The sequence below is a fragment of the Agelaius phoeniceus genome, chromosome 3, assembly GCF_051311805.1.
Source record: "Agelaius phoeniceus isolate bAgePho1 chromosome 3, bAgePho1.hap1, whole genome shotgun sequence".
Taxonomy (NCBI): domain Eukaryota; kingdom Metazoa; phylum Chordata; class Aves; order Passeriformes; family Icteridae; genus Agelaius; species Agelaius phoeniceus.
Window position 1 is genome coordinate 25,386,543 of NC_135267.1, and position 121,896 is coordinate 25,508,438.

The window sequence follows — 121,896 nt, forward strand, 5'->3', positions numbered from 1 at the left end:
AGAGACTGTCTGGAATGGAGACAGATGGGACAGGACGTGGCTGCTTATGAAAACACAAAATTGAGATGCACAGAAACACCTATATGTGTGCTGGCTTTGTCTGCTCCCTTGACATCCAAGAGGGATTTGTCCAACATAGCCTTTGGAATCAGGGGCTGTGATTCACTTCATCCTGGAAGATAGACCTGCACCCAGGCACGACACAGGCCTCACACACAGACCTGCACAGCAATAGCAGGATACTTTAGGGCACCTCAGGAGTCAGTGGATGCCTACCTGGGGCAGTGGAGTGAAACCCTAGATTTTCAATGTCTCCAAAGGGAGCTTGGACTCCTGCAGGCAGCTGCACATCAGCTACACTTGAACACTGAAACACAGTCATGCAATTATAAGTTTTCTACTTTGACCTTTTAAAAACAAAGTCTTTTAAAAATACCCCACACTCTCTGTGAAAAGCCCATTTCTTAGGTAAAAATAGTTTTCTTCTTTTTCCAGCTAAGCACTTGCTTTGCTCTGTCTTTGAATCACATAAAAGAATTTTCTACTGCACATTTTCAAGTTTGTCATGTGTAGGTCAACAGGGTGCTGGGAACAGCAAGGCTAGCCAAGGAAAAATACGTTCAGATGAAGGAAATGGCCACCTTTTTGTAATGAATATATGAACATGCTGGAGAAAAGGGATGCAAACAAGGCCAATCTTTCAGGTCACCTAATTCCAAAACCTGGAGATAAGAATAAGTTTCTGCACACACACACACACATACGAAAAGAGAGGCTTAAAAATAACTGTTGAAGGGTAAGACAGTACAACTTCTCTGCTCACAAGCTCATGTGATACATGTGGGGCTGTGTTAACACAATTTTTTTGAGTGTATTTTTTTATCTGGTAGTGTATCTGTGTTGTTGAAATATTTGTTAATGATCTTTTGGTCTACAGGCAGAGGTAGGAAATGCAAATATGGTGGAAATTCCTTGTCTTGACAAAAGCCCTGAATCCATGTGTGAGCTCCAGCCTGACCCCCAGGGCAGCCCAGTGTCCTCAGCTGCACAAGAGAGAAGCACCAGTGCCTTGGGGAGCAGCATGGTTTGGGGATTTGTCTCCAGGTCCATGGCTTCACCTGGCTCTGTCAGGTCTTCAGGACTGCATCAACACTGATGTGGTCATGAATGCATGAGGTGATCATGCACAACCACAGACAGGTTAATATCATGGTAATATCAGAAGCATCCCCACAGATGTTTTTAACATTCCAGTTAGTTCCCATCTTTGTCTCATCTCCAGAGGCTTGTGCCTACCCACAGGTTCCTGATCTTGCTGTGTTGGCCTCCCCACCTGCTCAAAAAGGGAGGGAAAAGCAGCAGGTGGTGCTTGCATACCCCAGGTACAGGGGCATGCCACAATTCTCTGTCATCTGCAGATGTCTGCAGGTAACTGCAAATATCCGAGGGCTATTTTAGGAGCTGGAGCTCCAGCACCAGCACCAGTCAGTTTTTCGCACACCAGAAGTGTGGCCCATTGATGAGAGCTGTTGCCATCAGTTGTAAATCTACTATATCTTACTACTAGGGACAGCTCAAGCACCTGTTGGGAATACCTTGTACTCCTGATTCAGAGGAGTGCCAGGCTGCTCACCTGAGGATGTGGATCTTCCCAGTCCTGGGCTCAGAGCAGAGCAGCCAGCAGCTTTGTAGTGTCAATTCATCAATTCACCAGCCTCAATCCCTCAATACAGATACAGGTAACTGCTTTCTTCTGAAAGCTCACATCAGTAACCCATGCCCACTTCCCCATGTAGGTGCTAACCATCCTCACCACAGACGCCACACAAGTCATCTGCTGCCTCTGCAGCTCGCTCCCCCTGTCCCAGCCCAGGCCTCACCTTCCCCTCCCATGTAAGCAGTGTGTCTGACTGGTTTGGAGCTGTTGAGCCTGGACATCCCTCCAGGATCCAGGATCCCTCCTGGATAACCTCCTGTGGTTATCACAATCACAATCACAATCACAATCACAATCACAATCACAATCACAATTTCTTCTTAGGCCAAGGCCTCAGCAGTCATTTCCAAATTCACTCACAAAGCCTTTCTCACATACAGTGCTGGCATACTCTGGAACCCCATTCTTCCTCCGACACATGTACCTATAGTGACACCTAGGGTACAGTGACGATGACTCTTGCCGATTTCACCACCACTTCTGTCATCCCAGCAGTCATCATGTTCACTGGGAGACCAGCCTTGTTGTCATTTCCCAGCTGATGCTGTCAAGCACAGATTTTGGTGGCCAAAGGCCATCTGGCACTAACTACAAAACCACAGAGAACCGAGGAGGCTGCCTAGATCACTGTGACCAAACTGCAGTACACACACCCTGGGATACTGGGGGGAGCAGATGCTGAGTGGGTGGAAGCTGACTGGATACTGAGAATGTACTTGCCCAGCCAGCTGACCACCCTGGACACAGCTTTGGTCCAGGTGGCTTCTGTAGAAGACGTACATCATGTCACCTTAGGCTCTGTTCAAAAATCTAGTGAGAGAAGGACAGACAGCAAGGGAAGCACAGGGAGCATGCAGGGAAAAGGGATTGTTCACCAGCAGTATCAGGAAGATGCTGTAATTCACACAGGTCTGCTGTACACCACTCAGGTTCTGAATCAAGAGTAACTCACACCTGAAAAATAATCAACCTGCCCCTCTCCTGCTCAGTTCTTTAAAAACTGTAGTGCTGTATGAGCCAGTCTGCAATATTAGAAGCAGCAAGTGCTACACTCAGACTTTTTAGAATAGGCTTCCTACATAGATTCCTTCATCCTTTACTTCATTTTAGGAAATAAACTTCAATTAAATGTGAAGCATTAAACTCATGTCTGTTAGGCTGTCTATTTGTAGTCACAGTGATCCAATAGTCTGACAAACACATTGTTGTGGTGTTTACTCCAACAGACTTGTCTGAATTAGATAATCCATCTCAGAAGGAGCAGATCATAAGGCTGGAAGGGCCTCATCCATTCCCTAGCCTCAAGGCAGGGTCACCTACAGCTATGTCACTTCTGACAAATATTTGTTCAATCTGTTCTCAGAGTTCTCCAGTGATGGAGATACCTCATCTTCCTCAGACAGCCAATTTCCCTGCTTCATTTCCTTCAGCAACAGAAAGCTTTATTCACTATCTAACCTCAATCTCCTCATTTGCTACAATTGGGTCATGTTGCTTTTTATCCCATCTACCACCAACAAAGAGAAAACAAAAATGCCCTATTCTTTGCAACAGCCTCTGAACCCTTACCATCCAACAAATCTTCCTTCGTATTCTGGTTATGTCTTGCCCATAAGCAGATTGCAGCTATTTGGACATTACAATATCAAAAATTTCCTTCAAAATGTCATGCATTTTAAAAGCTTCCACTGTGCAAACTGCTGCTGTGCTGCATTTGCTTCACAGACCTCCTGAGACCCCTTCTTCTCAGCTCAGCCATGGAAGGAGGCACTAATACTCCAGTCTCTGTTGAGAGTATTTGCTGACAGCAAACTTCAAATTTGCTTAATATTAATAATTGCTGAGTAAACTTTGGCTGCACAAAAATACATGGAAAGCAAGCCAGAAAACTTGGCTGTAGACAGACATTTGCTGTTCAGTGGAGGAAACCATGCACTGCAAAAGATGGCATTTAACAGCAGTCTTCACTGTCACTTCCTACCTGCACCCTCATGCAGGGTCTGCCTCCTGAGATTCTCAGTAATCTCCATCTCCTGACTCATCAGCCTTCTCCTTGAGGCACCATCAACAGCCTCATCTTGTTCAGTGTCCTTCTGTCTGCCTCAGGCCCCAGGCAGTGCCACTGCTCAGGCCAAACCAGCAAGTTCAGCGCTGCTCAGCAGGGCAGATGCTGCTCTACCATCATGACATGTAGTGGTGGCAGCACTCCCAGGCTCATCTCACCAGTTAGCCAGCACTGAGGTGAGATTTATTTCACCTAGTTTTGGCCACCCAGAAAAGAGGCACTTGAGCTATGTATGAAATCTTCTTCAGAACACAAGGGCACAAACGACCCCCTGTACAGGGACATGTCTCTCTGTACTGGTTATAGAGGCAATTTAAAAAATTCTATTCCTACTGAAGAGAAATCGTTTCCTTCATCAGTGCCCAAGTCATCGGACTTCACACAGTTTCTAGCAAAATTCAAACAAGAAGGAGTGTTTGAAGAAAATACTACTATCTCACACCTAACAATGGAAGGGTCAAGGTCAGCATCAAAGCCTCACTGCATAGACAATTACTTTTTCTTCAGATGCCTGCTTTTCTGTGGATCTCAGTGCACAGGGACCCTGAGGCCCATGAATTGCAAGTTAAAAAGATCATCAACTTCACCTCAGGTCAAGGGGAACAGAAGACAAGAAACCAGCCTACATTCAGTAAACAGCTCAGGCATGCTTTCTTATTATTCCTCTGAAGCTGGGTGCCTATTACAAGAAGCACTTGCAAGTTTGAAACGCCCCATCTAGCCTTCACTTAACTATCAGAGCACTCTTCAACAACTCTTATTCCTGGAGATACGTATTATGGGAAGCACACAACTTAAGAAAGGATGTGTGTACCAGAAAAATAAAATCACCTTTAGCAGCAAAAGAAGTCTCTGATCCATACATCTGAGCTGCAGGCTTTACAGCCAATTGTTTTTCATATGCCTCACATATATGCATGAAAAAGTTGCTTTTTGGTGAAGTACATAAGCCCTGCACATAAAATAACCATCTTTCCTCAGATGGCATTCTCAAATATCCCAGGCAGGCACTGATTAGGAGAGGAGAGCACAAGTGACTCCCTGCTCAGCTAGCAGATGGGTGGCAATCCAGGCATCCAGCAGGTCTAGGACTAACTGGTACAATAGTGTCAGCCCTTCTCATTTGAGATAGTTGTTAATTACACAGAGGTGGCTTTGACTAGTTCTTTCCATACTTGTTCAATCAGGCATGTTCAGCCTGACATAAACTTACATGTTCTATACCCATTCTCTCAATTATTTTTAGTCTATCCTTGATCATTTCTTCCCCTTTCTGATCTTGATGTGGAGAAAAGCAGAGAAAGTGCAAAAGAATCAGGACTGTCCTCCCCCCATAAATATATTCTTCTTCATGAGGGGAAGAGGAGGGGCAGGCACTGATCTGCTCTCTCTGGTGACCAGTGACAAGGACATGAGGGAAAGGCCTGAAGCTGTGTCAGGAGAATGTACTGGGTACTAGGAAAAGGTTCATCACTCAGAGGGTGGTTGGGCACTACAATAAGCTCCTCAGGGAAGTGGTCACAGTACCAAGCCTGACAGAGTTCAAGAAATGCTTGGAGAAGGTTCCAAACTTTGTGTGACTCTTTGGAATGGTCCTGTGCTGGGACAGGAGTCAGCCTTTGATGCTTCTTGTAGGTCCCTTCCAAATCAGGATATTCTGTGATTTTATGATTCTATGTAGCTTCTGATGTCTGATGTCCTGTGCTGGGACAGGAGTCAGCCTTTGATGATTCTTGTGGGTCCCTTCCAAATCAGGATATTCTGTGATTCTATGATTCTGTGTAGCTTCTGATGTCTGATTAGTTTTGATGGCACCTGCTGGCAGACACAGGATATGCCTCTGCAAAGCAGAGAGGAGCCAGCAGACAGACACAGACTGTCAACAGGAATACATGACAGAAAGCAAAGTAAGGCAGAACTGAAAGGATAGGTCCTGGTGAAAATCATGATGTCTTGTGAAGAAATTATCTCCACCCAGCACCCAAACTTGTTCCTGTGCTGGTGGAAACAAGACCTTAACTGTACTACTTGCAAACAGAGAGGAACACTTCAAACAGCACAACACTACCCAGAGTCGGAAATCTGAGGAGAGACTCCAGGCTGAAGCCCAGCTAAAGGCAGAAAACACATCTGTGTGGCAGTAGAACAGCAGGGGTCTCAATATGGCTGCACAATGTATCTGTCAGCTTCTTCAGACATGAGAACCACGGCCTCTGATTATGCAGGACTGACAGAAAAACCAGCTGCTAGGACCAGAGATCTGTGCTGCCTGCTGGTATTGCCACCATCCTGAGCACCAGCAGGACTGTCCAGGCAGGCACAAACACCACAAACATGGTACCTGTGTCAGGATTAACTCAGTGTAGCAGTCACATTCCTTCCCTGCTTCCTGAATCACCTTCCTTTACCCTTCTGCTTGGAATTAGTGGCTAACCCTAAAACTGGAGTGAGATACTGAACCCCCTGGACAGCCTGAGGAGACAAGGGAGATGGTGGAAGGACCACAGGCAGCCTTGCCAGTCTCTGCTTGTCTCTCTGCACATGGGTGCAAGGGTACAAGGAAGGCAGGGAAGCTTAAAAGCATGGTACCACTAAGGGCTGTAAAACTAGCAAGCAAATAAACTTACAAACTATTGCTGTGCATAATTGAATTACTTTTACACTAGGTTCTTAAATTTTGAGGCTTGATCTGTGCTTGTTTTTCAGCACTTTGAGAACTGCTATGAATCCTGGTTTCTAGGAACGCTGTGTTCCTTGAGACATGTGACAGATAAAGAGAGATGCAATTTGCCTCCTCAAGAGAAGTGGATGCAAGACCCTAATGCAAAAGGCATAGGGAATATGTCTGTCAGAGCAAAGAGTAGAGAAAAATTACACCAACAGGGCTGAGTGATACCTCTTTCTTGGGGTCAGTGTTCAGGGACAGGCATACTTGGAGTGTGAATCCCAAAATGTATGCCACTGTTGCTGCAATAGTTTCCCTGAAATTTTTACCTAGGGAATTGAGTGGCACTTCTGATCCCATGGTCCCCAGCCCATAGCAATCCTCACAAACATGCAAATTGTTTTAAACACTCAGGATGAAATGAAAATTTATTTTGTGCCTCACTACAAAGCACAAGGACTGAGTAGCCATTAAGGCCAATGCCCAACAAAACCATAAACAGTGTCTGGCATTCAGGAGATGTTTGAGTACTATATTCTAGAAGCTCAGAACCTGTACACAAGAAGTGCAGACACTCAGCCATCTAACACCACTGGTCCTTGCTTCCAGCTCCTAAGGCGAGCTCAGGAGTTCTCTGTCCCTCTCCAAACTTTCCTTCCAAAATCAGGAACCATACTGGAACTGTCCCAGGTGTTTTCTGCTGAACCAGATCAGGTATTTGTGCTATATGGCATAAACTGACACAGTGTCCTGGGTGTGCCAGCAGGCCACCAGTATGAATGTCCAAGTAGATGGAATCTGCTCAGATAGTGTCTGACAGTAGCCAGGGAGAAGGGAATTGTTAGGTGGAAGACCATGAATATCCATTCATCTCTGCACCCCAAATCCTTGCAAGGCAACCCATGAGGAGAGTTCACAAGCCTGAGGCTTCAGAACAGGGGCTGACCCTCACTATTGGACTGATGGTTTAGCACCAGACACCATAACTGGTCACGACTCAGGGTGCAAGTGGGGAGTCCCACTGGAGGGCAAGAAATCTGGGCAATAATCTCACTGAAAATCAGAAGTGACTGGGCAGAGAGTGTTTTAAATTTAAAAAAATCCCCAAATGTAATGAATTTTAAAGGAATGAAAATTCAGTTTGTGGAGATGGAAGAAAGAACATGCTCTTCCATGTTAGAAAAAACAAGAAAATGAGGATTTGGTGGGGTTTCTTGTCGGTTTAGAGTGGCTTTCTGAAACTTTTTTTCTGTTTTTCCAGGCATTTCCTCTTTGTTCATTCTATATTGCCATCATTAAATGGCAGTGTGAGGACAAGGAAGAAACAGTGTGAGGAGAGCAAACAGTGAAAATGTGACTATAAATTGTGATTTAAGAGCTGAACCATGATAACTATTTGAAGAACTTCACTTATTCTATATGTTTGTTGCTTTGGGATTTTTAATTTAAAAAAAAAACTTCAAAATATATGTCTGACTTCCAAACAAACCTGGTGTTTATTTGACAGGCTGAACTGTCTTTGTTGTTATCTGCAGTCTGTGTTTTTGTAATTGCATAGAATTGAATACTTACTGAATCCACACCATAGGAAAGGCGGGAAGTGCTATCACTTAGGTAACAATGTACTCTCAACAAGGCATATCTTGCAATCTCTGCATGTTACATTTCCAAATACCCAGATATTCCAATGCCCTGCATGGAAATAGTTAACAAAGCTGTCTCCTTCCATGTCAGCTCATGTTTTAGTTCTCTTGAGCAAGCAAATCCCAAGAGAAAATTCTGCCTTAAAAAATCATGATGAAGATGAAAAAGTCAGCCCTTTCAGTTGTTTGAAGCCTGAGCTTTAAAGCCAATTATAATTCAAATTATAAATACAGTCTATTTCTGCCTCACATTTTAAAGAACTGTGAAACGCCAGATGGCTTTTCTGTCGCTGTGCCCTGCCATATAAAATATATTTTTACGGTTTCTGATCTCACTACAAATAGGGCATGAGAATGATAAGCTGTTAATGTAAAAATAATTTTCCGTGTGAACTTGCCGTGTCTGGAGGCAGTTTCTCAGCAGGCTGGGAGATGCCCTGCTTTTCCACCACTGGATGGCATTCAAGGGCCATAAATACTCACACTGGGAACTGCAGCAAAAGAAAATTAAAACATAAAGTGTCCAAAGCCTCTGGATTCTTGGTAATGCTTCTGTAATGTATTCATGCTTTCAAGGTTCCTAGGAAATAAATCTGGAAAGATAAAAAAACAGTTTCGGAGGAGAAAGGAGCTTTCCTCTGAGACGAAGCTGAATATGCATGTAGGATGTGGGACAGGAGATCTGAAAGCAGCATTCCAATTAGGAGAATCCAACAGTCATATCTCGGCATCTCAGTCTACATCAACATTAATACAGGTTGGCAGGAAACAATTCGATGTGGCTTGTGTTTTTCCTACCCAATATGGACCCAACAGGGAGAGAAAAAGTGAAAAGTATTAATTTGACCTTGGGTCTACACAGATACAATGTCCCGGTCGTGCAACACCTGCACACACAAAAAGCTCTTTAAAGCGTTTCTGCCTTTGTATTCCTTCTTTAAAGCTCAGCCCCGTCCTACCGCCAGGCAGCATCATTAAATCCTCCCCATCTCACGGCTGAGCGGCTGAGAGGAGGCTGGGCTGGAGACCCCTGGGGCCCCCTCCCACCTGAGCCGCCCCGCACTTCCAGCCCTCATTAACAATAAAGACAGACCGACGTTTCTCAGGGATCAGACGAGCCCCCAGAGGGGGAGCAGCATTGCGGGGGTAGCGCTGAGGGTCTGGGAGTGCGAGTAGGGTCGGGGTTGCCGGGACAGCCGCTGTCCCACAGCGAGAGAGGGGGAGCGCTGCACGGACCGGGGGCTCCGCAGCGCTCAGACAGCGCAGCTCGCTCCAGGCCGGCAGCATTCGCTGGGTTTCACCAGGTAGCACCTTGAAAGGAACACACAGTTTGCACCTCTGCGGTACAAAGGAAAGTTTGGAAGAGGAGAAACGATAGAGCCACGGCCTCTGCTGTGTAAAGACGGAGTACGAGCAACAAAACGCTCATCAGGAAAAGCTGTGATATTCTGGGCAGCCAGTGTTGCTGCCAAGTCTGTAGGTTTTGCTATGAAGTCTGGCTATGAATTTTTGTTCCCTCTTTAATTTTTTAAGTCTGCCTTGGGAAATCAGCCTTGCTGCCACTTGCTGAGAGTGTGGTTGGCGGTGGTTCTGGCCTCGCTTGCCCAGAGGTGTTTGTGTTCCTCAGGCTGTGCTGCCTGGAGTGCTGGTCATGGTGTTTGTGGTGATGTGCCCAGGACTCTTTGCTGCAGTTTAGTTCCATTTGGGGTATGATGGCAACAGGATATGTTTCCTTCTAGTGAGGATTTAACTCAGGGGATAGGTCCCTGCAGATAAAAAGGAGTGAGGTCCAAGGATACCTAGGTTAAATTGTGACCTTCTCTAGCTGTTATACAGAGTGTTTCACAGCACAAAGAAGTTGATGTGGCTTAATCTTCCTATTGCGGTGAATGTGTCTGTAGTATTCCAGTATCTCATAAAAATATATATATACTCTATAATAAATACATTATATAGTGTTTAATAAGGATATAAACATATATGATGTTATATATTTAAATATTCATGTCCCTAAAGATGTGTCCTTTGTTCAGAGAAGATCCCCAGTGGTATGTGGGGTAAAGTCCTCACAACAGCCTGGTGGAACCTTAGCACCCAGCTACAGACAGCTTTTAGGGGTGCTTGGTTGCTGGTTGTCTGGAGAGACTCACATGGGTCCCTGGTTCTGATATGATAATGTGTAGTTTTCTCTCTAATGTAGTTTATGAGGCATAAAAAGAAAATAGAGGAGTTACAACAGTCCTGCCTGTACAATCTTGTTCTCCCAGCCTGGGCACTGTTCAAACCAGGGCTTGAGGGCAGGGAGCTGCTCCCAGGGAGCAATCTTCTGGTCTTCTTTCATAGCAGTCTGCTCAGGAGACTCTTATCAGATATGGATCTTGTCCAAACCCTCCTCCTGTAGGGCCTATTTTATCTTACCTGAAGAGGTGGAAGCAGGTGTAGTGGTTATCAGTCTTAAACTACTATCGACCATGCACAAGGTTTTCTACCCAGCCCATTGAAACAGGGTTTTACAATAGCAGAAGCAGAACAACTTCTTTTCTTCCTGTAGAAGAAAACAGTAACCATGTTTTTGACACTTAGTAGTATAGTGCAATGTAAAACAGAAGAAATAGGAAACATCAAGGGCAGAGTTTTAACTCTAAGTATCAAAACACTGACTTTGAATTGGGTTTTAGAAACTACAAAGCACAGTTCAAACACATAGTAATTACTCAACAGAGATTATGCACACAACAAAGGCATTGTGCTCTATCTGACATTCCTCATGTAGGAATCCCAGCATTATCTTTGCCTCATGGCCATTCTGTAATCAAGCAGCTAAAAAGGAACAAATCTTCCTCATTACCTCCAGTACCCTCACAGCCCTGTGGACACCCAGAATCACATCAGCCACTGAGATCAGTTGTTCTATGGTCACCACCACCTTTTGCCTGTGGAGCCAGGAACTCAATTCGTCCTTGAGGTGATCTGCAACACAACACTGGATGGATCCAGAGCATAACCACTGGACTAATCTGTATTGTCACCAGCTTTCTCTTCCCAAGCACTTCACAGAAATCTATTACATCCATGGCACCAGCAAAAAGCCCCATGGCTAATGCTGCCCAAGGATGGAGAAAATGAAGAGCACAGAGAGGCAAATTGTTATAGTAAATAGCACCATGCTGTCTCCATGTTTATTATTCTGAACACTCTGCTGGTTTTCAGTCTCCCCACTGCTAGACCACACATCTAGAGCAAAATTATGTTTTCTCTTCTGCTTGGGACAGAAATTATTCAGTAATGCTAAGAAACTAGAAGACATCCTTATTAGGAATACTGGTGCACTATGAAACCCTTTATCATTGACCCAGCAATGGTTAATGCCTCATGCCCAAGGAAAGGAAAAAAATTAATAAAACCTATCAGAAACAAGTATTTGATCTGACCAAAAAGCAATAAAAAGACCCCATTCCTTCTAATGCCTACAGGGCCAAAATGATTTGTTTATGCTTCCCATTATCTTTGCATTTATGGCTGTAAATGTTACTAATGGCTATGCAATTACCCATCTCTTTTAAGCAATAACTTAGAGCTCTTTCAGACTTCTACCTCCAGCTCTGTGCTTGGAGGTCCCATCAGCTGGAGCTATTTCCCCTGGGCTCTCAGGCAACTGTGCACCCTTATGTCTTCCAGTAATACATGGATCAGTGTTCTGCCCTTTTATTTATTTTGTGACTTTTCAGAATTGCTTTGCTGTTGTATCCTCCTCTGGGAATAAATTTACATGAAAGGAACATTATGAACCACTTAGTATAAAGACTTAAAAGAAGTGAAATGACAAACACATGTGCAAACATAGTTATTCCAAATCAAGCTAACTCAAAAACGTGCAGGGGAAAGAAAAATCATTCTCCCTTCATGCCTTCATCTGGCCTCACCTTACTTAAATTATTATTAAGTGTACACTTGTGTTAAGGTGTGAGAACAAGGAATAACATTCTCTATCCCTGTCTTCTGAGGATGACACCTGATGGGCCTGGAATTCACTAGAGTATCACTATGAAGAAGATGGGCAGAAAATAATGATGGGGAATAAAATGGAAATTAAAAATAAAACAACAAACAAACACAGAAATAGAGCATGTTGGCTTTTCCTCTTTAAACACTGATTCTCTTAGCTGTGACTTCTTGGTAAAAGTTACAATGTTCCTACAGGCTAGCAGTGACTTACTAGAGTCATTTCTGGAAGAAGGAGAAACAGGGACAGGAACTGTGTTTGGAGTGGTGGTTTTGTTTCTGGACTGACCCTTCTCTAGACTGTCTCCATGCAGAGGTGTAGGAAGTTCAAACCTTGCTGTCTCTGAGCCAAACTATGGCTAGTCTTGTTCCAAAAGAAAATACCCTAACAAAATTTTCAAGAAATGAAAACTGCCTCCAAACCCTGCAGCAGAGCAAAGGCAGTCTCAGCAATTCCAGGGGATTGTTCAGTCTCTATCAAGCAGCAGTGTGAGACAGCTTGAGCTGGATACTAAGACTTGGGGTGTTTTACTATTATAATACTGCAGAAGATGGCGACATGCCAAAATAATGCCTAAAGAATGTTTTTAGAGAAGATTAAGTTGCCACAAGGTTGGAGAAAAAGTTTCTTTTACAAAGTAAAAGCTAGCTAAAGGATAGAAAACAAAGGGTAAGGCTGACTTGGATCTTTTACTTACAAGAATCAGTTTTACTCAACATAGTAATCAGAAAACTAGAGAAGGAAATCCTCTGTGACATTTCCAGATTCATAGATTGTACTAAACCCTTGTTCAGGCTGCCAACATTTATGCCGAAGGTGAAGAAACCCAGAAAGACCAGACAAACCAAAATGGTCAAACAGATGTTGGATAAACTTCAGAGCATATAAATATAAGTTAATGCTTTTAGGGAAAAGTAAGCCAAACCACAGATGATGCCAAATGCAGAACTGGAAGTGACATGTCAGAAAAAAAAAATTAAGAGTCATTAATCTTTGGTCTCACAAGTCTCTGGGCAGCAACATAAGATAAAACAATATCACGAAAAAGGGTACCAGAATAAGACAGAGGGCATCATTTTGCTGCTTCATGTAACTTTGGTATTATCACACTGCAGTTCAGGTCAGGGTCTGCTCTGTGCATCTCAGGAAGGGTGAAGTAAAGTTAAAGCAGGTGTGGGGAAAACCAACCCAAAGGACCAAGCAGCTGCCTTACTAGGACAGCCCTAAAAATGCTGGGGTCTTTGTGATAGAGAGGACAATGCTTAGAACAAGAACAGTTGAGTATTACAAAATAATTAAGGGAGTATCTAAGAAATTAGTTTAACATAGAGCAAGCAATTTTTATACTTCTCTAACTTATTGTGACAAGAAGTTATGAAAGCACATAATATCAGCAGGTTCAAACCAGAGTGGATAAATTAATACAAAAGAAATGCATGCATGGGTAGATCCAAAAAGAACCAGGCAGAGATGTAATCCCTAGCAGCCCTCAGTAAACCAGTGTGGATACTGGCACATATGGGAGTGATTCTGTGATACTGTGGGAGTGGCACAAGGGAAACCAACTGCAAGAAATGGCCAGAGTCTTGTGATCCCATAAAAAGCATCTGATGCTGCCAGAGTCAGAAACCGAGTGCTTGGGTAGAAGGATGATTGATTTGACCTGAAAGATATTTCTTATGTTTTTAGACCATCAAAATTATGAAGAAAGACAGATTATGAAGAAAGAGAGATAATTTTAAAAACAAATTATAAAATCAATAAACCCCAAATTCTCAAGAAAATAACACTGAGCTGAAGTCCTCTCCCAGAGCAAATTTCCTGGCCTTTTGTTTCCCTCAACCAAAAGAATAATGATTTCTCTCACACCCCCAGACCCAGAATGGTTTGGCAGAGCAGTAACTGTTGGATTTACTGCATACACATGTGTGCAGATAATGAGATGGCATCTTACTGCAACCTGACAGCAGGCCAAGTGCTGGGTTAACATATGTCAGAGACATGGGAGACTGCAGAGCTACAGGGAAACCCCTTAAACAGTGAAGTCCTCCAGACACCTGTTATAACAGACACCTGAATAACTGTTAGTTTTATTTCATCACCAAGTGAGTTTACAAATTTCCTGGCATCTTCTTCAAATCAATCTTTTCCCATGGCAATCTTCATTGATGCCCTTCCCTCCACTGCAAGAGACTCCTGCTATGTATGCATATATTTAAGTGAATTCCAAATTAGTAAGGAGATTTTCCTAGCTGTAAAACGGAGACAACCTGTGCTTTTCCAGAACAAGCCCTGGGATAACCTCTTTCCCCCTCACCACTATTAAAAAACATTGTTTAGGCAGGGTTAAAGGGAGGGAAAAGGACTTCTCACTTGGAACTTATCAGTCTTGCTAGGAGTAAGAAGTCTGGTCTGAAACATCAATTCATTAAAATCCCTACAGCTTGAGAGATTTATCTTTCTGCCAAGAAGATGCCCTTCCTGTTCTCACCAGCTGTGGACTGGAAATTGAAAAGTTTCTCAGCCTGGCACCTGGAAGCAGTGAGGCACTCACACTGTCTGTTTGTCCACACAGGTGTCCAACAGCTGCTCCTCAGCAAATGTTTTTACCCTCTGGTCAATTTTAAGTATTTTTGGATAAAGGGTAATGACCTCAGCTCTTGGAAGTTCTTAGCAGCTCTGTGAAAATAAACACCTACTAGTGGTAAAATATAAAAATTGGGATCTGGCCAAAAATAAGTTGGTAGCACCCCTAAGAAAACATGCTGGATGGACAAACAGCAGCCCTGGCTCTGGCTAATGGCTCTGCAGCAGCTCAGGGGGGCACCTGATAGGACCACTAGGTGGAAGAGGGGTTTGCTGAGGACATGGCAAAATGGATTTTCAATGAGACGTGGCACAGATAGTCAGGAAATCAAGCTTCACTAGCCCCTCTGCTCACAGAACGAATTTGTTATTAGGACTGTGGTGATGTAAGTTTATATAGGTCACTGTGACAGCAAAAATATATCATTTTTATCTTCAGTCTGCTTGATCTTCAGCATTTTTAATCCACAGTATCAGTCTGACTGATTCATTGTTACTTATAAACCACACTGACAAAGACTTCATTTTATCTCCATGCACAAATACCCTGTTCCTAAAATATAGAAGATGTACATTGGCTATCTACATAAACAAGGGATTAGTTTTTCTTCTGATTTTATGACATTGTTTTCCCATGCCATCTTGAATATATATGACCAACTGAGCCTCTATTTCAGCCATTTTATAATGCAATGAAATTGTATTTTGCTGGTTTTTCTGTTTTTCTTTTTTACTGCAAATATGGTATTTAATCCCTACAAATATAAATCTAGATAGTCTTCCAGCACTCCTATTCATATCCCATTTATTCTTTATTATGGTCTGCTGTATTAACTTCCTTGTAATATGTAGCATTGTTTTTCCTAGTCCTGACTGTAAGTGGGCCCACTGATCTACAATTGCCACTCTTTCAACCATGGCCTGGATTTTTGCTCTTACTTTCAAATGTAAAGAAACACATTCTGACCTCATTCTGACAATGACCTAAGAAAATGTATTCAAATAATATATGCTAAAGATGTAAAGTTTGGCTGCTGAATCCTGTGGACTTCAGGACTCAGGGATTTCTCTGGGCTTACTGGTGCAAGCCAACTGTGGGCACACAGGGACTCTCCATCCCAGTCTGTTGGACACAGTCCCTGTCCTTGTGTGCAGGTTTGTCCAGCAGAAAAGAGGAGCATTTGTCCCAGAGACGCACCAAGGAAACTGCACAGAGATTACCCAGCAGACCACTGCCTTCAGCCACACTCACATAAACACAAACAACCCTCACCCTCCTCCCTTCCAGCTGATGAGGATTGAAATCCTCTATGAAAACATATGTGTCCTCACTTTTGAGATTCATGAGTGCAGTTACATTCAAGATCCTTGAATATCAGCTCAGCTTGCTTGGGCTCCCCTACCTAGACCAAGTGGGTCTCCTCCTACTCTCCAGACAGTCCAGCTTGAAGTTTGCTAGCAAGAAAAATGTGTGGACCACACATTCATCTCACAAACCTCTCCACAGTCATGAATTCCTTGAATTTAGCACAGCTTCTCTGTCTACTCATGCCCTGACCCTGTGTCCCCTTATTCAGCATGACCTCAGACCTTGAGTCCTTCCAGGTTCAGGCTTCCTCCTGCTCATCAATTAGTCCAGCTTAAAATTTGTCATACAATTACACATACATGTCCATACAGGATTAAATTAACTAGAAGAAAAGGAAGTATATTTTGTTATTCACATGTGCTAATATTTAAACCACTCCCACATAAATATACACCCTGGTCCCTTCAATTGCTGAACAACTTGACCTACCCACTGTCCTTCCAATTGGGACAACCCTGATGTCTAGAGAAAAATAAATTTGATGAGTGTTCTCTTTTAAAATGATAGAATCATTTCAGATGGAATAGACCTTTAAGATCATCTAGTCTAACCATTAACCCAGCCGTGCCAAGTCCCTTACTTAATCATGTCCCTAAGTGCCACATTTAAATGTCTTTTAAACAGCTCCAGGTTTGGTGACTCCACCACTCCCTGTACAGCCTGTTTCAGCACTTAACAAGCTTTCTCTGTGAAAAAATGTTTCCTGGTATTCAGTCTAAACCTCCCCTGCTGCAGCTTGAGGCCACACCTCATGTCCTATCACCTGTTACTGAAAGGGGAAAGGGAAAGAGACAGAGCCTCACCTGGCTACAGCATCTGTTTAGGGAGTTCTAGAGGTTGGTAAGGTCTGCCCTGACCTTCTCCTGCCGGCATATTGGTCTTGCTAGTTGCTGTCACCAAGACCTATGGGTTTCTTCTCCAGTTCACTTAAGCCTCGCAGCACTCACACACGGGATACAAAGTTTTGCCCAGTCCCCGAGCACCCACGGAGCAGACAGTAGGCTCATTCCCCCTTCCCACTGCTTAGAAAGCCCAGGATGCCCCCCACTGCCCGAGTGCCATCCCTAATAGCCCATCAGCCGGGGGCTGAAGGGGTCTGGTCTGTCTCCGTGTTTCCCTTACCCCCTGCTGATAAGTTTGTGTATCTGCGTGCTTATTCCATCCCTTTCCTTGCTCTGTGTTGCTACTCCTGAACCGAAAAGTTAGAGCCAGAGAACTTAAAGAGGCCGGCGCTGCCCCATTCCACACAGCCTCACAATACACACTCTGCAAGCTCTTGGTGCCCGAGGTTGCCTGAGGGGATGAGGGATCCGTGAGTTGAAGAGGTCACGACTAAAGCAAAAGAAAAGCCCCTGAAAAAAACGCCAGGCATCCTCGCAGGACACAGGGCTTGAGTATCTTTTTTTTTCTTTCTTTCTTTCTTTCTTTCTTTCTTTCTTTCTTTCTTTCTTTCTTTCTTTCTTTCTTTCTTTCTTTCTTTCTTTCTTTCTTTCTTTCTTTCTTTCTTTCTTTCTTTCTTTCTTTCTTTCTTTCTTTCTTTCTTTCTTTCTTTCTTTCTTTCTTTCTTTCTTTCTTTCTTTCTTTCTTTCTTTCTTTCTTTCTTTCTTTCTTTCTTTCTTTTTTTTTTTTTTTTTAATAAAGCATGGGTTTCACTCAAATTGGTATTTCTATGGTTTCACAACCCGAAATATGGAAGTTGATTCAGAATTTGCAAACAAAAGTTTATTGTGCGGCTACTGTGGGCAGCACAAGCATAGGTAGACAAGCAAGTGTTGGATTCTGCCGGAGGAGATGATTAAGATGTCATCCAGGAAGGTCGGCAACATAAAAAGGCACATCACTCCTGCAAGCAAACTTCAGGGAACCTGTTTCCCTGCTCTCCTTTTCAGTCCTGTCAAAGTTATGAGCAAATGCAATACCATTCCCGAAGGTAATCATCAGCTTCAAATCACTCCTCTCTCGTTGCCCAGGAATCCCAGGTAGGACCTGGCTTTCCTGCAAAAGTAGCCACATCAATCACGTTTAATAGAATTGTACAGCAGCTTGGAATTGTGAGTCAGCTACAGCAGCTGCTTGACACGTATTCCCACGATGTTCGAGTGATGATCCGGAATGAGAAATTAGACTCCTCATCCTGAAAACCTGTGCTGCTGGTGTTACTAAGCTAATCCTAAAGACCATCCCACTGAACTTTCTCTCCTCTGACCGAAAGTAATATGGAAACAACTGAGACTTTGATAAAACACTAAGGGGAAAGCTTTCCAGAATATTGAAATTTTCCAGAATAGTAAGAACAGTGAAGCAACGAGATCAGTCTCCTTCATAAAATCGGTTTTTTTCAAGAGCAAGTCAGGCAAAACATCTCCCAGAAATGGCACGGTGAAGCCAGGACATAAGAGAGGGTTAAGGGGTTAAGGCGTGGAGATCAGCTTAGTAAGGTTTATTGAACATACATTGAAAAACGCTTCTCTAAGCACCTCATCTCCTCTACAAACGAAAAGCCTTTTCTTCTCCACAAAGCCCTGTGATTGTGTTCTTAGCAGATAGCACTGAATTTGCACTCCAGTAGACAGAAGGGGAGTGATTGATGGGTTTAAACGATCATTAGAAACCGATCTTCAGCCCCTCAAGTTCCCCATCACTGCTTAGCCCTGGGGGTCCGTCTAAACTGCTTCAGTCATTTGGCATCGGCACAGGTATCAGCCACGGCCATGGCCCGGGACAGACCAGCCACCCTCGCAGCGCCACTCCGAAATCCTCCCTGTCCCCATTGGAATCTCCTACTGCTGTCCTCACAGCTTCAGCTGCAGGGAAATCCCCCACAAATATATCTGAGCCTTTTGGGGTCACCACATTTAAATTCTTGCGGCCAGTGACCAAAGCAAGGATAATGTTCTCACCCCAGAAATTAGGGTGAAGAGCAAAGAAATTCATTCACTTCAGTTCCCATGGGCAGGCTTCAGACCTGTGAGCAGCTCCTCCAGAGCCCCCGATGCAACCCACTACAACTAAACAAGTTTTTTATACTAATGTCAGGTGTAATGAGAACATATTCTGTGGTCCTCTTCTCACCTAACACATTCCCTACCTTTTCCATTTGTATACCTGGGTCTAGCACAAGGCATTTGGGAATTACTAAAGCCCTATGCCTTGATGAAGACAAGCAAAAGGTAAGCAGCTTAAACAGCTAATACTCTTGTATGACTACTCTATTCCACCATTGCTACATGAAAATGTACAAAAATTCTTTATACTGTTTGATTTTGCATCATTTGCCTATCTATATGGGAGGAGATTAAACTCAGAGAAATATAAAAGATGGCACAGAAAGACAGAGTACTGTGCACAGATTATATTATACTATTATACTTTCTGCCCATTAGATAAAATAAAAATGGGAGGAAAGCAGGAGGAACAATACATTGCAACTTCAAAAAATTTAATCATAAAGTGACTAAGGGGAAAATAATTCTTCTGTTCAGTTTCCCATCCCTCTCTTCTTTTTTCCTCTCTCTCTCCCATTAAAAAAAAAAAACATTAAATTGCATCAGAATCTATTTTTGTCTGTTAAGCTAAGAAATCACCATTTTCCTCAATAAACATTGATGATTTAACTGACAGTTTATTTTAAAAATAGATCAAGCATTTGGTCATGCAAGTGCTGTATTTTATCCCTAATGGAAATAATTACACTTACTTAAATGCATGAAGAAGCAAGGAGGAAATAAAATAGCCATCTATCTTATCCAGAGGTCTACCCAGAGTCTTTACCAGAAAACATAAGGTTTTACACTGTGGTGCTGTAAAAGCTGAAAACAAACGTTCCATTCACTGTTGTCCTGTTGTCCTTGACCATTAACAAAGGGACAGGCTTTAGGATTTATGATAGTAGCAGGTACTGCAGTGACAATCTGTATGGTTCTCTATCTTCACATTGTCCTTAAGGGTAATCTTAAAAAAAGAAAACACACACATAATACAAATAATTAGGATTAGCTAAGCAGTAAAAACAGTATTGTCAAGTAAAATATGTCTGAAAACTTCTTCTTAACTAAAAGTACACAGGCCCTTTGGGGTACATGTACTAGAATGGCCTCAACACCAACCTATGAAGCTGCATCATCACTGTTTTTGGAGCTGTAATGTGAAAGTTTTCAGTAGTGACATGCACAGTGACACAATTTGCTGCTCTTTAACTTGGACATTCCTTAAAGTGTCTCATTTTCCAAAAGTGTCTAGTAACCAATCTATGGAAAATCAGAAAGTGTCCTTAAAATACATCACATGGGAATGACAAAAACAAAGGCAACAAACAAAAGAGTCTCCTTTATACTTAATCTCAACCAAATTCTAGCTGCTGCCTCGGGGCAAGTATAGCATTGTCAGTGTAGAATAAGATCTATGTTCTCCTCAGGTGAAGAGCCAGGATTGGTTCAGCAGAGTTTAAAGTCAGGTGTCTGGCTCTCATTGCAGGCAGTGGACATCCAGGGCTCTCCTCAGCTGCACCCACTGAACTGTCAATTGTCATTTGAGGGGTCAAAGGGGATCTCACCAAGCCTCCAGCTGTCACTCTAGAAACACTTTCATGGGTTCTGTGTCTGTCAGCCATACCCATGTGACTTCAGTACTCTAAGGTATTCCAAATGCACCGAGTCTGTGAGTGGGTAACTCAGCTGAACCTCTAGCTGACACATTTAATGAGCCAGATTCAGATTACCACAGGATAGACACCTTGGCTTGTTTCAACTAGCTTACCATTTATTACATAAAATGTAAGGTTTCTTCACTTGGAGCAGAAACACTCCCAAAATAATCAGAGTTAGAAGAAACTTTAAAAGATCCTTCCAGGTGAATGTTAAATGCTCACAGTACTTGCACACATTTACAGTTCCCTCTTGGTTATACTATGAAAAAGTAAAACACCATCTCAATTAATCTAACGAGCACAGATGGTTTTTGTCCCTCATTCCCATACATGTAATTGATAGTATTGACCAGACACCTTCCCAGAGAACTCCTTTCTATGCAGGAAAGACACAAGGCAATTGACTTATTAAAATCAAATACACACTGCATAGCATTTAAGGGGAGGGTGCACATCCAGGAGAGTTGAAAATACTGGGACAAGTCCACCACCAGAGCTGCAGGTGTCATGAGACAAAGCAGTTTCATAGAATTCAGTGGCACTGCACCAATTTCCTCATCCCAGCTGAATATCAGACTCATTACTGGTTGATGATTTAATTTCTTTATAAAAAAGAAAGAACCAAGGCATAAAAGACATAAATGCCAAGGATTCTTCCCTCAAACTGCTCTCCAGTGTTCTCCAGCAAAACCATATTCTTCACTATTCACTGCTTCAGCTAAATATTGCATTCTAAAAGAAGCTAAAGCAGACCTCATTTTCTCACCCTCACCTTGGTAAAAGCCTTTGCTACACAGCATGTTGCTTCTGATGTAATGTTCTTTGGAACAAGCATGGTCTTCTTGGACCTCATTGGAGTGGGATAGGCACGGGAGAAACAGCACCCAGTGCACTGGTAAATGGGTGCTCCTGGCTTGGAAAAGAATCTGTTCTCCCCCAGTTTGCACTCTGGACAACCTGCCATAAAAATATAAGGAAGAGAATTTTACTTGGTTTCCAGATGTATTTTCATTTTCTAAAAGAAAGGGAAAGTGCAGGCCATAAGAGGAAGCACAAGCCACATTCTGTTGCTTGATGTCTGCAGAACAGAAAAGCACAACACCAAAGCTCTCCTCTTTAGGTTTTTTCAACTCTGCAACACGCACCAGCTGTAAAACTAGACTGTGGCTTTCTAGGTAAACCACAAGCATGGTCTACTGGATCTTTTCTGGTTTTCTTTTCAATTTTGTTGATACTTGTGAAGGTTTGTTTCTGTCTACAGCACTAGCTATTCCTAGAAAACTTCCTACTAGCTGTAGATAGATAAAAGCACCAGCAGGATTTGTAGTGCTTCTTAAACATTGCCTGTTTTTAGGCAAGATTTTGTTATAGAATACTTTTAAAGCATTCAGTGGTACCAAGATTTTTGCACATCACATTTTTTTATATTTTATTTAAGGCTAAATAAAAGACCCTGCAACTTCCAAAGTACCCTTAAAATCTAATATGTGTCTTTCATAGAATGCTACACCACCAGCATCCCATATTCTGGGATCTACACAGGAAAAATATTCTGCATATTATGAGGAAAAGCTGTGGTTCTGCTGTTCCTAATGTTACGTTGTAATTTGGTTCACAGAAGTACAAGAAATCAAACATTTCTATTCAATAGTGTTTCAAGGTTTAAAGTTACCAACATCAACTTGAGGACATGGTCATCTAGGATATCACTGACCTGGAGAAATTAAATTTAAGGAAGAAATAGGAAGCATGCTCACAGTGAAATTATCTTGATTTATTATACCCTCATTGTCAATAAATGCCACTGAATGACAAAATTTATGACTGCATTTATAAAATGTGAAAATTTAATGAATACTCTATAATTGTTCCATTTCTGAATGCTGAAAGCAGCTTACCTTGCATGAGAAACTCTCCATCTGGGAAAGTATGAAGAATATGTAGAAATACAGACAAAATGGTCAATGTGACAGCTGCATACTTCCCATAGCAATCCATGATCTGTCTAGAAATACAAATACACACATTTTTGAAGGCTGAGACCAAAGGCAGCATGAAAAGAACATGGCCCCTGCCTGACAGGGGTTACTAAAGTGGAAAGAAGCAAAGTCTATGAGCAAAAACTGATATGCAATGATTTCCAGCGCAATGAATGAAGGCAGTGGAAACAAGCATCTTCCTAATAAGACAGAAAAAAAAAATAGAGGAAAGAGAATGATCTGATGCCCAGCTAAGCAGAATGGCTAACAGGCTGATGATGTGATAGTCATAGGTGTAGAACAGCTGGCAAGGCTGGGTGCTGGGTACAAGTAACTTCACCTTCTCCCTCCCACCTGCCCAGTGAGTCAGTTCATGCTGGAAGAAAACAGAGGATAAAGGAATTAAAAGCAGCCAATAATGATCAGAAAGAGAAAACATTGGCAACAATTTTGGAAGCACTAGAAATTAGCATTTAGAAGATGTATCCAAAAGCCAGTTCAGTGGATGCATCTAAATATGCATACAGGCTCTATGCAACTTGTGATTTTCCTTCTCTGCTTGGACTTTTCCTGAAAGCTTTGGAAGCATTGAACATGGCTGTCAGGTTCCTGAGAAGCAGCTGCCAGCCCTCTGTGACCTGTTCCTTCAACAAGAGTCAGCTGTGTCTGCAGGAGAAAGGTGGTCCTTCACACCGTTTAGATCTACAACCTCTTATCGTCCTGCCAAACATTTTGGGAACTGAGTTGTACCCAACAGCATCTATGGAGCCAGCAGAGTGGATTGGCTGGATCCCTCCCTCCAGAAAATAAAGCACTTTTTAAAGTTGTTTTCTATATATCGTCTTTCCAATCCCTTAGAGGGGATGTGACTGCTGACAGACTTGCCTGCACTGGAACACAATTCCACAGTTTAATGTTAACCTGGTCCATCCAAGGGAACATTCCCCAGAGTGCAAGAAGTCAGCTGGAGGGCCTCATACACCAGCAGAAGACAGACAGATTTTTCCAAATGATCTGTTGCTACATCATCCTGAGCCTTTTGATAGCCTAAATGCTTCAATGGCTTCAATAAAAGAAGCCAGCCACAGGAATAACATCACAACACTACACAGATTATCCTGTTTTTCATGGTTTTTGCTGAAGGCACTGTGGCATCCTTCACCCTAATTTTTCCAAGAAGATATAATGCTATAATTTTGTACACTGTAATGGCTCAAGGGAATCCTAGAGGGAAGGTGTTTTACATTATATTAACCAAAAGGGGAATTGAAATTGCAGTTTTGCACTTCCTCTATTGAGTCAGATTTTCAGGCTCATACCAAAACCACCAAAGAGACCTGAAAATAAACCACAGATGTGATCTTCTCTACTTTTCCAGAGCAATGGCTGTTTTGTCTGATGGTCTTACTTGAATTTTCTGACTGTGCCCATGCTGTTAAACCAGTTAATGTTCTCACCACTCATTGCATCTCACCGACAAATCCAAGGAAGCTTCTACTTTGTTCTTTAAATATTATCTTTCTTGAGCTACTGGAACAATACATAATGCCTGAATTTCAGGAGCTCTTTAGAAAGATGGTAATTTTAAATCTTTCCTGGCAGAAAGATTTCTCATTATTTACAAGATCTTGTCTTTTTCTGTTAAAGACTCTAAAAGATTCTCTAATACCACAGGTTGTGTAGTGTTTGATATTTTAAATCAGTTGCCACCATTGAGCAGGAGAAAAACACAAAGTTACTAATGAAGAAGTTTGGGACCCAATCCAAAATCAAAATTATCAATGTTTAGCTGCAATCTAATTCTAGAGCCTCATTTTCTCTTACTTACAAAGTAAGCTTAACTCTAAGCGTTGATGTTTTAGTAACTTTTAAGTTAATGTTCAAAGCAAAAACTTTGACAGAATGGTAGGAGGAGGAAACTTCTGGAAAAGAAGAGAAAGCGAATGTCAAAACATATGCAATTGTTCCTCTGTAACAGTAATGAAAAAATAAAAATATATTACCTCTCTTGATCGACAAGACTAAATCAGAGAAACTGCAGGATGGTGTTTGAAGATGAGCTGTCCTCAGCGCTTGGTGGTAAGTTGCCAAAACTGATGTATGAAAAAGTTGCACCTTTCTTTTATACCAGTAACAGCTAGATCATATTCCTCGCCCACATCTAAGCCATTGGATCAACTGTACATTTTCTCTAATGACTGAACATCACTTTGTGTAATTACCAGCCCACCATGCTGATCTTATCTTCAACCTGACTTTCATAAGGATTATTTTTTTTTCTTATATAATGAAAAAAAGGTCAGATTGAGAGCACAAAGTCAGTGCTGTATGAGTTTCCGGGGGAACTGAAACACTGAACATCCATTGTTTTGCTACAGTTTTCAATGAACAGAAGCTCACTTTCAAAAAAGAACAAATTAATGTTTTCTAACACTTCTTTTTAAACTGGGGAATATTATTAAAAATATATTATAAAACACTACTATAGAAATGGCATTGTTTTAGAAGAGAATAAAAAATAGTGGAACAGTGATTGATGCAAACATTTAGAAGAAATGTTAGTTTGTAAATTCCCCATTTGAATTTAATGCCCAGAAAATGAATGCATGGATAAACATAAAAATATAGAAGGAACACCTTTGTAAAGGTAAGATTTCTTGCAGGATCTTATCTTGCTTTTAGAATAAAGTTAATGCAATGGAGGGACTTCTGAAAACTGCATCAGAGTGCAGGTTAGAGACTTGTAAGTCCTCAATTTCAGGTGTCAGACTCTGTGTAGAGCCGGCTAAATAGGACGGGTCTTACTCTGCCTTCTGGCACCGAGGCCAAACGGTACAGCCCGGCTCACATCCATTGGATGTTTCCTTTCCTCTTCTCAAAGGGGAGGCCAACATTCAGACCCCTTTTGGGAACAGCCCCTGGCTATGCAAACAGCCTTGGGTCGGTGCTCAAGATCCTGCTGTGCTTCCAAGTCCTGGAGAGTTGAGGGAGGTTCACTTCAGATGTAAAAGCTCACTGCAGAAAGTGAAGTGCCTAAACCCCAGTTACTCACTCTGGATTGCCCTTACAGACAGTGCAGAGAAATAGCCCTAAACATCTATTTCAGTACAAGATTAAGCCACTTTTACCGTGTGCCTATTTTTCATCATTGAGAGCCCAGGGTAGCTACCTTGGACTGATCACTGTTCTACCCGGAGAGATTTACAAATGTTTTATGGTTTAAAAAAATTCTTAAACACCCAAAGGCTTAAAATTACCTTTTAAGGACCTGCTTTGTGTCACCCACTGATGGAGATGGGATATTGAAAGAGACCCCCTGCAGCTCCTCGTGTTCCTATGAAAATGAGGCTTTTATTCACAAAACAATCAGTCTCTTACAACAAGTTTATTGTATAGTTGGATTTGGTGAATTGCACCTCTGTAGATTTCTGCTCTTCGGTTTTCTTCTCCCTTGCCCTGACTCTCTTATTAACCGCAACACCCCCAGACTCCATTTGCTATTTCAGACACATTTATCGCAACCTTTATCACCTCTGCCTTCACTAACAACCTCATCTGCTTCAAGGTGTCAGACACCTTTTTCTCTTCTATTTGTTCAACTCATCACTGTAACAAAGTTAAACTCAAAACAATTGTCCCTAGCCTACGCTTGGCTTGAAATTGGCTCCTGTTTCACAACTGAAGACGGATTTCTACACCTGTAAGTTTGTCTGTTTTTTTTTTTTTTCAAAAATGTGTGCTGGTATAATAAAAGATAAATAAATTTTTTAAAAGTCTCTCCACAATTTTTGCTTTATTCAATAACGAAAGCATACAGTTGAAATTTGAGAGCTATTGGTAAACATAGTTTATTGAGAAGTGCTTCCCTAGAAGACAGAAGCTTAATTTTTCTTGTCATTCAAAGCAAATTGATGAAAATTGCTGAAGTTTACAGAGTGCCTCTGTCCTGCCCATTTCATACTCACCTCAGCTTGCAGTCCTTTGGGAAAGCCAGGATGACTTGTAAAAGCCAGAAAACTGTTTTCATAACAATGAAAATAAGTAAACTTTGTATTGTATATTTGATACTTTCCTAGGTATTGTAGCAAATCATCTACTAGTAAAAAGCAAAAGCTATGCCAAACGTTTATTTCATGAGAAGGATTCCAGCAGTGACAATGTTACCCCCACAGCGGGGAAAAAAAAATAAACCCACAACCTGCTACTCTTTCCCTATCAGAATGTATTAGGAAAAAATCTTGTGAAGTCAATGGAATTACACTGGCATAAAAGATAGTTTAAAAAAAGCTCCTATATTTATTAAGAGGATTTCTTACTTTAGCTGCTCCAAATCTCTGACTAAAAATACTTGGTCAAATCTGTCTTAATGTGTGAGTGAATGAGAAATGAGAGAACGTGGCTCACTGTTTTGGAGGGGGAGAGGGCACCCTCTAGTCTATTAAATCACTTAGCAATACTCTCACAAGTATTTTTGCCACACTGATATCATGATTTTATGGTCTGTACAAGCATATGGATGAAAATATAGGTAAATATCTACCCCAAATTGGACCATTGAATATGCTTTGCCAAGATCAGTATTTTGCCATTCTGCATTAGAAAAATGCAACGAATGGCTAAAATTTTCAAGTTTCTTTAAGGCCAGTATGTTCCTAAATTGAGACTCTATTAAGGAACATACGTGACACTAAATATAGCACTTGTTAAGGCTGAAATCAGCGTGAGTTCAGAACCTAAATATTATGAAGCTGCAGAACTTTTGGCTCTTTTCTAGGAGCTGGGTCCCTACAGCTCCTTCTCTGGCTGTCTCTGGAAAGGAGAGCTCACGTCTCCTCCCTTGCTCTGCCAGATGCTGTCTCAGGGTATCTGTCCTACTTCCCTACTTAGCGATATCTGCTTATCTGCAGGCTGCTTCCTGATGCTGCCTCTTCCTTGCTAGAGGAAAGCTTTTCTACTCTGCCACTCAGCACTGATACCCAGCACTGTCTGTAAAAAACTGGGGAAGGGCTCTTGATTCAGAAAACAAATGCTTTTATTTAAAAATAAGTCCACTCTATCAATAAACAGAAACACACCTTCAAGTGTGTTTACATATTAGCACTGTTAAAGAGAATCTGCCTATTTTAATAAGGGTAATACAAGGTTTACCATACCCCAGCAGAAAATACTGTAGAGCACACATCTAACTTTTGGTTTTTAACTACTGCTGTGTTCATCCCTGCCTTCTTTATTGGTCTTCTTAATCCCTGTTGACAAGTAAATGAGAAGGAAAAACCTTTAAAATGAAGTTTTGGTAGCATTTTTGGCTTGGATGGATGAGCAGGTTGAGCTTTGGAGGATTTTTTTTTTCAATAATAATTACATTTCAGAACTTCCTCCAAATGCAGCCAAAATTCACCCTTCATCATTTGTGCAAAATCAGGAAAGAGCAGTCCTCCATTTGAGAGAATGGAATGTTCAGCAGATGCCAGAAACTCCTCTTTCCTTCTCCCTTGCAATCTTCAAATGCCTCCTTGATAGCTTTGTCCAGCCCTGCCCTACAGGCTGACACAGCACCCACAAGTGAGAGCCTGCACCAGACCCTGCACCAGAAGGCATCCTGAAGGATTGGTGCTATCTTTTGCATTTTGGGTGTCACTTCCTTCATTTCTTATGCTATCTTCCAGACATTCCTAGGAGCAGAGAGAATCCCACATATCCCAAGTCGCTCCACACTGACTTAACCAAATTATCAGGATGGCTGAAGAGAGAGAACAACCAGAATGAGTGAGAGCATATCTTGGAGAGAAAATATTTGCTGGGTATTCAAGGAACAAAAGAAGTAACTTGAGTGTTCAATAAAGAGATATGCAGGTATTTCAGTATTCCACAGAGTCTCCCTACTCCTTGTCAGCTTGATCCTAATTTTTTTAGCTGCCGTCAGTTTATTCCCAGAGACAGTAACATATACATATATATATATATATATATATATATATATATATTTATATCTGTAAAAAAGGCCCCCCAAGGCAACAGAAAATTTTATTTTGTATCTATGATACACACCATTAGGAGGTCCCCTCTGCTAAAATACTTCATACTGTATTATGCAAAGAGTGAAAGTCAAATTTTCTATTCTTTTACAGATGCTTTAAACTGATTATCTAAAATTATCTCTCAAAGCAATACTTCTTGGCCTCAGCATCCTTTGTTTAAAATTGACAGGAGTTCTGCCATTATTTCAAATGACACTGGATCAAGACTTTTAAGATCAGCTATTAGCGTTCTCAAGCTTCAGCCAAACATTGATTATTCTGAGATAATAAGTCTTTCAGTACTTATTGCACATAAATAATTGACTGAAAAGCCTCTCCTGTTCTAAAACCATAGTGTAAAGTGGGGTCACTAATATATATTTTTTGTCTGTTCTTAATAGAATTAATATTACAGACTATGGCACTTCAGAAATATCTGCAATAAACATTACTTCATGCAAGCTTAGTAAAAACTATGCCACTGAAGAAAACCAGAAAGATTATAAGGACTAGATATATTTTTTCCCCTTTCTTACTGTGATTTTCAAGGTCAAAATGTTTAATCATTGCTTATTATTAGGCAACTTACAGTACTAATAGGATGATGACTCTTGTTTAGCTCTCTTTTCATGCTTCTTTTATTAATAGGTTTATTTGAAATCCAATTCCTTTGAGAAAATTTAGAATAGATAATATTACAATCCTCACAGCATTGTGGGACAGCAAACAAAATGTCATTAACATGTAGGTTTCACTTCAAGGGCTTTTGAGATTGCATTTCAAAATTCTTATTCTCTACTTTAAATTAATAAAAGTAACTACACCTCATATGATGACTAAAACAAGATTACAAGGTCAGGAAGGTCCGTTCCTGTGATGTATAATGCTGCTGAGTTGAAGTAACCAGGTTTGTTAGAATCCTGAAATAGTAATTATTTTTAATTTATTTATTATCAGACAGAGGTAAACCACTGGACTGGATAGACTACTGATCAAACCACTTATGTCAATGAATATGTTCTTGCACCACAAGGGTAGCCCCACAGGGGTAGCCCATGAGAGATGGATAATGCTGCCTTACTTTAAACAGATTTCAACATTTATCCATTTTCTTGAAAAAAACCCCACAAAACACACACACCCCCCAAACCATATGACTGCATCATTGCATGTGAGGTTTAGACTTGATAAATAGCCATGTAAAAGTGAAATGTATGTCTCTAGTGCAGCTAAAACAAAGAAGCCTGATCAATAATGCAGGATGTCTCATTTATACAACTAGCTATTTCAGCAACTCTCATTATCTTATACACTAATAATTGCTCAGACAATTAGCTATTATCCTTTTCTAGTCCCAAATCTGAATGCTTTCATTTGCTCACTGTATCACCTCTTCTATTAGTAGAGGTTTATATTATTAATTGCTTTCACATTTCATAGAACTGTATTTCTTGATTTAAAAACAAAAGCAGAAAAAATGCTCAGGTTACTCAATTTTCAATCAAATTGCAGCAAGCAAGAAGCAGCCTACATTGCTGATAATAAAAAAAAATGCACTCACATAGAAACTTAGCTGGGAAAAGGCTTCTGAAGAAAACAGGTTCTTTCTATCACATCACCAAGAGGATCATTACCAGGTTGCTGTTACCCTCTCTTACTGTCCCTGCACAGAGAAAACTGGCTGCCAGATAATCTGGCTGAATAAAAAGCTCACCATACTTCAGTTCCATATTGCAGCAGCACCTAAGAAACCCACACAGAGAACAAGCAGATAATGGTCCCCTGCTCTGGAGAGCTCACCATATCATACTGGCTTTGGGGGACTAAAATCCTTCTCCTAAACTCCTTCTGTTCAACCCACTTGGGCATTTTTCTTAACACATCAGATGTCAAACTGATGTTCTGGGCTTCACCAGAATTTTCAGATGTGGCCTTAGGTCTACATAGTGCAGCAGATCATTTCCCTCACTCACAGTGGTCTCTTCTGATCATGTCTAAGCTATCCCTTCATACAGCCACCTGCCCTTTGGAGGAACTGCACACAGCATTTGTTTCACTTTTGCCAGAGACTGTCAGAGCAACTAATAAAGGAAATTAGACATGGTATTTGGCTATTGGTGTGAGTCAGCACATGGAAAATGGGCTAGAGAGTTATAATTAATGCCATGTTGGAAAGCAAAGTGGGCCAGTGTTGCCCACCTCCATACAGTTGTCTATCAGAAATAAAAAGGGCTTACATTTACATAATAACACTTCAAAATAGAACTTACAGTGCTTTGAATGCTGGATATTTAGAGTTTATTTCCCACATTGTTGAAATTTAGCCACTCTCACACAGCAGAACAGTAACCATTTGTTGCCAACAATATTGCATGGCTGTCTTCAGGGGCCAGCAATCCATTAAATTTACATCTCAAGTTTAGGCTAAATGTCTATCTAAGTAGACTATAAAGGTCTAAGCTGTAAATTTTAGAGGAGGGAGAAGGCAGGGAAGGCAGTCTGAAAAACAGAAAAAAATTTAAAGCTGCTATTTTATATTATTTTGTGATCCACACTATTTCTTAAGGTAAGTTAGAACACAAAATGAAATGACTGAATAAAGTCTCCTGTTTAGATGGTCTAGATGGTGTGTGTCTCATCTTTTCAGACATGAGAAATACAGTAGGAAATGCTTCAGGAGAGCACTCCCTGCTTCAACACTCAGGAATTACTTTGTTCATGCAACATTCTGTGTGCACTTCAGTAGTAAAATGTCAAGAAGTATAGATTATTGATATTTTACCCTTGCACAAGTGCACAGAAGGCAAAAAGCTACCACAGTGGGATTCAAATCCCCTCAGCTTTAGACATCTGCAGTATGTATGGCCAATGTCCATGCTGGTTGCTGTGGCAGTCAGTTGAAAGACACAGGCATGGGCTGTCAGCTCTCACCTTAGAATAAAAGGGGTGATGCCCTACAATTGCTTGCTCCACTGGTTACAGACAGGTCAAGAAACCTGGCTTGGATAGTCATTCTTTAAGATATTCATTTAAGATACCCATTTTTTAAGATATTCCAAATGAACTAGATCCAGTGCAAAGCATCTTTAATGTTTTGTCTAATATGCTGGAATGAATATAGGTATGTTTTTTCTTTTGCAGTCAGATAGCCTAAGAGACATGCTGTAAGTAGTTCTCTGTAACTTCCCACAACATATCCTGGAGGTTAGAAAGGGGAGAAAAGTGAGGATTGATCTTATCTGCTAATTGCCTTCCAGATTCTTTCTCTTTGTCCGTGTTCTTTGTAACCTTTTGTTTTAGTGGGTACTTAGCTTGAAAATTCTCTGAAGCAAAGGCTATCCTTTTATCCAAATTATTTTTATCCATGATGTACGGTGCTAGACAGTATAACAACTACAGACCAACACTCTGCTTGCTTGATACTGAGAAGGGAATGCTCTGTATCCTTTGAAAGGATGGTGCTGCAAGTGCAGCAGACTTTCAGGAATGTACCTTCCCAGAGCTATTCACAGGTAAGAGTAACTTCACCAGGACCTAGAGTCCAATAGGCATAGACAAGTCCACAGACTAACACAAAATGCATTTAACAATATCGGGTTTGAAATCATGGAAATATGTATTGAGGATTGTCAGCTTGGAGAGTCTCTATTAGAGGCAGATACAGACTGGCATACAAAATCTTTAAAATGAACCTTCAGCTCCAGCTTCATGATGTTGATATCTGAGTGTGTGCTACATGCTACTCTAAGAAAGCAATCAGACCTTTTGGCTAGCAAGCTAATAAAAACATTTCAATGTCACCACTTGTTAATTGACTGTATTTTTTTTTTCTTGCTAATATCCTTTACAGTTTTTTTGGTATTTTTTAAAAAAACATTTTAAAAGCCATACCTAGATATTAGGTGGGAAATTCAGAAATAGTACAGCTTTGCTACTTCTACTGGCTAGGACCAAATACTACCAAGTGAAGTATGACTAGGAAACAAATGTTAACATTTGATATGCCTTGTCAAGCTGAAACATACATTTTTAATTTAAACAGAGCTTCACTGCAGCACTGAACCAGGCAGAGTGCACTGGCCAGTGAAACCAGATTTGCTGCTGTTTTATATGCTGCAGAACACAGCAATACAAGTGATTCATTACAGCAAATAAGGTCATGAGTTTACCATTGATTTATTGGTTTAAAGGGTTGTGTGTGTGAAATCAGCTCGCTCTGACAGGGAAAAGTAAAGCTCAGTGCCAATATCTTTGTGTTTTAACAGTTTCCTGGCTGTTTGCTTTAAGTCTTCCAGCAATGCTGCTTTAATATGCAGAGAAAACAGAGGAAGAAACATTCTTGGGAACTTTTTCAGGCTGACATCCATAGCAGTATGCTTTAAAAACCTATATTAAACAAATCATGAATTAGTACTCACAAACATATGATTAGTATTCCTCAGAACACAACTTGCAGAATTGCTCAGTGCAAACAGGGAGGAGGGGGAATGTAGTGAGTGATAAGTTCAGTTTCCTGGGGTGTACAAAAGAGTCCTCTGTGATTACCACCAGTTTATGTTGGAATCACTCTTCTTGCTGTCTGTGAAACAGCACTGGGTCACAAGTTTCTGGGTGGTGGTCTAGCAAATGTTTCCAAGAAGAAATACGAATCCTATGCACATGCTTTCCCTCCCACTCAACCAAATCCTACATACAAAGTTGTGATCAGTGCCAGTTACAAACGAGGAATGAGCAAGTGCTAACCATAGAGTAAGTGATTCATCAGTCTAGCAAATTTAAGCCTAACAAAATAAAATTGAATGCAGAGGAAAGAGTGGGGAAGGAAATTAGGGGGGGCAAAAAGCATGCATGGATATCAACTGATACTTTCATTATTTACCACATTTGGAATGGATGTATGGCTACACATAATCTGCAAAGTTTACTTGAATGAGCCTGAGATTTGCCTCATCAGACAAAGGCAACTGCAATTCCAGACAGACACCTGAACTGAGTTTCTAGACTCTCTCAGAATCAAAAGTGGGGGAAAAGGCACTTTTAGACCTATTTTTGACAACTATCTCAGGCCAAGACAAATTCGCCAATCTCCTTGGTTATAAGGGGAACCTAGACATCTATCTCAGATGTAAACATGTGCAGCTGCACTTCAGATTCTTACATTTGGCCAGATAAGGTTCACAACAAGCCCCAAAATACTAAAACTTCACCTTTTAGTGACCCACCTAAATTTACTCTATCTACTCCCTATTTCAATCACTACAGTTTTTGTCAGAGCATCACTACAGACATCAAGGCTCTGAAAACAGCTTTAAAAACGCCAAGGCAGGTATCAGGAGAGGATCCAGAGGCATTCTAAGGCACCAAACGGCCCCAGGATATCCACCGCTGTGATATGGCCCCGTACAACACACCAGCTCAGCCACAAAAGCAGCAGAGACTCGGCAGCGCGCTGCCACACCTGAATTACTGTGCTCGGCTGAGAAGCCAGGCTTGTCACGGGAGTCCCAGCAACACCGGTGCCACCGGATTGCTGCTGTACTCAGCATCAGCACGTTCCAGGCGCCTCCGCACGGCTTTCCCCGCCCGGGTGGAGCTGACAGGATCGATGCGCCCGCGGGCACAGCCGGGACTCGGCGCTTGAGGCGAGGGCGGCACACCCCGCAGCAGCCAGCCGCCCGGCCAACACCCCTCCCCAGCGATCCCGGGGTGCTCAGGGATAACATCCCACAGCCAGCAGCACCCAAACACAGCTCAGGGCAGCGGATCGCACCGGCTCCCCAAGCCAGCAGTCTGCACTGCGTGCAGAGCAGGCGCTGCTGTGAAGTCTCATTAAGCTCGGTAGTGTCGCAAGTCCCAGCGATTTGAGAGGCATTTAATCATGTACTTACTTACACGTTGGCCGAGCGGGGAGTACACAAGCGCACACGCTTTGCTGATTACAACAATTTTTTGACACTAAGCACACATGTTGCAGAATGGTATTGGAATTGTCAAGTACAAGTTTAGACAGTCCAACCTTTGATCTCACAACACTTAGGGGAGCGGGGAAAGTTAGAGGTGGCTAAGTTAGCGGGCTGTTGCATTTTTAGTGGCTCTTAGTGGGCTTTTGCATTTTCTGAGCTCTGCCACCCTAGCTGGTCCTTTTCTTCTTGGACGTGGTGTGGTGTGGTAGCCTTTTGTAATTTAGTTGTCTTCATTACTTAAGGCAAAGGCTTGCTTGTGGTATTGGCCTCACTTTCCCTATCTTTTTGTACTGGGAAGAGTTCATCACAGATAGAAACCGACCTGGATTGCTCCGGTGTGAACTCAGATCACGTAGGACTGTTAATGGTTGAACAAACAAACCCTTGGGAGCGGCTGCACCACCAGGGTGTCCTGATCCAACACCGAGGGCATAAACCTCCCCGTGGATACGGACTCTCGGAGGAGATTGCGCTGTTATCCCTGGGGTAGCTTGGTCCATTGATCAATTGTATTGGGTCTGGATGCTATTAGCACGTTGAGGGGTTGCTCTCAGATGAATTAACCATGAATGTTCACAGAACTAACTGAAGTAATGTTTGAATCATTAATGATGATTTTCAAGAAGTAACAGCAAGCAAGGAAGGTTCAAACTGTAGAAAAGTATAAATGCAATACTTATTTTTAGAAGAGAGAATAGAGAACATAGAGCATTTTATATTGTCAACCTTTTATCCCCTGAAATGGAACAAATTATTAAATAAAAAATCGGTAAATACCTGGAAGATTATGATAATTATTAAAAACCAGTTGAAATGGGTTAGTCATGAGAAAAATTTTATCAATTGATGCTAATCTCATTCTCTGACAGGATAATTGCTTTAACAAATAAGTGCAAATAGCAGATATGATGCATCATGACAATGACAAGCTTTTGACATTGTTCCACACAGCATTTTACTAAGTAAGCCACATCAGTGCATTCCAGAGATAAGTAGCAACCCTGTAGGTGCACAACATTTGTAAAATTGTTCTCAAAGCGCAGTAATTGATGGTTTGTTGTCATTCTGAGAAGCTTTCTCAGGAGGAGTCCCACAGCAGTCATCCTGGGAACAGTTTTATACCCCACATCCATTTAACAGCCTGGGTGATGGCATGTGAGTGCACTGACACAGGCAGCGATGGCAGCTTGGGTAAAGTGGCAAAGTGCTCTGAAGGATGGAAATAGCACTAAAAATGGGTCTTGAAGAATCAGCCTAAAATCAATCAGACAAAATACAAACCAGGCAACACTTTGGAAAGAGAAATCTAATGAGGGCAGAAATTTAAATATGGAATAGGAAACGACTGTGTAGGCAGAAAACAATGGGGGAGATCACAAACTAGAGCCAACAATGTAATAGATGACACAAACAGTAATCATTCCACTTAGCTCTGGCAAAGTGCCAGCAAAGGAGAACTGAGCTGAGCACTGGACACTGTGCTCCAAGAAATAAAAAGTGCAGTCCATCACTGAGGGTGAGGGACTCATATGCCAGCAAGGAAAGTAGGAAATACCAGCTGTGAGGAAAGCTGAAGGAATGAGGTTTATGCGGCTTAGAAATAAGGCAGTAAATTGCGAAATAAAGAGCTCAAGGAGAGGTATTATAGTGGCACTCAAAAATGTAGTAAGCTGCCATAAAAGATTTGGTGGCTATTGTTCCACTGTGACAACTAGAGAAAGAACAAAGATCAGATGAATTTCCAGCAGGGATTGAAGTAGAATACTGTGAATCCAATCAAACAGTTCAGATTGCGAAGCATTTAAACAAGCTACGTTAGTCCTGAGCCTGCATCTTTTGAAATGCCACACAACAAATTTGTTTGTGTGATTAATAAAAATACTAAAGGTGTAGATGGTCAGCACTGAGTTTGAAAGGCTGTTTGGTCTCTGTAAGGCAAAAGTTACCCAGTATTGCTACATCATTGCAAGTCCACATCACAATGATTTGCTGTTCCTGTAAGCATGGGCTTGAACAGCAACAGGATCACACCCACATTTTTCCTTGCACAATGGTGCCTAAGTAATGGCATGCACGTCTCAGATCTTTTAATGTAACATAATTTAATGCAGGTTTTGTATTTGAATAGTATGCATAAATCACTGCAAAAGAATTGCTATCTCACTATAAGAAAGGAGCTACTAAACTGTGTGTACTAGACAAAGGAAATATTTTTCAAGAGGTTTGCCTGAGGGAGGATATAACCAAGGAAGTTAATGCATTCCAGCAAGAATCTCCATCACTATACCAGTGGATTAATTGTAAGTAAATCTAAGGCTCTGAGTGAGGAAAATTTGTAGCATAAGGAACGTAGATGAAAAGTGTGGAATGGCTGTTGAAGATAAATACATAGTCTGAAACAAATTCTTAACTGGCTATATTTTTTCAGCATTTTGTTATTTCCATGACTAACTCTCAGCTATAAGAATGAGGTTTTGATTTAATTCCAAGAAATCATTTTTAATCAAGAATTCATTAAATTGCCATCTTTTCATTTTCACTGCAGTGGTTTCTTTTTCCATGCAATGATTTTATCATCTGATTGCAATCAATATTGCTGCAACAGGCAGTATATGTAGTTCATCATCAGTCAGAGAATGGTAAGGGATTACAGAACATTTATACTATCTCTTCTTAAAGTCCATCCCTCTACCTCCTCCTCCTGTCATTTGCAGGTTGTACCATTCTTTCCTTCTATTGACACAGGGATCTATATTTTATCAAAGGCTTTCAATATTAATTTGCTGAAAAATTCAATGAAATATTTTTTTAAAAATAAATGTGTTGCTGTAAAACATGCTCTTGTGAAGCAGTTTTACACTTTATCATAGCAAAGAGCTGGGTGTCAACATTAAGTAACTGGTTATAAAACAGCTAAATCGCGAAGAATCAGAAATCATGCAGAATGCAGATCAACATGAAAAACAAAATGTTCTTTTAACTGACCTTACACCTACACCTAAAGTAAATTCTTCCTTTACCTATTAGCAGGATTATCTGTTTTTATTTTAAAGACACTCTCTCTTCTCCCTCCCTAACTTGTTCGCAAGAACTGCCCTATCCTAGTGCCCGATCCTTTACTCCGTACTCATGAAAAAGATTCAGCCCTTAGACACAAAATTAAAGTAACCACCAAAAAAAAAAAAGTGTTTCTGTGGAATTCTCCTGACTGAAAAGCCAAATCTTGCCAAATGGGGAAGAGAATGAAAAATACAACGATGGGAAAACACATCCATCTACAGACACCCTTCCTTTCTCTTAATAATTTTTTAAGGTATAGCTAGAACTCTGCTAGATGCTCTTAATGAGAAGTAAACTATTGAGGGTTTAGGCAGTGTGCACTGGGAAGTGATCAAAGAAAAATGATAAACAGAAAACACAATTGGAAAGGTAGAAAGGCACCATTAATTACAGGTATTAGCACTGTGGTTTGTATTAAATTATATAAATGAGAACATATCCACTCCCTTGCTTTTAAGATGGCTCTGAAAATATTTTGTTATATTTCCTTCTGAAAAAACAGCTCAAGCCATATCCAGGCTGTATTTTCAAATGTGCTGTCCTCCCTCATCATTAATTTGCTCCTTTCTGCAACCTGAAAATGGATATTGCAAAAACTTTTTCCATTTCTTCCCCCAGCTTATGCAAAGACTCTGCTCAGTTGGTTTTTTTCTTGCTGTCAGACATATAGGTCATGTTGATCACTGAGTGATATATGGACCTATATCAGTGATTTTGAATACAGGTGAATGTGGACCCAGCCTTGACAGAAGGCAGCAGCATCATTAAGGAAGATGTGACTACATAAGATTAATTTTCTTGCCTCTTTTGGAGTTCATGTTAAATTTGCAATTAATTTTCATTATCAGATCCCTTTGCACAAATCTACCATTCTACCATTTTCATGATGTTTCTTTTGTAACCTTGTGAAGGAACACTTAAATGCCTCAGAAATAGCACTATTTATTGCCTAACATGACAGCTATGTATATTTGAACATATTCAGTAATCAGTTAACCCATTTTTCTTCACACACTACTACCCTTCAGCTTGAAAAGCTTTTGTCCTAACTAATGCTTACTTCTACTGTTTCCAGACTGAAATTACACTTCTTTTCACCTTTTGTTTCTCTAGGCTAAATGTACCATTTTTATTCTCTTCTCATGAAGCAGATTCCCCATTTTACTGATCTTTCTTTGAGTCCTCTCTGTACCTCCTGTGGTGCGATCTCATCTTTTCTGAATAATAGTGACCAGAATTGCATATATCATTTCAGATGAGGTGAGACCAATGTTTTTTTCTGCAATATCTAATGGAAATAGCTGACCTGGCATGTCATGTGATTTTATCAACTTTTTTTGCAGCTGGATTATATCTACGACTTGGTCATCATCAACTAATGCAACGAGCACATCCTACCCACTGTTACTTCCAACTAATGAGGTTCTTCTCCAGTAGAAAGTATTGCTATCAGTCTCCTTGCATGTTGTGTTATTAAAATTAATCCATTCTGTTATTAAGGTTCTGAAGGTCATCTAGTCTTGATCCTTCTCATATTGAAATTGTCTCACTGTTTTGTATCATCAGCACATTTCATTATTATAGCTCATTTTTTTCCCCTACACCATTAATGGAAATTTCTGGATGAATAAAAATCTTCTGATGTTTCAGATGGGTATGTGATAGGGTTTATTCTTTCATCTCAAATGTGGAAACATTTCGTATCTTCTTTCTCATTAGCCCCTGCTTTAATTTCCTTTGTAAAGGAAGCTGAGCTTCTCAAAATTCTCACTTTATTCCTACCCTTCTCAATATTTTTCAAGTAATCATATTGTTCCTTTCCTTCCAAGCTTTTGATTGTACCCAATAATCCTTTTGAAGTGGCCATTTATCAAGCTGGGACTGACTGTCGCTCTTGTTTGAGACTTGAATTACAGATATGTATTTTCAGAGAGATTTGGCAGCTGACAAACTTTTTCCACAAGCAAGTCCTCAACCACCTAGATGCATTTGTCATCACCAGCTCACTCCCTTAATTTCTCAAAGTTTGACCTAAGAAATTAAGAACCTTAGTTATCAACCTATTTTTGTTCCAAGTAGTATTTTTCCTAATTATTCTTCTAAAAACTATTTCTCTCCAGACTTGAAGCCAAGCATCTCAAGCACATCTTCATGCTCTCTAACAGAAGTTCTTGGACACATTTTCCCAATAACGACTCTAACAAGTTCTACTTTATTTGTCCTGTTGCTGTTTGTTTCTTAAATATCTATCACACTGCAAATTCTAATCTTCCATTAATCCCCTTAGCTTCCCAAACACCTTGAGTGTTTTAATATTTGTGTGATCCCATCCTAGTCTTTATTCTGTCCTATCTTCTGTTATCCCTAAAAGATCTAGTTTTGTTGCCAGGGCTCCAGTGATACACAAATATCACAGCTGTTTCTTGCTAACATGACATTCTCCTGGGGAGAGTTAGTCCTCCTCTCAACTACTGGCTAAGTACAGTCTAAGCTACACTGTCATCACTATTCCAACCCTCTCTCTTTGCTGTCGTCATTCTAACCTCTGATACTTCTTGTGCTACTTGCTCCATTTCCCTCGTCCACTACCTAAAATCAAATAGTGGGAGACTAATTTTTTTAATTATTTAAAGCTATTTCAAACAACTGGTCATGAAGACTCCTTTACCTCTTATGCATTTCTAACCAGGCCCTGCATCCCAAACCACAAAGAGTATCTGATGTGCCTCCTCTAAATGACAGCTTTGAGACATGAGAATCAAAGTATGGAGCTAGGAAAACACCACATTGCGGAAATAATAAATCAGTCAAGGAAGAGGCAAGAATAAGACAACAGGGAAGAGTGTAATTGAACACCAAAGAAATTTCTGATGGTGAGGAATACTTACTGCTCTAAGTCCTTATCTTAAATCTTTATTTCTAGTACACCCAAGTAATAAGCCTTTCAGGTCTTCTTGACAAAAAATCTGTCTTTGAACTGGTGTAAAAAGTCAGGTCCTTTCCCTTCCAGTCTTCCATCCTTTTTTTGTTCTTTCTCACCATCTTCTCAGTCTTTGTTCTTGGACTGTTTTGGTTGAGTTCATTTTTTTCATCCCTCCTTTTAATTGTCCTTCCTAATACATGCATCTTCCTCATCTGCTTCTCTCTTCTCCATATTTTTCTGTTTTAACAGCAAGCGAATTATTTGACTATATTTACAATTACAGTCAATGTTTCTTCTTCTGCAATGTAAGCCTCCTGTCTCTTATATTCACATTCTTCCACTGTCACACAGCCTGCCCCACAGGCCTATGAGGAAAACAGGTATCTGAAAAGAAGCTCTGCTCTGCACAATCTCTTTCTCCTGTCAACATCAAGCAACAGCTCTTCTCTTCCATGAGCTCTATCCACCATAGTGTAGCTTCTGTCAGGAGTCAAATACAGGATGAATAGCAAGGCCTTGTAGTTGCTCTTTTATTCTTTTCCTCTTTCTCAGGCCATTGCCACGCTTGAATCAGTTGCTGTCATCACATTCTCACTGTTGTCAAGAAAAAAATAACTCCTTTGTTTTTTGCTACTGTTTGTGGTCATTCCTTCTTCTTAATAATTATTTTCTGTGTCTCTTAGATATAAGATCAGCAGTTCTCTGCCTGTGAGTCATGATTAAAGACAGGAGTCCTCCCTTGCACAAAGCCCCTGGAGGCTTATGTGCAAGTCCTCTTCAGGGTAGCATTGAAGGACTGAAGGACAGGCTACTTTTGGCTTGACCCTGAGGAGAAGAAAATAAGCAACACTTACTCTACCCTCTCCAAGTGCTAACCATTGGCATGATTGAGAAACCCAGACTCCCTTTCTCCTTCCTTCCTGGCCTGGGCTCAATTCAGAACACCCCCTGGTCAAGGCAGAAACAATACAGCAAGCTAAAGCAAGGACAGACTATCAATTGGGGTGTTGTGGTTCACCCTTAAGTGAAAATAATTGCAAACAGCACAGTATAGGACAGTTATCCAGAGGAGGAGGTATTTTAGATCCTGTAGTATATTAAGTGATTGAGAAAGAATAAACAGGTCTTCATGCCATTGTTTCTGGTATTTGCATGGTTGACTAGAACTGGCATTACAGGTGGTTGGGTAGCAAGGGATACATACAAACCAGATTTACCTGGTGCTACACTAACCTTAAATGGAAAAGCTGGAAGTTTTCTCTTCTGCTGCTTGTAACAGAATGGATTTCCCGTGCAAAAAAAAAGTCAAGAAACTTAAAATGTTTCAGGCTTACAAGTTGCAAATAAGATATCTACTTGGACACTTGTATGGAAAACAAGAAATATACTACTTTGGGTTCACTGTTATGACCCAAAATGTGGTCATTTTTGGACCAGATTCCCAGGCCTGTCTCCACAATGTTGCATATGCAGTGCTCTCACTGTGAATGTCTACACTTGCAAACTAACAGTTCTGGAAGAACCTCTTTTCTTCCCAGCTCTGATTTAGTGTTCATTTCACCATACACCTCAGCTTTCAACTTGCGTGCAAGAAGGAGGTAGTGCCACCTGTCTTTTTGTGACAAAAAAAACCCCATCAAATCAATCCCATGGTCATCCAAGATAAGGTAGTGGGTATGGGATACTGAGTTACACCTTGGTCAGTGCAAGACTGGAAGGCATGATTAGGGGTCTGCTGGAAGCCTCTTCCAGTCAAAATACTGTTACACCCAATTTAAGTTTGTGCAAAGTACCAGTGTTCCTCATTTTTCAGATGATGTGAAATGCCCAGTTTAAGACAGTGCTGGCTGGCTATGAGAAATGATTCAGTTCAGTTCAGGCAGGGCTCTCGCTGCTGTAACACATTTCCTCCTCAATCCCTCAATGAGGGCTGGCAATGTGAAGAGTGTGAAGCCATCAACACACGTCAACCCGTGCAGCCTAGAAGACTGCAAAACACGTATCCATGCCAATTCAGTGTCCATCAGATCCATGTTTCACTTCTCACCAGAATCAATGCCTCAGGCCCATCTCCAGTACTTTCAACACCTGTGACAGACAAAGGAGTCTCCTCAGCTAATTCAGTAGATGCAGGGAAGGACAATGTCCATGACTGGAGCTTTGCACTATTGTGAGTACATCACCAGCGTGTGAGAGGGTGTTTGGCCCAGCATGCAAGGGCAACAAAGCCCTCCAGAACCTCCAGATCTCAACTGCTTTATCTGAAAAGCCAAGCTGTACTTCCCATTTCCAATTACAAAAGCAGGATGATCCAGGTGTGAAGACAAGTCAGTGGCATCCTTGAGGCTAACACACTTCCTGCAGAGGGAGAAAGGTGAGGTAAACAACAAGCCACAAAACCTAGGTGGTGTGGACCACGGCCCGTCCAACAGTGACTCGTGCCATATGGCGCTCTCAGGTGCAGGGAGGAAGGATCGGATGTGACCCTTAATGCCAGGGTCTAGTTGACGTCATGGTGTTCAGTCATAGGTTGGATTCGATGATCTGAGAGGTCTTTTCCAACCTAATTGATTCCGCGATTCTGAACTCGAGGGTCAGCGGCCAAACCGGACCGATGGAGCTCTCCCTCACCGCCCCCGAGGCTGCCGCCATTTGCGGCCGCTTTGCCGCCAAAACGCGTCGCCGCGCGGGCGGGGGAGGGCCCTGTCACGTGGCCGCGCGGGGGCGCGCCCTGGCGCGCGTGGCGTGGCGTCACGTGAGGCGAGGAGGCCCCGCCCCCTCCCCGGCCCCAGTCCTTTGCGCCGCGGGGGGACGGCGGGCGGTGCGCGCGCGCGCGCGCCGCGCGCTCCCGCGCGTCTCCATCTCCTCCGCACGTGACCCCCCGTCCCTGGAACGTGGCATTGTGTAATCACGTGACCTGGAGCGGAGCGGGGGGAGCCGGGGGAGGCAGGCAGGGAGGAAAGGGGGGCGGGGGGGCTGCGTACGCGACGGAGCGGGGTGCGAAGATGGCGGACGAGGAGGCCGAGCGGGAGAGCGGCGGCCCGGGCGGCGACCTCCTGGAGCTGCGGCGCCTGCGGGAGCGGCTGCTGGAGCTGGAGACGGGGCTGCGGGAGAGCCGCGAACCGGCCGTGCAGGCGGCCACCGAGTACTGCAAGCAGCTCTGCCAGGTCAGGCCGCCTCTTCCCTTTTCCCTTCCCTTCCTCCGTGCCCTGCCCCCGCCCGCTCCCTCCCCTCCCCGGCGGGGTGTGTGTGTGTGTGAGAGCTTGGCCAGGCCGGAGCGCGGGCGCCGGGCGGGACCAGCGCCGCCCCCGCCGCGGGGAACCCGCAGCCGGCGGCCCGGTGCTGCGGCCGGCGCGGGAGGGGGGAGCGGGGACTCAGTGCTCGGGACCCGGCCGTGCGATCGATGCCGCTGCCGCCGCTTGTTGTGGACTGAGGCGGAGTGGCCCCCGCGCCCGCTGCCGTTCCGGCCCGGCCCGTAATCCCCATCCCCCGCTTCGCCTCCCCCCGCCCCGGTTCTCGCGGTCTCCAGGCCCCTTTGTTGTGCTCTGCGGCTCGGCTTATCGAAGGGCCCTTTGTTCCTGGCGGTGGCGGACCGGGGGCCCCCCCGTCCCCGTGGCTCCGACACCCCTCCTCCCTTGGGGGCGAAGGGAGGGAGGCGGCGGCCCGGGAGGTGGGGGCTCCGCCGCTCCTCCGAGGGGCCGGGCAGGAGCTGGAGTCCGTCCCGCGTCCCTCGGCGCGGGGCTCCTGCTCTATGTCCCCTTCCTCCCCCCGCTCCCTTCCCTATCTCGTACCCGGGAGGGATAGTGGAGTTTCTGCCATGCTGGGAAGGTGAGGGTGGTGGTGGACTATACAGGGTCGCTGGTGTGGTGGTGGCAGGTCTGGGGTGTTGCTACCCGTGTTCTTGCCCTATCAAGGCAGCGCAATCCCACCTCGGGCGAGTGCTCCCGAGCCGGCACTGTTTGAAGCACCATTGTGTGTAATTATTCAGCCGTCGGAAAAAGGCCCGCTTCCCGGAGCTTGGGCTTGTCCTGAGGCAGGGCTTGTTTGCAGGTGTTTCTTCTGAGCTGGTGAACCTGCTGAGCATTTGTTCCTAAACAAACTTTGTGGTACTAGCTCCACGGACTGCTAAAAAAGCAGACCATTTTAGTCATATCTATGTTTATACATGGCCTTGATTTCTCTTAGATATCCTTTCTTGGATAGCACTGGGTGCATCCCAGTGTATAGAACAAGTTCTCAAATATTTTAGGCCACAGAAACCGTTACTTGTGTAGCTTTACTTTGTTTAATAGTCTGGCTGATACAAGTGATAGTGTTTGTTTACACATTACTGTCACCCATTCATGGATGGTCATGAGGCAAATTATTAAAAGGTGGAATGGGTAAGAGTGAATTCACATGGTTAGTTTGAAATGTGTTTTATTTATGATTTTGTATCTAGTTTGTTAAGGAGTTGATTCTTGGTGGCCATTGTAGCATGCTAATTTCGCATCTGTCGCTTCTGGATTAAACTGGGCTCTACTTCCTACTAACCAGGAAGATTTGCTACTAAATATTTTAAGCATAGTTTTATTTTATTTTGTATATACAGTATTCATATGTCAGGTTCGTTTTCCTCTGGTCAAAATTTATCATGTTGTGCCTGGTTAGAATGTCCATGTTGATGCACAGAAACATTGGATTAAGCACAGAGAGATTGGTTTATGTTGGTTCAGATCAGTGTGTTCTTAGTCTATTTTATCTTTGTGTCTACTTTCTTAACTTCTTACACTGAGAGGTGGAAATCTGCCTTTCCTGGCTCCGGCTCGACTTGTGAATGAGCTGTTCATTGAACTGAAGTAGTGTTGGGTGGGTGGGAATGAAGACACCATCCTTGACATGTACGGAGTAGATTACTGATGTCTAAAGCAGATTTATCACTGAAGAGTGGTTGCGTGTTCTTAGCGAGTGGCTTCTAGAGTTGATTGATTGATTTCAAGTTTAACAAGTATGAATATTCTTCTCATTACTTTAATGACTGTTACAAAAGTCCATTGTAAAGCTCAAGGTTACTACGTTTTTTAACCATGCACCTTTTCAAAGTGAGCAGATCAGTTGTGTAGAAACTGACATAGAAATCATGCTGTTTTGAAACGAGTTACTGTTCCTTCCATACCAAGATTTATAGTACGGCTGTATCTGTTTTTGCGGGCTGAAGGCTGATGTGTAACCCTGAGGACTGAGACATGCCATTCAATGTTGAAAGATCTTGCTTTTCAAATTTTGAACAGAGCACTAAACAGATGCTTAATGTATTAAAAAGTGTTGTTATGCAAGCATTTTTGTACTGGTTCAGCAGGCGTTTTTTAAATCTGTTCACCTGTGCTTGTGGTGCCAGAATACTTATCCAGCCTCTTCTGCAGTTTTAATCCTTTATTTGGGCTAACACAAAATAGTATTCGTGATTCAGAGAGTAGGCTTAGCTACTTAGCTTGCACTGCATGACACGAGTTGTAGAAAAACCATGTAATATAAAAGCCAGCTCAAAAATCTCTTCCAAATAACAGTTTAAAGGTATCTGCCGTGCTTTCTAGAATCAAGTCTTTGAAAATATATGCATGAAAGAAGGATTTGGTCAAATATATGAAACTGAGAGTTGTTATTTATTATATATATATAAATTGAATATATATCACTTATTTATATCTTGTGTCTAGAAGCTCAGTAATGAAGAAATATTTTAGTAATTCTCTCAGTATGATTTCACATGATTTTTTTTTCCTTCTTAGTTCCTACTCATGTAATAACTGCACAGATCTTGGTCTGGTGTCCTTGTTTTGTTTTGCCAGGTGGTCATTCTGGAGCCCAGCAACCACCTAGCTTGTTGCCATGAATTAACTTTTATTTTTTTTAATGAAGTGGGTAACAGTGTTCAAGAAATAAGCTTAATGTCAAACTGATGAAAGCTGAAGAATGTGCAGTAAAGCGTGGAAAGATCCTTAGGTTCAAAGGCAAATAAAGGATTTAAGTATTCTGTTCTTATTAAATGAAGTGGGAGCTGTATAGCTAAGTCCTTTATCTGGTTTTGAAATACCTCAGTTTGAAATACTTTATTGTTTATAACCCAACAGTGTAGAATAACTATTAAAACCACAGAAAAACAAGACCCTTGTACCTTGACAGAAAATGTTATAGACCTGTTCTCTTGTAATAATAAAGTTTACTTTGATGTATTTTATATGCAGCATTTCATTAGCTATAAATATGTTTGTGTGTTGCTGCTGATTGCTCTGCGAAATGGTGCAATTATTCTTAAATTTTAAGGGGATTATAGACTGGGCCTTAATCCTGTACTAGATCTGTGTGATTGTAGTTCTGTTCTCCATTGTCAGCCTGCAATAGAGAGCATTATTTTAATTGTTATCAAGTGGAATTCACATCCATGTGGGTCCATGTAAAATGATTTTTTAATTGTGATTTGTGCTCTTCCATTGCAATTCGATAATGAGCAAATCCTTGAGAAACAATTATGTTTTCACAAACTATATGAGTGCAGACTGTGGCAGACAAAACAAGTGTCTTCAGTTGTAGTGACTAAAAATTACAAGTGTAAATTTTGCAAGAATTCAGAATGATCTGAAGAAGATTGCTATTCTTGTCACCATGTGGTGACTGATTAGATTATTTTCAGACTTGGCTCTTAAAGGTGACCAGTTGTTAATATTCAGTTGGAGGAGACCAAAATGTGTGTCCAGGTTTTTGTGCTTGAGAGCTGGGTGAATGTGCTGCTAGTGGGTATATCAGAGCTCCTCACTATGGGCTGTGTTCCCTTCCAGTTGTCACTACACAGTGTGCCCCTTTTTTAAAAGTTTATTTTGTATAAATAAAAACAGATTGCAGACTGGTAACAAATTTTCTGTTGTCACCAGGTGGTTGTGAAATCTTTGTGGTGCTTCTATCTCTTCTGACTGTTTTTCTGTAGTTGGCATGTTTTGAGCCTTCCCTCCTTTGTTATTTTGACACTTCATTTCTTTCCTGAATCTGCTTCTAAGGGTTGGGTTTTTTCTCTCCTGCTGTACTTTGTGGTACAAATTCTCCAAAAGTGTAAAACAGTTTGGTTTGTTCTACTAATGTACAAGTTGTGAGCATAAAGTGGCCTGTATTATAAGCATAAGATACAATTTGGATGGTTGTGTGGCCTTTCCTCAATAACTTCGAATGCATTTTTGGTTCATTTCTTGATTGTCTTGTCATGTCTGCCTGCTATGAAAAAGATGTGTTAAAATGTGTTAAAAGTGTGCTTAGCTGTTAGTAGACACATTCATATCCTTCTAGTGTTGGCAGTTTACCCAGTAGTAACCTTGAATATTCTTAACACTAGTTGCAGAAAAGGTGTAATGATGACAGGAAAATTGGGGGGGGGAGGGGGTAATGAAAATTTTTGGGCATTTTAAAAGATGCCCCAAAACTTCTTATAAAGAAAAATTGTTTTTAACTGCTCTGCCTGTATAGTTTGTTCCTACTGTTTTAAGCTGTTTTTTACTGTGTGTCGAGGTTCTAGTGAAGTCTTGGGACCTTAAGGTCTTACCCTGGTTTTGTGTGTGCTGTCATGCTAGAGTAGCTCTTGGTAATATTTGGGGATATATCATCTAAGACGTCCCTCCTAAAAGCAGACCTGCATGTCTCTACATAAAGACTTTTTTATTATTATTACTATTTTTACATATTTGTAATCACTGTATAGTACAGGTTTCTGCTAATTATTTGTTTCTATTGGAGGTTAGGCTTATGTTTTCTCTTACAAATTCTTCTGTTAATCTTACTAGAATTGACATTCAGTTTTTATACCTCACAGACTTGACAGCTTTCTGTTGCTGTCACCCTCTTCAACTGTCATTGTCTTCCTCACTTTTAATCTCTGTATTCTCAACTTCCTCTTCAGACACAAGATGACAGAAATAATCTTCAGTTCTATCCATAAAATTCGAAATAAAGAATTTCTTAAACCTTTTACCTAGATGTTCTGGATTTATCCAAACCTAGAGTCTGTCTTAGTCTAATGACAAGGAAGTGTTTCAGTAGGCTGCTTTATTTTTTCCTGCAGGAGTTAGAGTATGATCCCTTGCCAGGAGTAATTCTGTGTCCAAAGACTTCAAGAGCCTTTGAAGGATGTTTTTTGCTATTTCATTGAACACCTGCAGTTGTGATGTGACCATAAGATTAGTGTTCACTGATGGTGAGAAACACCACCAGCAAAACATCAGGTGCCTTTTTAATATAAGTAAGAAGACATTTCCTGTTTTGTTAATATCCTACCTGATTTCTTACTCCAGACAACTTTAATCAAACTCTTCACTGAGTGGATAGGTAGATATCCATCTTGGATTTTGTTTAGCTCAACAGACATAATACAGGCACAAACTGATGGAATGTAATTGTTAGTAAGTTGATATTTTTTGAGCTTTCATTTCAATTATGCCCTGTCTAATCAAGTCTGTGTCTCTTCTTTTGGGCATGCATGGATTCCATAGCTTCCACTTTGAGTAGAAAGTGTTTTCTGTTGAGTCCAGTGAGGGATTTTTACACTGAGGTAACACTTAAAAGTTTCCGTTACGATGTTTCTGTCTTTTTTCATTTCCTATTTCCTATTCCTATTCAATTTTTTTCCACTTTCATGTTTTTGTAAATACATTACCACAAGTGCAGGATTCCCATTATAACTTCCAGTACCTTTGATTTTACTTTCATACCTGTGACCTCCAGATGTTCTGGTATTCAGGGAGAGATGTACAGCTGCCAGAAATAGCAAGGAATCTGCTAAAATATAGTACATCACACAGATTCCCAAATGCATGAAGAGAAACACCTGCCACCACTGTGTCATCATGCAGACTTTCAGCTGCCTCAGGCATTTTTGTGCTACTTCATCACTGTGAGACCTGACATGTCAAACAGTCACATTATCTCTTTGGATGGATAGAAGCAAAACCCCCTGATTTTTTTTTCTTTTTAGCTAAACTGCATGGAGTTAGGGAAATTGTCTTGCTTTCAAATGAAACAGTAAGTGTACCTATCCAGTTAAAATGTGTGTAATAAATTTTTAGAAGAAAGCACCCTTGCTGTTTAGGGTAAATCTGATGAGTGAGCATAAATGTTCTAATCCTTGTCCTCAATAATGGCATCAAGCCCCAGCATCATACTAGATTGGAGCTGGTCTTTGTTAAAACTGTTGAGATCTGTACTAGAAGGTTTTGTTATTAGATTTTCCTGTATTGAAATAAGCTGGGTAGACTGTGATTCCAAAGCAGCATTGATTATTGATAGGCCATAGCTACAAATGCTTGTTTAATCTGTTCTCAAAACTATCCATTGAAGAAGATTCAAAAAAAGCTGCATAATACATGTCAGTTCAGTTTTCTTTGCCTTCAATAATTTCTTCTGGCCACCCTTGCAGTATAACTTAATATCTTCTTGCAGCTTAAGACTACTGTGATTTATTGTATCCCATGTAGATAACAAAAAGTAGCATATTCTCTTTCTGTTGGAAGCAGCTCCTATATTTTCAATGCTATTTTCAGTTATTTTTTTACTTTTGAGAACAGTTTTTGCAGTGCTTGATGTTATTTTTTTCCTATTTTCCTCTTTCCTTTTTGCTATGTTGCTATATCTTTGGAACATACAAGATTTTTTTAGTTCTTAATTGCAAGGAAGGTAGTAATTAATAAGAATTTGGTAAGAAGGTGACAGTCTATCTAAGACTTAGGATTTAACTTAAAGCATTTCTCCTTCCAAGTACAAATATTAAAGAGAAAAGTGATAGTTCTCTGAAGCTAACAAATTAAGGCAGTTAAGAACATGACAAAACACAGATGGAGGGATAAAAATTATTAAAACTTCGGCATGTTGACAAAAGCTCATCTTTCCATGTAAGTTCAGCAAAAAGATACTTAGTGTCATAGTTACCCTGATGCACATATTTTGCGGAGTTGAGTTACTTGATGCTTTTACTGAAGTTGCAGAGAAAACCCCTTCTATCAGCAAACCACCATTTCTCTAGGAAACACTTCTAGTGAAAAGTTAATACTCAGAGGTCAAACATTTTTAATTGGTGTCTTTTAAAGGCCTCCATGCATATCCTTGCACAATTATAATACAGTGTGTTTATTTCTATAGTTTTCAAGAGGTTCTTAGGCCACCAGCTTCTTTGCAATGATGACGCATAACAATTTGCAAATTTTAGTTTAAATACCAGGTAAACAGTATGGCTTGAAACTGTCTTTTGAGATAGCATTTCCCATTTTATTAGGTCTGTGCTTGTTGCATTGGTTAACAACTTAATGTGTCACATTTTAGGAAGTATGCAAGTCTTTTTTTTCGAGGTATGAAATCTTTTTTTATGTTTATTCTTCCAAATATGCATTAAAGACAACTCCAGGGTATTATTTCTCAGGTCTTTCATCTCTAAGGGTGAAGTACACTGCTTTCATTTGTGAAGAGTTAATCTAATAACACCTTGTACTTGGCAGAGCAAAGACTTTCAGAAGGAAGATATATGTAATGTCAAAAAGGCAGTGGAGCTTTATAAAACTGTTCTCTGAAAGTAGACCTGATCCAGTTGGTAATTGGACCAAATTGCAAAAACGTGTGCCCGTTTTTGGTGAAAATAGTTTGGTCAAATGTCTCTTCCATCTTCTCTTCTGTTACTGTTGTACAGTCTTCTGGTATACAATATTTCTAGCTTTAGGATTTCCTGTATGTAGGTAAAGTAAACTAAACATTCATCAGAAAAATAGGAAAATCCTGTGCTAACTAATGTAGCTCTCACTTGGTTATTACTCATTCTGAACCAGTCATACAGTTCTTTGTTCTTATAGGAACTCATGTTACATAGACAACTACCAAAGCTCCATCCATCTTCAAACACTGACTCCTGGTGTTCCTTCTCTCCTAACTGCTGGACAGGTGCATTTACTGCTTTGAGAACCTTAACTCCCTGAAGTAAAATTCTTTAGGATAAAGACCAGTCTTTATTTGTAACTCTCTGTTGTCTTTTGGATGAACAGAGCAGTTTTCATTTGAGCTGGTGTAGCATTCTCAGTGTCCTGTATATATAAAAAAAAAAAAAAGATTCTGGAAGGATTCCTCTTCTGTTTTTCAGAATGATGGAGAGAATGGGTTCTGTCGAGTAGACAATCTAACAGACCAAATAACTGTTTCGGTGAATTGGTAAAGTACATTCGGTGATCGGGCATTAAATCATTAATAAGGAGTTCCTCAGTCTTGTGATTCATAGACTGTTAAGAGGTTGGAATGAAATTTTAAGATCATCTAGTCCTAACCCCCCCTTGCCCTGGGCAGGGACACCTCCTACTAGAACAGGTTGCTCAAGGCCTTATTCAGCCTGGCTTTGAACAGTGCCAGGTTTGTGGCATCCACAGCCTTCCTGGGCAGCCTGTTCCAGTGTTTCATTACCCTCACAGTAAAGAATTTCTTCCTAATACTGAACCTTAACATTCCTGATTTCACTGTGCACCCATTACTTCTTGTGCTATCACTACAGTTCCTGATTATGAGTCTCTTTGGATTCCCTGTAGGCCCCTTCAGATACTGGAAAGTTGCTATGAGGTTTCCACACAACCTTCTCTTCTCCAGGCTGAATGGCCCCAACTTTCTCAGCCTGTGTTCATAGGTAAGGTGCTCCAGTCCTCTTGTCAACTTCATGGCCCTGAACTCTAACAATTGCTCTAACAATTCCATGTCCTTCTTATGTTGGGAACCCAGAATTGGATGCAGTACTGTAGATGGGGTCCCACAAGAGCAGAATAAAGGGGAAGAATCACCTCCTTTGACCTGCTGGCCATGCTCCTTTTGATGCAGCTCAGGATTCCATCTGGCTTTCTGGTCTGTGAGCTCACCCTGCTGCTCATGCTGTCTTCCTTCAACCATCACACCCAAGTGTTTCTCTGCAGGGCTGCTCCCAGTGACTTCTCTGCCCAGCCTGTCGGTGTGTCTGGGATTGCACCAACTCAGGTGTAGAACCTTGCACCAGTAGCACCTCTTTGAGCTCCATAAGGTTTGCACAGCCCTCACCTCCATCCTGTCAGGGTCCCTCTGGGTGGCATCCCTTCCCTCCAGCATGTTGGCTTCACCACACAGCTTGGTGTCATCAGCAAATGTGCTGAGGGAGCGCTTGGTCCCACTCTCCCTGTCACCGGCAAAGGTGTTGAATCAGCCCCAGTACTGACCCCTGAGGGGCACCACTGGTCTCTGTGTGGACAATGAGCCTTTGACCACAACTCTTGGCCTGTGGCCATACAGCCAGTTCTTTATCCGCAGTGTGGTCCATCCATCCAATCCATGTCTCTCCAGTTTGGAAACAAGCGTGTCAGTGCAGCAGAGCATCAAACACTCCTGAAGTCCAGGTTGCTCTGCCCTGTCCACCAGTGCTGGTCCTGTCATAGAGTGCTTGTTTCAGGAGCCTGTGGTGATATACTGGTTTTTAATACAGGGAACACAAGGATAGGTACAAGCAGAGAGTAAATGTTCAGAATCACAAAAGACAATCTGAACTTCTTTATTTTTTTTAATTGTTGGAGGGTTGGTCTTATGAAGAGAACTAGGGATAAAAAGTAATTTCTGTTTATGAATCTGTAATAGTTAACACGATAAAACTTCATAATCCCCATTCTACACACTGGGAACTTGCCTAATGTTTTTGGTGAAACTTGTGCAGTGACTGAACCCTGCTTTTGGGTACCCAGTCAGAATTGGTCATCATGTCAGTGTGACAGCAGGAATTCAGAGTTCTGCTCAGGTTTGCCAGCATATTCAGGAGAAAGTATTGCCTTGGCTCCTCTCCTTTCCCACGTGGACATAGTGGCAGTGCTTTGAGAACTGGTAAAAGGACACTGGTGGTTATTAGACACAGTGTGGTAGATGTTGCCTTGTTCTTTCACTGGAAATATCAATCAGATGGAAGGGCATCTGCCCATTTGACAGTGCTGAGTAGACAAGTTTAAAATAGCAATTGAGTAGTCTCTCTGTTGAGGATGAAGATTATCAATTAAGTTATCATCAGAATTAAAAGGGCAGTGGGAGAAGTTGATAAAGACGGCTAATGCAAAAATGTAATCCAGTTGAACTACAGAAGTATCATAATGTCTCATTTCACTTGATGAGAGAGCAAGTTTAAGTCACCTATGTTGCAGGAAATGTACATATTTCCAGATTAGACACAGTTATTTCTGGCTGTCTTCCTATTTTTAATCTGCCCATATGCTAGTCTGATAATTAAAAGAATAGGTAAATTAGATTTCCTGGCAGTGGATGAAAGTTTACTGTAATGAACATCCCGCCACATTCATGAAATGCTTGTTTAATAGCCAACTGCTGAATGCTCTTTTTAAGTAAACAGACTAAAATGAGTGTTGGGATGACAACATTGAATTGAGACATGATTGAATATCTGAATAGAGAGAAATGCAGCCTAGAACTATAGCAAGTTCACTTATGTTAGGATGCAAGAGAGAAATTTGATACCAATGACCCAATCAGAAAGAGCCTGTTAAATGCAAAATGTTGAAAGATGAAAGGCAAACCTAAAGAATGGTAATTTCTGTTACTGTATGTGACAAAGCATGAGGCTTAATGAAATTATTTACTGGTGTTTTAAATAACTTTATTTGTTCTAAAATAATTTATGGATGTAACCAGAGGCTCGCCATACATTTTCTAGGTTTTTCTAGGTCTTTTTCTAAAACTAGCTGGGGTTTGAATTCTAAGCAAAAGAGTGCCTAAAAGATAATAGGACAAATAGCACCAAGGTAATTTTGCTTTTGCCTCTTTCAGTTTAATAATTAGCGAGCTAAGCACCTTCACTATGTGTTCAGCATGCCCAGATGAAAAACATGCAAATTGTTTGTGCCTTTTAACTTATATTTGGGGAGAGAAATGTCTCTCTGTCAATTAAGAGAAGGTTCTGTGTATAGTAATTAACTTTCAGTTGTCTCCCTTTCCTGTAGTTTTTTTTTTTAACTTTCTGGGTGATGGTATATGACGTAATTACTTATGAGAGTTGTAGTAGAGCCCCACAAGCTGTTCTTCTATTTCTGCTTCTGTAGTTGCTGTGGTGCTTTTTTTCAAACCTTCCTCCAACACAGACTTTGTCTTAAAAATATAAATATATTTTCCAACAGCATAGTTACATCTCTTGGTTTTGTATCTGTAAATTGAGGGTAGTGGGTACTTCCCCTCTACACGGTTATATGCATTAGAGAACAAACCTGAGATTTTTTTGTTGTTGTTACGTTATCTGCCTAGTGATGTATAAATAATGGATTAGAGGCATGGCTAACTTTTTATGTTTGTGTGCCAAAGAGTTGGGGTGCTAAAGTTCCTAAAAATTGAATTATAATAATAGTTTAAAAAAATACCCAAGAAGTTGATAAAGAAACTTACCCTTAAGATTATGACAGAGATTCTTCCCACAATCTGTCTTAACTCAGTTAGAGATGTACAACCCTGAGAGTTACTGGCAAGGAGTTGTAAGAAGTCATCAAGGTCATTTACACCTTAGGTGGTGTAAATTTGTATAGGGAGAGCAGAGGGGAGTTCAAATACTCAGTGCACTCTTGCATTTTCAGAGTCGTTGAAATCTGTTTGGTAATTGCATATTAATGGTAACTAGAGCTGTAGTGAGTTTTATTTTTTAAAAAATCCACAGAAGTGACCTAAGTAGAAGTGGTTATTTGAGGCGAATCTGTTTAGGCAAGAGTTAAGAAGCAGCTAATGGTAATTCTTACTAACTTTCTATGTTTATTCAACTTTCATATTTTCTAATTTTGTGCAATGATAAACAACATAATATGTAGTTACTTTACAAGCTACTGAATATATGTATGAATGTGTAGTGGTGGAACAGACTGAGAAAATGAATCATTCATTGCAGGGTAGTTGGTTACGTTTACTGGATTTCAAAAGTATTCTAATTCTTTCTAACAAATCAAAATTAGTCAGCAAGTAGTATCAGTTCTTTAACAATTACCTGTTCTCTCTTTGTATTCTGAACTGAACTGTTGTCTCTAAAAAGTCTCCAGGGAGGATAGCTTTCCTTAAGTATGAATAGAGGAATGAGTTTCTGCATGTCTTCATTTTTTGCTGTTTCTGTAAAGTTCCTTTTCTGATGGAGCTTGAACATAAAACCTAGATGTGTATTAATTTTTCCAGTTAATTTTTCCAGTTTCACCACAAAAAAAAAGTTCAGTTATAGATCAGTTATTTCATTGTATTCTGGTTTGATAGGCAAGATTTTAGATTTACTTGATCAGTCTGAGAATAAAAAAAATTGAGAGGATGATGAGGGGAGAATGTTTATTAAAAAAAAATGTAGATGGATAGAGTTTTGCAACACTTTTACGGATTGCCTTTAAAACTGTTCAGGAAACTAGTACTTGAAGGTATTTGAGCTCATGTTTTCTTTGTTTAGATAACACCAAAAAAATCAGTTCTTATTAAGTGATGGGTATCTGTATCACAGAGTGCATACCTGTGTATCTGGGTTCTGAAGGTACCAGTAATAAAACCCAGTGCTGCCTTGTAGATGGTACTTCAAATACATGGGTGAGCAGAACTTGGGTGGACTATTTTTTTGCCTGTGGAAAGAGAAACACTGTTATACAGACAAGAGTGTGAAAACATAGCTGCTCATACAGTCTAACAAAACTTGCTTGTAGTGTTCTGAAGTTCTCTCTTCAGTAGATGAATGAGACAGTGGTTGAAAGAACAGTTTTAGAAGTGTGAACCAAAAGAGTGAGTTCCTATATGTTAATACCCTGGATCAGACACAGAGTTTGCTTTGAAAGTGATCTGATCATCCCTGTTAGCACACTTCTTTCTACATTGTGGAACAGCTTTGCAGTGTGGAAATTTTAATGTCTTTTGGATGAAACTAAACCAGAAGCTGTGCTCCAGAAGCAGTTGCAGACAGTCTACTTCAGCTGCTAACGAGTATCCAGTTAATGGAACCGGGTGAATGCCAGTCTGAAATACAACCGCTTGGGATGGGTTCACTGGAGACTTGGGTTCTCAGAACTCTCCTTTCTGCTGTATTATCTACTCCTTGTGCATTGCACTGGGATGATATAGTCATTGTGAGCTTTTTGTGGACCAGAACCTAATTGGGAAACTCAGATTCTGGTTTTGAAATTCATCTCTGAATGTGTGTTGACTCGCTGATGCAGTATTTGCTAATCTTGACATGACTTCCCTTTGCTTTCAGCTGCAGGGTAGGGAAGCCAGTGATGGATGTTAGGATGGGCTTGCAAAGTGTGAAAGCAGCTGGAGTTTTCTGTTTGAAGGGAAAGAAAAAAAAACAGTAAAGATTGGAACTGCAGCCTGTCAGTGGAGGAGAGGAGTTGTAATGGGAAAAAAATTGGATAGCTTTGCACCATGCCTGTTGAAATTGAGAGTGAAAACAATTGTTTAAATACAATCTTGCAGTAAGTGATGGAATTAAGAGTCTGGCTTCAGTCCTCTCTTCTGGGCACAACTCAATATCTCCATTAGAATTAAAGCATCATCATCCGATTCTTCAGCCAAAGGAGTCTTGGCTTTCTAGAGCTATATTTTACTTAACAACTTTATTGTGAAACAATTCAGAAGACACATTCTAGTAAAAATAGCATAGCAACAACTTAAAATCTTGATAGGCTTTAGAAATGAAAATTGAGTACAAATTGAGATTGATGTTCTTTGTTCAGTACCATAATTTAAATAGTATTTGTCCTGTAGAAAATACAATTGCATTAGCTTATGTCATCCACAGTTTTGTATATGCAGTCTGATGCTGTGTACCTACTGGAGTTTTGCTGTTTGATTCTGGATAGTTTTGTATTATAATAACGTGTAAGAGCTAATCTTGCAGCACTTGTGTAGCTACAAAATCAAGGTAATAGTGCTAAGCCTTGGTAAACAAATACTGAATCAGTTAAGTAGTGCCACTTTTAATTTCTATCATTGAACTGCTTTGGAAATTATTTAGAAGTACAGTGCTGTGTTGTTTTGATGTAAAATGACCTCTCTGTGTACAGTTCTAAATAAATAAAAAGTGGTTTTGTTGATTTTGTTACGGCAAATCTGTGGTAGCAGTATTTTAGATGAGTGCTCTTCTGTCCGATGCTTGTGGACAGGTTTAAAATATGTGTTTTTCTATGTAAGTTCTGTTCTAACCTAAAAATCTGTAAAATAGCCTGTACGGTATCCCAACTGAAAAACAAAATGGAAACAAGTAATTGATGTTTGAGCTTTTCTGTTGGACACAGAGGTGAAAGGAAAATCAAGATTGATTATGATCATGGTGATGTGGAGAATGTTTTGATCAGAAGGTTGTCATACCACAGTAAAAGCAATAGATACTCATACTTTTTTCTTCCTTCATTTTCCCCTGTGCTTTTTTTATATGGGAAAGAGATGGGGTTTATCCTATGTAACCATTTAGTTTACTCTTAAATGCTTTAAAAATCATGTCTTATAGTATTTCTAATGCCTAATGGTAAAGTCTCATGGGCAGTCTGAGCTAGACTTGGTTTAAATTAGACATAGAAGTAAGGAGTTTTTTGACATGCAGAACTAGTTCAAAAACTGTCCAAGTTTTTGCTTGAATACTTTGTTCATTTAACATCTTAGCTGGGTAGTTTGTCCTTAAACGAATTAAATGTAAATGCTGATTGCATCCCAGTGATTCCTTAGCTGCCTCCACTTTCCTCAAATAAGGTGGGAACCTTTCATGGGAACCTTAACCTCACAGTTTAAAAAAAAAAGAGTTACAGCAGTTGGCATTTTATGTGGTGAAGGGCTTGTTCTCCATCTTCTGGTAAAACACTGAACAACAAGAAGGAGAGAAAGGCAAGGAGAGAAATCACAAAAGTAAAAGATAGTTTTCATCTCTAGAAGCTTTAGATCATCAAGGCTGAGAATAATTGTAGCATAACACTGTAAAGATTTTTGTGTGTGTGTCCCTTTAGGTTGTAACTTTGCTGTGGGACTTCACAAAGACATCATCTGGTACTAATGTATCGGTAGGAAATCTTCTTGACTGCAGATATGTCTAAATTTGGATTTCTGATTTATTTTTAGTGTCTCGAATACTTAGTTAAAAAGAACACATGTTATGAAGCTATTCTGAACCAGTCTGTTCATTTTCCTTACAGGAGAGAGGCACACACAATGTTGCTGTGTTCTCTTAAGTTCTGATGGTCTGGAAATGCTTCTTGAAGCAATTGCTTTTTAGAAGCTGTGAGGACGATTGCCCAGTGCATGGTCTTGTGCTCATTGGTCATGCCTGCTATCATCCTAGTCATCTTCTAATTGAGTTCCTTGACATTGAATTCTTGGGGTGGGGATGATTTTACTATTGCAAGAGAGGACTGATACTCTGCGTGGAAGGGGAGATCCATTCACTTACAGGTTCATTTCTATTTTACCAGTTCAGTTCTGTGCCTTCATGTGATTCGGTAATGATGCTTGCACAGCGCTGGAATTGCACAAAAGACTCAAGGCCAGCAGGCTGGCATAGTTTGTAAACTATCATAAATTGACCTTAAAAGCAGACAATTATCAGCTTTTAAGGAATTTGAACAATGCTGTCTTCATCACATACTCAGTTCTTTAATGGTTGTAGTAGTCAGTGAGATTATGCATCAGGCTCACAGATTTACTCTGAAAAATACAGCTTTCAAAAATGAACTTGTCTTGAATGAGATGTTTAGTCTCAGCCCAAGATTCAGTGTAATAGGTTTGTTTCCCAGAAAACAACCCAAACCAAAACTTTTTATTCTGCTATTGTAAAGTCAGAAGATAGCATCACCATCATGACTATACCTAGCTGCTTGATCAAGAATCCACATCAAGTCAGCATGTTCCTTGTGTCTCATGTCTTAGGATTCAGAGCCTTTGTCACGGACTAAGCTGTCTTGCAATTTCTAGCACTTTCTCCAGTATCCATAATCTGTTGCCATTCAAGGGCTTGTTACCTCTGCATGCAATTTGAGAATTTTTTTCCTGGCTATCCTAAAAAGACTGGAGAGCATTTAATTCTGTTGTCTTTATTCCCCAAAGCAGTGTTTTAGTGGCCATTCAGCATTTTTTGACTCCTTTTTTAAAGGTGTTTTATTTCTCACTATATTCTTCTGTTCTTGGTCTGAAGAATTTATGCATATACAATAAATTTATTTATAACAGCTTTATGTTTACCTTGCAGTTAGAATATAATTCAGAGATGAAAAAAAAAACCAAACACTTTTTGTTCATCTATATTTAATATAGGTGTTTCAGTTGTGAATTTATTGGTATTAAAAAGCACCAGTATATTCATTTTTTAAAAGAAATTTCTTCATCTTGGATATCTCAAAGCAACTGCATAAACCTATATATTTATGAAATGTTTTTAGAAGTTTCTGTATCTGCTGGTCTAGCTGCACAAATTGTAGATCTCAAAATACTTGGTTACCCTAGTATCAGGATGTGTGCACACCCTTAATGTGACACCATCTGGGAGCTGTGCTTGTGCACAGTTGCCTTGCATGCTTCTGGGATGGAGTGCTGCACATCTGAGATTGCTCAGTATTTCCTGTTGTTGTCAGTTGTCAGTGAGCTTATCTACTGGCAAGATGTGAGTGGTGGAGATTGTCAAGTTCGAGCAGAGAGTTGTGTCTGTGTGCACATTCCAGTACTGATGAACAGTCCTTGTGGAACCATGGATACTGCAAGAACTTTATTGAATATTTCATGGTGCTCCTAACTCCCCTGAGAAAGGAAAGTTCAACCAGCAGTTTCAAATCTGGTTCTGTTTTCTTTTGAGTAATAGTTAAATGTAAGCAGTTAGTTGTTGGTTGTTACTACCATAGCTGAAAGGTCAACAATGTGAAGAACATGCATGGGAAATACTTTTTCAGAGAGAAGCAGGTAAGTCAGTTTTCCTTTCTAAAACTGCAACCTAAGATTATAGACCCTTGGAGTTAGGATTTGGGGGGGGGGGGGGGATGTCTTTAATCTTACTAATTGGGTTATTTTGGTAATTGAATAGTAGACTGCTTCTTTGTTGGAGAAAAAATACAGCAGAGAGAAATTATCTGGGCCTCTACTAGTCAGACTTTCAAATCCATGTCTTCATTTAGTGATTATCTTCAAGGTGTGGAGATCAGTGCAAAAGGCAATGAAAATGAAGTACAGAATCATGAAGGGGAAAATATTTTTTGCTGGAGATGTAGTAAATCTCACTTTTCTAAGCTTCAGTAAAATTACTTTATAAGTGTCAAAAGCAGAAAGATGGCTGTTCAGGAACAAGTAATTGCATAGGGTACAGAATATTGGGATAAATTTCCATTCTAATTTCAGTTTAGGTTTAAATGGTAAGAGTCTTATAGCTTACCTTCAGGGCTACACTTTGTTTCGTAATACAAAGAGAGGATTGTGCTGGTAATACAAAACCAGGAGGCATCACCTGTTCTGTTTGCTTCACAGGCCAGCATGGCTGCACTGTCAGTGTTCTTCACATTCAGCAGCAGTCAGCATAGGAAGATTTTCAATAAACACAATCAGTATTTTCATACCCTTACTTCTCCAGTGTCTTGCTTTGCCTGCTTCTCATGGCTCATTGTTGCATGTTTTAGTAACTTGCACATTGAGAAGCAGGGATGAGACTATTACTTGCATTACATTCTTAAAATACAGCTGTCTATATTTGAAAGGTTGTTCATGCTCATCTGTAGTACTACACAAGAAATTTGAGGAAGCAAGAGTTTAAATAATTGCAAGCAGACAGTAATGTGGAAGTTTTAAAGGTCAGTATTAGAATTGCCATTATCTTTTTGTGCTGTTCTTTAGCTGACCACAGGCAATGTATTTCATGACCTGAGGGAAATAAATACAGCCTTGTTTTTCTCAGTTTGCATGGAAAAAGAAAACATCTTCTAGATGATGAGTTGTACTTGAACAGTACATATGTGGTAGAAACAGTATATGGTACTATAAAATAGTTCCTTTCCCTTTTGTTATATGTATTTAACAGGCAATGTCTGGCACTAGATCTGATTTTCTAACACGATCTAATGTAGAAGACAACCGTTCACAAAGAACATCTATTTAAATCATATCTCACTCCCCATGTCTTATTGTCAGATAATAGTATTGCCATGGTAAGCTGATTTATTCCTTAAAAAAAACCTAAGTCCTTGTCTTTCAGGTTGTGAGCTGACCATTGACTTAATTCATTGTGATGTGTGTATCTCTGTTATTACAAACTAAATTAACAGAATTGTCTGCTTTTCAGAGTATCTGAAAAATGACGAATGATTTTGACAAGAAAGGTGTACTTTCATGCACTTTTTGAAAAAGGAAAACTAAAGATTTTGGGACTTGATGTTTTTGAACTACCTTTGGCCAGAATAATTGTGTGAGATCTTTCCTTAGTAGTCTAGTAAACTTGCAGGCTTAAACAGACAAACTTCAGATATTCAAATACTGAAAGAAATCATTGTTATATCTCTTCCCCTGCTTTTTAATTTCTCTAGGTTATAATCTTGTAGGGAGGAATAAGATAGCACAAATCATTTTCTTGTATTGTCTCACCATAAGTCAGGGACTGGGAGATCAAAGTCACTCTTAAGTGAAGGTCAGGTTCATGACCACCTGTGGAACCTGATTGTGCAAAGTTCATTGAATCATAGAATGGTTTGGGTTGGAAGGGACTTTGTGCAAAGTTCATTGAATCATAGAATGGTTTGGGTTGGAAGGGACTTTAAGATCATCTAGTTCCAGGCCATGGATGCCATTCACTAGATCAGGTTGCACAGGACCCATCCAGCCCAGCCTTGAGCAGTGCCTGGGATGAGACTTCACCACCTTCTGAGTAAAGAATTTCTTTCTAACATCTAATCCAAACTCGCCTGCTTTCACTTAAAAGCATTTCTCTTGTCCTGTTGCTATCTCCCCATACAAAATTTCTTGCCCCCCCACTTAAATACTGGAAGGCCACAGTGAGGTCTTTCCAGAATCTTTTCTCCTGTATGCTGATCAACCTCAGCTCCCAGCCTTTATTCATAGGAGTGCTGCTCCATTCCTCTGATCCTCTATGTGGCCTCCTCTGGACCTGCTCAGCCAGGTCCATGTCTGTCTTGTGCTGAGGACTGCGGGTGCAGCACTCCAGGCTGGGTCTCACAAGGACAGAGTAGAGGGGGAGAATCCCCTCCCTTGATCAGCTGGCCACTCCTCTTATGGTGCAGCCCAGGATGCAGTTGGCTCTCTGGGCTGTGAGCACACCTTGTTGGCTTATGTTCAGCTTTTTATCTATGAGAACAAGCAAGTCCTTTTCCTCAGGGCTGATCTCAATGAGTTCTCCCAGTTTGTACTCACATCTGGGGTTACCCTGACCGATGGGCAGCACCTTGTACTTGGACTTGTTGAACTTCGTGATGTTCTTGTAGATGCAGTTCGCAAGCTTGTCCAAGTCGCTTGGGGTAGAATCCCTTTCTTCTCGTGTCAACTACACTATTCAGCTTTGTATCATCTGCAAACTTGCTGAGGGTACTCTTGATCTCAGTGTCTGGGTCATGGATGAAGATACTGAAAAGCACTGGTCCCAAGATAAAGTCCTCAGGGACACTTACTCTGGATCAAACTATGCTATGTGTCTTCTTCCTTTCAGTCCATTTAAAACTAAGCATCAAATTGTAAACCAGTCCAGAGCAGTCAGTGGAACTTGATTTGACTCAAGTGGTTACGTTATCTGGCTCATTACAGTGTACAGCATCTCTCTCCATCTTCCTCTGTGTGGTGATACCAAACTCAGGATCTCCAATTGATTTTCATTTCCTCATGGTCCATCATCTAGTGACACAAGCTGTAACTGGTTATTAGAACATACCTGTCACCTTCACAGGGGAGAATCTTAAGCCAAGAAAAATATTCTTAAATCATGTGCATGGTTTATATGGGAGACTTGCTCCACTGGTTTTCTTCAGTTACCCTTTCTTGACTGGAACCCTCGCTTTCCTTTGAAATTTCTGTTCATGATAGCAGAAGCTATTCTTCACCAGCTTTGAATAAAGCTTGATGTGTTTTCTTGAATCAGGCCATTGGTGGTTCCTCTGAAGGCAGCTGCTCTTTTGTATCGGGTGGTTGTTGGCAGGTACTGGTGGAGTGAGAGGTGAGGTTGTGTCAAGGGAGCCCTGCCTCTGTGGGAGTGCTCCATGTGAACAGCAAGTGGCAGAGTGATCTCACTGGGAAGTGCTGGAGCTCCTGCACCTGCCTGCCTGTGTGTGTGGAGCTTTGTCATTTCTTTGCTGCCTCTGCCACTGTGGAGTTTATTTCATGGAGAGAGTTCCTTCAGCCACTCTTTGTGTGCAGCTCCCTAAGACTCATCTCCACATAATTCAGTTGTGTCATTTTATTTGGATTTTCTCCTGTGTGGATGTGCTTGAAGAAAGTCACTGAAATAAAGGTTTTGCTACTTACTGCAGTTGTTTGAGAGGTGCAGCTTACCTGTGTGACCATTGTCTGTCACTTTCCCAGCCTCTTTGTCCTTTGGGTGTAGCAGGGAATGAAAATGACAGTCCCAGGCATGTCCTTACATAAATTTAAGTAAACTTACCCATATTCAGGTGTGTTCAGGGTAAGAATCTGTTCTTCAGAGCTGAAGAAACATGTAGGTGTGGACCATACACGTGTAACTCCTGTTAACAGTTAATAATGCTGCCTTTTAATATGAAACATATTTTACCACTGCTTTGGTGTTGTAGGGCTAGTTTTAGCAAAGATTGTTCAGTACAGCATTCTCTGGTGGGTGGGTTGCTACAGCAACAGTCTTGTAAGGGTTCTGATAAAGATTGAAAAGTAAGGTCTGAACCTTACCTGTGGTTGTATATTTTTTTGCAGTTTAAATCACAGGTATAGTACATATTTTTATTGTACAGGTCAAGATCATTCCAGTTTTAGAGGATTCTTGACTGTGTAAGCTGCTGCTAAAATTAAAATGCCTGTTTCAGTCTCAAAGAGGAGCAAAACTTTTGCTGCTGTGCTCAGAATGCAGTACTTGGCTTGATTAACAAGCATGTCCTGACTAGGGAGATAAATAACTTAATGAGGCCCAGGGCTGGGGGTAAAATTCTTTCTTTTTATGGTTGTAAGCAGAGCACAACACTGATTCATTAAGCAAAGCAGAATGAATTTGATTTTCTTTGTATAATGGCAGTGCTGTATAGTCTAAAGACATCCAGACAAGGAAATCTGTCATACTGAGGAATATTTTTGAAGGGTGTGGTGGGTGTAAATGCTTAATATAGTTCACATAATGGCTTGGAAGTGGCTGATCTATATATATGAGATAAAAATAGTACTATTTAATGCTGAAATTAGTGCCACTGTGTTATAGTGCAAATTTCTTCCTTTTTACATTGTGTTTGCCACTTTAAAAAGATGGTAGTAACAGGTCACCAACAGTCTGAAGACTTTTTGTTAGATGGTGTATTCTGAGAATTTGCCAATCTGTTGATTATAACTATTTTGACTAACTGCAAATGAACTTCAGATCTTAAAAATGAGATTTTATTTGCTTCAGTTTATTCTTAATAATCTGAATGTAGATTGAAGTGGTCTTTATTGGACTGTCATAGTTTCTGCCAGTGCTTTTATAATTCTTCTATTATCCAATTTTCTGGTATTAATGACTACATGGTATTTCTGCAAAGTTCCTCTTTGTCTGGGAGAATTTCTGCTTGCTTGTGTCATAATGGGTCAGCAGTCTTTGGTATCCCCCCATGTGCAGATTGGATGGTGATACTGCCTACCTGGTGGTTCTTTACCATGCTGACCACTGACCATGAAACTTGAGATCTCCTGATCTTGTTGCTGCAGGTCTCAGTGGTCACTTGCCATTGGGGTCTCTCTACTGAGCCTGACGGTTTCTTCCTTAGGTTCTCATATTTGCAATGGCAGGTGAGAATATTCTCGATATTCTTCAGTCACACTTCTCAGACAACCAATTGTTTAGTTATATCTTCCTGCCTCCTTCTTTTTTCTTACCCTTTCTTCTTCTTTCTTGTCCTCCACACTTTGGACAATTCCAGGATATGTTTCTTGGCTTGGTAGCAAAGTTGGAAATGTCCTTAATTTACCAAAGCTTACATTAATCTTGCTGTTTGCTGTGGTCTTTTGAAGAGGACATGAGTAAAAGTAGGTGCTACTGCCTTGGTCTTATATGTTAGCTACCACTTGGGAGGTTGGTTATTGTTGTGGTTTGGTTTGGGGTTTTTTTAATATATATTTAGTCTAAAAAGAGAAGTATGTTTTTTCAAATTATTCAGAAAGGGAAGTAATTCTATATGACAGTGTTAGTTTTAACTATTTATCACCAATTACAAAGCTAATTGTCTGAGCTAAGTAGCATTCCATACTAATGCAAAGAATTTTCCCAGCATATCTGTGAATCAATATGAACACTAAGCTGTGCCGAATTTCAGATTAGTATGTTTGTCCCTCTTTTATTCAGTCTCACCAGCGGCTTGTTTTCACATTTTCCCTTTACTGGGAAAATTGTCTTTTAAGCAAGTGTGAAATCGGTTATGCTGTAATACTCTTTCAACAAAAAGCACTTGTGTGGTGTTTTCTCCAGTACAAAAATGCAAGTCGTTCCAAAACACTTAAAAGAAGAAAAAGTTTACTCCAAAAGGAAAAAGGATTATATGACTGTGCTTTTTATTTTAAATTTTCTGCAAGTATTATACCGTAAAAGGTGCAGTATTGATTGCTCTAGTGAATTCTTAACAAGAAACAACATCAGTTTGAGGAGAGAGGGTTACTTTTACAGGTCTCTGGCTTTCATGTAAACTGAAGCTTATGCAATTCACTCTTTTAATGTGACTACTTATATCAGCTAGACAAGGGGAAGAAGTTATTACCTTTTCTATCTAAAACACTGCTCCAAGACCCAAAAAGTGAAGAATATAAAGTATACTTTCCTGGGCTGTTTTTTGTTCAGCTTTGCTGTTTTGCCACTAGCATCCTTAAATATGTTGCATATGACAAGTCAATAATGGAAATCACAGTATACTTCTGCGTATGAGAGTATTAGGACAAAGGGAGACTTTTTTGCTGGAGTTTCTTTCAAGATTCTTTGAAGGCAACTGCTTTGTTCTGATCTGATTATTCTAGTGCATTGAGCAAAATTGCCAAGTGGTACTGAAATACTGTTTGCTAATATTGTTAGCTTGTTTATCTAGTCCTCCTCTGTTTTTTCTTACATGCTCCATCTCTGTTTTGCTCTTCCATCTTTTCTCTGCCATGATCTGTGAAGCTTTTTTGCTGCTCTTATGAGAGCATCAAATTGAGTATTACAGTAAAACAGACCATATTCCAGTCAGGTTAAGGGTTCCAGTAGGAAGCACTCGATGCTCAGAAGCATTTTCTGCTGCAGGAGAGGGATAGAGTATGTAAGTTCTTTACATATTGATTGTGTGGTAAGATCACCTTTAAAATCAAACCTTTAATGCAACACTTTGCCAAAGCTTTCATATTTCTTACCTTTTATGTCCTTGAATGAGATACCTTTGGGTTTTTGTTTTGGGTGAATGATATGTAATGTGGTGATGGTATTGTAATTGCAAATGACCATATGAAACAGATTTCTGATTCAGTTCAGTATAGTTGACATTTTTTATTGAGAGGATTTATTTGGGTATTAAAATATAAGAATTTAAAGTATGTTCTTATTATTACCACTGACTAAGGCAGTACAGACAGACAATGCTGAATTTAACTTAAGCTTAGCTTTTTAGCTAAACTAGATTTGAAGACAGGAATAAACCTAGTTTTGTTTTGTCTTGTTTTTTTTTGACATGATGGCTTGCATTTCTAAAATAGTTAACATTGGTTTTCTTACTTTCTGATACATAAATTTGCACCAAGTTCTGTTTTATCATTTGAGTTGCATTGTATCCCAAAGATAGCAAATTCTTTTAGATAGTTGTACTAATATGTTAGAAATTAGACAAATTTTCAACATTTGTTGTTAAATAATTTGAGAACCACTTTATTCTGTTTCTTATTCAGGTGTGTGGGAAACTCTGTAGCAGAAGAGCTTTGTTGCTCAGAGGGCTCTGATTTTCCTTACCAGAACAAACCTTGTCAGAATTGAAAAAATGTTGTCAAAATTAGTTTAATTACAGCTGACCTTAAAAAAAAAAAAAAGAGAACTGTGACTTTTGCTAAATGTCTTTGACACAATGAGCTCTGTAACATGCTTTCACACTGACAAACCTGATTTCCTTCTGTGCAGACAAGGGGATAATAGCAGATGTTTTTCAGCCAGACACAGACATCAGCAGGTCCTATTATTTCATTTCCCATAGTATTCTTATAAACAAATCTATGAAATAGTCCCCTGCCTGAAGTGTGGGTCCCAAACACTTAGTAATACAAAGTCCAGATGGCAGCCAGCTGCTTGTGGCTTCCTATCAAAGCTCAATACTGGAGCAAATAGTCTCTTAACTTCTTTATTACTAACTGAATGAAGGGACAGAGCATATCTTCAGCATTTTGTGGATGATAGTGATTTGGTAGGAGCAAGCAAGGTAAGAGAGAGGTCAGAGAGACTGTTGGGAGGGAGCTCAGCATCTGGGGGGAATGCACTGAGTTTGGCCACAGTGAGCACAAAGCTGGGGGGTGGGGAGGGAATGTGGCCCCATGCACCAGTAGAGGCTTGGGACCAGCTCTGGGGCAGCAGCCCAGCTGTTCTCCTGAGCAGCTCCAGTGTGCCCTGGCTGAGCACTTGCTACCCTCTCAGCTGTGCTAGCACCAGTTTGAGGGGGATTAACCCCTCTGTTGAGAACCTGTGGGACTGCTTCTCTAGGTACTGGTGGAGGAAAATCTTAATAAATGGAATTCTCAACACTCAGAAACAGGTTGCCCATAAAGGCTATAGAGTCTCTGTTCTTCAGGATACACACAGCTCCATCAACATATTCCTCCAAACTATATATCATAATGGCCCTGCTTTTGGTGGGGTGTCAGACAGCCAAAACTGCTCTCTTTTATTCTCAGCTTTCTGCATGTTATGCCCCTCAAGAAGCAGACAGCAAAATTGGTCATTGTAATATGACAGACTCCATGCAACCTGCCTTGGTGTAGGGATTAGTTTGCAATCCATCAAGTTACCCTAGGCATGATAGCAGAGATCCATGGGGGATGTGGCTGGGATGATGACTCTGCCTAAATGTGTGTCTGAGTCCCCCGGCATTGACTGAAATGAATAGAAGTCTTCTGCACTTTGGTTGCTGATGTTTATTTCATCACTTTCATGAGTTTTAGTTTGAAATCACGATTTGTAGGTATTCATGTGGCAAGTAGGAAAGCACTTTTTTTACTAATGAGATTTTGGTGTACAGATGGTATCTTTAAAATGCATAGAACATATTCCTTTCAGAGCCCCTAAAAAGTAATGTCCTGAAGATACCTGTATCTTCAAGGTGGCAAGGCAGGGGAAAAGCAAAACTGTTCCTGGAAGTAGAAAATTAAAATAAAGACTAATGCTTTCAAATTTACTTGCTTTAGAAGCTGAAATGTAGAGATGAATGTCTAAAAATGACCCTTAACTATGATATGCTATTCAGGCTTCTGTATTTGGATAATAGGAATATAAAATGAATCATATGATGTTACCACAGGGAGGAAGTGTCAGTCATAACATTTTTATATGATCAGAGAATGATTGTGTGTGGAGTCTAAGTGTCAGTTGTTAATGAAACAGTAAATTTTAAGGGGAAAAAAGCATGCTTTGAGAATATGTAATTCATATTAAGGAGATCTACTAGTGAGAAATTTAAAATTTTAAACTTACATTTGTTCCTGATTTTTGGATTGTTTTTTTCTTTTTCCTAAATAGACTTTGTTGGAATATGCAGAAAAGTGGAAGACATCAGAAGATCCTCTGCCTCTGTTGGAGGTGTACACGGTGGCTATCCGAAGTTATGTTAAAGCACGACCTTACCTTACCTCTGAGTGTGAAAACGTTGCCTTTGTGCTTGAACGTTTAGCACTGTGAGTATGGTGGTTTGGTTACTGAAACCAGTCTGTATGGTATTAACTTGTCATTGCCTAAATATTTTCCCAATCCAGTTATGAGCACCTGTATGTACGGGAGAATATCTGGTTGCTGAATTAAGGCAAGAAGGATTCCTGATCTAGGACAAGCCAACATTCCTGGCCTGAAACACTTTGCTATTATTGATCTGCATACAATCTGAAAGGGCATCAATTTGCACAGGCTTTTACAGAGTTGGATTCAATGATGGTTTTTTTTTTTAATAGTGTCTTTTAGAGAACTTGCTTTTACATTTTCTGCAAGAGTGTTCATGGCCTCTTTTTCTTTCTGTGTTCAAAAAAGCAAACTGTTCTGTGGCTGGTGTTTCAAACAACTATTTTGATATTAGAATAAGGAATTGTTGATTATACTATTTCAATGTCAAAAATTTCCTCAAATAACATTCCTTTTTGACTTCTAGAAGCTGTATTGAACTTCTACTGTGTCTGCCTCTGGACTTACCTGAAAATAAATGGGAAGAATTTCAGGCTTTTGTACAGGTGAGTTTAGTTCATAAAATAAAGAAAATAGCTTTTCAGAATGGTTTGGAAACCTAGGGATATTAAGTATGTAGCCTGTCTGTAATGAGCAAGGCCTTCAGCTGGAAATCCTGCATACTCTGCAGTAATTGCTGAAGGTAATATCATCTGTCTGCATGCAGCAGCTGTGGAGAAAAAAAAATAGCTATAGATTATTGAAATAAGATTCATGTTTTAAAATATAGTTGACTATTAACACTCTTAGAAATTAAATATTATCATATAAGTCATTCTGTACTATATATGGTTGTATGTTTGAAACTTATGAACTTCAGTTGATACTGAAGGGTTTTAAATCTCACAGGGCACTGGCTGGTTAAGGTTTGAGCACTGCATTAAAGGAGGGTGTTGGAACAAGTTCTGCTTCTCAGTATTTATCAGAAATATGTAGTGGGAGGTCCAGCATACAGTTTTTAAAAAAAAGAAAGTGGGGGAGGGGGAGAAAAGGATAATAATGAAAAGACCAGATACAATTACCTCAGGATTCTGAGCCTAAATGACATGGGAAGATGAAAGGCTGATTATTTTAGAGTGAATTCTGACTAGCAATTGCCTTATATAAATCAATTCTAAAGAATTGATTTATATAAGGCAAACACATCTCTAAAGAGATGTGTTTGATGCTGAGGAGAGTTCCACAGCCTTGAGAGCAGGTGGAAAAGTAAAAGAAAAATGAGCCATTTCTTGGCTGTTTTTTTTTTTTTTTAAGGACCAGTGTAAGTTGTGCATTGCTACTTAAGCCACAGATTTTTGCAGATATTTGTTTTGCTTCCAAATGTACATCTGCTCACAGAATTTATTCTAGTATATAAATACCATGGAAGATATTTTAATTGATTTTAAGACTTCAGCCTGTTTATTCATATTTGCATAGAACTATGCAGTGAGATCTTAACAGCTAAAATCTTTCGACATTATAAAAATATTTTTTTCACTGTCTCCAGTACGTAGAATTTGAGCCGCTGAAGAGCTTGGGAAGATAAAGTTTAAGTACCTGGTACCAGAACAATATGTGGACTAGAGAAATTGCTCATCCATTTTTAAAAGAGAGGCCTTTTTCAAAATTTAGTTTCAGAAATTTCAGAAGTAGCCCTGTTAATAAATCTCAAGGTGAGTTTGAAGCACTCAGTTGTTTTGGTTTCTCAGCTTATATCTCAGGCAACAGAGGCAGAAGTAAAACCTGTATAGGCTGAAGGTTAAGGTTGTTTTGTTATACCTGTAACTCTCCATCTGGTAAGGCATTAATGTGATAACATAAGGTACAAAGGAGTATGAAAGACACATTATTTATGTCTTTTTAAAACAATACCTTGTTTTGTAAAATATATTATTCAGGTGGCTCATAAAAACTTGATGGAAAATGGCAGCCAGGAACTGCACATTTTAACAACACTTACACAAGAGAAGGGAGTGTGGAAGAACCCAGTATTGTGTGGTATTCTGTCCCAGGAACAGTTGGACCCAGATAAAGGTAAAATTTAGAGTTATTTACTTCAATTTCATGGTATATTGAAATATTATTATGATCAATGGAAGTTTTTTGTTCAATACAGTTTGTGGTAATTTATAAGCTATATAAATAAATATGCATGTAGCATTTTCTAAACTATTAAGATAGTATGTTCATGGTAACATACAAATAATTTAATGTTGATATTTTGCATAAAACATAATCATGCCTCAAATTCTCTTGCCATTTTCTTTATAAGCCATGTGAAGGGAGTTTACATACAGGCTAATTTGTGATGGGGTAAGTTCAGTACTAATATGCAAAATTTATTTGCCATAAACACAAAAAATAAAAACTGCATATATGTTTTTAAATGAGAATGTCATTTATTCAGTTATGAAATGCCAAGAGGACCTTTACTGAAGTTCATTGAGACCTGAGTTGGCTAACAGTAGTTGCATAGGGAAGAGTATATGATCAGCAGAGGCTTACAAGGATAGTGCCCTGATATGTTATTTTTGTTTTGGTCACTGCAATTCAGAAGTGGTATCCTTGTGTGTGAATAAATCTTAGTTGTTTTTTTGATTCTTGAACTAAATAGTTTTATAATCTGTATAAAGCATCATGCATAAGCATCTATGGCAAAGTTGCACAGTTCTTACATCAAGTGAAGTAGTTCCTCTTAGTGTCTGCCTCCTTTTAGCCTGGTGCCTGCTTATTTCATATGATATTTTCTATCTATTAACAAGTTAACTCTTCTCACGTTTTTTAATGAATGCCTCACAAGACCTGATTCGATAGACTGCTATCATATCTCATCTTCTCTCTTCTGTAGTGTCTTAACTGTCTTCCAAATTTACTGTCCCATTCTTTCTATGGGGAACTAAAGGTTTATTCAGCAGTGAATATGATTTTCTGCTTTCTGCAGCATTCCTTTCATAATATTTAATAATAATAATAGTTTTATAACATTAGCCTTGTTCTTGACTGAGCATTGAACCAATGTTTTCTTAAATCAGAACTAAACAAGACATTTTCTTGAGGACTAGTACCTATTTCAGTGTTAGCTTTTTCCCCTATCATGCCTGTATGTACATTTAGGCTTGTATTTTTTTCCTCCATGAAAATAATTTTGGGGGTTTTGTCAACATTATAATTTTATCTGTTATGCTGTGTTATGGACTGTTGGCATGTTTTTACTACCCTGCTTTTGTCAGCATATTTTGTCATGGTCCTCTGCCCTTTTCCAAATGTTTATAAATGTGCTGGACAAAGCCCATCCCTGGTACAGATCCTACAGAAACCCACTGAGAGTTTGTTTGGTTTTTTTTTTTCTTTTTCCATTAACTGATAATTTATCTGTACAAGGCTCTTCTTTTTACTGCCAAGAGAGCTTGGTATCTTTAGGGATTTGATGGACTTCTTTTAGTGCTTTTAGAAAACAAGTTGGGTCTCCTTTTATTCAAATTATTCAAATTACCACAGCTCCCTTGGATAAGTCCAGTAAATGTATAAAATGATTTTCAATTTTTTTTTTCCAGAAGTTGGGCATACTCTTCCACCAGATTTGCATTTTGTTGCTTTTTTAATTACTTATTCTACACCTAATGCAGACTTTGGATTAGTATGTAGTCCTCAGAGTCCCACAGAGTGCTCCTTTACTATCTTCCTCTCAACCACACTGCTGCCATTGTAACTTGTAAGGTACGGGTAAGAGGGAGGTTTAATTAATATTTCATTGCCTTCTATTTGAGTCTTTTTAAGACCCTGCTCATGAGTTCAGTATTGGATGAGGAGGACACAAGGCAGTAAGTAAGATTGTGACCACGAACTTCAGGAGAGCTAACTTTACCATCTTTAAGGAATTTCTTGTAAGAGTCCATGGGAACAGGTCCTGCACTGCTATCAGACATTGCATTGCATTGCATTTGCATGGTGATTGGACCTGCTATTACTTCAGGTTTCACCTGCATGACTTTTTTTTTCTGAAGATTGCATATGATAGACAAGAAACACTTGTATTTGGAGAGAGGAATTTTCTACATTTCTCCACTTCATTAATTGGTTATGGAAGGAAACCTTAGTAAAATTGTCCTTATTTTCTCACATCATAGTGGGTCTTTTGTCTTACTGGCCTCCTCCTGAACTACAGATAGCTTAATGTGAGATCAGGACTGATATTAATCTAGAATTGAAACTGATCTGAGTTAATGACAACTGAAAATTAGGTTTCCTGAAGTCATGTGGCTGTCTGTGTAGCCTTATTGCTCAGCGTGCTGAAGACAGAAAGTTGAAGTACATCAAAGTGTTTAAGGTTATGCCATAGCCTATGCAACGTTAAAACACTGCACTTCCATCCTCAATTTCTGTTAGTGTGGCTTGTGCTCTTCAGCATGAACTTTGCCATCCTCGAGGTTATAATTTTCTTGTAGTGATGGTATAATCCTTCAAAACTGTCATTGGTATCTCCTCTGCTGATACAGAGGGTGAGTGGAGGAACTGTCTAGAGGAAAAGGATCTTTGATAACCTTATGAAAAGCCAGGCTGCTGCTGCTTTTTTGGTATTTAATTCTAATTATCCTTAGAGATTTAAACCTGGATGCCAAGAGCTGGGTTCTTGAATTTTTCATAAGTTTAAATGTAGTAGGGAGGCATCTAAAGAATATCTCACTGAAAGGAGAATCTGGATACAGCCATCACTATCCAGAGATTGTCAAGGTGGATAACAGGCAGAATGTAACAGCCAACGTGGATCTATTTTCAATAATTAGAGCACCTGTCACCAGAAGTTGAAAACCTCAGTTTTGAGAGAAGAAAAACGTGTTTTCATCCTGGGTATATTCAAAGCAGCCATCTGGAACTTCTTGTACTCTTTCTCTAGACACTGTGCCACCACAGAGGCATCTAGGATTGATGCTGCATTCAGCAGAATTGTGCTGAGATGTTTGCATGAAGGATTCTGAGTCCCAGCTCCTGGTAGATATGGAAAGCATCAAGTCAGTTCACAGTCAGTCATAGTGTGAATGCACATATGGACTAACACTTGAAGATGATGGAGGAGGTGTCATGGCTCAACCCCAGCCAGCAGCAAAGCCCCACTCAGCCACTCTCTCATTCCCCCACCAGCAGCACTGGGGAGAGAATAGGAAGGGAAAGGTAGAAACCTCATAAGCTGAGATAAAGACAGTTCCATAGGGAAAGCAGAAGCCATGCACACAAGCAAAGCAAGGAATGAATTCCCTGCTTCCCATGGGCAGGTGGGTGTTCAGCCATGCCCAGGAGAGCAGGGCCCCATCACACCTCAGGGTCACTTGGGAACACAAACGCCATCGCGGCAAACGTCCTCCCCTTCCTCCTCCCTGCCTTATATACCGAGTGTGATGTTCCATGGTCTGGAATGTCCCTTTGGGCAGCTGGGGTCACCTGTCCGGGCTGTGCCTCCTCCCAAGCACCCCCAGCCTCCCCAGCCTGGCAGCACAGAAATCAGGAGAGGCCTCGGCTCTGTGTAAGCCCTGCCCAGCAATAACAAAAACACCTCCACATCATCATCACTGTGTTCAGCACAAATCCAAAACGCAGCCCTGTACCAGCCACTGTGAAAAAAATTATAACCATACCCCAGCCAAACCCAGTGCATTGTTTCCTGACTAGCAGCTGAAGTTCTTGGAGATGGATTGTCCATGTGTATATTCACCTCCTGGCTTCATCCTCCCTGGCTAAAGCAAGGCTGATAAGACATAAAGGTGTTGGATTAATCTGTACCTATGCTACATCTGATGAGGGGTCTGGTAGTAGGATTGAGTGCTTTGTAAGGCAAATATTCTTTGTGCTCTTTAAGTCAGCTAAAACATGGCATTAATCTGGACTGTCTTCCACAGAGAACCTGTTAGTGCCTGGAGTTTATTCATGCTCTCATGTGCTGCTAATCTGTGGATTACGTTTTCTCTGGTTTAGTCCGTGTATGGTACAAGCAATTCCTGTAGTAAAAGTTCATATCCTTCTTGTGAACTTGGCATGGAATCACTTGGTAGTAGGGCCTGATATTCCAGCTATGGAATTCAAGGGAATCAGAGGGAAACTGTCTAAAAGCTTAGATCCCAGTCTGTCCAAATTAATTTGCTAGACTTAGTAGATTGTAGTACCACCTGTCAGATGCTATCTGCACATCTTCATTTTCCCTCATGTTCTGTAATTTTATATGAATTTTGCACATCTTGCACAGACATGCTTGTGAATTTTAATGGATGAGGGAGCATTGCACAAAAATTAATTCAATATTTTTTCCAATAATTGTTCCCATTAAATATGTCAGGGTTTACACTCATAAAGGTTAAGCGATTTTTTCTAGAAGAGCACTTGTGTCTCAAAGCCTTTTTATAAATTACTATTGATATTGTAGGCTAGCAATTTGTCCACAATAACTTTTGAAATTGACTTTGTACAATAAAATATATTTATCAAATATTTGAAAATAAACAAAACCTTCCTCAGTAACCTCAAAATCTTATCCTTAAGACCGTTCCCCACCATAAACTTAGTCCTGTAACCCCAGCACTGTTTTTTTTCTTAAAATGTCTGCTTTAATTCAGTTACAAAACAAATGTATTAAAATTCATGTTTTGAATGAGCTTTCAGATGTTAAACATAATGGTTATAATCACTGGGATTGGAATAAAGGCTTAAGAGCTAATATGTAACTGGTAACCCTGAGGTCTTCCTGTGTCTTGTTGAGAAGATAACAGAAAATGTGCTGATGCTTATGCAAGGTAGGCTGGCTGAAGCAGTAAACACTAAAGGAAGGGGATTACTGAGAACTAGCAGATAGAATGTAATGTTTACAACATTAAATGCAGCAATTATAGTAATAAATCAGAGTGAAACATCTTGGATTACCAATATATCTTAAAGTCTAAGGTCTTCCTGTATCTTGTTACAGAAATAAGGTAAAATGTTCCGATGTTATTCCAGACAGACTATCCAGGACTAAACATTGTGGGCGAAGGGATTATTGGTACCTGGTGGAGGAAGAGCAAGGCTAGGCTATTGAATGTGGTTAGTCACAGGGTCATTTGTGGGTTGGCAGGAGTGTGAATGTCTTTTATAATGCATTGGTAATGACATTAAAGGAACATTTATCTGCTGCTTAGAATGTCCTCTAATAAATACAAAAAAATGTTTACTCATTGTCTGTTAGTGTGCTCTGGTTTTCCTTTGTTACTGCATACGTACAAATCTGGTTGTACCTTCATTGCCATGGGGAAAGGAAGAAGGAGCTCATTTGATTTGAATATTCTTACACATCAGTTAGCCATTGCTGATCATCTGTAACGGGGTACAAGGGTATGGACAAATAACTAAGAAGTTGGTTGAGATGATAATTCAACCATAGATCTGAAAATGCCTGAAAGATAATGATGGGGTTTTACAGGTCTGACTTCTGCAAAAGGCAACATTTTCTGCCTAGAAGTCTTGTGCATTAAAATGGTAAAGAAAATGGTTGACCTGATTCTGATTTCAAGATGGACTTTTAGTAATGTTCCATATAAGCAGCTAGAAGAAGGAGAAATCATGAAATGAAGACAGTAGTGAATCAAACTAAATAGTATGGGAAGAAGCAAAGAATGAGATGAACTTTTTTTTTTAATCAAACCATGTTTTGTATTCTACTAGTTCAAGTATTACAGAGAGAATTAATTTTTTAGATGTTGAAAGTACTTACTTCATCAAATTGAAACAGGATTTGAAAAGTCAAGAAAATATAAATTAAGTGAATGGACAACATGATTTAGGTGGAATTGAGGATGAGGAAATTAAAAGGTATATGATGACAGCTATCAAAATGTGTCAAAGTGAGCACTGCAGATGACTAGAAGGTTTTGGGACTACTCAAAGGTTGGAAAAAATCTCATTCAGAAATGATCAAGATTTTACTCCTAATACTGAAAGCACATACTGAATGTGCTAGTTTTCACAAAAGAAACAAAAATCAGTAGAAAAAGTCTGCTGGTTTTAAAAGACATGAGAATGTGTTATGAAATTGAAGTGAGGGCAATTGAAAACCAAGGGGTTTTTTATAGAGTATATATCTACCTTGTGAAGACAGGGTGGGAATGATGTGAAAAGGATTAGAGAAAAGTGATTGTCCATGTGTCTAGTTTTAATAATTGACTTTAAATGTTCCAGAGGTAGTACTAAACCGCATGCTTCAAAGCTGAAGCAATTTTGATCTTGAAGATCTGGATGAGACCCGAGATGCATATTTAAGATTCAGAACGTTAACTTGTGTTCCCCTTTTTGTGGAATTTTTATGCCTTCTATTGAGCACCTAGAGTTAGGCTGTTAGTGTAGACTACAGAGTTTAACTCTGGTGGGAGCATGTTTGAAAAATCCAGTTCAGTACCTGTCTCTTTTGAGTTTTAGACTATGCACAGTCAAATCATGCAATATATGCCTCTTTTTTCAAATAAGGAAAATTCTTTGGTTGAAGAACCGTAAAGTGTTTGACTGTATTCTGTGGGTGTATAATACGAAACATTTCACACCAATAAAAACAGGTTCAGAAACTTCTGTACTTGTCACATATATCTTTCAATAGCAAGGTCTTTAAAAGGCAACATTAGCAAAGGCATAGCACAAGTGTACAGAGGATCTAAGAGTAGTGGCTTTGTGTTGTCTTTCTGTAGAACTATAATTAAATGGTATCTAAATATTTTAATATTTATTGGTCTCTAAGTCTGTTTTGTGTGCAGCTGATTAGCTAAGAAATTAGAATGAATTAAAACCTGCAAGTATATAAAAGGTCTGTGACAGGGAATCTTTATGATAAAGAAGTGCAGTTCACTGAGAAGATTTTTCCCTCATCTTTGCTTCGTATCTTTTGTATATGTGTTTTGATTTGTGTAAATTTTAGGGTCAGCCATGACGAGTAAATGCAGTCCGTTAACTCTGTAACATGCATGTAATGTTTTGGCTTTTTTTTTTTTCTTTTTTTGTTTTTTTTTTTCTTTTTTTTAAGTGAATGAATTTTTAGTGTCAGAAGGCCCTGTCCTGCTGGATATGCGTATTAAGCACCTAATGAAAACAAAGCAATTAACGCAAGCTACTGCCCTGGCAAAACTCTGCTCTGACCATCCAGAAATCAGTGGGAAAGGCAATTTCAAACAAACCTACCTGGTCTGTCTTTGTTCAGGATCACCAAATGAAAGGCTAATGGAAGAAGTAAGTAAATAATAAAGAACTTTTTTTTCTTATACTTATTTCTTTAATGGTAATAAAGTCAGTAATCATAAGCTGGTGTTCTATAGAATAGGTTTTTCTTTTAAAATATGATCTAAAATATTTTTGGTGTTTTTTTCTTTTCATTCAAGTCACTTTTAAGCTGAGTAATGACTCAAAACACTCATGGAAGTGTATTATTAGGTCATTAATGGGCCTTTTCTGGCTGTGCTGTAACTTTGTGCTTGATTTTGCTTAAAGTATTTTAAAACTCTGCCTCGGACCTCCTTAGTAAAGTGAAGTTAATAATTTTCCCACTCTTATTACTTGAACTATATTGTTTTTTTGTGTATACCTAGTACATAGAATGGGGCCCTTTAGATGCTGCCTGCAGTTCAGAGAATAAATGTAACTTCACCTAAATTCCTGGGCGCAATTGAAGGTGAAATCAGATCTTTGATCTGGTTTGTAATATAAAATCCTTCTAATTTAAATACAGAAGTCAGAGAGGAGATGACAGCTTTGCTCTTTTGCATTCTTTCAGGTGGCATCTTCATCTCTCACTCCAAAGTTTTAGCTGAGCCTTTTTCCTTCTTGAAGGAAAACGAACTGCAAATGTCACTTTTCTTGTCTGCCAGTGTCTCTGCTGTCTTTTTGTTGCTGTCATCTTTTTATGTTAAATATTAAGCATATTGCCATTGAACCTAAAGGGATAAGAGTTGTGCACTGATTAGAGCTGGAAAACTTTCCTGCCCTAGATACAGATGAAATTCTAAGATGACAGTTTCTCACTGAGCGTGTTCTTCAGATACTCAGTAGCATTGGATCAGTTTTGCTCTCCTCCCAGCTCTGGCTGCTGCAGACCCTGTCAGAACAGGCTCAGGAGGGGTTGTGACAGGGCTGTGCAATCTTACCTTTGTTTGCTGGAGACATGCAATGGAACTTTGAATTTATGACCCTGCAAACAGGCTTCCTTCATTACTCAGCCCCAACACAGAATGGGCTGGTTCAGTGAATGAACTGTGAATGCCCTGGACAAAAGGAATGGGTTAGCCTTGTTTCTTTGGATGCCATAACATACAAGTTCATACTGGGTTATCAGAGAGAACCTAATCCAGGTATTTCTCAGTTTTGGATTGCTTAGATTAGCAGCTTTGGCTAACTGTTTGCAGTATTGCTAACAGTTTTGGAAAGATCATGTCTTACTAAGAGAAAGCAGATAAGCTTTAACATGTCAGGGTGGACTTAAAAACTGAGAAGGACTGTCATTTTTGTAGTGTGAGAACAGCAAGAAAATAGTAAAAAAAAGGTGCAAAAAAGTATATTATCGGTGTGGAAATTTTTATATCCATTCAGACTAGGTAGGAAAGTAACATTTAAGCAAGTTTTCAGCATGGTTTCCTAGTAGTTTCCTTCAATAATGTGAAGAATTCAGACCTGCAGTATGTGAAATGCTAGACTGACAAACTTGATGTAGAAACCTTTGTTAGAAACAGGGTCCCTTAGGAAGTGTGACAGGCTGGAAAAGCTTTTAATGAAGTTTCCTTATTATAAGTTTGGTTTGCTGTATTCTTCTCTAAGCTTTTAATTGACAGTCCCTGTCTGAGATGGGGCACTGAGCAAAGCAGACCTTCAGTCTAAATTGCTATTACATTTATACTGTTCCATTTTAAGAAATCCAGTTTTCTCTACAAGATGACTTTGAGGTTATTAAACCTCCAGTGATATTCAGTGAAGGGCTATTAGTATATTTACAAAGTGTCAATTTAGAGGTGTGAAAATAAGTAGTTGTACTATTCAAAATTGTAGTTTGGTTGCTGGATACCGTGGTGCCCAATCCAGCTGTGCTGCCGCCTTACCCAGAGTGCCGGACCAGCTGGGTGTTTGGGTGAGCACTTCTGTTTCTTGCTTTGGGTGGTCTTGTGATTTCTCAAGAGAGACTTCCAACAGTGCTGTTGTTATAGTCAAGCTATTCTTCAGCTGCTGGTGTCAAAGAATAAATACCAGCATGTCCTGCCAGATGCACTAATTGATGTAATCAAACCAGTCTGCTGAGAATCAGATTAGACAGTATTGTTACAGCAAGTGCACTGATTCAGTACTGATATAGCTATCTAGTAGTACTGGGCAGCTGTGATTTTTCCTTTGATTTGCCATAAAACTAAGTACTTCCATTGGTACTTGACAAATAATTTATATTGCACAGACTGTAGTGTTCCTCTAGAACAGCATTCAGATGACCTGCTTCTTACTGTACAGCTTTCCTTTTCTTCATATCTTTGATTTTTTAAAAAGTACTAGAACAGTCATGTTAAACCTCAGATTCATTAACCATCCAGCTCATTGTATTAAAGCAGTAGTGACATCACTGACAAGTAAACTGGATTAGAATTACAAGTAATTTTCTTTTTTGTGTTAAGCTGCAATTTAAAGTTATAAGTCTTCATATCACTATTACCAGATGTATGTGATATATGAATAATTAATATACTTTAAAATTCTTAGGTGACTGGGACACTAGATACAAATAAGTCGCATCTAAGAAAAAAGTTTATGTTCACTCTAATAAGACAGTTTTTCTGGTGACATAATGAGTTTTGATACTAGATTTGCTTTCAAGCTCATCTCTAACTTAAATTAAAGTTCTGAATTATTGTCTTGCAAAGGCTAATGTGACTGTGTGTTTGAAAATGCAACCGCTTTCTGAGTCTTGTTCTTCTCTTTCTTCTCTTCTAGATTGCAGAAGTAGATTGCAAAGATGCACTTGAAATGATCTGTAACTTGGAATCTGATGGAGATGAAAAAAGTGCTCTAATTCTATGTGCAGCATTTCTATCTCGCCAGCTGCAGCAAGGGGAGATGTACTGTGCCTGGTGAGTTTGAATCTTGTTTTCTATCAAGAACAAAAACTTAGTCTGGGGAAGATACATAAGCCATAAGTTTACTTTCTTTAGCTTGATAAAATCTGTGAGCTAAACAGAAAGGAGATAAGACTCTTGGAAAGCTAGAAAAGAAAATAAATGGATTTTGCAAGATAAGCATCCATTGCAGGAATTTGAAGGGTAGCTGTATGATGAGGCAAATATCAATAGCTGGTTAATAATTTTTCCATAGAAATGAGAAATTTAATAACTGCAGGCAACTGGTCAGCATTATGTCAGCATTTAATGAGTAAGTACTGTTCTTTCTGTCCTGTAACAATGCAGTGTTTCTTTTTCTAACAAACTTAGAAAGGAAGAAGCTCTTTACTACTACTGTAACCACAATAATAAGCTAGGTGAAGATACTTGTTGTTTAGGGCTTGCTTTCTTAACGTAGGAACAAGTAACTGGTCTTTGTTGGCAGATATTTGAGCTGTTAGGGTTTTAATTTCCTTCTGATAACTAGCAAACCTGTATAATTCTTGAAGAATTTGCTTTGTCTGTGCATCTCTGTTTTATGTGCAGCAGCAGGAGAAAACTGCTAATGCAGGATTTTGCTTTAAGAGATTCTGCTAAAGTTTTGGGTGTTACAGCATTTCACAAGGTACTAGGTACTTTTGGCTCTTTGCACCTGAGGAGGAATCATCAAATAAGATAATGTAGGTACTGTGATACTGTTTGGCTTTAGGGGCTAATTCCTTGCTAAATCACAGTCACATCCAGCTCTTAAAGCAGAGTAGCTTTAGAAAAAGTGTATCTACCACAGAGAAAAGCCAATCTTCTGTAGGTATTAGTAATTACTAAGAGTTCAGAAGTATACAGTTCCAGTCTGTGAATAGTAAACTACTGTACAAGACTTCTTTTTTTCCAAGACCACATAAAGAGTAAATTATGTAGCATAAGTTGTGGTAATACAGGTTTTATTCTGAGCTGTCCTTCTGGAATTGAGCCACTGTCATAATTTTGAAATTTAGATACTTAATAGTGTGGATATTTTAATAAAAGATAAGGTGTAAATAAATAAATTTCAGGCTTTTTCCTTTCTCAAAGACAAAATGGAAACTGTTCTTAGCCTTGCATTTCTTGTTATAAGACTAGTGGTTGCATTGATGGCCCTGAAATATTGTTCTCTTGTTCTAGGGAACTGACTCTTTTCTGGAGTAAACTGCAGCAAAGGGTAGAGCCTTCTATTCAAGTGTATCTAGAGAGATGTCGTCAACTTTCTGTGTTAACTAAGACTGTTTATCACATTTTCTTCCTGATTAAAGTAATTAATTCAGAGGTAAGGATACTCCTGAAAGAATATTTTTGGCACTTTCAATGGAATGGTAATTAGGAAAATTTATGAAAACTTCCTGTCTTTCTGTATAGTATCAGTTTCAGGGCAATCCTAATTGGTTTTGGGAATGGCCATAGCAACTTCCTTCTGCAGGTAAATTATAAATTGATTCATTTTGAATCATCAAAACTTTGGTTCCTTTGCAAAAAGAGTAGGATTAAACAGAAAAGCTGGATGCCACAACTGAGATGAAGAAAGAAGCAAAGGTGAGGTTATGGCCTCTAGGTTTGTCTGTGTCCTCTAAATGTGGTATTTTCTGTAAGGAGGCCCTAACATTCCTCGCTGTTATTTTCCATATTTCAAAAATTACAGAAAATTGAGAGGACCAGTTTATGAGGAAAGGAAATGAAGGGTGTATGTTAATATATACGAAAAGGAAAATTACAGGAAATTAGAAAGAAAAGAAGAAACTACAAAAAAACCCCAAAAACTACAACTCAAAACCTTTTGAATTGCCACTTATGAATGCAGTTTATTTTGATAAATGAAATACTTGTCACCTGTGGGCTTAGGTCCAATGTTGTATTACAAACGTGCTCATCTTTCTTGGCTAACCTTGTCATCTAGTTTTCTTAGTTTCTTTAGTAGTTGCATTATTTAATATTGATAGCTAAATTGAGCTCCTATGAAGATTTTTGTAAGTTGGGAAATTAATTCTAAGAATAAAAATTCCTGGTTTTGTTTTTCAGTGTTCTGGTACAGCTAATCATGGGCTTCTAAATTTAAAGATTTTTTGCCCCCCTGTAAGATGTGAAATAAATTGGAATTAGAGAGGGGGAGGAAAATGACTTTCACAGAGTCTTGTGATATTGATATCTCTGCCTGCTCTGTGCCATATTGATTTTTCTCCAGTGAGCATTTGAGCATTTACTTGTTGGCAGAAATTGGAGACCATGTGGGTAGTAGACTTGTACATTCATAAATTTGCTGAACTTTATTCTCATGTATGCCACAGCCCCTCTCATGCATCCCTGGCAGCATAAAGAGCTTGTAAAGTCAATGTAAATGTAAATGGTGTTGCCTTAGGGTATGAATGAGTAAAGACCACATGACTGTAGAACATTCAAATGATGGAACATTTAACAAAATGTAACTACACTCACTGCTTTCAGTTGGACTGAAGCCGTGTGTTCAGTTGAGGTCAGTTGACTTTGAAGTGACATAATTTTTAAAAATAAAAGTAAAGCTTTTACTTTAAGTGATCTCTAAGTTATAGATCTTTCTGAAGATCACGTGTTTTTTTCTTTACCTGTAGCAGTTTCTGCCATTTGATTTCTACCCAGTGTTAAGTTGATGTTTCATAGAAGCTCATCTCAAATACCTGTGGCACAACTGATAGGCTTTATTCCAAGGAAAAGGCTCAATATTGTTCTAATATAAACCGAATGCCTCTAACATACAGTCCAAAAGTGCTCAAACTAGACAGGACATACAGTTAATTGGTCTTTAAGTTGTATGTAAACTTCAACATTTTTTAGTAGCATGAAGACAAATTATGCAATTTAAGGAATAGCATCTGAGGAAAATCCATTCTGTTTCTTGAGGTAAAAAGTATTACTGTGAACGCCAGGTGCATTTTTTCTGACACTTATGATTGAATAATGACATCTTTTACTTAAAAGTATAGAAAGAGTTAGATAAAATGACTTACTAAAATTAGTCTTGCTTTACAGATTGATGGTGCTGGACTTGCAACATGCATTGAACTGTGTGTGAAAGCATTGCGCTTGGAATCCAGTGAAAATGCAGATGTCAAGATATCTATTTGCAAGACTATCTCCTGCTTACTTCCAGATGATTTGGAGGTGAAACGTGCTTGTCAGCTGAGTGAATTTCTTCTGGAACCCACTGTGGATGCGTATTATGCTGTTGAAATGCTATATAATCAGCCTGACCAGAAGTACGATGAAGAGAATCTTCCAATACCAAATTCTTTGCGCTGTGAGCTCTTACTTGTACTGAAAACTCAGTGGCCTTTTGATCCAGAGTTCTGGGACTGGAAAACTCTGAAGCGTCAGTGTCTGGCACTTATGGGAGAGGAGGCATCCATTGTGTCATCCATAGACGAACTGAACGACAGTGAAGTTTATGAGAAGGCTGAGGATGACCAAGAAGATAGTAAAGAAACTTCTCTGAATGGCCTTGCTGGCATTGATGAGGCTACCAGCCTTCTTAGGGGTATCAGAGATGAAAAGCAGAAAAAGAGAGAAATCAAAAAACTCAGAGAGAGGGGGTTCATATCAGCTAGATTTAGGAACTGGCAAGCTTACATGCAGTATTGTGTGTTATGTGACAAGGAATTCCTAGGTCATAGAATAGTTAGACATGCACAGAAACATTATAAAGATGGAATTTACAGTTGCCCTATTTGTGCCCAAAATTTTAATTCTAAAGAAAACTTTGTTCCCCATGTAACTTTGCATGTGAAAAAATCTAGCAAAGAGAGATTGGCTGCTATGAAACCACTGAGGCGACTGGGAAGACCTCCTAAAATAGCAACTGCCAATGAGAATCAGAAAACGAATTCTGTATCCAAACAGGAGCAGCGACCCATTAAGAAGAACAGCCTCTATTCAACAGACTTTATTGTGTTTAATGATAACGATGGCTCAGATGATGAAAACGATGACAAAGATAAACCTTACATACCAGAGATAGTGCCAGTTCAAAAGCCACCCCCTGTTAATGAATTTACCTGCCCTGTAACACTTTGCAAAAAAGGCTTTAAATATTTTAAAAATCTAATAGCACACGCAAAGGGCCATAAAGATAATGAAGAAGCTAAACGTTTTCTTGAAATGCAGAGCAAAAAAGTGATTTGTCAGTACTGTAGACGACATTTTGTAAGTGTTACTCACCTGAATGATCATTTACAAATGCACTGTGGCAGCAAGCCTTATATCTGCATACAGATGAAATGTAAGGCTGGCTTTAACAGTTATGCTGAGCTGCTGACCCATAGGAGAGAGCATCAAGTCTTCAGAGCTAAGTGTATGTTTCCCAAATGTGGCAGAGTGTTTTCTGAAGCCTATTTACTCTATGATCATGAAGCACAGCACTATAATACCTATACCTGCAGAGTCACAGGCTGTGGGAAGGTGTACCGCTCACAGAACGAACTGGAGAAGCATGTTGAGGATCACAACAAGCAGCCTGAAAAAGAAGAGCAGCCTGAAAACCAAACTGATCAGTCTGATCTTAGTCAGCCTCCTAAAGCTAATGAAAGTACTGATGGAGTTGCAGTTAAAGAGGAATTGACATCTCCTCCAGCTGAAAACCGAAGCAGTTTCATTGAAGGAGAAAACATCTGGAACCAAATCAAAGCAGAACCAGTAGGGAATGAAAGTGTAAATGCATCAGTGAGTGTACTGCAGCAAAGCAATTCCTTGCCTAATGCTGGTTCAGAGCAGTCTCCTATGGGTTCAATAAAAACAGAAGAAACAGTTCCAGCGGGCAGCATTAAGCTGTCTGTTGTTAACCAGAAGATCCGAGATAACTTTGTGAAAAGAGGTAAATTGGCTGCTACTGCCAGTAAAGTAGATACTACTAAACCTGGAGTCCAGCAGTTGTGCCCATCAGTTGACTCTTGTCTTCCAGTTTTCCAAGAGAGAAAGGAGGAAGGCTGTCTCAGCCAGACTCAGAATGTTCAGACTGTCACCTCAGACACATTAAAACCAGAAGCCCTTGAATCAAAAAGCTTGGAAAGACAAGTGAGCATTGTAAATCCATTCAGCATGCAGAATCAGACAGGGTATCGAAACGGTGTACCCATTTCCAAACTTGAAATTGAAGACAGTATTAAAGCTGCAGCTAATCTATATAACCTGCCTTTAAAAACTTTAGAAAGTATTACATTTATTCCATCACAGCCTAACATAAATAGCTCTTTAGTTCCAGTTGTGTCACCAGCAGCCCCAGTTCAGAAATTTAATTGTCAGGTTGAGGGGTGTACTCGAACGTACAACTCGTCACAGAGCATTGGCAAACACATGAAGGCAGCCCACCCTGATGAATATGCTGCTTTTAAAATGCAGCGTAAAAATAAGAAACCGCGGAAATCCAGCAATCTCCAAAACGTGCCGAATGATGGGAAGATTGTGTATCTTATGCCATCACAGGTGGGCAATCCCAGTGGTGCTGCTTTTACTGCACAGAACAAATCAAATTTGAATCCCCCCTCTTCCAGTCAAGTGCAGCATGTCTCAAGTACTCTTTTCCCAACCCACCTAGAAAATCTAGCGAATCCTATGTTGCCTATAGTGGAAAGTGTCATAAATCCAAATTTGTCTGCTCGTATTAAAAGTGAGCCTGAGAGTGTTTTGTGTTCACAAATGGAAAATTTGTCTGCTGCAACCTTACCTTCCCAGTTGGATGATCTGGCAAAAACAGTTATGCCTCTGAATATTGATGGTGGTTCAGATCCTTTTCTTCCTTTGCCTGCAGAAAATGGTCCAATGTCTCTATTTCCTTCATCAGCAGAGAATCCTCCAAATTCAGTCTTCTCACAACTGGAAAATAACACAAATAACTTTTCTTTGCAACTAGAAGGAAACGCTAGTTCTACCTTCCCAAAAGAGGAGAGCGTTGATCAAATATTTCCCTCACAACTGAGTAATGAAAATAACTTCAGTGAAACTAGTTCTCAGCACCCAGCTTCAGAAAAGGTGAAAAAAGATCGTGGCAGGGGCTCAAATGGGAAAGAAAGGAAGCCAAAGCATAACAAGCGAGCAAAGTGGCCAGCAATAATTAGAGATGGCAAATTTATCTGTAGCAGGTGTTTCAGAGTTTTTACTAATCCTAGATCACTTGGTGGTCACTTATCCAAGAGGTCTTACTGTAAGCCTCTTGAAGGATCAGAAATTTCTCCAGAAGCTCTGCAGGCTAATGGACAATCTTTGCTTGCCAGTATGATTCTTTCTTCAAATTCATTAAACTTGCAGCAACCTCCGGAGTCTGCCTTCAATCCAGAGACGTGTTTTAAAGATCCATCTTTCCTCCAGTTACTTGCAGCCGAAAATCGTTCTGCACTGCAGACTATGTTTCCACGGGCCAATGTGACTAACTTTAATACCAGTGGGAATGAGGAAGGTAATCAAATTATAAAGCAAGCCTTGGAAACTGCAGGCATCCCGAGTAGCTTTGATAACACAGAAGTACTTCCACGTGTGGTTACAACAAGTTGTGTCTCTGGTACAACTCAGATGAATGCAGCCGTTCTCCCCAGCTCAGCCACGCCCTCTCTGCTGCAGACAGTCTGTAACCCCAGTACCCTGCTGACAGACCAAAACAGGACCCTCAATGCCAAAATTCCTCCATTAAATGAATGCAAGACTTTGCCTGTTTTCGCAACAGAGGACTTAATGCTAAAGACTGTTGAAAATGGCTTGTGTCCTAGCTCATATTCTAACACTGTTGCAGCAGCACAAAACTTTGCAGGGAACAGTTCACGAGTTTCAGTTATAAGTAGTCCCAAGAATTCGGGATCAAGCAACTTGAATAAGAAGGGAACCAGCTCCTCAAAGAGGAAGAGAAAAACACCTACACCCCTGCTTGTGCCCAACACATCGCAGAAATTAGCAGTAAACAATGCAACAGTAATGGGACTTCTAACCAAAAGCACTGAAGGAAACATGCAAATACAGGGAGAAAGTTTTCAGTCCAACTTGCTGGCAAATTGTGGCTCTCAAACAGTGGTGGAAAACCTTGCACAGAAACTCAGTAATGTTGACAATCAGTTATTCATGGCCAGTATCAAAGATAATTTCAAAACAAACCTTGAGGCTCATACAGTTCTGCCCCCTTTAACAGTAAAAACTGAAAATGGGGATTCCCAAATGATGGCTGCAAATTCTTGTGTGCAGGCAAATTTGGAACAACAGATTTCACAGGACAGTGTTATGCAGAACTTCGAAAAAACCCTGGAAATAATTAAAACTGCTATGAATTCACAGATGCTTGAGGTGAAAACTGAAATTCAGGATACTGTTGCTGCTTCAGGACAGAACTTGCAAGTAAATAACACCCAGGCTGCTTCAGAAAATTCAGCACACAGTGTAAAACTACCTACTTCTACACAGTTTGCTGTGCACACAGGGAGTGTTACTGCTGCAAAGGGTAGCTCTGCTCAGGCTGAGATACCTCACAAGGATGATACTCAAATGTCAGAAATTTTGGAAGGCTTGCAAAAACTGAAGCTGGAAGATGATTCTCCTGTTCCAATCTCTGAGACTGTTTCTCAGTGTCCTCCAGCAGATAAGCTAGCACCAGCAGTTCCTGTTGTATCACTTGAAAATAAACCCCTCATCCAGCTATCTCCAGAGGCAAGTAACATTCAATTTAGTGATAGAGTTAATAAACCTTTTGTATGTCAGAATCCTGGCTGCAGTTACAGTGCTATGACAAAAGACGCATTATTTAAACACTATGGCAAGATCCATCAGTACACTGCAGAAATGATACTAGAAATAAAGAAACATCAACTGAAGTATGCCCCTTTCAAATGTGTTGTAGCTACCTGTCCAAAAACATTCACAAGAAACTCTAATCTCCGAGCACACTGTCAGCTTGTACATCATTTTACAACAGAGGAGATGGTAAAATTAAAAATTAAGAGGCCTTATGGCAGAAGATCTCAAAATGAAACCGTAAACACAGCCCCACAACCTGTTGAAATAAAAACTGTGCAGACACTAGTAATAGAAAACAAAACTGTAGCTCCATTGGTCAAAGAAACTCAGATAAAGGAAGCTGTAGAGCCTGTAAAAGTATTGGAAAAACTTCTACCAGAAAATAATATTCCTGAAAGACTGGAAAAACCTCCCCAGGTGGTTTCTGTGCCACTGGAGCAGCACAATCCAGCATCTTTTGATGGTATGCAAGAACAAGCCAAAGTACGCAAGGCTAGGAAGCACAGGAAGGAGAAAGAGGAGAGGAATGGTAGGAAGCCTGTAACAAAATCTCTGGAGTTTCCCACTAGGTACAGCCCTTACAGACCGTACCGGTGCGTCCATCAGGGCTGCTTTGCAGCTTTCACAATACAACAAAACCTCATTCTTCATTACCAGGCTGTGCACAAATCAGACCTCCCTGCTTTTTCTGCTGAAGTGGAGGAGGAGAATGAGCAAGGCAGAGAGGAACGTGAGGAAGTGGAAACCAAACCTGCTGTCAGAGAGTTCAGGTGTGAGGTGAATGACTGCTCTCGTATCTTCCAGGAAGTTACCAGCTTGATACAGCATTATATGAAGCTTCATGACATGACCCCAGAGCAAATTGGAAGCATGAAATCAGCTCCAGAGGTGGGAAGGTTTTTTTGTGACCAGTCTCAGTGTAAGTCTTCATTTACAGCGTATCTTAATTATGTCGTGCATCTTGAGACGGAGCACAGTGTTGAGATAAAGCCAAACAAAGTAGAAGATGATGGCATGTTCAAGTGTGACTGTGAAGGCTGTGACCGTATTTATGCTACTAGGTCTAACCTCTTGAGGCATATTTTTAACAAACATAATGACAGGCATAAAGATCATCTAATAAGACCCAGGAGGCTGACACCAGGCCAGGAAAACATTTCAAGCAAAGCAAATCAGGAGAAACCGTTGAGGTCTAAACAGAGAGGACTCAAAAACAGATCGGGAAAAGAGGGCAACAGGCTGTCAGTGAAAACAAAACGAAAGAAAAATGTGAACTTGGAAAACAAAAACTCAAAAGGAATACAGGTTCAGGAAAATAAGGCTTATTCACTGAAGCGCGGCAAGTACGTGTATTTAATAAAGGCCAGAAACGATGCCTTATCGGAATGTACCAGCAGGTTCATAACTCAGTATCCCTGTATGATAAAGGGATGCTCGTCCGTAGTCACAAGTGAAAGTAACATAATAAGGCATTATAAATGTCACAAACTGTCCAAAGCTTTTACTTCCCAACACAGGAATCTTCTTATTGTATCTAAAAAACACTCTGTCTCCCAAGTAAAGGAAGCCTCTTGTGAGCAGGAGGAAACTGATAAAAAAACTGATGTGAAAGAGCCTGAACCGAGTTTGACAGCGAGCAATAATGATTCAAGCACAACTACCTTATCACAAAAGGAAACTGAAAAAGGTGAGAAGGATGAAGTGGATGAACTGACAGAACTATTCATTACTAAACTAATTAATGAGGATTCTTCAACTGCTGAAAATCAAGCAAAAATCTCTTCCAGTGTAAATAGTGACTTGCAGGAGACCAGCTCCTGCCCCTCAGAGAAGCAAAAATCAAACAACCTGAAAAGAGCAAATAAAGAAAAAAATGTATCTCAGAGTAAGAGAAAGAGAGCTGAGAAAACAGAGGAGGCACTGCCCAGTGGTGTGAGTAACCTGCACAAGGAGGAAGAGACTGCTGTTGCCATTCAAACGGCCGAGGAGCAACCTGCAGCTTTTGACTGGAGCTCGTTCAAGCCAATGGGTTTTGAAGTGTCGTTCCTCAAGTTCCTTGAAGAATCTGCTGTGAAGCAAAAGAAAAACTCTGAAAGAGAATACCATAGCAGTGGAACCAAAAAAGGATCCCATTCAAACTCTCGGAAAGCCAGCGAGAAGGCCCCCGTAGCAAGCGATAACGTCTCTGGGTCGTGTTCTGAAACTGAAACCCTTGTAGTGTTTGCCAACCCATCACAGCTTCCATGTGGTGATAATGTAAAGATAGTGTTAGACAAGACTCTTAAAGACTGCACTGAGCGTCTGTTGAAGCAGCTTCAGGAAATGAAACCTGTGGTCAGTTTGAGAAAGCTCGAAGGACGTTGGGAGGATAATCCAGAGGTTATAGCTGCAAAAGTAATTGTTTTGGGTACTGAGGAAGGGGAATCAAAATACTGAAAACCTAATGTGTTTAACCATGACCTGTAATAGAATTTATTTTGAATAGGAAGCCATCAAGCATGCTAGTAACTGTGGAGCTCTTTTATTTTGAAGTGATTTAATCTAGCAAAAAACATGACATGAGTCATGTAAATGTCTTATTTGTTTTTATCCCTATGGGACTTGAAGAAAGTAATTGCTTCAGTTTTGTAAATACTTGATCAAGACCTCAACTTTCTATCAGATTGTCCTTTCCATAAACGAAATCTTTGTGAGTTGTCTGTGATTGGTATCTTTCACCAGGTTACTTCTCATGTATAACAATTTTCTTTATTTGTAGATACATTTTTTTGTATATATTTATTATTGTAAATCATTTGCTGCCACCAGCAGTCTGTAAGTCTAAACTATTAAATGACACATTTATATTCGGACTTTTAATTTGTAACTAAGTGAGCAAGTTTTTAAAACTGTCCTTTAATCATTTTAAATTAAGAACTTTTGAACTAAAGCTAGCTAAGTCTGCCATATCCAGTTTATTTTGCATAAAACATTTATTTACAGAAGAAAAGCTGGATAAGATCACATTTCATAGGTTAAACGTACTGACACACTCTCATTTTTGTAAATTTTAACATCCAGTATCTATGGATGATATTCATATGTAGTTAACACATAAATATAATAGTTTTCTTATAGCTACATTTTTCATTGCTTTTAATTGGTTACAAAGCATTTATGATTCCATAATAAAAATGGAAATGTGAATAAAAATAGTTTGCTACATTGAAGATTTAAAACAATATTTGGTATTAAAGAATCCATTGTGAATGTGATAGAAAATTAGTAGTGTGGAGCAGTGTATATATTTGAGGTGGTGATTTGTGAAGTAGCCCAGTATTGCCTTAAATAAAAACACATTTCATTTCTTGTTTTATACATGTGATCTTATAAAGGTTATTTTTGTTTCTGTAACTTAGATTGGTGTATAGTTTAATTTTTGTTAAAAAAACAAAACAAAACAAAAAAACTTCAGAAACCGTTTTTGTAAATAGTGGGTTTATAAAACAGATGGGTTTATTTTGATAATACCAGTTTGGTATCTATCTATAAAATACACGAGTCCTTATGCCATACCATTAAAAACTAAATAAACAAGGCACTTTCTGAAAGGGAAGTGAGATGGTGGTCTTACAGATAAACTCGGTGGTCGTGCTCTGTTGGTGGCATGGGCTCCCTTTGCGCTCCTCTGCCTCTCGCTGACTGCATGTGGCACCAGTCACAACCTCTCTTTTCCACACTGGAACGAGCCTCAGAAGCTGCTGGTGCTGCTTGTAGTGCCGGGATTGGAGCAATTCCTCTGTATGCTGCTAACTGAAATGACAGGTATCCCGTTTGTTGAGTAACCAAAAGTGTGAATGCATTGGTGGGAGCTGTCAGTACCCAGGAATCTTCAGTGTTGGTTTTCATGTGTGGTTATGTTTGACTCAGCCAGCTGGATTGTGTGGTACTAAAAACTTTTCTTGGATTATTATCGTTACTGGATGTGACCTACCTTCAGTAATATAAAACAGTCTTTATCTTGGGTGAAATTGGCTTGATTTTTTTTTTCTATAAACTTGTCTTGCTGTGTAAAGCTTTTGCATTAAGTGCTAGATTTGACTGCTTGTAAGCTATTCACCTGGAATCTCTGACAGTTTTCCTAAATATCAGTGCAGAGAGCACCTTCCTACAACCAAATGAAGTGACTTATTGCGAGAGTGAGGATTATGTGTGAACAGCAGCGGCATTTGACCTGGGGCACAGCCCTTGGTTTGCTACATGGTGCTAAATTGCTTACCTTCGCAGAAAGCCCGTGCTTCCATTTGAACAGAGCCCGTCAGCTCCTCTCACTTTCCATCCCTCCCAAGTGACCAAACTCTTGTTATGCCACGTTAGTAAATCAAAGGTGCAGTCTGAGAATGATAAAACCAAAACAAACCCTTGTATTGTGACTCTAAGAGCGATCATTATAATCATTACAAGTACACAGTGCCATTTTCTACCTGCCAGAGGCTGCTGGTCCCCCTGGATGGAGCTGCTGTTGGATACCAGCGACGGTGATTGTACGGGGAACTTCTGCAGGGGAGAAGAGGGCAGAGATCCTCAGGAGAGGATCCTCAAAGCTCACCTGAATTCTCTTGTTTTCAGCTGTACCTAACCACTTCAGCCACTGTCAACAGACCTCGCAACTGTTAGTCTTTAGAAGAATGTTTGTGTTGTGTAAGTTGAATAGTTTCAACATTCCCAATGATTGATACTGTATAATTTGCAGTTCTTGGACTGAGAATAGTATACAACTATTTAGCTACACAGTGTTATACTAGAATGCTATTTAAAAAAAGAGAAAAGGATTAAAAAATCCAATGCCATAAGTATTCAGGAAGCAATTTCTGATTTGGATCTGAATTTTTGAGAATAAAATATTTAATATTGTCTCATCCCAATCAATCCAATTAAAGCAGATGCTATACCCATATAGTTAGTACATTCCATGGCACACTCCCTTTTAGGTGGTTACTGACAGCCTGTCCAACAGGTAAGCTAGTATGGGGTTTGTTGTTTCCTTTTTAAATAGCAAACAGGAGTATTTTGAGCTTAAAATGTACCAAAGGCAGGGTCTGATTTAAAATGTCACAGACTGCAGAGGGTACTCTGGTTTGTAAAGCCACCTACAGAAACTCCCGAGGAGATAAATTTGGTGTTTGCATTCAGATGTTTTACCTTGGGTGATAGAGAAAACCTCCCACCCTAGCAGTTGTAGCACAGCCTCTCTTGGGCCTGTAGCCACAGCCCTGCCCTCGGGGCTGCTGAGTGGGATGGGGCTCCCAGGTGGCTGAGCCAAATGTACCAGCAGCACTTCAGCCTGCTTTGGGGTGCCCTAAAGATGCTCTCGCCCTCACTGCCCAGTTCCCTGTCTTCTGCCTTTTCTTTCTCCTTCCTCTATGTCTCTGCCTTCCAGAATTGTCACCCATTAACTGTGGAGCATTCAAACAAGGTCCTTTCTTTGAAGCCCCATGTTGCCATCAGGAATGTGCTGACTACAGCTGCAGGTGTTGCTGATGGGGAAGCAGAGCATGGACTGTTTTGTGATCAAAAGACACCTTTAAACTGACAGTCAGCCTCTGGTACTCAACTATGTCTGTAAAGAAATCTGCTATTACCTGAGCCCTAATTCAGTGTAAATAAGAGTAGTGGGTTTATCCCCACATGTTTCAGGGTAGTCCTTCTCAGCAGGATGGGGAGACGTTGGCTTCTAGAGCATTCTGCTGGGCCATTTGGTTTGGGATGCTGGATAGTAAGTGAGCAATGCTTGTACAAGCAGCACTGGAATCAGTTGTTGGGTTGGGTGAGGGGCAAGTAGTTGGCTAATTGTTGCAATTAGTTTCTGTGCCAAAGAATTGGTTGGGGCTCCCACCTGTGTGCAGGGGAGGAGGGACAGGGGCAGGGACAGGCTACGCTGGGGTTTAGGTCCCCACGTTGTAGAAGCACCTGCTCATGCTCTGCTCAGCCCTGCCTGGAGACATGGTAGGGAGATGATACAATTAAAGGGATAGGAAATGGGGCCACTGGTACTGGAGAAGGGAGTAGAGGAAAGAAACTATCAGCAAATAGGAAAATATTTTGTCAGTGTCTTTTTTTTCAAACCTCTTCTGTCCCAAGGCAAGAAGCTTACTTGCATTTTAAGGAAAATTAGAGTCTATGTTAGACACAGATCTTTTGATGTTTGCAGGGATGTTTTGAAATACTAATGAGGTAAATATTTTTGTATGAACATGCATGCAGTGATTATGTTATTTCTCCATTACAGTATGGGCTCAGAGCAGCTTCCTATCAATTGCTTATATCCTTGCAGAACATAGCACTTGAGTTCAATTTTTTAAAATGTTAGTCTGAGTGATTCAGAAGTTTAGGGACCAAACCTGTAAACTCCTTTGAACCAAAAATGTAACAGCAAATGCCTTCAGGGGTGCATGGATAAGCGAAACTTAAACTGGAGAACAAAGGCGTATAAAAGCGGAGAAAGGGAAGGAGGCAGTAAAAGACTAAATGGTTGCCAAGAGCAAGGGTTCAGAAAGCAGATGTATTGGTTTCTGTTCTCTCAGGTTAAGTGATGCTCATTTCCTTTTCATTAGTAGCCATGTCAAACACTCAAATTTTGCAGCACATGATACGAAGGCTACTTGGCTATTTGCTGCGAGTGAGTCGGGTTATGTGGAGTTGGTCCATAATAATTTTTCATAATATTTCTCATGTAAGGTACTGGCTTTGTCAAATCAAGCATCCTCCAAGACTCAAAACATTGATTTTGGAATTTATTTATAATTTCTTGGCTGTTGGAAGACAGAATTAAAAATAAAACTTTGAATATCCATTTCAAAGAATTAGAGTTCTTGTTTGATGGGAAAATTTTTGGTCTAAGTGGTAATCTCTGACCAGCCACTGAGCTTCAGGGGGTCTTTAAAACCCTTCAAGCCCTGATTTAATATACTTTTTTATTAGAGAGCTGCTAATGCACTAATTTTATCAGAAACCTGTGTTGGCTAAACTGTGTTTGCTTCTCTTCATTTTCTATCAAATAAACCTTACCTTAAAAACAATGAATAAATATTTATTGTTTTCAATAAATAATGTGCTCTTAAAAATCTGTCCACAGTTATTAAAACCCAGATATTTCAGAAACATTTTTGTATTTTATAGTTTTGCCCTTGTCTTAATAAAATGATGCATGAGGGTCCAGACAGGCCAAGGTAATTTTGGGGTTTATTCTCAGTTACTTAAGCTGCAGCAGTTGCAGTTTCACAGGGTTCATGGGCAGTTTTGCTTCAGACACTCTTTGATGGGCTGTGTCCAGGAGCTGCAAAAGACTTTCTAACTGCATTTCTGTCATGAGTCTTCTGTGTTTGTAGAGGTTTAACAGAAAATGTTCTGAATTGTATAAAGTGCCCTGTCTCTATATAAGCACTGATTCAGCATCAATCAAGAGTTAAAACTATCTGGCCACAAGCTGATATCTGAGGGACTGCTGTTGCTGCTAATTTCAGCAGCAGCAAATGTCTTCCCATATTTGATAAAAGTAGGTTTATTTTAGGGAAAAAACCAAACAAACAACAAACCCTACCTTGAAAATCACCATCAAAAGTGCATAGCTTGTTCATTAGTTGCTAACTTTTGTTCTGTACCTGCTACTCATTAAATGTAATGCTTTGTAACCAAAGCCATGGGGCCGGAGGGGGCCTCGGAAAAAAAAAAAGAAAAGTAGTTAACCTGCTTTTGCCACTGTTTCTTCCTCCTTATTCTGGCACAAACAATAAAATTAGATCAGCATTCAGGCAGCTCCGTTTCAGTTGGTGCTTTTCTCTAAACAGTGCATTTTGATCAGGCTCAAAGGTCTTTCATTCCAACAACAGAAAGAGAACACTACCCTGAAGAATGTTTTAAGGCACTACTTTCCATTGTCTTAGAAGCCTAGGTTCAACAGAAGACATGTTTTAGCTGATTTCTGTCCCTTTCCTGTTAGCCCAAAAAATGCAGATAACAAAGAGCAGAGGTGTGTGGTGTTTATGAGGTACTTTGAAATTTGGGGGAGGGAACAGGTGATTCTTTTTTACTTTGTTTCTACTAGAGGCTTTTCACATTTTTATATTTCATGTGTTCCTCTGCAGCAGAGAAATCTACTGAAGGAGTAGCATATTTTCAGCCTTACTAAAGGGACCAGATTCTAGGCTACTTAATACTAGGGACTGCTGGCTACTGTATTGTTCTGCTATATTTTGTGGTCTGCACTTCTCTATTCAGATCCTAGGGAAGTAGGAATGATCTGTTCACCTAAATGCCACAGAACAGAAGACAATGACATGGGAGCTGCTTGGTGCAGGTGACCAGGAGTTAACTCTGTACCCTGGCACATGCTGCTTGCACAAGTTTGAGCAAGTGCCTTTCTTAAAGGATACTTTTAGATTATTAACACCCTAATAGCTGTAAAGGCTCAATTCCAGAAGGAGGTGCTCCACAAACAGCTAAATAACCAAATCTTTATCACATGGGCTAAACTAGATGTGTCTACCTCTTCTTGGTTCTTCTGTTTTTGAGATGTTTTATAGTACAATGGAGTGGACTCGTGACTATCCAGCTCACTTCAAGGCACAGCAATCACTCTATGCCAGCACTTTGCCATTGCCATTTCAGCAGTTACCAGGTCTGATCCACCCACCTGACAAATCCTGTACACCCCTTGCTGTTCATCTTAATCAGTCCCATGTTCTTCCTATCTCTGCATATAAAATGCCTGTTTTTTCTTGTACCAAAGCAATTCTGTGTAATATTCAGTACACAACTGTTTGAGCAATTGTTTCAGCATGATTTATCATAAGCATCTGTGTTTGTATTAAAGCTTCATGGAATTCTCAGAACTTCTACATTTCTTTTTTCAACATGAAAAGGTCTCAATGATTCTATGTACGACATACATAATGTAACCAAATTTATCAGCTCAAGTAATGGGGAACTAACAGAGAAACAGCATTTCCTATGTAACTATCCTTTCAAAGGATAGTTCTGCAAAGCACTGATTGGAAAAGCAATTTGTCAAAAACAGCTTGTGTAATGGGAGGGTGGTCTCCAGCCTTCTTTCAAGTCAGCGGGGAATGTTTTTCATGTTCATCTTGCATATTCAGAGGCAAAGATGATGAGCTGTTGTGGAGTCGTCCTGCAGCTGCTGCTCTGTTGTGCCTGATGAGTTCTGATTCGCAGCAATTGCCTTTTGAGCCTTGCTGCTTCTTCACGTGTCTCTTCAGATAACATTTTACGGAGTATTTGAACATCAGATAACTCAGCTCAGTTAGATTTAATACAATGCACAGGCATGACGTTGCCACCAGGAAACAGAGGAAAATCATTTTCTCTGTGGGTTTGGAAATATAACAGTCTACAGTATTGGGACATGGTTTTATGTCACATTTCACAAGACGTGGTATTTTGAATCCGTTGTACAATTTATAGAACAGAACAAGAAAAAATATTTCAAGTCCTGTTTTTAAAATGAGGCTGATTAGGTAAGTGCACAGCAATCCACCATCTATCTTTCCTGGATTTTTGTAAAGTTTCTGGTTGTGGTTTTTCTCTCGGTTCTCTCTGTAAGCAACATGAAAGACAACCAAGAGTGAAGGGGTGGAGACCATGATTAATTGCAAAGCCCAAAATCTGATGTGAGAGACAGGGAAGAAATGGTCAAAGCAGACATTTTCACAACCAGGCTGCTTGATATTGCACTCAAATTCATCGTGTTCATGTTTCCAGATGTTTTCTGCGGCAGCAACATAAAGCAGTAAGCGGAACAGGAACACAACAGCTACCCAAATTCTTCCAATTCCTGTTGAGTATTTATTCACTCCACTCAGCAGATCACGTAAGAACACCCAGCTCATTTTTCTCATCAAGGAAAGATGGAAGTGCTCTATCAAAGAAACACAAGATCAGAGAGATGCATCCTCTTGGGTGAAGATAAATGAGACATTCATTCAACATGAAATATAACCAGTAGCTGAAACAATTTAAAATTATTAAGCATTTAGAAGTAATTTAATATTATTAAGCATTTAAATAAGAACAACAAGCTGATCTTATTTCTGATAATTTAATAATTCTGATACATTCTGAGGCTATTGAACAAAATTTATTTGCTGTTTAAATACATTTTGTCAATTAGGCTGAAGTCTAATCATTCTGTTAAGCTGTCCTCTGTAAGAAATGTGCCTGTTCTCCCTGAGGGACTCCTGTCAGGTAGGGCTTTCTCTGGCAAGTTCAGGCCGGCACTGCCACTGAATTGCACTCAACTTAGCCCTGTCAGTTATGCAGATACTACACACAGTCAAGTCAGATTTCACTTTCGCATTTATGCATAGGAACCAAGTGTCCCATACTAAGTTGACCGCATAAATGCAAATTGATTGCTTTTTGTCTGTGGTCTAACTTTTGGGTAAACTTGCGCAATATTTTAAATATTTTCCTGCTTCATTGGATTTTATTTGTCGTATTTCTTACCATTACTCCAAAATATGTGTGCACATTTTGTGTGCATGTGTGTTACAGTTGCTTATCTGCACAAGCCTTCCCCTGTCCTAACTCTAGAACACTTCTTTTGGAAGAGCTACCTAAGGAGCCACTGGCAGGGAGACTCATCAGAGTCAAAAGGAGACCTGAGGTACCCACCCAGAATATACAGTCACCTTTGCACCTGGCCCCATCTCCAGGTCTGACTGTATCCTTGGGGGTATCAAGCTCCTTTGTTTGTAAGAGCAAACAGTGGATGCATTCCTGGCACACAGAGTAGCTGGGAGACATGAGGTGAGGATGGAAATCAGAAGTTTCCATGTGTTATGTCATTTAATGTCCGCATGGCAACTTCTGCTTCTGCAAGCTCTGCCTAGCAGGAGAGAAAATGGACCCCTCTGTGGCTGCAGTGGCACACACAAATCCCACTGATCCTGCTGTAGCTGCAGCATCACAAAGCTTCATGAAAAGGTATTCAGGCACTGGAATGGGCTGCCCAGGGAGGTGGTGGGGTCACCATCCCTTCAAGGTGTTCTAGAAATGACTGGATGAGGCATTTAGTGCCATGGTCTAGTTGACCATGAGGTGGGCATTGGTCAAAGGTTGGACTCAATCTTGGAGGTCTTTTTTGACTTAAATGATTCTGTGATTCTGTAAGGCTCAACACACATGGAAAGCTCACTGCTTCTTTTGCTGTCCCTCGTTCTGCAGCCCTATGGTCAGGCTTCTGCAGGGAAGCAAGGTTATTTGGATAGTCCTGCATTGCTACCATCAGAGCTCAGCACTAGCTTGAGGAGCTGAGGGGCAGCTGCAGAAATTTATATATTCCTGATTTACACTGCCAAGAATGGTTACCAAGCTACTCCTTTATGCTGCAGATAAAAAAGATAACAGGGAAATGCCAGCTTATATCCTTTCAGACATATGCTCCTGTGCTTTTAAATATGTTTGGCAGTGTGGTTACTTTTTCATTAAAGAGCTATTCCTGTCTTCCACAAACAGAGTTCAAGCAGAAGTTTAAATCAAACTTTTGAAGACATAAGCTTCAAGGCTTTAATGCTTTCTAAATAAGCAATACACAGTCACAACAGTCTCAAAGGAGCTGAACAGCAAACATGAACACACCACCACCAGTGGTATATATTACCACTATATAATAAATCACAGGCAAGGAAACAAAGCATTCACTGAGCAATGTTAGCACATGCATGTGCATCTTGTGGATCAGCTGTCCTCTGGAGTTTTGAAGGAAAACCTCAAGAGGCCTCTTCTGAGGCTTTAAGATGTGCACATGGACTGTTGGAGGGAATTATGAATTTTGTTATTCCATGGAAAGCAAGCGTGGCTGCAAGGGGGCTTTTGCTGATGGCCACTATAAGTGCACCATCCTTTTCTAATGTAAAAAGCCTGATTCTACCTATCAATCCATGGCTGGAGTTCCACCAGTTCTGAGCCTCCAGGTGAACAGAAATGAAAGATATGCTGGGTCACCAGCAAGGCACAAAAGTCAGTGGGAACCAACACTGGTGGAAATCAGGCCGTGGTTATCCCGAAATACAGATTGAGAAATTTACCTCGAGGTCTCTTTTTCCCAAAGCTGAGCTGCTACTTCCTTAACTGAGCAGCAGAAGGGATTAGAAAAGAACAACTTTACACTTTCTTTGCCAATCCCACATTGAGAAGAACAATATAAAGGAGAATAAGAAGTCCCAACCAAACAAAACAGGGACGAGGAATTTGACTAAAGTCAACAGATCCTGAGCAAGGGGCAAATTCCAGCCAGACAGAAGATTGGATGGATGAAATTCCTGCAAAGCTAATTTGAAAGAGAGCAACACATTCTGTTACCTAGATGTTTAGTAATAAGGCATCAGGGATTCCACAGAACTGAAAGCGTTTCCTGGTCTGTGTGCTCTGTTGAAGAGAAACTAAAATTTATTGAAGGACTGCGTTTCAGTTTTGTGGCCCACAGCGCTTCTGCAGCCAGAGGTCTGCAGAACTTTGGTTATATTTTTTCCAGTTGCAGCCTTAACTTGATAATGAGAAATGGCTGTAGAGAACAACTTTCAGCTTCAAACCTAAAGGGCCACAGAGCCTCTTTTGTAGTACTGTTTGTAACTAGCACAGCTCCCCTGTTCAAAGGAGCTGCAAATGTGCTTTGGAAAGGTTATGTTTGCTTCATGACCACTGTTGCTATAGATGTGGACGTTAACTGATGCTTTTGCATCCTTTGAAAATACAATTAATTCACTGAAGCATTGCAAAGAACACATGGAATGGAAAAAAAAAAAAGAAAATGGACTTCAAAGACAAGGAGTTACTCAACAGGTAAACAAGAGAGGGACAGCACAGGCACAAGACTGATGAGGGGTCAAGTTAGCTCAGGCTAGAGAAGACACATTAAGTGGGCTGTATGAAATTCAGAGCAAGGTGAGGATTCAGACAATGAAAAAAGAAAAATCATCCAGTAAGCACATAGCTGGGCAGTAGGAAAAATATGACAGTGGTATTTTTTTAACGCTTCAAGAAGTGGCAGTACACATGGCAGCAGACGCTGAGTAGTGTTGGGGCATGATGCTTTAGCAAAATTATATTCTGGCTAATGTAAGGACAAGAGAGGAAAAGTGTGATCCAAATCCTTGCAACCAAGGAGAGATTTTAACCTTAGAATCTGGAGAAGGTTCATGTTGTACAGAAAGAAACAAAGGGAGTCAAGAAGGGAATCTAGCTAAAGAAATTGAGTAGATTGTGGGAAATGTAGATGACATCAATTTGTGTTGGGGTAATGTCCAATGCTGAAGCTAAAAATGAAATTACTCAAAGTTTTAAGAAAGTTACAAAGGCATTAAAGGGGGATCCCCTTGGCACTGTGGACATAAAGACCACAAAAGAGACTTAGCCTCTACTGGAAATTACCAAGGAGGCATTAGACAGAGTTAAACAGTAGAAGCAAGCTTATTTGCACCAAGTACTCAAGGAAACATTAAATGGAGCAAGAAGTGAAAAGCAGGGATTTGTGGTTAGACTTACTTCAACCCCCTGCTCAATACACACATGCACACCCCAGTTTGAACAGAAGCTGAAGATTAGAAATATGTTGATTTTTCTCATTACTAGCTGAAGTGTGAGTGGTAAGCATGAAAACAAGATCTGCCAGTCAGGAAATAGAGCCAATAATCTCTCTTCCTCATCACATACATCCTTTATTCCCTATATGGGATTTAAACACCCCCACCAACATACACACACATTTTGTCCTGCTCATGAGAGGCACAAATGACCAGAAGAGGCTTCCCACCCCACTTCCCTCACATGTATCAGTGACTTGATTTTCCCCCTTGGGGCTGGGCACGTGTTCTGCTGAGCAAACAGAGTAACCTGAATGCACCATTAACTTCTGAGCGTGCTGAATGTACTTTATTGAGTAAAGTGTTTGAATAATGCTATTGTTGTTGAATATATTCATCAAATATTAATTTCTGTCATTCACTGATGCCTACAGGAGGTTGGCTAATGTACATTGAGTAATGCATCCATTGAAAAGCACTGCTCAGAGATTTACTTCACCTAGATTTCAATCAGCTCTGCTAATTTAATTACTTTAAAAGCAGAAAAGGTATTTTTGTGTGGAGGAAAATGGCAGGCAGAAGGCAGTGACAGGAAAGCAAGAAAATGCAAGAACAAACTGAATAACAGAAGAGGAAGTGGGGAAGCATCCTCAGTGTTAGAGGCACAAAGGGCAGGCAACTTGGAGCTCAAAGAGCTGGCAAATTACAGGAAAAAGGCACAGTATTTTGGGAAATGGAGATGGACCAGTGAAAAATAAGAGAAAGAACACAAGCCTCTGAACAGTGGATCTATCAAGTCTGTACAAGCAAGCTAAATTATCCTCACAGTTTGAGAGATGGAAGAGCTCTTTTTTCTGATCTAAACATTGCTGAGGAGTATTTGCTGCACCTACAACTTATCTTTATTTATTTTATTGATTTTATTTATTTATTTCGTTTTAATAACAGGAAGAAAGAGAACCATAAATAGTGACAAAACATGATAAAGAAGAGAGCAGAAGTAGAAATCACAGAGGATATAGGACCATAAGAAAGCAGGGCTGGTAGCAATCTTTAGAGTCCATTCTCTCCTTTATTTTTTACACTTCAATCAAAACATCATCACAGCACTTTTTTTTTTCCCAAACATCAAGGATCCTCCCAGTGTTATGAGGAAAAGAAAAAACAAGTACTAGCACAATGGTTTCCATAAACAACCAAACAAATAATGAAGCTTATCTTCAGGTGTTCATTTAGTAGCTGCATTTTGCCCTTATCTTTTCTGTTTGTTGATATAAGGAGGCATGCATCCATTTTACGGTTGCTGAGTCTGTTTCATGGACTGCCTACTGCTTCCTTAGTGACTACCAGACGTGTGAGGTCCACAGGCTGAGAAACACTGATTTGCTTTGTTCTCTGGCCCTAAAAAGGCTTAGTTGTGCAGAAACTGTTCCTGGCAGTTCAGTCTATTCTTAAGTTGATGGAAGCTCCACTAGTCCCCTCAGCATGCTGCTCTCATTACTCAGTGTTCTGCTAGAGAAGAGGAGGGATTCAGGAATCCTCCTGGGAACACCAAGGAACAGTAACACTTGATTCAAAGTCACATTACCAAGCTGCACATGTACCAGCTGTGCAAACTATTGCACATCTGCAATAGGAGCTGATAAACTCTTGCTACAAGTCACTAACCTTGCAATGACTTTGCTTCTTGCTCAATGATGAGAGTGCCACGGTTATCTCCAGGTCCTTATGAGAGAGTCAGCAAGAGAAAACAGGAAACATAAAAATTAACTTTGCCTTCTTCAGACAACTCACCTCTTTTCATTAAATAAGTAAAGCTCTAACATTAATGTAGTATTGACACTCATTTTTTAAGTCTCTTCAAAAGCAAGCCAGGTAGAACCTGACAACCCATGAGCAAACACAGCCCTCCTGGGTCTGTGTCCTGGCCAAGCTGTTCACTTCTGCCATGACCACTGCTAGTTGTCAGCAATGCAGCAAAGCCCATGGTTCTAAGGCTGATGTGAGCCAAAATTTTCCCACATATTTCATCCTTCAGGTGCTTCCAGAGGAAGGAGATGCCCCCAAATGACAGAGGTAAATATACTGGCAATACCTTGCTCTTCTCATGTGCAGACAAAAAGTAGACACTGTAGATATTTTAGAATGAAATTCATTGATATGAACCCTTCATTAAGAGGTAATGGGGAAAGGGCATCCTCCCCTACAAACACTGTCAATCTAGGCAGAGAAAACGCGCTCTCAAGGGGCAGATGTGGTTTATCCAGCATCACTCAGCACATCAGAGGCAGAGCTAAGAAAAGAGCCATGGTCTCTCATAGCCCAGTCCCTTGCTTTCACCTGCCTTAGCTTGCTGATTGTAACCTCTCACTGTTTCATGCCTATTATTAACTTTTAACTCCTTGGAGCAAGAAATAAACTCTTTGGTCCACTGGAAGATAAACCTCTAACTACCGTGATATTAAAAGCAGAAATAAATAGGGCTTAAAATAGACATGTGGTATGTAAAGACATTAGCCTAGATACTTATTTGTCAACCAGCTACAGGAAGGAAAAGGAAACACTAGATGGAAGATGGCTCAGCTGGGCATTTAGCACAATACTGGAGATGGTTGATTTGGCTTTTACATCTGACTTTCACATGGGTTTCTGCAGTGGCTTGGGGCAAAACTCCTTTTTTTCCCTGTGCTTCAGGATCTTAGTTGCCAAACATTCACTTTCCTGAAAATGCAATTTCTAAAATATGTCAAAATCCCATCTTGTTTTGTACTTAGGGAAACCACAAACATCACTTAAAAAACCAGCAGCTGCTGAGTGTAATGCTTTGCTAATTGCTGTGGTCTCTTCTCTGCAGCAATGAATGGGTTTTGAGAGGGCAGAAACAGTTCACTGTTTTCTTTGTTACTTGGTAAATGATGTATTTTTAAAAAATTAAGCTCAGAAGTAGCTAAAGTTACTTAATTTTTTAAAGCCATGATATTCCTATCTCACCTACATGACTGTGACTTCATTTCTCATCACCTTCATGCCAAACGATAACCCACCACTACCATGCTCTCCTGATGTAAACAAAAATCTCCCTCCACAGCAAATGACCTTCAACATTAATAAATATTCTTGCTCCATTCAGGCGACTGTTACTATTGTCACACTTTAGTCAACTTGTAAAATAATAAAAAGAATTGACAAAGTCAAAAGATTTCCACTTGGACAATAAATTGTCACTGGCCACATCACAGAGATTTTAACTCTGTAATATTATGAAGTACTGCAATAGTGCAACAAAAAACAGATTACATCCATGGTTTATGTTGGCTGATGGGACCCTTGCATGAGGCTACTATCAATCCTATTTAATATTAGAAAATCAACTTCTCATTCAGTGAAACTGAATTTTATAACAAGAAAATCTAACTTACCTGTGCCCCAGTGAATGATTACAGATGGATCCCAGCTTTCTAGTGGAATTAACAATCAACAGCTCATTTCTGAGAAAGGGAGTTACTATTTTATGCCTGGAAAATGAGAACTGTTTATCTCCTAGGTAATACAAACTAAATGAGTGCAACCTGATCATCTCTGCTGGCACACAGCTCAAACCAGAACCATAAAGCAGCTTGTATCATCAGAAAGATATGAGGAAACTGGCATTTATTTGAAGTTGTAGGATTTATCTGCATTGCTTTTGAGCACTCATTGGCATTAGCTCAGATGCTGCACTCTGTGTTTTCACAGTAGCACAGCCTGAAGACATGTATGCTGTGAGCCTTAACTCACACGGTTTGCTCTTTGACATTTTACATCAGATTTGCATTTTGTGTTCTCCTGGGCAAGTCAGCTGTCCACAAAACACACATATTCTTTTAGGCACACATGTCTCCCAACAATACATTACACAAATGCTCAGAAAAGCCTTTCTCTTAGAATTTCAACATACAGTGGTTTTCCCAAGCAAGTGAAGCCTGGGTTTTTTTATTGAAATGTGTTTTGTTTACTGTACATGTAATCAGTACCCACATTGGCCTACACAGCTGAACCATTCCCCACCAGGAAGCCTAGAACGTTACTCTCAATAACTAAGCAATGGAATAAGTGTTTATGCCCTGCCTTATGCATCTCATATCAGGGCTTTGGTGGCCAATTTCACCTGGGATGTGGCTGTTCTGTGGAGTAACATTACAAAATATGCAGAAAGACTGAACTCCTTGCCTCTTAAATGAATTGTTCACACTCTAATTTATTCATAGTATAATTTAATTAGTTCAAACTTACTGTGGCTTTTATCTGGGAATTAGATGTGAATGTTTGGTAGTTTTACAGAGAGGAAACTATCACATAGCCCTACACATGTGCCTGAACTTGCACCTTGGGACTGTCCCCAGACAAGCTGATGCCTTCAGAGGGTGACTAAAGGTGCCAGAGCTTGGAGCTGGACTGCAGGTAATGCAAAGCTTCCCAGATATCTGCTGGCAGCTCATCACAGTGGAGAGCAGTAGGAAGCTCCTGGAGTGTGTGGAAGGTAGCTCCCTGGCACAGCTGGTAAGGGAGCTTGCCAGGGCAGTGCTCCTCCACTAGACCTGCTGCTTGCTGACAGAGAAGGGCAGGTGGGAGGTGTGATGGTCAGTGGCTATCCTGGGCACAGCAACCACAAAATAACAATGTCTGATCCTTGGTGAAGTAAGAAAGGGGGATCACCAAAGCCTCTACCTTGGACTTCCAGAGCACGGACTTTAGTCTGCTCAGGACAATGGCTCACAGAGTTGGAAACAGCCCATAAAAACAAAGGGATCCAGGAAGGTTGGACATACTTTTAAGAAGGAAATCTCAGAGGTCCAGGAGCAGGCCATTGCCATGTGCTGGAAGATGAGCTGGGGTGGAAGAAAACCACCTGACTGAATAGGGAGCTTTTACTGAAACTCGGGTAAAAAAGAGTTTATGACCTTTGGAAGAAGGAGCAGGCAACTCAGGAAGTGCACAAGGATGTCATTAGGTTATGAAGAGTGAAAATAAGAAAGGCAAAAGCTCAGCTAGAACTTGATTTGGCCACTGCTGTGAAGGATAATAAGAAGTGGTTTTATAAATACATTAACAACATAAAAAGGGCCAAGGAAAATATCCATCTCTTACTGGCTGCAGAGGGGAACACTGTAACCAAAGATGAGGAGAAGACTGTAGTACTTGATGCCTTCTTTGCTTCAGTTTTCAACAGGAAGACCAGTGATCCTCAGGGTAACCAGTCCCCTGAGCTGGTAGTCAGGAACAGGGAGCAGAGCAGACTCCCTGCACTCCAAGAGGAAGTAGCTGGTGGACTGCTGAGCCATTTGGACCCTCACAAGTCTGTGGGACCAGATGGAATTCATCTGAGGGTAGCGAGGGAGCTGAAGAGCTTGCCAAGCCCCTCTCCACCATTTATCATGAGCCCTGGCTAACTAGGGAGATCTCAGTGGGATGGAGGTTGGCCAGTGTGACTCATCTACAAGAAGGGTTGGAAGGGGGATCCAGGAAACTACAGGCCAGTCAGCTTGATCTCAGTGCTGGAGAAGGGTATGGAACATCTCGAGTGCCATCATGCAGCACGTACAGGACAACCAGGAGATCAGACCCAGCTAGCCTGGAGGTAGGGAAGACAGGTCCTACCTGATCAACCTCATCTCCTTTTATGACCAGCTGACCCACCCAGTGGATGAGGCAAAGCCTGTAACCTGACCTTCAGCAAAGCCTTTGAAACCATTTCCCAGGGCATTCTCCTGGAAAAGCTGGCAGCCCATGGCTTGGACAGGCACACTCCTCTCCAGGTTTAAAACTGGCTGAATGGCCAGGTTCAGAGAATGGTGGTGAACAGCGCTGCATCCATTTGGCATCCAGTCACTAATGGTGTCCCACAGGGATCAGTATCGAGGCCAGCCCTGTTCAACATCTTCATTAATGATTTGAACAGGGGGATAGGATGCACCCTCAGAAAGGCTGTGGATGACACTAAGTTGTGTGGGAGTGTTGAGGCCCTCTACTTGAGGGCAGGAAGGATCTGCAGAGGGATCTGGACAAGCTGGATCAATGGGCTGAAGCCAATTTTATAAGGTTCGACAATCAACACTTCCATCCCTGGAGGCATTTAAGAAATGACTGGCCATGGCACTTAGTGCTATGGTTTAATTGGCATTGTGAAATACAAAGCTGTGTTTCATGTCAGGCACATACAGGAAACGTGTGTATTTGTGATTGTAATATGTGTGGAAACCAACCATGGGACAGTTATAAAGATGAATTCTAATAAAACTGAGAGAAGTAAAGCATGGAAGAAGGCCTTTGAACCTATCTTTTGTTTGCAATTAACCTTTATAAGTCTTAAGTTGATTTAGGAGCATTTGAATTAAAGCATTAAGGATGTTGCTTTTTGATAGGAACTTTCTGTAGTTAACCCTTAAAGAGTTTTGCAATAATAACCTTTTGAAGTATAATTTTAGAATATTGCTTGTAGTAAGGATCTTTGAAACTACAGCTTTAGAATATATAAAAAGGAAACGTGCTTATGTCACGCTTTATAAAAACAGTGAAAAGCAGTTTGAGAAAGGAAGATGAACATCAACTCAAGGATTAATAGTTTCGACCAAGGGAAGCTGGACATCACTGTTATGAGATTTATAATCCTTGCAATCAAAAGGTGGACCCACATCTGGAGAACTGGACCCCACCAGATGGGATATTTCTTCCTTCTTTCGGAAACTGGACCCCACCATCTGGGGATACTCCTTTCTGGGATACATCCTGAGAGAAACTAAATCACAATAGTGTATAGAATTGTGACCTAAAACTTGGGAATAGAAACTGCTGATGAGTAAAAATCGGGAATAGAAACTGCTGAGAAACTTATGGGTACCCCTATAAAAACCTGTAAGCCTCAACTATGGGGAGGAAAAACTTCCCCTACTGTACCCAGCACTGTATTGCTCATACTTTACCATATTAATTAATAAATTGATTGCTGCTTGAATATTGGCCTAGTCAAGCTTCTCACTTACAACAGCATGGCAGTGTTCAGTCAGACATTGGATTCACAGATCACAGAAACCAGAAGGAACCACAAGGATCATCAAGTCCAGCTCTTAAGTAAATGGCCCATACAGGGATTGAAGCCACAACTTCAGTGTTATCAGCACCATGCTCTAACCAGCTGAGCTCCTCTCAGGATCAATGATCTGGAGGTATTTTCTAACCTTAACGATTCTATTATTCTGTGTGGTGGTATTTATATATTGGAAGACAACTGTAAGGTGTAGAAAATCTGAAGAGTTCCAGAATACTGAGTCAGTTTCCCTTACAACAAAGTTTGTTCTGTTGAAACTGTGCAATTTCTACCCTCTGTAGTCTTCTTTGGAGCTGTATTCCCTGCCTGAGATTAGAAAGGGTGCCTACCTGACAAAGGATTTTAAATTCTCACAGCTTAAACTGATTGGGAGTCCTGGTGTCAGAGGCAGAGGTTAATCCTGGTCTGTGCCTCTGCTTCCAACTGCCTTCTAACTGCATTGCCCTGCTTACATTAGACTGAAAAATAAACTTTTTTTTTTTTCTTTTCTGGCAATGGACCAGGGAGCAAAATTGGCATACTGCAAAGCTGAGCAATTATGACATTGCATGCAAAGAAGTCCAGAGCAATTGCAAGTGAAAAGAGGTCTCCCCTTGCCCTTCCTTTTTGGAGATGCAGTCTTAGCTCAAATTTATCTTTAAACCTCATGTAAGGTATGTGGCTGTACATTGTTGTAGTGAGAAAATTCAGTGCTGCATATGTGTCTCTGCTCTTCTTTTGTAGTAGAAACCACCTTTTTCTTTCTAGAGGGGATGCTTTGAGTTTTGATATTTTGTTCCTAGTCAGAACCAATTTCCCTACTCAAAAATGAAAGTAGAACCAAACAAAGTGCCTTTTTCCTTCCATACTGAATTCAGTTGAAAAAGATTTATAAGCTTGATCAATGTTTGAAAAATAACAATTGCTTTAATCTTTGCTGGAAAGCACGGCCGAGTGATTTGTTTTGTCTCACAGAGACAGGGCTGGCTAACAAGTGTTATGGAAGACATACAAATAATGTTATGAAACACAGAAGATTCTTGGTTTTAAAAAGCATATTGCCTTAAAACTGTTTGGGATTGTAAGTGGTAGGGTCCCAAACAGTGTATGCTGCTGTCTGAAAACAGCTTTCTTTCAATGGAAACAACACAAAGCAGCAAAAGCTGCTGAAAATCAGCATAAGGACTCTTGAGACTGACACGAGCAGAGCAACAACCACACAGAAAACCCTCAATACCCTCAATGCCACCCCTGTCTAGCTGGTCTGTTTGTTTCTCATGCATTTATGTCCTTAATATAGCCATACTGCTTCACATGCCTCAGTGCAACGATTACTCTCATCATTAGCTTTGAGCAAGGAGGGAAAAAGTACTTCTAATTACTAATTTTTGCTTTCCCTTCTCCCCCAGATTTGTTCAGCACAAAACCAAAAAAAGTTCCAGTTGTCAACTCCAATTAAAATATTGTGAAACTCATGGTGCCTAAAACATTTAAAAATAATTTTTAAAAGTTAATTTCATGTTCATATATCAAAACTCTAACAAACATGTGATGGTAGTTGCCCCTCTCACTACAAGTCATACCAATGCTGAAGTTCCAGTGTAGTTGCAAAAAGAATTTTTTCAGCCCACAACAGCTCTGTAACCGTGTCTCTGAAGCAAGGATAAGCTTATCAGTACCTGGAGGCACCCTATCTTTATTCTGAAGACAATGTGAAGCTCTGTTCCTGTGCAGCAGTTGAAACAAGCAGGAGCTGTGAGGTCAGTCAGCCGGGGCAGGAGGCACGGTGCTGCTCCCCGCCCCGCTGTCGCATTCTAACCGTGGCTGCGGGGCACAGCGCCGGCTGCGCTCTGCTCTCTGCAGAGGCTCTTCTGCAGCTCAAATGATAAGGGCATGTGAGCCTCAAGAAAAGCAGAAATTGCTGTTAGGTTGTGAATGGCTGAGGCACAAAGCACAATGCTGAATGCAGAATCCCAAAGGAATTTAGTTGAAAGGAAAATAAATCTCAGTAATAGGCTCAGGTTTAGAAAAGGAAGGGGGTTTTGTGTGATTTCTTTTCAGGAGAGATACTCAGATATTAAGGGGATGGGTGACTCAGAAATGCCACAGATGTTTACTATTCTACACTTTCATAAAGCCTCTCCTATAAAACATACCAAATAACTTCATGAGACTTAATGGATTGAATGTTTCAACATCCTTTGGGGTCAGATGATAGCAACATAATATTCACATTAAAGATAACATACAACACTTTCCCACCGACATAAAGCAAAACTAGAAACAGTAAGCAGTCTAAGCTTTTCATCACTGCCCAGTTAATCTGGTTAGTTGGCACATGCTTAACATATGCCAAGTACCAGCATTCACATCAAAGCCTAAGCCCATTTCTACATCCCTCTCTCCTTCTCATTTTACACACAAAGCTTTACCCTGCAGCTCTCCATATGGAGAATATATTCTCTTCAGCCAGTGGTGTTTTCTGGTACAGTGTAGGACCTTCCCCTGTCAGTGATGCCTGGGACCTATCTGTCCTTTCTAAGATGGGAAGTGCTAGAGACCGAGCAGCAACCTAACAATCCTTGCCACCAATATATTGCAAATGTGTTCTGGCACAAACCCATCCTACCAAAATCTGGAAAAAACTATCATGTCCCTGGCTAACTTTGGATCAGAAGTTTTATCTGCATGGGTGGTGTAACTGCTGGGAAGGGGTACATGGGCCAATAAGTGAGTGTGCTTTCTCTCTTGTTGATGTAATTCTTTTGGCTTCCAAAATGTGGGGGAAAAAATTGCTTGGGAGCTATATGCAGAACAATTCCTATAGTACAGTAAAACATCCCTCTTCCCCTCAAGAAAACCAGGTTACCTTCCCAAAACCAAGCTCTTGCAAAAACCTCGCATTGGCTTCTTTCAATTAGACAAATACGAAAACAAACAAAAGCAGCTTCACTCAGATTTTCTACTCAATAGTTTCCAAACAAAATCAGCTGCGTGGCATATGCCACCAAAACAATAGCTACCAGATTAGCAGATGGTATGTTGTGAATTAATTGTTGACACAAACCCCAGACATACCACTCAATCCTCTCCTGACACCTAAACTTATTTCCCTATTATTTTTCTCACCTCATTATATTTGCTCACAACATGAAAAAAAAAAATTAGATATTCCATCTGGATTTAGACATGAAAAGTTAACCTGCAATTTGTTATTACTCTGCCGTCTTTCAAAAAAAAAAAATGGCAGTTTGACTACTGCAGAATAAAAACATGGAACAGGAAGCTCTGTGAGTCTGGATACCTATACATTTCATAGGATCATAGAATCATTAAGGTTGGAAATTATTTCTAAGATTATCAAGTCCCACTGTACACCTAGGTCACTGTTTTCACAACTGCCACATCCACATGCCTTTTGAGCCATTCCTGGGCAGCTTGTTCCAATGCCAGACTATCTTTTCAGTGGAGAAATTTTCCCAGTGAAATCCAAACTTCCCCGTGCAACATGAGACCATTTCCTCTTGTCTTGTCAGTTGTTACTTAGGAGAAGTGATCAACCCTCACCTCACTACAACCTCCTTTCAGGCAGTTGTACAAGATGATAAGGTCCCCTCTGAGCCACCTCTCCTCCAGGCTGAAAACCCCCAGCTCCCTCAGCATCTCCTCACAGGACTTGTGCTCCAAACCCTTCAATAACTTTGTTGTCCTTCTCTGGACATGCTCCAGCACCTCAATGTCCTTCTTGTAGTGAGGGGGCCCAGAACTGGACCCAGCACTCGAGGTGTGGCCTCACCAGTGCCCAGCACAGGGGAACAATCACTGCCCTGGTCCTGCTGGTCACACTATTGCTGATCCAAGCCAGGATGCCACTGGTTTTCTTGGCCACTTGGGCACACTCCCAGCTTGTGTTCAGCCACTGCTGGCCAAGACTTCTGTTTGTTCCCTCCGGCCTCCCTGGCTGCAATAAGCAGACACTCCACCAAGTGCTCTCACTCACCCTCCAGGTACAGAGGAGTGTGAGCCAGGGCTGGTGAGTCCAGAGCTACATGTGCTAATCCAGCAGCTCACTGCTGCTAAAACTGTAATATTGTCCATCACATCTCGGTTCTGCCTGCCAGTTACCTAAGGGAGCACTGATCTTTGTCCATCCCTACCCTACAGGTATTGTTTTTTCCAAAATTTCAATTTTCTCCCCTACTTTATAATGTGGCTGAAACCACACGGTGGCATTGAAGGTAGAAAGGAAGGCACAAACGGTCAGAGGCAACCAGGCTTTGTTTCCTCTGGACTTCAAGCAATTTTATTAATTTTACTGTTTACAAATAAAAGGAAACAAAACACCATCATACAGCAGCATTTACGTAACCGGGAGTTTCTAGACACCCAACATTTTGGGTTTGGATCTACACAACAGAAGTTGGACACTTAAATCGTAGCATATTTTCCTGCTCAACCGACTGTACTCCAGAGACTGTCTCCACATGAATCTTCATTCCAGCACTTGGGATCAACCCATTCTAGGCTCCTCATTTACAAACAGAGATATGGAGCTTCTGGAGTGAGTCCAGTGGAAGGAAACAAAGATGATTTAGGGACTTGAGCATCTCTGTCTCACAAGGAAAGGCTGAGGGAGCAGGGCCTGTTCAGCTTTGAGACAATAACTAAAAGGGGGCCTCCACAGCGTCTGTCAGTACCTGCAGGGAGGCTGAGGAGAGGATGAAGGCAGGACTAGCTGTGACCATGGCCAGGTGCTAGGAGCGGGCCCAGCAGTGAAGGGCCCGTCTGATCCAGCCAGCTCCTCTCCCCCATCTCCCACTTATTAGTTTGAAATGCTATGTTGTCTTGTGTGCCCTTCACTTTAAAAAGCATATTGAGGTGCTGGAGTGTGGCCAGCAAACAGCAAGAAGGCTCTTGAAAGGTCCAGAAAACATGTCTTATGAGGAACAGCCGAGGGAGCTGGGGTTGTTTATTCTCAAGAAGAGGAGCCTGAGGGGGCCTTTATCCCTCTCCACAACTCCCTGGAAGGTTTTTGGGGCCGGTCTCTTCTGCCGTGCCTGCAGTGACTGGACTAGAGGGAACGGCCTTGAACTGAGAGAGGGGACGTTTAGATTAGACATTAGAAAAATATTTTTCACTGTTAGGGTGGTCAGGCGTTGAAGTATTTCTCTGCGAAGTGGTGGAGTCACTATCCCTGCAGGTGTTCAAGAGGCATCTGGATCTAGCGCTGGGTGATTTAGTGCTTATGGGTTACAGTCGCAGTGTCGGGTGCACGGTTGTACTGGATGACCTGAAAGGTCTCTTCCAGCCTTGATGGTTCTATGGCTTAGGCAAACAGCTCCACAGCCCCCAAACAACAAAACGCACTCCCCCCGCCGCCACAAGGGCGAGGGGAGAGGAGGGGCGGGGAGGGACCCGCGCCGCCGGCCTCCGCCCGTGAGGGGGCGCCAGCGCGCAGGCGCAGCCCCGCCCCGCGGGGAGGTGCCTCTGGCTGGGAGCGGTGAGTAGCGGGGGGAGGGGGCCTATGGCAGAGTGGCGCGCCCGGCGGTAGTGTCCCCCTCCCCCCCGCCGCGCTGTTCCGTGAGGCGGTGGAACGCGGGGGGAGATCCGTGGTGTCCCGGGAGTTCCCACTGGGCTCTTCCAAACTGGGGCCAAACTGCCCCCTTCGTCCCGGTGGCGGCGCCAGGAGCCCCTGGCCTACCGGAATGGGGTTGTGCGACTGCCCTTGCGCTGCCCTTCCCTTCCCAGGGGATCCCCAGCACCCGTGTCTCTCCTGCCCCTCAGTAATCAGGGGTAGCCGAGGGCGTGTTTTTCCACCTTTGCTCAGGTAGTCATAGTATGGTTTGGGTAGAAAAAAAATCATCTTTGGCTTAAAAATCATCTTGTTCCAACGCCCCTGCCAGGGACACGGATACCTTTCAGAAGACCAGGGTGCTCATAAGCCCCATCCAGCCTGGCCTTGAACACTTGCAGGGATGGGACATCCACAGCTTCTCCGGGCAACCTGTTCCAGTGCCTTAGAATAAGGAATTTCTTGCATATGCTAAGTAGCTGAAATTTCCCCTCTTTCATTTTGAACCCAAAGCATTTGCCCAGTGAGTGCAAAAGTGAGACAATGCTGGGCCTGCTGGGGTGGGTGGCTAAAGTGACTGCACTACAGTAGTGCTTGGGCTGGCCTGTCATGTCGAAGGTTTTTTGTAGAAGATTTTTTCCTACTATTGTCTTTTTAGCCAGTGGTCTGAAGACTGATGCTGTTTGGTCCACAGGTAGCTAAAGCATTAGCCAAAGGCAAGTGAAAAACCCTAAGCCCATTATCAGGAGATTTAGATTTGCTGTATGAAGATGTGAATCTCTTAAAGTTAATGTCAGGATGCACAAAATTAAGAAGATCAAAAATCAGTGTGTGCGAGCTGGGAATGTTAGGTGACACCGGAGGTGATCAGTAATATTTACACTAGCTAAAATTGATGCTGTAAGACAAAATGAGTGTGAATTTGCATTCAGTGAATGCAGCTCTTCCAGTTTTTTTACAGAAATTACACCTGTTTTTCATTCTGCTTCTAGGAAGTATTCAACATTAAGCAACATGTCTTCCACCAAACCTCCAAATGAAAATGAAACATCCAAAGAGAGAAAACCAGGACTGAGGAGTGTTCAAACAACTATGCTTTTCCGAGCTGTGAACCCAGAGCTTTTCATTAAACCTGTAAGGCAGTCATTCTGAGAGAAACTAAATATGCTTGAAGAGATACAGTTGCTTTGAAGTGATCATTACAATTCTCTGGGCATTATATAACTTATCTCTTGTTATGCAAACCACTCAGAAATGTAACTAAAAATATTTTTACTTTTTTCCACTTTTGACTGTGGAGAGTGCAGAACATTACAATGCTTATTGTCTGATTCTTTTGTACATAGCCAAGTTGCTTTCAGAAAGACCTGTTTAGAGGTATATTACCCATGTAATTTGGCAGGTTAAATAATATTATTATTAAGTAATAAGAACATCAGGAGTTGTTTTTAGTATTTAAAAGGGAACAAATCATAGAATGCAAACTTTCTTGGTATGAAGTGAATTGATTTTTGGTAGCTTTTCAATATTTTGGATTTTCCTTTTTCTTGCTTTTATAATTAAGTTTATGATACTCGGGTTTTATTTGCATTTGCAGAACCCAGAAATGAATGAAATTTTGTGCTTATAATAAGTATAGATTTAATAAAAGTACATTTTTTGATAAGAATACAAAGTGTGGTTTAGAGGATTGTAATCAAGCAGGACCAGAGTGCATTGTCCCAGTAGTATATCCAGATGAATTCTGTTAAAAGTTTGTAGTGGAGACCTTCAGTAATTGGTTTTGTTTGGTTCATTTATACTCAATCAGCATTTCCAACCAGCAAAATAGAGAGTACTGGGCAATGTGCTGTTCTGTCTCCAGAAAGAATCTTCTTTTTCAAAGGGAATTTCTGTTGCTGTCAGAAAATTCAGTCTGCAAGAAGGCAGTGGTGATTTTTTGCAGATGTCACAATAGTTTACCATTTCTAAGCTGAGATAGGCGAATGTAATGTTTGAGTTTAATGAAAAATGTTTTGACTAAAAACATTTACCACATTTTTTTCTTGTCAGAACAAACCTGTGATGGCGTTTGGACTGATAACAATTAGCCTCTGTGTGGCCTACCTTGGTTATTTGCATGCAACAACAGAGAATAAAAAGGACCTCTATGAAGCAATCGACAGTGAGGGGTCCAGATACATGAGGAGGAAAACTTCCAAGTGGGACTGAGAATGTAAGAAAGGAAATCAGTAAATCACTCTTCGAACTTTTCCAGGCAACTACTGGTTTTTTCTCTTTCCCTTGAAATAATGGAGAAAAGTCTTGCTTGCTATTTAATCCAGTCCAATCCTTTATAAAATGCTGTGCCTGTACAAATAAACTGCAGTAAAGATACATCTGAAAATAAAAGTGATTTTAATAATTGCCCTCTATGATCTCCACAGAGATCTTTGTCAGAAGATATGAAATCACTTTGGACCTCCAATCAGTGCTGGTAAATGCCTTAGAAACTGACATGATAGTTCAGCTTTCTCTTTGCTTTGATTAAATGAAGTCAGGGGTTTATCTTTTTTTTTTTTTTAATAGAATGAATAATGTATTGTCTTTGAGAAGAAAAGTAGATATCTTGTTGATAACAGTGGTGCAAGTAAACTAATTTTAAGGCAAGGAAGATCGGATAAAACAATTGGTCAACAGTTTTATTTCATAAAGGAAACTGTAAAATAATGGCCAAAATAATCCTTGGATGCTTAATCTACTCTTCCTTACAAATAAAAGAAGGTAAATATCAGTAGCCAAATAGAGAAAAAGTGAAACAAGTACTTCTGTTAAGAGAAAGGTAGGAGGAGCTCAGCCGTTATCTTTCCTGTTTCACACCATATGACAGATCAGTGCTCATGCTGGCTTCAGCCTGCCAGTTCATAGCTTTAGCTCCAGCTTGGCCAGAGTTTGTCTAATATTCTTGACTAGTCAGTAGGACTGGTTTTATTTCAACTGCATTCAAAAACTTCATTTCTCTATATTGCAAAGTACATTATATGATGTTAATTTATTGCAGGTTACTGAACTCAAAATAAGGAATGGAAAGTCTAAAATCCCCAGGTACTTCTGTGAGTGTGGCTGGAGGATGGGTGGGCATTGTGGCGTTTCCTAGCACATGTGGTGGTCCCTTGTGAGCCTTTGAGCAAACTGTACAGGCAGGTGTCTTCCTGTTCCAGCACTGAGTCCTTCTCCCATGAGCTTCCCAGCTGCTTCTGGGTGCCTGACACTGTCTCCTAGACAGTGTCCTATTAACCAGACTCCAGAGCATGTGGTGAGAGGACACATTCCAGGCTGTGACCTCTTTCTCCCATGGACCCTTACTGATTTTATGTTGCAGTTTTCCATTCAGTTTCTTGTATTTACAGACCCAACAAGGGCTCCCAGGGAACTGAGAGACCTCTTTGTTGACCCTCTTCCAACCAAGGTGGCTTCTGTCAGGCCAGAGAAAGAACATGCAGGATCTCCTGCTTTACTATTCTGGGAGTTGCTTTGGGTTTTATCAAAAGATTTTGGTACTGAAGATAAAAAAGGTGACTGGCTGCCTTGAGGGACAGCAGTTGCACCATGGGATTTCTGTCTATCTCCCTCTAAGTCCTTCACTTTGAATCTGTGAGTTTACTCCTGTTCTTCTTTTATAGTTAACTGTATCTTAAATTCAGGGGGGCTTTGGTTAAAGTGCCTCCTTCCTGAGAAGGGAAGTGAGCTCTATCTATAATAAAGCTTTTTTTTTTTTTTTTAAGGGGCGTTTTTACAGCCTTTAAAAGCAGATTCCTCTCTGGGAGCCTGGAGCCTGCTGCCCTACAACAGCAAGGTTCCTGGTTTTGTTCCTGTTTTGGTTGCTAAGTTTGCAGGTGAGGAAACTACTTGCCTTTTGATTGGTGAAGGAATTTCCCAGTGAAATGATGAAATATTCAGGACTCTCACATGCTGTGCATATCCTGCAGAATGTTTTTTTTATGTTTGTGAAGGATCTTTAGAATAAATCTGTTCTTTTAAAAATGGTTGCACAGGATTTTAGCTCTTTTCAGTTCATTAAAATGCACAGGTCTCATATGTTTGCATGAATTTGACTAAATTATTCCCAAATCAGTGCTACAAGTAAGTATTTTTATCTGTTTTTCTATAGGCTTCTAGAATACATGCTTTGATCCTCTGCAGATGAATTGAAACCCCATTCTCTTATTTAGAATAATGCAAGATTTGTGTTCTCAAGATTTTCAGTTATGTTTTTGTGAAGTGAATATGGAGTTACTGGGGAAAAGAAAGTGGGACTGGAGGCATAAAAGATAATAGACTGACCTGGACAGGGTGTAGGCATGTACATGCCAGTGACACTTCCTACAGAAGCTGAGATAGGGCCTCTTGAATGTTGGCTGGACTCAAGTTGACCACGTTACTTTAGAACTGCGAGGTTGAAGAAAGAATGGATATTTAAGTTTGTCCTATTATTTCTTTGGCAGCTGCTGCACAGATAACTCTTAATGATACACAATTTATATAAAAAAGAGATAAAGCAGTGCAAATACAGAGAGGTATGTGGTAGGTTAATGAATGTTACAGTATCAACACAGGCATTTGCTGGTTTAAGTTCCTGATTTTTATCATAAGAACAATGTGTGTATAGGGATTAAAGAGAAAAAAACCCCACCCAAACAAAACTGCTTTGATACCAAAATTTGTTTGCTCAGCTCTGAAAGCGTGACACCCCTTATGCATCTGGAGTGCACACAGCACAAGTGTAGTTTCTTTTGTTCTGTGTTTTTCAATTTCAGTCTTCAGTACAGTGATAATTATCTATAAGGGATGATAACTGGCTTGACAAAAACTGTGAGTCAAAATTATTTCCTGGGCAGAGGCTCTTTGAGGTTTTTGCCAGTTCCTTACTGTCTGTGCTGACTTTCACATCTTTTTCCAAGAACAGCAACAAAATGCTACGATTAAAATATCCAAAACTGTAGCTGTTGTACTGTTCCTAAGATCTCCTTAGACTGTGTGGTGTGAATGGGACTTGTTGGCATTCAACAAAAAAAGCAATTAAACAATTAAAGGGCCAAAGCCTACTGCGATGCTGTTTAACTATTACCAGGGAAAGTTAGTTCTTTGTGGGTGAAACCAGCCCTTGCCCAGTAACAGTTGCTACACAGGAAGCTGCATTCAGGCTGGAAAGCCTGAATTCATGAAACCCTCCCTTATCATCTGTCTCCTGGCTGTTACTGAATTGTAGGCATGTTTAAATCCTAATTGGAAAGCAAATGTTTCAGCTAACTTGGTAAACAATTGCCAGTGATTTTTCTATTTTTACCAGCTTGCGTGTTTTCTGTAGCAACAGTAAGAGTTTTGCCTGCAAATGAGATCTGTCAGGATTAGAGTTCTGACACTCTAGTAACTATTACAGAATGACACTGGAACATCACAATGATTAGAAGTTCTGATCTGGATTCCTTTGTTGTGCTGTGTGTTCAAAAAGGGTACCACCACCACCTCCCAGTGCTGCTTTTGATCAGATTCAGGAGTACAGGCCTTCCAGAACACAGCATTAAACTCATTGTAAGGTACTGGGAAAGTTCATTTCTGAAATTCCTTTCTTTTATTGCAATCTGAGATTTAGGAAAACCCAAAGTCCTCTTGCTTCTATGTGTTCTGGCCAGTCATGAATGCATTTACATCTTAGTAAGAAAGAACTGCTGCATATTAGTAACTCCAGTATATTCAGGGAGGAAAAAGGTCAGCTGTTCTGCAGTGTATGAAACATTCTGAGTTGGGCATAATGAAGCATGAAAGGCAAAGGAGCTGCAAGACCATTAGCAAATGTTTTCTGAAGCTCAAGTACTTAGGTAAGAGTTATGTTTGATTTAACATTTGCACAGATCATCCCATCATCCTTCAACAGGACATAGCTGGGATATTTAATCCTGAATCTCACCTTCTTACACCTGATTCTGGCTCCTGACCTTAGACTGAAGCTCTGTACAGTCTCTTGAGGTTTGATTTTTTCATGGCATACCACAATGATAACCTCAGTGATGAAGGGCTCATGGTAGCATTCA

At 40.4% G+C, this 121,896-nt stretch overlaps 4 protein-coding genes across 6 annotated transcripts; 2 read left to right on the top strand and 2 right to left on the bottom strand.

Moving 5' to 3' along the window:
- Positions 1-19,793: 19,793 nt before the first annotated feature.
- Positions 19,794-22,691, bottom strand: CGA (glycoprotein hormones, alpha polypeptide). The gene is made up of 3 exons (XM_054630521.2): positions 22,592-22,691; positions 21,466-21,650; positions 19,794-19,999 (listed from the first exon to the last, which is right to left on the bottom strand). Exons 1-3 carry the CDS (start codon positions 22,689-22,691, stop codon positions 19,922-19,924), a joined length of 363 nt encoding a protein of 120 aa, XP_054486496.1. The 3' UTR covers positions 19,794-19,921.
- A 20,918-nt stretch (positions 22,692-43,609) lies between these two features.
- ZNF292 (zinc finger protein 292) lies at positions 43,610-92,970 on the top strand. The gene is made up of 8 exons (XM_054629603.2): positions 43,610-43,802; positions 69,545-69,699; positions 70,164-70,242; positions 71,617-71,752; positions 78,747-78,949; positions 81,683-81,819; positions 83,008-83,149; positions 84,880-92,970. Exons 1-8 carry the CDS (start codon positions 43,641-43,643, stop codon positions 92,047-92,049), a joined length of 8,184 nt encoding a protein of 2,727 aa, XP_054485578.2. The 5' UTR covers positions 43,610-43,640; the 3' UTR covers positions 92,050-92,970.
- A 5,080-nt stretch (positions 92,971-98,050) lies between these two features.
- GJB7 (gap junction protein beta 7) lies at positions 98,051-104,904 on the bottom strand. Its single transcript, XM_054629605.2, has 2 exons — positions 104,859-104,904; positions 98,051-99,526 (listed from the first exon to the last, which is right to left on the bottom strand). Exon 2 carries the CDS (start codon positions 99,504-99,506, stop codon positions 98,703-98,705), a length of 804 nt encoding a protein of 267 aa, XP_054485580.2. The 5' UTR covers positions 99,507-99,526; positions 104,859-104,904; the 3' UTR covers positions 98,051-98,702.
- Positions 104,905-115,627: 10,723 nt separating this feature from the next.
- Positions 115,628-118,234, top strand: SMIM8 (small integral membrane protein 8). Of its 3 annotated transcripts, none has more exons than XM_054629860.2 (3): positions 115,628-115,753; positions 116,818-116,959; positions 117,878-118,234. In XM_054629860.2, exons 2-3 carry the CDS (start codon positions 116,840-116,842, stop codon positions 118,034-118,036), a joined length of 279 nt encoding a protein of 92 aa, XP_054485835.2. In that variant the 5' UTR covers positions 115,628-115,753; positions 116,818-116,839; the 3' UTR covers positions 118,037-118,234. The 3 variants fall into 3 exon arrangements, with proteins under 3 accessions (XP_054485835.2, XP_054485834.2, XP_077031020.1); XM_054629859.2 differs by lacking the exon at positions 115,628-115,753 and adding an exon at positions 115,790-116,080; XM_077174905.1 differs by lacking the exon at positions 115,628-115,753 and adding an exon at positions 116,092-116,348.
- The last annotated feature ends 3,662 nt before the right edge of the window (positions 118,235-121,896 follow it).

Bases quoted from the DNA above. Each gene is read 5' to 3' on its own strand.
- CGA (XM_054630521.2), bottom strand. From the start codon at position 22,691: ATGGATTGCTATGGGAAGTATGCAGCTGTCACATTGACCATTTTGTCT. The intron at 21,651-22,591 runs GTAAGCTGCTTT...TTTTTATGGCAG, and splicing joins TGGAGAGTTTCTCATGCAAG to GTTGTCCAGAGTGCAAACTG. The intron at 20,000-21,465 runs GTGAGGGTGAGA...TCTTTTTTTAAG, and splicing joins TAGCAAAGGCTTTTACCAAG to ATTACCCTTAAGGACAATGT.
- ZNF292 (XM_054629603.2), top strand. From the start codon at position 43,641: ATGGCGGACGAGGAGGCCGAGCGGGAGAGCGGCGGCCCGGGCGGCGAC. The intron at 43,803-69,544 runs GTCAGGCCGCCT...TTTCCTAAATAG, and splicing joins ACTGCAAGCAGCTCTGCCAG to ACTTTGTTGGAATATGCAGA. The intron at 70,243-71,616 runs GTGAGTTTAGTT...TATATTATTCAG, and splicing joins AATTTCAGGCTTTTGTACAG to GTGGCTCATAAAAACTTGAT.
- GJB7 (XM_054629605.2), bottom strand. From the start codon at position 99,506: ATGAGAAAAATGAGCTGGGTGTTCTTACGTGATCTGCTGAGTGGAGTG.
- SMIM8 (XM_054629859.2), top strand. From the start codon at position 115,959: ATGGGGTTGTGCGACTGCCCTTGCGCTGCCCTTCCCTTCCCAGGGGAT. The intron at 116,081-116,817 runs GTAGTCATAGTA...TTCTGCTTCTAG, and splicing joins GTTTTTCCACCTTTGCTCAG to GAAGTATTCAACATTAAGCA. The intron at 116,960-117,877 runs GTAAGGCAGTCA...TTTTCTTGTCAG, and splicing joins CAGAGCTTTTCATTAAACCT to AACAAACCTGTGATGGCGTT.